The following is a 144,179-nucleotide window of genomic DNA, read 5'->3' on the forward strand; positions in this document are numbered from 1 at the left end:
TAAGTACAAGAAAGCTGACTCCTTCTAATGTCTATGCTTTGAACCATTCCTGTGACACTAGTTATAGAATCCGATGCTTCACTCCAGGTTTACTGTATCCCTTGGACCTTCTTATTGACGATGAAAAGCACATACTGCATCGGAATGAAATAGAAATGGCACAATGCCGACTTAAGTACAAGAGGACTGACTCTTCTTACTGATAACAGTTTGAACCATTCCGGTGACAATAGTTATAGATTCCGATGCTTCACTTCAGGTTTACTGTATCCCTTGGACCTTGTTATTGACGGTGACACACAGTAGTAGCATTGGAATTAAATACAAAAGGCAAAATGCCAACTTTAGTACAGGAAGACTGACTCTTCTTACTGTCTATGTTTTGAACCATTGCTGTGACACTAGTTATAGAATCCGATGCTTCACTTCAGGTTTACTGTATCCCTTGGACCTTCTTATTGACGATGAAACACAGAAATTGCATCGGAATTAAATACAAAAAGGCACAATGACGTCTTAAGGACAAGAAGACTGTATCTTCTTACTGTCTATGTTTTGAAACATTCCTGTGACACTAGTTGTAGATTCCGATGCTTCACTCCAAGTTTACTGTATCCCTTGGACCTTCTTATTGACGATGAAACACAGAAAATGCATCGGAATTAAATACAAAAGGCCCAAGGCCGACTTAAGTACAAGAGGACTGACTCTTCTTACTGACTATGTTTTGAACCATTCCTGTGACACTAGTTATAGATTCCGATTCTCACTTCAGGTTTACTGTATCCCTCTGACTTTCGTATTGACGATGAAACACAGAAATTGCACCGGAATTAAATACAAAAGGCACAATGCCGACTTAAGGACAAGAAGACTGACTCTTCTTACTGACTATGTTTTGATCCATTCCTGTGACACTAGTTATAGATTCCGATGCTTCACTTCAGATTTACTGTATCCCTCTGACCTTATTCACGATGAAACACAGAAATTGCATCGGAATTAAATACAAAAGGCACAATACGGACTGACCATTCTTACTGTCTATGTTTTGAAGAATTCCTGTGACACTAGTTATAGATTCCGATGCTTCACTTCAAGTTTACTGTATGCCTCTGACCTTCTTATTGACGATGAAACATTGAATTTGCAAAGGAATTAAATACAAAAGTCACAATGCCGACGTAAGTACAAGAAAACTGACTCTTTTTACTGTCTATGTTTTGAACCATTCCTGTGACACAAGTTATAGATTCCGATGCTTCACTTAAGGTTTGCTGTATCCATCTGACATTCTTATTGACGATGAAACATAGAAATTGCATCGGAATTAAAAACAAAAGGAACAATGCTGACTTATGTACAAGAAAACTGACTCTTCTTACTGTCTATGTTTGAACCATTCATGTGACACTAGTTATAGATTCCGATGCTTCACTTGAGGTTTACATTATCCCTCTGAACTTCTTATTGACGATGAAACACAGACATTGCATCGGAATTAAATAGAAAAGGCACAATGCCGAATTAAGTACAAGAAGACTGACTCTCCTTACTGTCTATGTTTTAAACCATTCCTGTGACACTATTTATAGATTCCGATGCTTGACTTCAGGTTTACTGTATCCTTGGACCTTCTTATTGACGATGAAATACAGAAATTGCATCGGAATTTAATACAAATGGCACAATGCCGACTCAAGTACAAGAAGACTGACTCTTCTTACTGTCTATGTTTTGAAACATTCCTGTGACACTAGTTATAGATTCCGATGCTTCACTTCAGGTTTACTGTATCCCTCTGACTTTCTTATTGACGATGAAACACAGAAGTTGCACCGGAATTAAGTACAAAAGGCACAATGCTGACTTAAGGACAGGAAGACTGACTCTTCTTACTTACTATGTTTTGAACCATTCCTGTGACACTAGTTATAGATTCCGATGCTTCACTTCAGGTTTACTGTATCCCTCTGACCATCTTATTGACGATGAAATACAGAAATTGCATCGCAATTAAATACAAAAGGCACAATGCCGAATTAAGTACATATAGTCTGACTCTTCCTACTGTCTATGTTTTGAACCATTTCTGTGACACTAGTTATATATTCCGATGCTTCACTTCAGGTTACCTGTATCCCTTGGACCTTCTTATTGACGATGAAACACAGAAATAGCATCGGAATTAAATACAAAAGGCACAATGCCGAATTAAGTACAAGAAGATTGACTCTTCTTACTGTCTATGTTTTGAACCATTCCTGTGACACTATTTATAGATTCCGATGCTTCACTTCAGGTTTACTGTATCCCTCTGACTTTCTTATTGACGATGAAACACAGAAAATAAACCGGAATTAAATACAAAAGGCACAATGCTGACTTAAGGACAAGAAGACTGACTCTTCCTACTGTCTATGATTTGAACCATTCCATTGACACTAGTTATAGATTCCGATGCTTGACTTCAGGTTTACTGAATCCCTTGGACCTTCTTATTGACGATAAAACACAGAAATTGCACCGGAATTTAATACAAAAGGCACAATGCCTACTCAAGTACAAGAAGACTGACTCTTCTTACTGTCTATGTTTTGAACCATTCCTGTGACACTAGTTATAGATTCCAATGCTTCACTCCATGTTTACTGTATCCCTTGGACCTTCTTATTGACGATGAGACACAGAAATTGCATCGGAATTAAATTAAAAAGGCACAATGCCGACTTAGGGACAAGAAGACTGACTCTTCTTACTGACTATGTTTTGAAGCATTCCTGTGACACTAGTAATAGATTCCGATGCTTCACTTCAGGTTTACTGTATCCCTCTGACCTTCTTATTGACGAAGACACACAGAAATTGCCTCGGAATTAAATAGAAAAGGCACAATGCCGAATTAAGTACAAGAAGACTGACTCTTCTTAATGTCTATGACTTGAACCATTCCTGTGACACTAGTTATAGATTCCGATGCTTCACTCTAGGTTTACTGTAACCCTTGGACCTTCTTATTGACGATGAAACACAGAAATTGCATCGGAATTAAATACAAAAGGCACAATGCCGACTTAGGGACAAGAAGACTGACTCTTCCTACTGACAATGTTTTGAACCATTCCTGTGACACTAGTTATAGATTCCGATGCTTCACTTCAAGGTTTACTGTATCCTTGGACCTTCTTATTGACGATGAAATACAGAAATTGCATCGGAATTTAATACAAATGGCACAATGCCGACTCAAGTACAAGAAGACTGACTCTTCCTACTGACAATGTTTTAAACCATTCCTGTGACACTATTTATAGATTCCGATGCTTGACTTCAGGTTTACTGTATCCTTGGACCTTCTTATTGACGATGAAATACAGAAATTGCATCGGAATTTAATACAAATGGCACAATGCCGACTCAAGTACAAGAAGACTGACTCTTCTTACTGTCTATGTTTTGAAACATTCCTGTGACACTAGTTATAGATTCCGATGCTTCACTTCAGGTTTACTGTATCCCTCTGACTTTCTTATTGACGATGAAACACAGAAGTTGCACCGGAATTAAGTACAAAAGGCACAATGCTGACTTAAGGACAGGAAGACTGACTCTTCTTACTTACTATGTTTTGAACCATTCCTGTGACACTAGTTATAGATTCCGATGCTTCACTTCAGGTTTACTGTATCCCTCTGACCATCTTATTGACGATGAAATACAGAAATTGCATCGCAATTAAATACAAAAGGCACAATGCCGAATTAAGTACATATAGTCTGACTCTTCCTACTGTCTATGTTTTGAACCATTTCTGTGACACTAGTTATATATTCCGATGCTTCACTTCAGGTTACCTGTATCCCTTGGACCTTCTTATTGACGATGAAACACAGAAATAGCATCGGAATTAAATACAAAAGGCACAATGCCGAATTAAGTACAAGAAGATTGACTCTTCTTACTGTCTATGTTTTGAACCATTCCTGTGACACTATTTATAGATTCCGATGCTTCACTTCAGGTTTACTGTATCCCTCTGACTTTCTTATTGACGATGAAACACAGAAAATAAACCGGAATTAAATACAAAAGGCACAATGCTGACTTAAGGACAAGAAGACTGACTCTTCCTACTGTCTATGATTTGAACCATTCCATTGACACTAGTTATAGATTCCGATGCTTGACTTCAGGTTTACTGAATCCCTTGGACCTTCTTATTGACGATAAAACACAGAAATTGCACCGGAATTTAATACAAAAGGCACAATGCCTACTCAAGTACAAGAAGACTGACTCTTCTTACTGTCTATGTTTTGAACCATTCCTGTGACACTAGTTATAGATTCCAATGCTTCACTCCATGTTTACTGTATCCCTTGGACCTTCTTATTGACGATGAGACACAGAAATTGCATCGGAATTAAATTAAAAAGGCACAATGCCGACTTAGGGACAAGAAGACTGACTCTTCTTACTGACTATGTTTTGAAGCATTCCTGTGACACTAGTAATAGATTCCGATGCTTCACTTCAGGTTTACTGTATCCCTCTGACCTTCTTATTGACGAAGACACACAGAAATTGCCTCGGAATTAAATAGAAAAGGCACAATGCCGAATTAAGTACAAGAAGACTGACTCTTCTTAATGTCTATGACTTGAACCATTCCTGTGACACTAGTTATAGATTCCGATGCTTCACTCTAGGTTTACTGTAACCCTTGGACCTTCTTATTGACGATGAAACACAGAAATTGCATCGGAATTAAATACAAAAGGCACAATGCCGACTTAGGGACAAGAAGACTGACTCTTCCTACTGACAATGTTTTGAACCATTCCTGTGACACTAGTTATAGATTCCGATGCTTCACTTCAAGGTTTACTGTATCCCTCTGACCTTATTCACGATGAAACACAGAAATTGCATCGGAATTAAATACAAAAGGCACAATACCGACTGACTCTTCTTACTGTCTATGTTTTGAACAATTCCTGTGACACTAGTTATAGATTCCGATGCTTCACTTCAGGTTTACTGTATCCCTCTGACCTTATTCACGATGAAACACAGAAATTCCATCGGAATTAAATATAAAAGGCACAATGCCGAATTAAGTACATGAAGACTGACTCTTCCTACGGTCTATGTAATGAACCGTTCCATTGACACTAGTTATAGATTCCGATGCTTGACTTCAGGTTTACTGAATCCCTTGGACCTTCTTATTGACGATAAAACACAGAAATTGCATCGGAATTTAATACAAAAGGCACAATGCCGACTCAAGTACAAGAAGACTGACTCTTCTTACTGTCTATGTTTTGAACCATTCCTGTGACACTACTTATACATTCCAATGCTTCACTTCAGGTTTACTGTATCCCTCTGACCTTCTTATTGACGATGAAACACAGAAATTGCATCAGAATTAAATAGAAAAGGCACAATGCCGAATTAAGTACAAGAAGACTGACTCTTCCTACTGTCTATGTTTAGAACCATTTCTGTGACACTAGTTATATATTCCGATGCCTCACTTCAGGTTTACTGTATCCCTCTGACTTTCTTATTGACGAAGACACACAGAAATTGCCTCGGAATTAAATAGAAAAGACACAATGCCGACTTAAGTACAAGAAGACTGACTCTTCTTACTGTATATGTTTTGAAACATTCCTGTGACACTAGTTATAGATTCCGATGCTTCACTTCAGGTTTACTGTATCCCTCTGACTTTCTTATTGACGATGAAACACAGAAGTTAAACCGGAATTAAATACAAAAGGCACAATGCTGACTTAAGGACAAGAAGACTGACCCTTCTTACTGACTATGTTTTGAACCATTCCTGTGACACTAGTTATAGATTCCGATGCTTCACTTCAGGTTTACTGTATCCCTCTGACCTTCTTATTGACGATGAAACTCCGAAATTGCATCGGAATTAAATACAAAAGGCACAATGCCGAATTAAGTACAAGAAGACTGACTCTTCCTACTGTCTATGTTTTGAACCATTTCTGTGACACTAGTTATATATTCCGATGCTTTACTTCAGGTTTACTGTATCCCTTGGACCTTATGATTGACGATGAAACACAGACATAGCATCGGAATTAAATACAAAAGGCACAAAGCCGAATTAAGTACAAGGTGACTAACTCTTCCTACTGTCTATGATTTGAACCATTCCATTGACACTAGTTATCGATTCCGATGCTTGACTTCAGGTTTACTGAATCCCTTGGAACTTCTTATTGACGATAAAACACCGAAATTGCATCGGAATTTAATACAAAAGGCACAATGCCGACTCAAGTACAAGAAGACTGACTCTTCCTACTGTCTATGTTTTGAACCATTCCTGTGACACTAGTTATAGATTCCAATGCTTCACTTCAGGTTTACTGTATCCCTCTGACCTTCTTATTGACGATGAAACACTGAAATTGCATCCGAATTAAATACAAAAGGCACAATGCCGACTCAAGTACAAGAAGACTGACTCTTCTTACTGTCTATGTTTTGAACCATTCCTGTGACACTAGTTATAGATTCCAATGCTTCACTTCAGGTTTACTGTATCCCTCTGACCTTCTTATTGACGATGAAACACAGAAATTGCCTCGGAAATAAATAGAAAAGGCACAATGCCGACTTAAGTACAAGTAGACGGACTCTTCTTAATGTCTATGTTTTGAACCATTCCTAAGACACTTGTTATAGATTCCGATGCTTCACTTCAGGTTTACTGTATCCCTTGGTCCTTCTTATTGTCGATGAAACACAGAAATTGCATCGGAATTCAATACAAAAGGCACAACGCCCACTTAACTACAAGAAGACTGACTCCTTTTACTGACTATGCTTTGAACCATTCCTGTGACCCTAGTTATAGATTCCGATGTTTCACTCCAGGTTGACTGTATCCCTTGGACCGTCTTATTGACGACGAAACACAAAATCTGCATCGGAATTAAGTACAAAATGCACAATGCCGACTTAAGTACAAGAAGCCTGACTCTTCTTACTGACTATGATTTGAACCATTGCTGTGACACTAGTTATAGATTCCGTTGCTTAACTTCAGGTTTACTGTATCCCTCTGACCTACTTATTGACGATGAAACACAGAAATTGCATCGGAATTAAATACAAAAGGCACCATACCGACTTAAGTACAAGAAGACAGACTCTTATTACTGACTATGCTTTGAACCATTCCTGTGACACTAGTCATAGATTCCGATGCTTAACTTCAGGATTACTGTATCCCTCTGACCTTCTTATTGACGATGAAACACAGAAAGTGCATCGGAATTAACTACAAAAGGCACAATGCCGCATTACTGTCTATGCTTTGAACCATTCCTGTGACACTAGTTATAGATTCCGATGCTTCACTCCAGGTTTACTGTAACCCTTGGACCTTCTTATTGACGATGGAACACAGACATTGCATTGGAATTAAATAGAAAAGGCACAATGCCGACTTAAGTACAAGAAGACCGACTCTTCTTACTGACTATGTTTAAACCATTCCTGTGACACTAGTTATAGATTCCGATGCTTCACTTCAGGTTTACTGTATACCTCTGACCTTATTCACGATGAAACACAGAAATTCCATCGGAATTAAATATAAAAGGCACAATGCCGAATTAAGTACATGAAGACTGACTCTTCCTACGGTCTATGTAATGAACCGTTCCATTGACACTAGTTATAGATTCCGATGCTTGACTTCAGGTTTACTGAATCCCTTGGACCTTCTTATTGACGATAAAACACAGAAATTGCATCGGAATTTAATACAAAAGGCACAATGCCGACTCAAGTACAAGAAGACTGACTCTTCTTACTGTCTATGTTTTGAACCATTCCTGTGACACTACTTATACATTCCAATGCTTCACTTCAGGTTTACTGTATCCCTCTGACCTTCTTATTGACGATGAAACACAGAAATTGCATCAGAATTAAATAGAAAAGGCACAATGCCGAATTAAGTACAAGAAGACTGACTCTTCCTACTGTCTATGTTTAGAACCATTTCTGTGACACTAGTTATATATTCCGATGCCTCACTTCAGGTTTACTGTATCCCTCTGACTTTCTTATTGACGAAGACACACAGAAATTGCCTCGGAATTAAATAGAAAAGACACAATGCCGACTTAAGTACAAGAAGACTGACTCTTCTTACTGTATATGTTTTGAAACATTCCTGTGACACTAGTTATAGATTCCGATGCTTCACTTCAGGTTTACTGTATCCCTCGGACTTTCTTATTGACGATGAAACACAGAAGTTAAACCGGAATTAAATACAAAAGGCACAATGCTGACTTAAGGACAAGAAGACTGACCCTTCTTACTGACTATGTTTTGAACCATTCCTGTGACACTAGTTATAGATTCCGATGCTTCACTTCAGGTTTACTGTATCCCTCTGACCTTCTTATTGACGATGAAACTCCGAAATTGCATCGGAATTAAATACAAAAGGCACAATGCCGAATTAAGTACAAGAAGACTGACTCTTCCTACTGTCTATGTTTTGAACCATTTCTGTGACACTAGTTATATATTCCGATGCTTTACTTCAGGTTTACTGTATCCCTTGGACCTTATGATTGACGATGAAACACAGACATAGCATCGGAATTAAATACAAAAGGCACAAAGCCGAATTAAGTACAAGGTGACTAACTCTTCCTACTGTCTATGATTTGAACCATTCCATTGACACTAGTTATCGATTCCGATGCTTGACTTCAGGTTTACTGAATCCCTTGGAACTTCTTATTGACGATAAAACACCGAAATTGCATCGGAATTTAATACAAAAGGCACAATGCCGACTCAAGTACAAGAAGACTGACTCTTCCTACTGTCTATGTTTTGAACCATTCCTGTGACACTAGTTATAGATTCCAATGCTTCACTTCAGGTTTACTGTATCCCTCTGACCTTCTTATTGACGATGAAACACTGAAATTGCATCCCAATTAAATACAAAAGGCACAATGCCGACTCAAGTACAAGAAGACTGACTCTTCTTACTGTCTATGTTTTGAACCATTCCTGTGACACTAGTTATAGATTCCAATGCTTCACTTCAGGTTTACTGTATCCCTCTGACCTTCTTATTGACGATGAAACACAGAAATTGCCTCGGAAATAAATAGAAAAGGCACAATGCCGACTTAAGTACAAGTAGACGGACTCTTCTTAATGTCTATGTTTTGAACCATTCCTAAGACACTTGTTATAGATTCCGATGCTTCACTTCAGGTTTACTGTATCCCTTGGTCCTTCTTATTGTCGATGAAACACAGAAATTGCATCGGAATTCAATACAAAAGGCACAACGCCCACTTAACTACAAGAAGACTGACTCCTTTTACTGACTATGCTTTGAACCATTCCTGTGACCCTAGTTATAGATTCCGATGTTTCACTCCAGGTTGACTGTATCCCTTGGACCGTCTTATTGACGACGAAACACAAAATCTGCATCGGAATTAAGTACAAAATGCACAATGCCGACTTAAGTACAAGAAGCCTGACTCTTCTTACTGACTATGATTTGAACCATTGCTGTGACACTAGTTATAGATTCCGTTGCTTAACTTCAGGTTTACTGTATCCCTCTGACCTACTTATTGACGATGAAACACAGAAATTGCATCGGAATTAAATACAAAAGGCACCATACCGACTTAAGTACAAGAAGACAGACTCTTATTACTGACTATGCTTTGAACCATTCCTGTGACACTAGTCATAGATTCCGATGCTTAACTTCAGGATTACTGTATCCCTCTGACCTTCTTATTGACGATGAAACACAGAAAGTGCATCGGAATTAACTACAAAAGGCACAATGCCGCATTACTGTCTATGCTTTGAACCATTCCTGTGACACTAGTTATAGATTCCGATGCTTCACTCCAGGTTTACTGTAACCCTTGGACCTTCTTATTGACGATGGAACACAGACATTGCATTGGAATTAAATAGAAAAGGCACAATGCCGACTTAAGTACAAGAAGACCGACTCTTCTTACTGACTATGTTTAAACCATTCCTGTGACACTAGTTATAGATTCCGATGCTTCACTTCAGGTTTACTGTATACCTTGTACCTTCTTATTGACAATGAAACACCGAAATTGCATCGGAATTAAATAGAAAACTCACAATGCCGACTCAAGTAGAAGAAGACTGACTCTTCTTACTGTCTATGATTTGAACCATTCCTGTGACACTAGTTATAGATTCCGATGCTTCACTCCAGGTTTACTGTATACCTTGGACCTTCTTATTGACGATGAAACACAGAAATTGCATCGGAATTAAATAGAAAAGGCACAATGGCGACTTAAGTACAAGAAGACTGATTCTTCTTAGTGATTATAGTTTGAACCATTGCTGTGACACTAGTTTTAGATTCCGATGCTTTACTACACGTTTACTGTATACCTTGGACATTCTTATTGACGATGAAACACAGAAATTGCATAGGAATTAAATAGAAAAGGCACAATGTCGACTTAAGTACAAGAAGACTGACTCTTCTGACTGTCTATGTTTGAACCATTCCTGTGACACTAGTTATAGATTCCGATGCTTCACTCCAGGTTTACTGTAACCCTTGGACCTTCTTATTGACGATGAAACACAGAAATTGCATCGGAATTAAATACAAAAGGCACAATGCCGACTTAAGTACAAGAAGACTGACTCTTCTTACTGACTATGTTTTGAACCATTCCTGTGACACTAGTTATAGTTTCCGATGCTTCACTTCAGGTTTACTGTATACCTTGTACCTTCTTATTGACGATGAAACACAGTAATTGTATCGGAATTAAATACAAAAGGCACAATGCCGACTTAAGTACAAGAAGACTGACTCTTCCTACTGTCTATGCTTTGAAACATTCCTGTGACACTAGTTTTGGATTCCGATGTTTCACCTCAGGTTTACTGTATCTCTCTGACCTTCTTATTGACAATGAAACACAGAAATTGCATCGGAATTAAATACAAAAGACACAATGCTGACTTAAGTACAAGAAGACTGACTCTTCCTACTGTCTATGTTTTGAACCATTCCTGTGACACTAGTTATAGATTCCGATGCCTCACTTCAGGTTCACTGTATCCCGTGGACCTTCTTATTGACGATGAATCACAGGAATTGCATCGGAATTAAACACAAAAGGCACAATGCTGACTTAAGTACAAGAAGACTGACTCTTCTTACTGTCTATATTTTGAACCATTCCAGTGACACTAGTTATAGATTCCGATGCTTCACTTCAGGTTTACTGTATTCCTTGGACCTTCTTATTGAAGATGAAACACAGAAATTGCATCAAAATTAAATACAAAAGGCACAATGCCGACTTAAGTACAAGAAGACTGACTCTTCTTACTGTCTAAGTTTTGAACCATTACTGTGACACTAGGTATAGATTCCGATGCTTCACTCCAGGTTTACTGTATCCCTTGAACCTTCTTGTTGACGATGAAACACAGAAATTGCATCGGAATTAAATACAAAAGGCACAATGCCGACTTAAGGACAAGAAGACTGACTCTTCTTACTGTCTATGTTTTGAACCATTCCTGTGACACTAGTTATAGTTTCCGATGCTTCACTTCAGGTTTACTGTATCCCTCTGACCTTCTTATTGACAATGAAACACAGAAATTGCATCGGAATTAAAAACAAAAGGCACAATGCCGACTTAAGTACAAGAAGGCTGACTCCTTCTACTGTCTATGCTTTGAACCATTCCTGTGACACTAGTTATAGAATCCGATGCTTCACTCCAGGTTTACTGTATCACTTGGACCTTCTTATTGACGATGAAAAACACATACTGCATCGGAATGAAATAGAAATGGCACAATGCCGACTTAAGTACAAGAGGACTGACTCTTCTTACTGATAATAGTTTGAACCATTCCGGTGACAATAGTTATAGATTCCGATGCTTCACTTCAGGTTTACTGTATCCCTTGGACCTTGTTATTGACGGTGACACACAGAAATAGCATTGGAATTAAATACAAAAGGCAAAATGCCGACTTTAGTACACGAAGACTGACTCTTCTTACTGTCTATGTTTTGAACCATTCCTGTGACACTAGTTATAGAATCCGATGCTTCACTTCAGGTTTACTGTACCCCTCTGACCTTCTTATTGACGATGAAACACAGAAATTGCATCGGAATTAAATAGAAAACTCACAATGCCGACTTAAAAACAAGAAGACTGACTCTTCTTACTGTCTATGTTTTGAACCATTCCTGTGACACTAGTTATAGAATTCGATGCTTCACTCCAGGTTTACTGTATCCCTTGGACCTTCTTATTGACGATGAAACACAGAAATTGCATCGGAATTAAATAGAATAGGCACAATGCCGACTTAAGTACATAAAGACTGACTCTTCTTACTGTCTATGCTTTGAACCATCCCTGTGACACTAGTTATAGATTCCGATTCTCACTTCAGGTTTACTGTATCCCTCTGACTTTCGTATTGACGATGAAACACAGAAATTGCACCGGAATTAAATACAAAAGGCACAATGCCGACTTAAGGACAAGAAGACTGACTCTTCTTACTGACTATGTTTTGAACCATTCCTGTGACACTAGTTATATATTCCGATGCTTCACTTCAGGTTTACTGTATCCCTTGGACCTTCTTATTGACGATGAAACACAGAAATTGCATCGGAATTTAATACAAAAAGGCACAATGACGACTTAAGAACAAGCAGACTGTATCTTCTTACTGTCTATGTTTTGAAACATTCCTGTGACACTAGTTATAGATTCCGATGCTTCACTCCAGGTTTACTGTATCCCTTGGACCTTCTTATTGACGATGAAACACAGAAAATGCATCGGAATTAAATACAAAAGTCCCAAGGCCGACTTAAGTACAAGAAGACTGACTCTTCTTACTGACTATGTTTTGAACCATTCCTGTGACACTAGTTATAGATTCCGATTCTCACTTCAGGTTTACTGTATCCCTCTGACTTTCGTATTGACGATGAAACACAGAAATTGCACCGGAATTAAATACAAAAGGCACAATGCCGACTTAAGGACAAGAAGACTGACTCTTCTTACTGACTATGTTTTGAACCATTCCTGTGACACTAGTTATAGATTCCGATGCTTCACTTCAGGTTTACTGTATCCCTCTGACCTTCTTATTGACGAAGACACACAGAAATTGCCTCGGAATTAAATAGAAAAGGCACAATGCCGACTTAAGTACAAGGAGACTGACTCTTCTTAATGTCTATGTTTTGAACCATTCCTGTGACACTAGTTATAGATTCCGTTGCCTCACTGTCGGTTTAGTGTATCGCTTGGACCTTCTTATTGACGATGAACACAGTAATTGCCTCGGAGTTAAAGAGAAAATGCACAATGCCGACTTAAGTAGAAGAAGACTGATCTTCTTACTGACTATGTTTTGGACCATTCCTGAGACACTAGTTATAGATTCCGATGCTTCACTCCAGGTTTACTGTATCCCTTTTACATTCTTATTGACGATGAAACACTGAAATTGCATCGGAATTAAATACAAAAGTCAAAATGTCGGCTTAAGTACAAGAACACTGTCTCTTCCTACTGTCTATGTTTTGAACCATTCCTGTGACACTAGTTATAGATTCCGATGCTTCACTTCAGGTTTACTGTATCCCTCTGACCTTATTCACGATGAAACACAGAAATTGCATCGGAATGAAATACAAAAGGCACAATACCGACTTAAGTACAAGAAGACTGACTCTTGTTACTGTCTATGCATTGAACCATTCCAGTAACACTAGTTATTGATTCCGATGCTTCACTTCAGGTTTACTGTATCCCTTGCACCTTCTTATTGACGATGAAACACAGAAATTGGTTCGGAATTCAATACAAAAGGCACAATGCCGACTTAACTACAAGAAGACTGACTCTTCTTACTGACTATGCTTTGAACCATTCCAGTGACACTAGTTATAGATTCGAATGCTTAACTTCAGGATTACTGTATCCCACCGACCTTGTTAGTGCCGATGAAACACAGAAATTGCATCGGCATTAAATACAGAAAGCACAATGCCGACTTAAGTACAAGAATACAGACTCATCTTACAGTCTATGATTTGCACCATTCCTGAGACACTAGTTATAGATTCCGATGCTTCACTTCAGGTTTACTGTTTCCCTTGGACCTTCTTATTGACGATGAAACACAGAAATTGCATCGGAATTAAATACAAAAGGCACAATGCCGTCTTATGTACAAGAAGACTGACTCTTCCTACTGTCGATGTTTTGAACCATTTCTGTGACACTAGTTATAGAGTCCGATGCTTCACTTCAGGTTTACTGTATCCCTTGGACCTTGTTATTTACGATGAATCACAGAAATTGCATCGGAATTAAATACAAAAGGCACAATGCCGACTTAAGTACAAGAAGACTGACTCCTCCAACTGTCTATGTTTTGAACCATTCCTGTGACACTAGTTATACATTCCGATGCTTCACTTCAGGTTTACTGTATCCCCCTGACCGTCTTCTTGACGATGAAACACAGAAATTGAATCCGAATTAAATAGAAAAGGCACAATGCCGACTTAAGTACAAGAAGACTGACTCTTCATACTGTCTATAATTTGAACCATTCCAATGACACTAGTTATAGATTCCGATGCTTCACTTCAGGTTTACTGTATCCCTCTGACCTTCTTATTGACGATGAAACACAGAAATTGCATCGGAATTAAATACAAAAGGCACAATGCCAACTTAAGTACAAGAAGACTGACTCTTCTTACTGTCTATGTTTGAACCATTCCTGTGACACTAGTTATAGATTCCGATGCTTCACTTCAGGTTTACTGTATCCCTCTGACCTTCTTATTGACGATGAAACACAGAAATTGCATCGGAATTAAATACAAAAGGCACAATGCCAACTTAAGTACGAGAAGACTGACTCTTCTTACTGTCTATGTTTGAACCATTCCTGTGACACTAGTTATAGATTGCGATGCTTCACTTCAGGTTTACTGTATCCCTCTGACCTTCTTATTGACGGTGAAACACAGAAATGTCATCGGAATTAAATACGAAAGGCACAATGCCAACTTAAGTACTAGAAGACTGACTCTTCTTCCTGATTATGTTTTGAACCATTCCTGTGACACTAGTTGTAGATTCTGATGCTTCACTTCAGGTTTACTGTATCCCTTGGACCTTCTTATTGACGATGAAACGCAGAAATTGCATCGGAATTAAATAGAAAAGACACAATGCCGACTTAAGTACAAGAATACTGACTCATCTTACAGTCTACGATTAGCACCATTCCTGTGACACTAGTTATAGATTCCGATGCTTCACTTCAGGTTTACTGTTTCCCTTGGACCTTCTTTTTGACAATGAAACACAGAAATTGCATCGGAATTAAATACAAAAGGCACAATGCCGACTTATGTACAAGTAGACTGACTCTTCCTACTGTCTATGTTTTGAACCATTTCTGTGACACTAGTTATAGAGTACGATGCTTCACTTCAGGTTAACTGTATCCCTTGGACCTTGTTATTTACGATGAATCACAGAAATTGCATCGGAATTAAATACAAAAGGCACAATGCCGACTTAAGTACAAGAAGACTGACTCTTCCAACTGTCTATGTTTTGAACCATTCCTGTGACACTAGATATACATGCCGATGCTTCACTTCAGGTTTACTGTATCCCTCTGACCGTCTTATTGACGATGAAACACAGAATTTGCATCCGAATTAAATAGAAAAGGCACAATGCCGACTTAAGTACTGGAAGACTGACTCTTCCTACTGTCTATGTTATGAACCATTCCTGTGACACAAGTTATAGATTCCGTTGCTTCACTTTAGGTTTACTGTATCCCTCTGACCTTCTTATTGACGATGAAACACAGAAATTGCATCGGAATTAAATACAAAAGGCACAATGCTGGATTAAGTACAAGAAGACTGACAATTCTTACTGTCTATGCTTTTAACCATTCCTGTGACACTAGTTATAGACTCCGATGCTTCACTCCAGGTTTACTGTATCCCTACGACCTTCTTATTGACGATGAAACTCAGAAATTGCATCGGAATTAAATACAAAAGGCACAATGCCGACTTAAGTACAAGAAGACTGATTCTTCTTACTGTCTATGCTTTGAACCATCCCTGTGACACTAGTTATAGATTCCGATGCTTCACTGCAGGCTTACTGTGTCCCTTAGACCTTCTTATTGACGATGAAACACAGAAATTGCATCGGAATTAAATACAAAAGGTACAATGCCGACTTGAGTACAAGAAGACTGACTCTTCTTCCTGACTACGTTTTGAATCATTCCTGTGACACTAGTTGTAGATTCCGATGCTTCACTTCAGGTTTACTGTATCCCTTGGACCTTCTTATTGCCGATGAAACAGAGAAATAGCATCGGAATTAAATACAAAAGACACAATGCCGACTTAAGTACAAGAAGACTGACTCTTCCAACTGTCTATGCTTTCAACCATTCCTGTGACACTAGTTATAGATTCTGATGCTTCAATTCAGGTTTACTGTATCCCCCTGACCGTCTTATTGACGGTGAAACACAGAAATTGCTTCCGAATGAAATAGAAAAGGCACAATGCCGACTTAAGTACTAGAAGACTGACTCTTCCTACTGTCTATGTTTTGAACCATTCCTAAGACACTTGTTATTGATTCCGATGCTTCACTTCAGGTTTACTGTATCCCTTGGACCTCCTTATATTCGATGAAACACAGAAATAGCATTGGAATTCAATACAAAAGGCACAAGGCCGACTGAACTACAAGAAGACTGACCCTTCTTACTGACTATGCTTTGAACCATTCCTGTGACTCTAGTTATAGATTCCGATGCTTAACTTCCGGATTACTGTATCCCTCTGACCTTCTTAGTGACGATGAAACACAGAAATTGCATCGGAATTAAATACAAAAAGCACAATGCCGATTTAAGTACAAGAATACTGACTCATCTTACTGTCTATGTTTTGAACCGTCCCTGTGACACTTGTTATAGATTCCGATGTTTCACTCCAGGTTGACTGTATCCCTTGGACCTTCTTATTGATGATGAAACACAGAAATTGCATCGGAATTAAATACAAAAGGCACAATGCCGACTTAAGTACAAGAAGACTGACTCTTCTTACTGTCTATGCTTTGAACCATCCCTGTGACACTAGTCATAGATTCCGATGCTTAACTTCAGGATCACTGTATCCTTCTGACCTTCTTATTGACGATGAAACACAGAAATTGCATCCAAATTAAATACAAAAGGCACAATGCCGACTTAAGTACAAGAAGACTGACTCTTCTTACAGACTATGTTTTTAACCATTCCTGTGACGCTATTTATAGATTCCGATGCTTCACTTCAGGTTTACTGTATCCCTCTGACCTTCTTATTGAAGATGAAACACAGAAATTGCATCGGAATTAAATACAAAAGGCACAATGCCAATATAAGTACAAGAAGACTGACTCTTCTTACTGTCTATGTTTGAACCATTCCTGTGACACTAGTTATAGATTCCGATGCTTCACTTCAGGTTTACTGTATCCCTCTGACCTTCTTATTGACGGTGAAACACAGAAATTTCATCGGAATTAAATACGAAAGGCACAATGCCAACTTAAGTACAAGAAGACTGACTCTTCTTACTGTCTATGTTTTGAAACATTCCAAAGACACTTCTTATAGATTCCGATGCTTCACTTCAGGTTTACTGTATCCCTTGGACCTTCTTATTGTCGATGAAACACAGAAATTGCATCGGAATTCAATACAAAAGGCACAACGCCAACTTAACTACAAGAATACTGACTCCTTTTACTGACTATGCTTTGAACCATTCCTGTGACCCTAGTTATAGATTCCGATGTTTCACTCCAGGTTGACTGTATCCCTTGGACCGTCTTATTGACGATGAAACACAAAAACTGCATCGGAATTAAGTATAAAATGCACAATGCCGACTTAAGTACAAGAAGACTGACTCTTCTTACTGACTATGATTTGAACCATTGCTGTGACACTACTTACAGATTCCGTTGCTTCACTTCAGGTTTTCTGTATCCCTCTGACCTACTTATTGACGATGAAACACAGAAATTGCATCGGAATTAAATACAAAAGGCACAATACCGACTTAAGTACAAGTAGACAGACTCTTATTACTGACTATGCTTTGAACCATTCCTGTGACACTAGTCATAGATTCCGATGCTTAACTTCAGGATTACTGTATCCCTCTGACCTTCTTATTGACGATGAAACACAGAAATTGCATCGGAATTCAATACAAAAGGCACAATGCCGACTTAAGTACAAGAAGACTGACTCTTCCAAATGTCTATGTTTTGAACCATTCCTGTGACACTAGTTATACATTCCGATGCTTCACTTCAGGTTTACTGTATCCCTCTGACCGTCTTATTGACGATGAAACACAGAAATTGCATCCGAATTAAATAGAAAAGGCACAAAGCCGACTTAAGTACTGGAAGACTGACTCTTCTTACTGACTATGTTTAAACCATTCCTGTGACACTAGTTATAGATTCCGATGCTTCACTTCAGGTTTACTGTATCCCTCTGACCTTCTTATTGACGATGAAACACCGAAATTGCATCGGAATTAAATAGAAAACTCACAATGCCGACTCAAGTAGAAGAAGACTGACTCTTCTTACTGACTATGTTTTGAACCATTCCTGTGACACTAGTTATAGATTCCGATGCTTCACTTCAGGTTTACTGTATCCCTCTGACCTTCTTATTGACGAAGACACACAGAAATAGCCTCGGAATTAAATAGAAAAGGCACAATGCCGACTTAAGTACAAGGAGACTGACTCTTCTTAATGTCTATGTTTTGAACCATTCCTGTGACACTAGTTATAGATTCCGTTGCTTCACTGTCGGTTTAGTGTATCGCTTCGACCTTCTTATTGACGATGAACACAGTAATTGCCTCGGAGTTAAAGAGAAAATGCACAATGCCGACTTAAGTAGAAGAAGACTGATCTTCTTACTGACTATGTTTTGGACCATTCCTGAGACACTAGTTATAGATTCCGATGCTTCACTCCAGGTTTACTGTATCCCTTTTACATTCTTATTGACGATGAAACACTGAAATTGCATCGGAATTAAATACAAAAGTCAAAATGTCGGCTTAAGTACAAGACCACTGACTCTTCCTACTGTCTATGTTTTGAACCATTCCTGTGACACTAGTTATAGATTCCGATGCTTCACTTCAGGTTTACTGTATCCCTCTGACCTTATTCACGATGAAACACAGAAATTGCATCGGAATGAAATACAAAAGGCACAATACCGACTTAAGTACAAGAAGACAGACTCTTCTTACTGTCTATGCTTTGAACCATTCCAGTAACACTAGTTATTGATTCCGATGCTTCACTTCAGGTTTACTGTATCCCTTGCACCTTCTTATTGACGATGAAACACAGAAATTGGTTCGGAATTCAATACAAAAGGCACAATGCCGTTTTAACTACAAGAAGACTGACTCTTCTTACTGACTATGCTTTGAACCATTCCAGTGACACTAGTTATAGATTCGAATGCTTAACTTCAGGATTACTGTATCCCACCGACCTTGTTAGTGCCGATGAAACACAGAAATTGCATCGGCATTAAATACAAAAAGCACAATGCCGACTTAAGTACAAGAATACTGACTCATCTTACAGTCTATGATTTGCACCATTCCTGTGACACTAGTTATAGATTCCGATGCTTCACTTCAGGTTTACTGTTTCCCTTGGACCTTCTTATTGACGATGAAACACAGAAATTGCATCGGAATTAAATACAAAAGGCACAATGCCGTCTTATGTACAAGAAGACTGACTCTTCCTACTGTCTATGTTTTGAACCATTTCTGTGACACTAGTTATAGAGTCCGATGCTTCACTTCAGGTTTACTGTATCCCTTGGACCTTGTTATTTACGATGAATCACAGAAATTGCATCGGAATTAAATACAAATGGCACAATGCCGACTTAAGTACAAGAAGACTGACTCCTCCAACTGTCTATGTTTTGAACCATTCCTGTGACACTAGTTATACATTCCGATGCTTCACTTCAGGTTTACTGTATCCCCCTGACCGTCTTCTTGACGATGAAACACAGAAATTGAATCCGAATTAAATAGAAAAGGCACAATGCCGACTTAAGTACAAGAAGACTGACTCTTCATACTGTCTATAATTTGAACCATTCCAATGACACTAGTTATAGATTCCGATGCTTCACTTCAGGTTTACTGTATCCCTCTGACCTTCTTATTGACGATGAAACACAGAAATTGCATCGGAATTAAATACAAAAGGCACAATGCCAACTTAAGTACAAGAAGACTGACTCTTCTTACTGTCTATGTTTGAACCATTCCTGTGACACTAGTTAAAGATTCCGATGCTTCACTTCAGGTTTACTGTATCCCTCTGACCTTCTTATTGACGATGAAACACAGAAATTGCATCGGAAATAAATACAAAAGGCACAATGCCAACTTAAGTACGAGAAGACTGACTCTTCTTACTGTCTATGTTTGAACCATTCCTGTGACACTAGTTATAGATTGCGATGCTTCACTTCAGGTTAACTGTATCCCTCTGACCTTCTTATTGACGGTGAAACACAGATATGTCATCGGAATTAAATACGAAAGGCACAATGCCAACTTAAGTACAAGAAGACTGACTCTTCTTCCTGATTATGTTTTGAACCATTCCTGTGACACTAGTTGTAGATTCTGATGCTTCACTTCAGGTTTACTGTATCCCTTGGACCTTCTTATTGACGATGAAACGCAGAAATTGCATCGGAATTAAATAGAAAAGACACAATGCCGACTTAAGTACAAGAATACTGACTCATCTTACAGTCTACGATTAGCACCATTCCTGTGACTCTAGTTATAGATTCCGATGCTTCACTTCAGGTTTACTGTTTCCCTTGGACCTTCTTTTTGACGATGAAACACAGAAATTGCATCGGAATTAAATACAAAAGGCACAATGCCGACTTATGTACAAGAAGACTGACTCTTCCTACTGTCTATGTTTTGAACCATTTCTGTGACACTAGTTATAGAGTACGATGCTTCACTTCAGGTTTACTGTATCCCTTGGACCTTGTTATTTACGATGAATCACAGAAATTGCATCGGAATTAAATACAAAAGGCACAATGCCGACTTAAGTACAAGAAGACTGACTCTTCCAACTGTCTATGTTTTGAACCATTCCTGTGACACTAGATATACATGCCGATGCTTCACTTCAGGTTTACTGTATCCCTCTGACCGTCTTATTGACGATGAAACACAGAATTTGCATCCGAATTAAATAGAAAAGGCACAATGCCGACTTAAGTACTAGAAGACTGACTCTTCCTACTGTCTATGTTATGAACCATTCCTGTGACACTAGTTATAGACTCCGATGCTTCACTCCAGGTTTACTGTATCCCTTCGACCTTCTTATTGACGATGAAACACAGAAGTTGCATCGGAATTAAATACAAAAGGCACAATGCCGACTTAAGTACAAGAAGACTGACTCTTCTTACTGTCTATGCTTTGAACCATCCCTGTGACACTAGTTATAGATTCCGATGCTTCACTGCAGGCTTACTGTGTCCCTTAGACCTTCTTATTGACGATGAAACACAGAAATTGCATCGGAATTAAATACAAAAGGCACAATGCCGACTTGAGTACAAGAAGACTGACTCTTCTTCCTGACTACGTTTTGAATCATTCCTGTGACACTAGTTGTAGATTCCGATGCTTCACTTCAGGTTTACTGTATCCCTTGGACCTTCTTATTGCCGATAAAACAGAGATATAGCATCGGAATTAAATACAAAAGACACAATGCCGACTTAAGTACAAGAAGACTGACTCTTCCAACTGTCTATGCTTTCAACCATTCCTGTGACACTAGTTATAGATTCCGATGCTTCAATTCAGGTTTACTGTATCCCCCTGACCGTCTTATTGACGGTGAAACACAGAATTTGCTTCCGAATGAAATAGAAAAGGCACAAAGCCGACTTAAGTACTAGAAGACTGACTCTTCCTACTGTCTATGTTTTGAACCATTCCTAAGACACTTGTTATTGATTCCGATGCTTCACTTCAGCTTTACTGTATCCCTTGGACCTCCTTATATTCGATGAAACACAGAAATAGCATCGGAATTCAATACAAAAGTCACAAGGCCGACTGAACTACAAGAAGACTGACCCTTCTTACTGACTATGCTTTGAACCATTCCTGTGACTCTAGTTATAGATTCCGATGCTTAACTTCCGGATTACTGTATCCCTCTGACCTTCTTAGTGACGATGAAACACAGAAATTGCATCGGAATTAAATACAAAAAGCACAATGCCGATTTAAGTACAAGAATACTGACTCATCTTACTGTCTATGTTTTGAACCGTCCCTGTGACACTTGTTATAGATTCCGATGTTTCACTCCAGGTTGACTGTATCCCTTGGACCTTCTTATTGACGATGAAACACAGAAATTGCATCGGAATTAAATACAAAAGGCACAATGCCGACTTAAGTACAAGAAGACTGACTCTTCTTACTGTCTATGCTTTGAACCATCCCTGTGACACTAGTTCCAGATTCCGATGCTTCACTGCAGGTTTACTGTGTCCCTTGGACCTTCTTATTGACGATGAAACACAGAAATTACATCGGAATTAAATACAATAGGCACAATGCCGACTTAAGTACAAGAAGACTGACTCTTCCTACTGTTTATGTTTTCAACCATTATTGTGACACTAGTTATAGATTCCGATGCTTCACTTCAGGTTTACTGTATCCCTCTGACCTTCTTATTGACGATGAAACACAGAAATTGCATCGGAATTAAATACAAAAGGCACAATGCCAACTTAAGTACACGAAGACTGACTCTTCTTACTGTCTACGTTTGAACCATTCCTGTGACACTAGTTATGGATTCCGATGCTTCACTTCAGGTTTACTGTATCCCTCTGACCTTCTTATTGACGGTGAAACACAGAAATTTCATCGGAATTAAATACGAAAGGCACAATGCCAACTTAAGTACAAGAAGACTGACTCTTCTTCCTGATTATGTTTTGAACCATTCCTGTGACACTAGTTGTAGATTACGATGCTTCACTTCAGGTTTACTGTATCCCTTGGACCTTCTTATTGACGATGAAACGCAGAAATTGCATCGGAATTATATACAAAAGACACAATGCCGACTTAAGTACAAGAAGACTGACTCTTCCAACTGTCCATGTTTTGAACCATTCCTGTGACGCTAGTTATAGAATCCGATGCTTCACTTCAGGTTTACTGTATCCCTCTGGCCGTCTTATTGACCATGAAACACAGAAATTGCATCCGAATCAAATAGAAAAGGCACAATGCCGACTTAAGTACTAGAAGCCTGACTCTTCCTACTGTCTATGTTTTGAACCATTCCAAAGACACTTCTTATAGATTCCGATGCTTCACTTCAGGTTTACTGTATCGCTTGGACCTTCTTATTGTCGATGAAACACAGAAATTGCATCGGAATTCAATACAAAAGGCACAACGCCAACTTAACTACAAGAAGACTGACTCCTTTTACTGACTATGCTTTGAACCATTCCTGTGACCCTGGTTATAGATTCCGATGTTTCACTCCAGGTTGACTGTATCCCTTGGACCGTCTTATTGACGATGAAACACAAAAACTGCATCGGAATTAAGTACAAAATGCACAATGCCGACTTAAGTACAAGAAGACTGACTCTTCTTACTGACTATGATTTGAACCATTGCTGTGACACTAGTTACAGATTCCGTTGCTTCACTTCAGGTTTTCTGTATCCCTCTGACCTACTTATTGACGATGAAACACAGAAATTGCATCGGAATTAAATACAAAAGGCACAATACCGACTTAAGTACAAGTAGACAGACTCTTATTACTGACTATGCTTTGAACCATTCCTGTGACACTAGTCATAGATTCCGTTGCTTCACTTCAGGTTTTCTGTATCCCTCTGACCTACTTATTGACGATGAAACACAGAAATTGCATCGGAATTCAATACAAAAGGCACAATGCCGACTTAAGTACAAGAAGACTGACTCTTCCAAAAGTCTATGTTTTGAACCATTCCTGTGACACTAGTTATACATTCCGATGCTTCACTTCAGGTTTACTGTATCCCTCTGACCGTCTTATTGACGATGAAACACAGAAATTGCATCCGAATTAAATAGAAAAGGCACAATGCCGACTTAAGTACTGGAAGACTGACTCTTCTTACTGACTATGTTTAAACCATTCCTGTGACACTAGTTATAGATTCCGATGCTTCACTTCAGGTTTACTGTATCCCTCTGACCTTCTTATTGACGATGAAACACCGAAATTGCATCGGAATTAAATAGAAAACTCACAATGCCGACTCAAGTAGTAGAAGACTGACTCTTCTTACTGTCTATGTTTTGAACCATTCCTGTGACACTAGTTATAGATTCCGATGCTTCACTCCAGGTTTACTGTATTCGTTGGACCTTCTTATTGACGATGAAACACAGAAATTGCATCGGAATTAAATAGAAAAGGCACAATGGCGACTTAAGTACAAGAAGACTGACTCTTCTTAGTGATTATAGTTTGAACCATTGCTGTAACACTAATTTTAGATTCCGATGCTTTACTACACGTTTACTGTATACCTTGGACATTCTTATTGACGATGAAACACAGAAATTGCATCGGAATTAATTAGAAAAGGCACAATGTCGACTTAAGTACAAGAAGACTGACTCTTCTGACTGTCTATGTTTGAACCATTCCTGCGACACTAGTTATAGATTCCGATGCTTCACTCCAGGTTTACTGTAACCCTTCGACCTTCTTATTGACGATGAAACACAGAAATTGCATCGGAATTAAATACAAAAGGCACAATGCCGACTTAAGTACAAGAAGACTGACTCTTCTTACTGACTATGTTTTGAATCATTCCTGTGACACTAGTTACAGATTCCGATGCTTCACTTCAGCTTTACTGTATCCCTCTGACCTTATTGCCGATGAAACACAGAAATTGCATCGGAATTAAATACAAAAGGCACAATGCCGACTTAAGGACAAGAAGACTGACTCTTCTTACTGACGATGTTTTGAAACATTCCTGTGACTCTAGTTATAGATACCGATGCTTCACTTCAGGTTCACTGTATCCCTTGGACCTTCTTATTGACGATGAATCACAGGAATTGCATCGGAATTAAACGCAAAAGGCACAATGCTGACTTAAGTACAAGAAGACTGACTCTTCTTACTGTCTATATTTTGAACCATTCCAGTGACACTAGTTATAGATTCCGATGCTTCACTTCAGGTTTACTGTATTCCTTGGACCTTCTTATTGACGATGAAACACAGAAATTGCATCGAAATTAAATACAAAAGGCACAATGCCGACTTAAGTACAAGAAGACTGACTCTTCTTACTGTCTATGTTTTGAACCATTACTGTGACACTAGTTATGGAATCCGATGCTTCACTCCAGGTTTACTGTATCCCTTGCACCTTCTTATTGACGATGAAAAACACATACTGCATCGGAATGAAATAGAAATGGCACAATGCCGACTTAAGTACAAGAGGACTGACTCTTCTTACTGATAACAGTTTGAACCATTCCGGTGACAATAGTTATAGATTCCGATGCTTCACTTCAGGTTTACTGTATCCCCTGGACCTTGTTATTGACGGTGACACACAGTAATAGCATTGGAATTAAATACAAAAGACAAAATGCCAACTTTAGTACACGAAGACTGACTCTTCTTACTGTCTATGTTTAGAACCATTCCTGTGACACTAGTTATAGAATCCGATGCTTCACTTCAGGTTTACTGTATCCCTTGGACCTTCTTATTGACGATGAAACACAGAAATTGCATCGGAATTAAATACAAAGAGGCACAATGACGACTTAAGTACAAGAAGACTGTATCTTCGTACTGTCTATGTTTTGAAACATTCCTGTGACTCTAGTTATAGATTCCGATGCTTCACTTCAGGTTCACTGTATCCCTTGGACCTTCTTATTGACGATGAAACACAGAAATTGCATCGGAATTAAATACAAAAAGGCACAATGACGACTTAAGTACAAGAAGACTGTATCTTCGTACTGTCTATGTTTTGAAACATTCCTGTGACACTAGTTATAGATTCCGATGCTTCACTTCAGGTTTACTGTATCCCTCTGACCTTCTTATTGACGATGAAACACAGAAATTGCATCGGAATTAAATAAAAAAGGCACAATGCCGACTTAAGTACAAGAAGACTGACTCATCTTACTGTCTATGTTTTGAACCATTCCATTGACACTAGTTATAGATTCCGATGCTTCACTCCAGGTTTACTGTATCCCTTTTACATTCTTATTGACGATGAAACACTAAAATTGCATCGGAATTAAATACAAAAGTCAAAATGCCAGCTTAAGTACAAGAACACTGACTCTTCCTACTGTCTATGTTTTGAACCATTCCTGTGACACTAGTTATAGATTCCGATGCTTCACTTCAGGTTTACTGTATCCCTCTGACCTTATTCACGATGAAACACAGAAATTGCATCGGAATTAAATACAAAAGGCACAATACGGACTGACCATTCTTACGGTCTATGTTTTGAACAATTCCTGTGTCACTAGTTATAGATTCCGATGCTTCACTTCAGGTTTACTGTATCCCTCTGACCATCTTATTGACGATGAAATACAGAAATTGCATCGCAATTAAATACAAAAGGCACAATGCCGAATAAAGTACAAATAGTCTGACTCTTCCTACTGTCTATGTTTTGAACCATTTCTGTGACACTAGTTATATATTCCGATGCTTCACTTCAGGTTACCTGTATCCCTTGGACCTTCTTATTGACGATGAAACACAGAAATATCATCGGAATTAAATACAAAAGGCACAATGCCGAATTAAGTACAAGAAGACTGACTCTTCCTACTGTCTATGTATTGAACCATTCCATTGACACTAGTTATAGATTCCGATGCTTGACTTCCGGTTTACTGAATCCCTTGGACCTTCTTATTGACGATAGAACACAGAAAATGCATCGGATTTAATACAAAAGGCACAATGCCGACTCAAGTACAAGAAGACTGACTCTTCTTACTGTCTATGTTTTGAAACATTCATGTGACACTAGTTATACATTCCAATGCTTCACTTCAGGTTTCCAGTATCCCTCTGACCTTCTTATTGACGATGAAACACAGAAATTGCATCGGAATTAAATAGAAAAGGCACAATGCCGAATTAAGTACAAGAAGACTGACTCTTCCTACTGTCTATGTTTTGAACCATTTCTGTGACACTAGTTATATATTCCGATGCTTCACTTCAGGTTTACTGTATCCCCTGGACCTTCTTATTGACGATGAAACACAGTAATTGCATCGGAATTAAATACAAAAGGCACAATGCCGACTTAAGTACAAGAAGACTGTATCTTCATACTGTCTATGTTTTGAAACATTCCTGGGACACTAGTTATAGATTCCGATGCTTCACTCCAGGTTTACTGTATCCCTTAGACCTTCTTATTGACCATGAAACACAGAAATTGCATCTGAATTAAATACAAATGGCACAATGCCGACTTAAGGACAAGAAGACTGACTCTTCTTACTGACTATGCTTTGAAACATTCCTGTGACACTAGTTATAGATTCCGATGCTTCACTTCAGGTTTACTGTATCATTCTGACTTTCTTATTGACGATGAAACACAGATAATAAACCGGAATTAAATACAAAAGGCACAATGCTGACTTAAGGACAAGAAGATTGAACCTTCTTACTGACTATGTTTTGAACCATTCCTGTGACACTAGTTATTGATTCCGATGCTTCACTTCAGGTTTACTGTATCCCTCTGACCTTCTTATTAACGATGAAACTCAGAAATTGCATCGGAATTAAATACAAAAGGCACAATACCGAATTAAGTACAAGAAGACTGACTCTTCCTACTGTCTATGCTTTGAACCATTTCTGTGACACTAGTTATACATTCCGATGCTTCACTTCAGGTTTACTGTATCCCTCTGACCTTATTCACGATGAAACACAGAAATTCCATCGGAATTAAATACAAAAGGCACAATGCCGAATTAAGTACAAGAAGACTGACTCTTCCTACTGTCTATGTAATGAACCGTTCCATTGACACTAGTTATAGATTCCGATGCTTGACTTCAGGTTTACTGTATCTCTTGGACCTTCTTATTGACGAAAAAACACAGAAATTGCATCGGAATTTAATACAAAAGGCACAATGCCGACTCAAGTACAAGAAGACAGACTCTTCTTACTGTCTATGTTTTGAACCATTCCTGTGACACTACTTATACATTCCAATGCTTCACTTCAGGTTTACTGTATCCCTCTGACCTTCTTATTGACGATGAAACACAGAAATTGCATCGGAATTAAATAGAAAAGGCACAATGCCGAATTAAGTACAAGAAGACTGACTCTTCCTACTGTCTATGTTTTGAACCATTTCTGTGACACTAGTTATATTTTCCGATGCCTCACTTCAGGTTTACTGTATCCCTCTGACTTTCTTATTGACGATGAAACACAGAAATTGCACCGGAATTAAATACAAAAGGCACAATGCCGGCTCAAGGACACGAAGACTGACTCATCTTACTGACTATGTTTTGAACCATTCCTGTGACACTAGTTATAGATTCCGATGCTTCACTTTAGGTTTACTGTATCCCTCTTACCTTCTTATTGACGAAGACACACAGAAATTGCCTCGGAATTAAATAGAAAAGGCACAATGCCGACTTAAGTACAAGAAGACTTCTTACTGTATATGTTTTGAAACATTCCTGTGACACTAGTTATAGATTCCGATGCTTCACTTCAGGTTTACTGTATCCCTCTGACTTTCTTATTGACGATGAAACACAGAATTTAAACCTGAATTAAATACAAAAGGCACAATGCTGACTTAAGTACAAGAAGACTGACTCTTCCAACTGTCTGTGTTTTGAACCATTTATGTGACACTAGTTATATATTCCGATGCTTCACTTCAGGTTTACTGTATCCCTTGGACCTTATGATTGACGATGAAACACAGACATAGCATCGGAATTAAATACAAAAGGCACAATGCCGAATTAAGTACAAGAAGACTGTCTCTTCCTACTGTCTATGTTTAGAACCATTCCATTGACACTAGTTACAGATTCCGATGCTTCACTCCAGGTTTACTGTATCCCTTTTACATTCTTATTGACGATGAAACACTGAAATTGCATCGGAATTAAATACAAAAGCCAAAATGCCGGCTTAAGTACAAGAAGACTGACTCTTGCTACTGTCTATGTTTTGAACCATTCCTGTGACACTAGTTATAGATTCCGATGCTTCACTTCAGGTTTACTGTATCCCTCTGACCTTATTCACGATGAAACACAGAAATTGCATCGTAATTAAATACAAAAGGCACAATACCGACTGACCCTTCTTACTGTCTATGTTTTGAACAATTCCTGTCACACTAGTTATAGATTCCGATGCTTCACTTCAGGTTTACTGTATGCCTCTGACCTTCTTATTGACGATGAAACATTGAATTTGCATCGGAATTAAATACAAAAGGCACAATGCCGACTTAAGTACAAGAAAACTGACTCTTCTTACTGTCTATGTTTTGAACCATTTCTGTGACACAAGTTATAGATTCCGATGCTTCACTTGAGGTTTACATTATCCCTCTGAACTTCTTATTGACGATGAAACACAGACATTGCATCGGAATTAAATAGAAAAGGCACAATGCCGAATTAAGTACAAGAAGACTTACTCTTCCAACTGTCCATGTTTTGAACCATTCCTGTGACGCTAGTTATAGAATCCGATGCTTCACTTCAGGTTTACTGTATCCCTCTGACCGTCTTATTGACCATGAAACACAGTAATTGCATCCGAATCAAATAGAAAAGGCACAATGCCGACTTAAGTACTAGAAGCCTGACTCTTCCTACTGTCTATGTTTTGAACCATTCCTAAGACACTTGTTATAGATTCCGATGCTTCACTTCAGGTTTACTGTATCCCTTGGACCTTCTTATTGTCGATGAAACACAGAAATTGCATCGGAATTCAATACAAAAGGCACAACGCCAACTCAACTGCAAGAAGACTGACTCCTTTTACTGACTATGCTTTGAACCATTCCTGTGACCCTAGTTATAGATTCCGATGTTTCACTCCAGGTTGACTGTATCCCTTGGACCGTCTTATTGACGATGAAACATAAAAACTGCATCGGAATTAAGTACAAAATGCACAATGCCGACTTAAGTACAAGAAGCCTGACTCTTCTTACTGACTATGTTTTGAACCATTGCTGTGACACTAGTTATACATTCCGATGCTTCACTTCAGGTTTACTGTATCCCTTGGACCTTCTTATTGACGATGAAACACAGAAATAGCATCGGAATTAAATACAAAAGGCACAATGCCGAATTAAGTACAAGAAGACTGACTCTTCCTACTGTCTATGTTTTGAACCATTCCATTGACACTAGTTATAGATTCCGATGCTTGACTTCAGGTTTACTGAATCCCTTGGACCTTCTTATTGACGATAAAACACTGAAATTGCATCGGAATTTAATACAAAAGGCACAATGCCGACTCAAGTACAAGAAGACTGACTCTTCTTACTGTCTATGTTTTGAACCATTCCTGTGACACTAGTTATAGATTCCAATGCTTCACTCCAGGTTTACTTTATCCCTTGGACCTTCTTATTGACGATGAAACACAGAAATTGCATCGGAATTAAATACAAAAGGCACAATGCCGACTTTAGGACAAGAAGACTGACTCTTCTTACTGACTATGCTTTGAAGCATTCCTGTGACACTAGTTATAGATTCCGATGCTTCACTTCAGGTTTACTGTATCCCTCTGACCTTCTTATTGACGAAGACACACAGAAATCGCCTCGGAATTAAATAGAAAAGGCACAATGCCGACTTAAGTACAAGAAGACTGACTCTTCTTAATGTCTATGTTTTGAACCATTCCTTTGTCACTAGTTATAGATTCCGATGCTTCACTCTAGGTTTACTGTAACCCTTGGACCTTCTTATTGACGATTAAACACAGAAATTGCATCGGAATTAAATACAAAAGGCACATTGCCGACTTAGGGACAAGAAGACTGACTCTTCCTACTGACAGTGTTTTGAACCATTCCTGTGACACTAGTTATAGATTCCGATGCTTCACTTCAAGGTTTACTGTATCCCTCTGACCTTATTCACGATGAAACACAGAAATTGCATCGGAATTAAATACAAAAGGCACAATACCGACTGACTCTTCTTACTGTCTATGTTTTGAACAATTCCTGTGACACTAGTTATAGATTCCGATGCTTCACTTCAGGTTTACTGTATCCCTCTGACCTTATTCACGATGAAACACAGAAATTCCATCGGAATTAAATACAAAAGGCACAATGCCGAATTAAGTACAAGAAGACTGACTCTTCCTACTGTCTATGTAATGAACCGTTCCATTGACACTAGTTATAGATTCCGATGCTTGACTTCAGGTTTACTGTATCTCTTGGACCTTCTTATTGACGAAAAAACACAGAAATTGCATCGGAATTTAATACAAAAGGCACAATGCCGACTCAAGTACAAGAAGACAGACTCTTCTTACTGTCTATGTTTTGAACCATTCCTGTGACACTACTTATACATTCCAATGCTTCACTTCAGGTTTACTGTATCCCTCTGACCTTCTTATTGACGATGAAACACAGAAATTGCATCGGAATTAAATAGAAAAGGCACAATGCCGAATTAAGTACAAGAAGACTGACTCTTCCTACTGTCTATGTTTTGAACCATTTCTGTGACACTAGTTATATTTTCCGATGCCTCACTTCAGGTTTACTGTATCCCTCTGACTTTCTTATTGACGATGAAACACAGAAATTGCACCGGAATTAAATACAAAAGGCACAATGCCGGCTGAAGGACACGAAGACTGACTCATCTTACTGACTATGTTTTGAACCATTCCTGTGACACTAGTTATAGATTCCGATGCTTCACTTTAGGTTTACTGTATCCCTCTTACCTTCTTATTGACGAAGACACACAGAAATTGCCTCGGAATTAAATAGAAAAGGCACAGTGCCGACTTAAGTACAAGAAGACTTCTTACTGTATATGTTTTGAAACATTCCTGTGACACTAGTTATAGATTCCGATGCTTCACTTCAGGCTTACTGTATCCCTCTGACTTTCTTATTGACGATGAAACACAGAAGTTAAACCTGAATTAAATACAAAAGGCACAATGCTGACTTAAGTACAAGAAGACTGACTCTTCCTACTGTCTGTGTTTTGAACCATTTATGTGACACTAGTTATATATTCCGATGCTTCACTTCAGGTTTACTGTATCCCTTGGACCTTATGATTGACGATGAAACACAGACATAGCATCGGAATTAAATACAAAAGGCACAATGCCGAATTAAGTACAAGAAGACTGTCTCTTCCTACTGTCTATGTTTAGAACCATTCCATTGACACTAGTTACAGATTCCGATGCTTCACTCCAGGTTTACTGTATCCCTTTTACATTCTTATTGACGATGAAACACTGAAATTGCATCGGAATTAAATACAAAAGCCAAAATGCCGGCTTAAGTACAAGAAGACTGACTCTTGCTACTGTCTATGTTTTGAACCATTCCTGTGACACTAGTTATAGATTCCGATGCTTCACTTCAGGTTTACTGTATCCCTCTGACCTTATTCACGATGAAACACAGAAATTGCATCGTAATTAAATACAAAAGGCACAATACCGACTGACCCTTCTTACTGTCTATGTTTTGAACAATTCCTGTCACACTAGTTATAGATTCCGATGCTTCACTTCAGGTTTACTGTATGCCCCTGACCTTCTTATTGACGATGAAACATTGAATTTGCATCGGAATTAAATACAAAAGGCACAATGCCGACTTAAGTACAAGAAAACTGACTCTTCTTACTGTCTATGTTTTGAACCATTTCTGTGACACAAGTTATAGATTCCGATGCTTCACTTGAGGTTTACATTATCCCTCTGAACTTCTTATTGACGATGAAACACAGACATTGCATCGGAATTAAATAGAAAAGGCACAATGCCGAATTAAGTACAAGAAGACTTACTCTTCCAACTGTCCATGTTTTGAACCATTCCTGTGACGCTAGTTATAGAATCCGATGCTTCACTTCAGGTTTACTGTATCCCTCTGACCGTCTTATTGACCATGAAACACAGTAATTGCATCCGAATCAAATAGAAAAGGCACAATGCCGACTTAAGTACTAGAAGCCTGACTCTTCCTACTGTCTATGTTTTGAACCATTCCTAAGACACTTGTTATAGATTCCGATGCTTCACTTCAGGTTTACTGTATCCCTTGGACCTTCTTATTGTCGATGAAACACAGAAATTGCATCGGAATTCAATACAAAAGGCACAACGCCAACTCAACTGCAAGAAGACTGACTCCTTTTACTGACTATGCTTTGAACCATTCCTGTGACCCTAGTTATAGATTCCGATGTTTCACTCCAGGTTGACTGTATCCCTTGGACCGTCTTATTGACGATGAAACATAAAAACTGCATCGGAATTAAGTACAAAATGCACAATGCCGACTTAAGTACAAGAAGCCTGACTCTTCTTACTGACTATGTTTTGAACCATTGCTGTGACACTAGTTATAGAATCCGTCGCTTCACTTCAGGTTTACTGTATCCCTCTGACCTACTTATTGACGATGAAACACAGAAATTGCATCGGAATTAAATACAAAAGGCACAGTACCGACTTAAGTACAAGAAGACAGACTCTTATTACTGACTATGCTTTGAACCATTCCTGTGACACTAGTCATAGATTCCGATGCTTAACTTCAGGGTTACTGTATCCCTCTGACCTCCTTATTGACGATGAAACACGGAAATTGCATCGGAATTCAATACAAAAGGCACAATGCCGACTTAAGTACAAGAAGACTGACTCTTCCAACTGTCTATGTTTTAAACCATTCCTGTGACACTAGTTATACATTCCGATGCTTCACTTCAGGTTTACTGTATCCCTCTGACCGTCTTATTGACGATGAAACACAGAAATTGCATCCGAATTAAATAGAAATGGCACAATGCCGACTTAAGTACTGGATGACTGACTCTTGCTACTGTCTATGTTTTGAACCATTCCTGTGACACTAGTTATAGATTCCGTTGCTTCACTTCAGGTTTACTGTATCCATCTGACCTTCTTATTGACGATGAAACACAGAAATTGCATCGGAATTAAATACAAAAGGCACAATGCCGCATTACTGTCTATGCTTTGAACCATTCCTGTGACATTAGTTATGGATTCCGATGCTTCACTCCAGGTTTACTGTAACCCTTGGACCTTCTTATTGACGATGAAACACAGAAATTGCATTGGAATTAAATAGAAAAGGCACAATGCCGACTTAAGTACAAGAAGACTGACTCTTCTTACTGACTATGTTTAAACCATTCCTGTGACACTAGCTATAGATTCCGATGCTTCACTTCAGGTTTACTGTATCCCTCTGACCTTCTTATTGACGATGAAACACCGAAATTGCATCGGAATTAAATAGAAAACTCACAATGCCGACTCAAGTAGAAGAAGACTGACTCTTCTTACTGTCTATGTTTTGAACCATTCCTGTGACACTAGTTATAGATTGCGATGCTTCACTCCAGGTTTACTGTATACCTTGGACCTTCTTATTGACGATGAAACACAGAAATTGCATCGGAACTAAATAGAAAAGGCACAATGGCGACTTAAGTACAAGAAGACTGACTCTTCTTAGTGATTATAGTTTGAACCATTGCTGTGACACCAGTTTTAGATTCCGATGCTTTACTACACGTTTACTGTATACCTTGGACATTCTTATTGACGATGAAACACAGAAATTGCATCGGAATTAAATAGAAAAGGCACAATGTCGCCTTAAGTACAAGAAGACTGACTCTTCTGACTGTCTATGTTTGAACAATTCCTGTGACACTAGTTATAGATTCCAATGCTTCACTCCAGGTTTACTGTAACCCTTGGACCTTCTTATTGACGATGAAACACAGAAATTGCATCGGAATTAAATACAAAAGGCACAATGCCGACTTAAGTACAAGAAGACTGACTCTTCTTACTGACTATGTTTTGAACCATTCCTGTGACACTAGTTATAGATTCCGATGCTTCACCTCAGGTTTACTGTATCTCTCTGACCTTCTTATTGACAATGAAACACAGAAATTGCATCGGAATTAAATACAAAAGGCACAATGCCGACTTAAGTACAAGAAGACTGACTCTTCCTACTGTCTATGATTTGAACCATTCCTGTGACACTAGTTATAGATTCCAATTCTTCACTTCAGCTTTACTGTATCCCTCTGACCTTATTGCCGATGAAACACAGAAATTGCATCGGAATTAAATACAAAAGGCACAATGCCGACTTAAGGACAAGTAGACTGACTCTTCTTACTGACTATGTTTTGAAACATTCCTGTGACTCTAGTTATAGATTCCGATGCTTCACTTAAGGTTCACTGTATATCTTGGACCTTCTTATTGACGATGAATCACAGGAATTGCATCGGAATTAAACACAAAAGGCACAATGCTGACTTAAGTACAAGAAGACTGACTCTTCTTACTGTCTATATTTTGAACCATTCCAGTGACACTAGTTATAGATTCCGATGCTTCACTTCAGGTTTACTGTATTCCTTGGACCTTCTTGTTGACGATGAAACACAGAAATTGCATCGGAATTAAATACAAATGGCACAATGCCGACTTAAGGACAAGAAGACTGACTCTTCTTACTGTCTATGTTTTGAACCATTCCTGTGACACTAGTTATAGTTTCCGATGCTTCACTTCAGGTTTACTGTATCACTTGGACCTTCTTATTGACGATGAAAAACACATAATGCATCGGAATGAAATAGAAATGGCACAATGCCGACTTAAGTACAAGAGGACTGTCTCTTCTTACTGATAATAGTTTGAACCATTCCGGTGACAATAGTTATAGATTCCGATGCTTCACTTCAGGTTTACTGTATCCCTTGGACCTTGTTATTGACGGTGAAACACAGAAATAGCATTGGAATTATATACAAAAGGCAAAATGCCACCTTTAGTACACGAAGACTGACTCTTCTTACTGTCTATGTTTTGAACCATTCCTGTGACACTAGTTATAGAATCCGATGCTTCACTTCAGGTTTACTGTACCCCTCTGACCTTCTTATTGACGATGAAACACAGAAATTGCATCGGAATGAAATAGAAAACTCACAATGCCGACTTAAAAACAAGAAGACTGACTCTTCTTACTGTCTATGTTTTGAACCATTCCTGTGACACTAGTTATAGATTTCGATGCTTCACTCCAGGTTTACTGTATCCCTAGGACCTTCTTATTGACGATGAAACACAGAAATTGCATCGGAATTAAATAGAAAAGGCACAATGCCGACTTAAGTTCAGGAAGACTGACTCTTCTAAGTGATTATAGTTTGAACCATTGCTGTGACACTAGTTATGGATTCCGATGCTTTACTTCAGGTTTACTGAATCCCTTGGACCTTCTTATTGCCGATGAACCACAGAAATTGCATCGGAATTTAATACAAAAGGCACAATGCCGACTCAAGTACAAGAAGACTGACTCTTCTTCCTGTCTATGCTTTGAACCATTCCTTTGACACTAGTTATAGATTCCAATGCTTCACTTCGGGCTTACTGTATCCCTCTGACCTTCTTATTGACGATGAAACACAGAAATTGCATCGGAATTAAATAGAAAAGGCACAATGCCGAATTAAGTACAAGAAGACTGACTCTTCCTACTGTCTATGTTTTGAACCATTCCTGTGACACTAGTTATATATTCCGATGCTTCACTTCAGGTTTACTGTATCCCTTGGACCTTCTTATTGACGATGAAACACAGAAATTGCATCGGAATTTAATACAAAAAGGCACAATGACGACTTAAGTACAAGATGACTATATCTTCTTACTGTCTATGTTTTGAAACATTCCTGTGACACTAGTTATAGATTCCGATGCTTCACTCCAGGTTTACTGTATCCCTTGGACCTTCTTATTGACGATGAAACACAGAAAATGCATCGGAATTAAATACAAAAGGCCCAAGGCCGACTTAAGTACAAGAAGACTGACTCTTCTTTCTGACTATGTTTTGAACCATTCCTGTGACACTAGTTATAGATTCCGATTCTCACTTCAGGTTTACTGTATCCCTCTGACTTTCGTATTGACGATGAAACACAGAAATTGCACCGGAATTAAATACAAAAGGCACAATGCCGACTTAAGGACAAGAAGACTGACTCTTCTTACTGACTATGTTTTGAACCATTCCTGTGACACTAGTTATACATTCCGATGCTTCACTTCAGGTTTACTGTATCCCTCTCACCTTCTTATTGACGAAGATACACAGAAATTGCCTCGGAATTAAATAGAAAAGGCACAATGCCGACTTAAGTACAAGGAGACTGACTCTTCTTAATGTCTATGTTTTGAACCATTCCTGTGACACCAGTTATAGATTCCGATGCTTCACTGTCGGTTTAGTGTATCGCTTGGACCTTCTTATTGACGATGAACACAGTAATTGCATCGGAATTAAAGAGAAAATGCACAATGCCGACTTAAGTAAAAGAAGACTGACCTTCTTACTGACTATGTTTTGAACCATTCCTGAGACACTAGTTATAGATTCCGATGCTACACTTCAGGTTTACTGTATCCCTCTGACCTTCTTATTGACGATGAAACACAGAAATTGCATCGGAATTAAATAAAAAAGGCACAATGCCGACTTAAGTACAAGAAGACTGACTCTTCTTACTGTCTATGTTTTGAACCATTCCATTGACACTAGTTATAGATTCCGATGCTTCACTCCTGGTTTACGGTATCCCTTTTACATTCTTATTGACGATGAAACACTGAAATTGCATCGGAATTAAATACAAAAGTCAAAATGACGGCTTAAGTACAAGAACACTGACTCTTCCTACTGTCTATGTTTTGAACCATTCCTGTGACACTAGTTATGGATTCCGATGCTTCACTTCAGGTTTACTGTATCCCTCTGACCTTATTCACGATGAAACACAGAAATTGCATCGGAATGAAATACAAAAGGCACAATGCCGACTTAAGTACAAGAAGACTGACTCTTCTTACTGTCTATGTTTTGAACCATTCCTGTGACACTAGTTATAGATTCCGTTGCTTCACTTCAGGTTTACTGTATCCATCTGACCTTCTTATTGACGATGAAACACAGAAATTGCATCGGAATTAAATACAAAAGGCACAATGCCGCATTACTGTCTATGCTTTGAACCTTTCCTGTGACATTAGTTATAGATTCCGATGCTTCACTCCAGGTTTACTGTAACCCTTGGACCTTCTTATTGACGATGAAACACAGAAATTGCATTGTAATTAAATAGAAAAGGCACAATGCCGACTTAAGTACAAGAAGACTGACTCTTCTTACTGACTATGTTTAAACCATTCCTGTGACACTAGTTATAGATTCCGATGCTTCACTTCAGGTTTACTGTATCCCTCTGACCTTCTTATTGACGATGAAACACCGAAATTGCATCGGAATTAAATAGAAAACTCACAATGCCGACTCATGTAGAAGAAGACTGACTCTTCTTACTGTCTATGTTTTGAACCATTCCTGTGACACTAGTTATAGATTGCGATGCTTCACTCCAGGTTTACTGTATACCTTGGACCTTCTTATTGACGATGAAACACAGAAATTGCATCGGAACTATATAGAAAAGGCACAATGGCGACTTAAGTACAAGAAGACTGACTCTTCTTAGTGATTATAGTTTGAACCATTGCTGTGACACCAGTTTTAGATTCCGATGCTTTACTACACGTTTACTGTATACCTTGGACATTCTTATTGACGATGAAACACAGAAATTGCATCGGAATTAAATAGAAAAGGCACAATGTCGACTTAAGTACAAGAAGACTGACTCTTCTGACTGTCTATGTTTGAACCATTCCTGTGACACTAGTTACAGATTCCGATGCTTTACTCCAGGTTTACTGTAACCCTTGGACCTTCTTATTGACGATGAAACACAGAAATTGCATCGGAATTAAATACAAAAGGCACAATGCCGACTTAAGTACAAGAAGACTGACTCTTCTTACTGACTATGTTTTGAACCATTCCTGTGACACTAGTTATAGATTCCGATGCTTCACCTCAGGTTTACTGTATCTCTCTGACCTTCTTATTGACAATGAAACACAGAAATTGCATCGGAATTAAATACAAAAGGCACAATGCCGACTTAAGTACAAGAAGACTGACTCTTCCTACTGTCTATGATTTGAACCATTCCTGTGACACTAGTTATAGATTCCGATTCTTCACTTCAGCTTTACTGTATCCCTCTGACCTTATTGCCGATGAAACACAGAAATTGCATCGGAATTAAATACAAAAGGCACAATGCCGACTTAAGGACAAGTAGACTGACTCTTCTTACTGACTATGTTTTGAAACATTCCTGTGACTCTAGTTATAGATTCCGATGCTTCACTTAAGGTTCACTGTATATCTTGGACCTTCTTATTGACGATGAATCACAGGAATTGCATCGGAATTAAACACAAAAGGCACAATGCTGACTTAAGTACAGGAAGACTGACTCTTCTTACTGTCTATATTTTGACCCATTCCAGTGACACTAGTTATAGATTCCGATGCTTCACTTCAGGTTTACTGTATTCCTTGGACCTTCTTGTTGACGATGAAACACAGAAATAGCATCGGAATTAAATACAAATGGCACAATGCCGACTTAAGTACAAGAGGACTGACTCTTCTTACTGATAATAGTTTGAACCATTCCGATGACAATAGTTATAGATTCCGATGCTTCACTTAAGGTTTACTGTATCCCTTGGACCTTGTTATTGACGGTGAAACACAGAAATAGCATTGGAATTATATACAAAAGGCAAAATGCCACCTTTAGTACACGAAGACTGACTCTTCTTACTGTCTATGTTTTGAACCATTCCTGTGACACTAGTTATAGAATCCGATGCTTCACTTCAGGTTTACTGTATCCCTCTGACCTTCTTATTGACAATGAAACACAGAAAGTGCATCGGAATTAAAAACAATAGGCACAATGCCGACTTAAGTACAAGAAGGCTGACTCCTTCTACTGTCTATGCTTTGAACCATTCCTGTGACACTAGTTATAGAATTCGATGCTTCACTCCAGGTTTACTGTATCACTTGGACCTTCCTATTGACGATGAAAAACACATAATGCATCGGAATGAAATAGAAATGGCACAATGCCGACTTAAGTACAAGAGGACTGACTCTTCTTACTGATAATAGTTTGAACCATTCCGATGACAATAGTTATAGATTCCGATGCTTCACTTAAGGTTTACTGTATCCCTTGGACCTTGTTATTGACGGTGAAACACAGAAATAGCATTGGAATTATATACAAAAGGCAAAATGCCACCTTTAGTACACGAAGACTGACTCTTCTTACTGTCTATGTTTTGAACCATTCCTGTGACACTAGTTATAGAATCCGATGCTTCACTTCAGGTTTACTGTACCCCTCTGACCTACTTATTGACGATGAAACACAGAAATTGCATCGGAATGAAATAGAAAACTCACAATGCCGACTTAAAAACAAGAAGACTGACTCTTCTTACTGTCTATGTTTTGAACCATTCCTGTGACACTAGTTATAGATTTCGATGCTTCACTCCAGGTTTACTGTATCCCTTCGACCCTCTTATTGACGATGAAACACAGAAATTGCATCGGAATTAAATTGAAAAGGTACAATGCCGACTTAAGTTCAGGAAGACTGACTCTTCTAAGTGATTATAGTTTGAACCATTGCTGTGACACTAGTTATGGATTCCGATGCTTTACTTCAGGTTTACTGAATCCCTTGGACCTTCTTATTGACGATGAACCACAGAAATTGCATCGGAATTTAATACAAAAGGCACAATGCCGACTCAAGTACAAGAAGACTGACTCTTCTTCCTGTCTATGCTTTGAACCATTCCTTTGACACTAGTTATAGATTCCAATGCTTCACTTCAGGCTTACTGTATCCCTCTGACCTTCTTATTGACGATGAAACACAGAAATTGCATCGGAATTAAATAGAAAAGGCACAATGCCGAATTAAGTACAAGAAGACTGACTCTTCCTACTGTCTATGTTTTGAACCATTCCTGTGACACTAGTTATAAATTCCGATGCTTCACTTCAGGTTTACTGTATCCCTTGGACCTTCTTATTGACGATGAAACACAGAGATTGCATCGGAATTTAATACAAAAAGGCACAATGACGACTTAAGTACAAGATGACTATATCTTCTTACTGTCTATGTTTTGAAACATTCCTGTGACACTAGTTATAGATTCCGATGCTTCACTCCAGGTTTACTGTATCCCTTGGACCTTCTTATTGACGATGAAACACAGAAAATGCATCGGAATTAAATACAAAAGGCCCAAGGCCGACTTAAGTACAAGAAGACTGACTCTTCTTACTGACTATGTTTTGAACCATTCCTGTGACACTAGTTATAGATTCCGATTCTCACTTCAGGTTTACTGTATCCCTCTGACTTTCGTATTGACGATGAAACACAGAAATTGCACCGGAATTAAATACAAAAGGCACAATGCCGACTTAAGGACAAGAAGACTGACTCTTCTTACTGACTATGTTTTGAACCATTCCTGTGACACTAGTTATAGATTCCGATGCTTCACTTCAGGTTTACTGTATCCCTCTCACCTTCTTATTGACGAAGATACACAGAAATTGCCTCGGAATTAAATAGAAAAGGCACAATGCCGACTTAAGTACAAGGAGACTGACTCTTCTTAATGTCTATGTTTTGAACCATTCCTGTGACACTAGTTATAGATTCCGATGCTTCACTGTCGGTTTAGTGTATCGCTTGGACCTTCTTATTGACGATGAACACAGTAATTGCATCGGAATTAAAGAGAAAATGCACAATGCCGACTTAAGTAAAAGAAGACTGACCTTCTTACTGACTATGTTTTGAACCATTCCTGAGACACTAGTTATAGATTCCGATGCTTCACTTCAGGTTTACTGTATCCCTCTGACCTTCTTATTGACGATGAAACACAGAAATTGCATCGGAATTAAATAAAAAAGGCACAATGCCGACTTAAGTACAAGAAGACTGACTCTTCTTACTGTCTATGTTTTGAACCATTCCATTGACACTAGTTATAGATTCCGATGCTTCACTCCTGGTTTACGGTATCCCTTTTACATTCTTATTGACGATGAAACACTGAAATTGAATCGGAATTAAATACAAAAGTCAAAATGACGGCTTAAGTACAAGAACACTGACTCTTCCCACTGTCTATGTTTTGAACCATTCCTGTGACACTAGTTATAGATTCCGATGCTTCACTTCAGGTTTACTGTATCCCTCTGACCTTATTCACGATGAAACACAGAAATTGCATCGGAATGAAATACAAAAGGCACAATTCCGACTTAAGTACAAGAAGACTGACTCTTCTTACTGTCTATGCTTTGAACCATTCCTGTGACACTAGTTATTGATTCCGATGCTTCACTTCAGGTTTACTGTATCATTTTGAACTTCTTATTGACGATGAAACTCAGAAATTACATCGGAATCAAGTCAAAAAGCATAATGCCGACTTAAGTACAAAAAGACTGACTCTTCTTACTGACTATGTTTTGAACCATTCCTGTGCCACTAGTTATAGATTCCGATGCTTCACTTCAGGTTTACTGTATCCCTCTCACCTTCTTATTGACGAAGATACACAGAAATTGCCTCGGAATTAAATAGAAAAGGCACAATGCCGACTTAAGTACAAGGAGACTGACTCTTCTTAATGTCTATGTTTTGAACCATTCCTGTGACACTAGTTATAGATTCCGATGCTTCACTGTCGGTTTAGTGTATCGCTTGGACCTTCTTATTGACGATGAACACAGTAATTGCATCGGAATTAAAGAGAAAATGCACAATGCCGACTTAAGTAAAAGAAGACTGACCTTCTTACTGACTATGTTTTGAACCATTCCTGAGACACTAGTTATAGATTCCGATGCTTCACTTCAGGTTTACTGTATGCCTCTGACCTTCTTATTGACGATGAAACATTGAATTTGCAAAGGAATTAAATACAAAAGGCACAATGCCGACGTAAGTACAAGAAAACTGACTCTTCTTACTGTCTATGTTTTGAACCATTCCTGTGACACAAGTTATAGATTCCGATGCTTCACGTAAGGTTTGCTGTATCCCTCTGACATTCTTAATGACGATGAAACAGAAATTGCATCGGAATTAAATACAAAAGGAACAATGCTGACTTATGTACAAGAAAACTGACTCTTCTTACTGTCCATGTTTGAACCATTCATGTGACACTAGTTATAGATTCCGATGCTTCACTTGAGGTTTACATTATCCCTCTGAACTTCTTATTGACGATGAAAGACAGACATCGCATCGGAATTAAATAGAAAAGGCACAATGCCGAATTAAGTACAAGAAGACTGACTCTTCTTACTGTCTATGTTTTGAACCATTCCTGTGACACTATTTATAGATTCCGATGCTTGACTTCAGGTTTACTGTATCCTTGGACCTTCTTATTGACGATGAAATACAGAAATTGCATCGGAATTTAATACAAAAGGCACAATGCCGACTGAAGTACAAGAAGACTGACTCTTCTTACTGTCTATGTTTTGAAACATTCCTGTGACACTGGTTATAGATTCCGATGCTTCACTTCAGGTTTACTGTATCCCTCTGACTTTCTTATTGACGATGAAACACAGAAGTTGCACCGGAATTAAGTACAAAAGGCACAATGCTGACTTAAGGACAGGAAGACTGACTCTTCTTACTGACTATGTTTTGAACAATTCCTGTGACACTAGTTATAGATTCCGATGCTTCACTTCAGGTTTACTGTATCCCTCTGACCATCTTATTGACGATGAAAAACAGAAATTGCATCGCAATTAAATACAAAAGGCACAATGCCGAATTAAGTACTAGTAGACTGACTCTTCCTACTGTCTATGTTTTGAACCATTTCTGTGACACTAGTTATATATTCCGATGCTTCACTTCAGGTTACCTGAATCCCTTGGACCTTCTTGTTGACGATGAAACACAGATATAACTTCGGAATTAAATACAAAAGGCACAATGCCGAATTAAGTACAAGAAGACTGACTCTTCCTACTGTCTATGTATTGAACCATTCCATTGACACTAGTTATAGATTCCGAAGCTTTACTTCAGGTTTACTGAATCCCTTGGACCTTCTTATTGACGATAAAACATAGAAATTGCATCGGAATTTAATACAAAATGCACAATGCCGACTCAAGTACAAGAAGACTGACTCTTCTTACTGTCTATGTTTTGAAACATTCCTGTGACACTAGTTATACATTCCAATGCTTCACTTCAGGTGTACAGTATCCCTCTGACCTTCTTATTGACGATGAAACACAGAAATTGCATCGGAATTAAATAGAAAAGGCACAATGCCGAATTTAGTACAAGAAGACTGACTCTTCCTACTGTCTATGTTTTGAACCATTTCTGTGACACTAGTTATATATTCCGATGCTTCACTTCAGGTTTACTGTATCCCCTGGACCTTCTTATTGACGATGAAACACAGTAATTGCATCGGAATTAAATACAAAAGGCACAATGCCGACTTAAGTACAAGAAGACTGTATCTTCATACTGTCTATGTTTTGAAACATTCCTGTGACACTAGTTATAGATTCCGATGCTTCACTCCAGGTTTACTGTATCCCTTAGACCTTCTTATTGACCATGAAACACAGAAATTGCATCCGAATTAAATACAAAAGGCACGCTGCCGACTTAAGGACAAGAAGACTGACTCTTCTTACTGACTATGTTTTGAAACATTCCTGTGACACTAGTTATAGATTCCGATGCTTCACTTCAGGTTTACTGTATCCCTCTGACTTTCTTATTGACTATGAAACACAGAAAATAAACCGGAATTAAATACAAAAGGCACAATACCGAATTAAGTACAAGAAGACTGACTCTTCCTACTGTCTATGTTTTGAACCATTCCATTGACACTAGTTATAGATTCCGATGCTTTACTTCAGGTTTACTGAATCCCTTGGACCTTCTTATTGACGATAAAACACAGAAATTGCATCGGAATTTAATACAAAAGGCACAATGCCGACTCAAGTACAAGAAGACTGACTCTTCTTAATGTCTATGTTTTGAAGCATTCCTGTGACACTAGTTATTGATTCCGATGCTTCACTTCAGGTTTACTGTATCCCTCTGACCTTCTTATTGACGAAGACACACAGAAATTGCCTCGGAATTAAATAGAAAAGGCACAATGCCGACTTAAGTACAAGAAGACTGACTCTTCTTACTGTCTATGTTTTGAACCATTCCTGTGACACTAGTTATAGAATCCGATGCTTCACTTCAGGTTTACTGTACCCCTCTGACCTTCTTATTGACGATGAAACACAGAAATTGCATCGGAATGAAATAGAAAACTCACAATGCCGACTTAAAAACAAGAAGACTGACTCTTCTTACTGTCTATGTTTTGAACCATTCCTGTGACACTAGTTATAGATTTCGATGCTTCACTCCAGGTTTACTGTATCCCTTGGACCTTCTTATTGACGATGAAACACAGAAATTGCATCGGAATTAAATAGAAAAGGCACAATGCCGACTTAAGTTCAGGAAGACTGACTCTTCTAAGTGATTATAGTTTGAACCATTGCTGTGACACTAGTTATGGATTCCGATGCTTTACTTCAGGTTTACTGAATCCCTTGGACCTTCTTATTGACGATGAACCACAGAAATTGCATCGGAATTTAATACAAAAGCACAATGCCGACTCAAGTACAAGAAGACTGACTCTTCTTCCTGTCTATGCTTTGAACCATTCCTTTGACACTAGTTATAGATTCCAATGCTTCACTTCAGGCTTACTGTATCCCTCTGACCTTCTTATTGACGATGAAACACAGAAATTGCATCGGAATTAAATAGAAAAGGCACAATGCCGAATTAAGTACAAGAAGACTGACTCTTCCTACTGTCTATGTTTTGAACCATTCCTGTGACACTAGTTATATATTCCGATGCTTCACTTCAGGTTTACTGTATCCCTTGGACCTTCTTATTGACGATGAAACACAGAAATTGCATCGGAATTTATTACAAAAAGGCACAATGACGACTTAAGTACAAGATGACTATATCTTCTTACTGTCTATGCTTTGAAACATTCCTGTGACACTAGTTATAGATTCCGATGCTTCACTCCAGGTTTACTGTATCCCTTGGACCTTCTTATTGACGAAGAAACACAGAAAATGCATCGGAATTAAATACAAAAGGCCCAAGGCCGACTTAAGTACAAGAAGACTGACTCTTCTTACTGACTATATTTTGAACCATTCCTGTGACACTAGTTATAGATTCCGATTCTCACTTCAGGTTTACTGTATCCCTCTGACTTTCGTATTGACGATGAAACACAGAAATTGCACCGGAATTAAATACAAAAGGCACAATGCCGACTTAAGGACAAGAAGACTGACTCTTCTTACTGACTATGTTTTGAACCATTCCTGTGACACTAGTTATAGATTCCGATGCTTCACTTCAGGTTTACTGTATCCCTCTCACCTTCTTATTGACGAAGATACACAGAAATTGCCTCGGAATTAAATAGAAAAGGCACAATGCCGACTTAAGTACAAGGAGACTGACTCTTCTTAATGTCTATGTTTTGAACCATTCCTGTGACACTAGTTATAGATTCCGATGCTTCACTGTCGGTTTAGTGTATCGCTTGGACCTTCTTATTGACGATGAACACAGTAATTGCATCGGAATTAAAGAGAAAATGCACAATGCCGACTTAAGTAAAAGAAGACTGACCTTCTTACTGACTATGTTTTGAACCATTCCTGAGACACTAGTTATAGATTCCGATGCTTCACTTCAGGTTTACTGTATCCCTCTGACCTTCTTATTGACGATGAATCACAGAAATTGCATCGGAATTAAATAAAAAAGGCACAATGCCGACTTAAGTACAAGACGACTGACTCTTCTTACTGTCTATGTTTTGAACCATTCCATTGACACTAGTTATAGATTCCGATGCTTCACTCCTGGTTTACGGTATCCCTTTTACATTCTTATTGACGATGAAACACTGAAATTGCATCGGAATTAAATACAAAAGTCAAAATGACGGCTTAAGTACAAGAACACTGACTCTTCCTACTGTCTATGTTTTGAACCATTCCTGTGACACTAGTTATAGATTCCGATGCTTCACTTCAGGTTTACTGTATCCCTCTGACCTTATTCACGATGAAACACAGAAATTGCATCGGAATGAAATACAAAAGGCACAATACCGACTTAAGTACAAGAAGACTGACTCTTCTTACTGTCTATGCTTTGAACCATTCCTGTGACACTAGTTATTGATTCCGATGCTTCACTTCAGGTTTACTGTATCATTTTGAACTTCTTATTGACGATGAAACTCAGAAATTACATCGGAATCAAGTCAAAAAGCATAATGCCGACTTAAGTACAAAAAGACTGACTCTTCTTACTGACTATGTTTTGAACCATTCCTGTGCCACTAGTTATAGATTCCGATGCTTCACTTCAGGTTTACTGTATCCCTCTGACCTTATTCACGATGAAACACAGAAATTGCATCGGAATTAAATACAAAAGGCACAATACGGACTGACCATTCTTACTGTCTATGTTTTGAACAATTCCTGTGACACTAGTTACAGATTCCGATGCTTCACTTCAAGTTTACTGTATGCCTCTGACCTTCTTATTGACGATGAAACATTGAATTTGCAAAGGAATTAAATACAAAAGGCACAATGCCGACGTAAGTACAAGAAAACTGACTCTTCTTACTGTCTATGTTTTGAACCATTCCTGTGACACAAGTTATAGATTCCGATGCTTCACGTAAGGTTTGCTGTATCCCTCTGACATTCTTAATGACGATGAAACAGAAATTGCATCGGAATTAAATACAAAAGGAACAATGCTGACTTATGTACAAGAAAACTGACTCTTCTTACTGTCCATGTTTGAACCATTCATGTGACACTAGTTATAGATTCCGATGCTTCACTTGAGGTTTACATTATCCCTCTGAACTTCTTATTGACGTTGAAAGACAGACATTGCATCGGAATTAAATAGAAAAGGCACAATGCCGAATTAAGTACAAGAAGACTGACTCTTCTTACTGTCTATGTTTTGAACCATTCCTGTGACACTATTTATAGATTCCGATGCTTGACTTCAGGTTTACTGTATCCTTGGACCTTCTTATTGACGATGAAATACAGAAATTGCATCGGAATTTAATACAAAAGGCACAATGCCGACTGAAGTACAAGAAGACTGACTCTTCTTACTGTCTATGTTTTGAAACATTCCTGTGACACTGGTTATAGATTCCGATGCTTCACTTCAGGTTTACTGTATCCCTCTGACTTTCTTATTGACGATGAAACACAGAAGTTGCACCGGAATTAAGTACAAAAGGCACAATGCTGACTTAAGGACAGGAAGACTGACTCTTCTTACTGACTATGTTTTGAACAATTCCTGTGACACTAGTTATAGATTCCGATGCTTCACTTCAGGTTTACTGTATCCCTCTGACCATCTTATTGACGATGAAAAACAGAAATTGCATCGCAATTAAATACAAAAGGCACAATGCCGAATTAAGTACAAATAGACTGACTCTTCCTACTGTCTATGTTTTGAACCATTTCTGTGACACTAGTTATATATTCCGATGCTTCACTTCAGGTTACCTGAATCCGTTGGACCTTCTTGTTGACGATGAAACACAGAAATAACATCGGAATTAAATACAAAAGGCACAATGCCGAATTAAGTACAAGAAGACTGACTCTTCCTACTGTCTATGTATTGAACCATTCCATTGACACTAGTTATAGATTCCGATGCTTTACTTCAGGTTTACTGAATCCCTTGGACCTTCTTATTGACGATAAAACATAGAAATTGCATCGGAATTTAATACAAAATGCACAATGCCGACTCAAGTACAAGAAGACTGACTCTTCTTACTGTCTATGTTTTGAAACATTCCTGTGACACTAGTTATACATTCCAATGCTTCACTTCAGGTGTACAGTATCCCTCTGACCTTCTTATTGACGATGAAACACAGAAATTGCATCGGAATTAAATAGAAAAGGCACAATGCCGAATTTAGTACAAGAAGACTGACTCTTCCTACTGTCTATGTTTTGAACCATTTCTGTGACACTAGTTATATATTCCGATGCTTCACTTCAGGTTTACTGTATCCCCTGGACCTTCTTATTGACGATGAAACACAGTAATTGCATCGGAATTAAATACAAAAGGCACAATGCCGACTTAAGTACAAGAAGACTGTATCTTCATACTGTCTATGTTTTGAAACATTCCTGTGACACTAGTTATAGATTCCGATGCTTCACTCCAGGTTTACTGTATCCCTTAGACCTTCTTATTGACCATGAAACACAGAAATTGCATCCGAATTAAATACAAAAGGCACGCTGCCGACTTAAGGACAAGAAGACTGACTCTTCTTACTGACTATGTTTTGAAACATTCCTGTGACACTAGTTATAGATTCCGATGTTTCACTTCAGGTTTACTGTATCCCTCTGACTTTCTTATTGACTATGAAACACAGAAAATAAACCGGAATTAAATACAAAAGGCACAATACCGAATTAAGTACAAGAAGACTGACTCTTCCTACTGTCTATGTTTTGAACCATTCCATTGACACTAGTTATAGATTCCGATGCTTGACTTCAGGTTTACTGAATCCCTTGGACCTTCTTATTGACGATAAAACACAGAAATTGCATCGGAATTTAATACAAAAGGCACAATGCCGACTCAAGTACAAGAAGACTGACTCTTCTTAATGTCTATGTTTTGAAGCATTCCTGTGACACTAGTTATAGATTCCGATGCTTCACTTCAGGTTTACTGTATCCCTCTGACCTTCTTATTGACGAAGACACACAGAAATTGCCTCGGAATTAAATAGAAAAGGCACAATGCCGACTTAAGTACAAGAAGACTGACTCTTCTTAATGTCTATGTTTTGAACCATTCCTGTGACACTAGTTATAGATTCCGATGCTTCACTCTAGGTTTACTGTAGCCCTTGGACCTTCTTATTGACGATGAAACACAGAAATTGCATCGGAATTAAATACAAAAGGCACAATGCCGACTTAGGGACAAGAAGACTGACTCTTCCTACTGACAATGTTTTGAATCATTCCTGTGACACTAGTTATAGATTCCGATGCTTCACTTCAAGGTTTACTGTATCCCTCTGACCTTATTCACGATGAAACACAGAAATTGCATCGGAATTAAATACAAAAGGCACAATACCGACTGACTCTTCTTACTGTCTATGTTTTGAACAATTCCTGTGACACTAGTTATAGATTCCGATGCTTCACTTCAGGTTTACTGTATCCCTCTGACCTTATTCACGATGAAACACAGAAATTCCATCGGAATTAAATACAAAAGTCACAATGCCGAATTAAGTACAAGAAGACTGACTCTTCCTACTGTCTATGTAATGAACCGTTCCATTGACACTAGTTATAGATTCCGATGCTTGACTTCAGGTTTACTGAATCCCTTGGACCTTCTTATTGAGGATAAAACACAGAAATTGCATCGGAATTTTATACAAAAGGCACAATGCCGACTCAAGTACAAGAAGACTGACTCTTCTTACTGTCTATGTTTTGAACCATTCCTGTGACACTAGTTATACATTCCAATGCTTCACTTCAGGTTTACTGTATCCCTCTGCCCTTCTTATTGACGATGAAACACAGAAATTGCATCGGAATTAAATAGAAAAGGCACTTTGCCGAATTAAGTACAAGAAGACTGACTCTTCCTATTGTCTATGTTTTGAACCATTTCTGTGACACTAGTTATATATTCCGATGCTTCACTTCAGGCTTACTGTATCCCTTGGACCTTCTTATTGACGATGAAACACAGAAATGGCATCGGAATTAAATACAAAATGCACAATGCCGACTTAAGTACAAGAAGACTGTATCTTTATACTGTCTATGTTTTGAAACATTCCTGTGACACCAGTTATAGATTCCGATGCTCACTTCAGGTTTACTGTATCCCTCTGACTTTCTTATTGACGATGAAACACAGAAATTGCACCGGAATTAAATACAAAATGCACAATGCCGGCTGAAGGACACGAAGACTGACTCTTCTTACTGACTATGTTTTGAACCATTCCTGTGACACTAGTTATAGATTCCGATGCTTCACTTTAGGTTTACTGTATCCCTCTGACCTTCTTATTGACGAAGACATACAGAAATTGCCTCGGAATTAAATAGAAAAGGCACAATGCCGACTTAAGTACAAGAAGACTGACTCTTCTTACTGTATACGTTTTGAAACATTCCTGTGACACTAGTTATAGATTCCGATGCTTCACGTCAGGTTTACTGTATCCCTCTGACTTTCTTATTGACGATGAAACACAGAAGTTAAACCGGAATTAAATACAAAAGGCACAATGCTGACTTAAGGACAAGAAGACTGACCCTTCTTACTGACTATGTTTTGAACCTTTCCTGTGACACTAGTTATAGATTCCGATGCTTCACTTCAGGTTTACTGTATCCCTCTGACCTTCTTATTGACGATGAAACTCAGAAATTGCATCGGAATTAAATACAAAAGGCACAATGCCGAATTGGGTACAAGAAGACTGACTCTTCCTACTGTCTATGTTTTGAACCATTTCTGTGACAGTAGTTATATATTCCGATGCTTCACTTCAGGTTTACTGTATCCCTTGGACCTTATGATTGACGATGAAACACAGACATAGCATCGGAATTAAATACAAAAGGCACAATGCCGAATTAAGTACAAGGAGACTGACTCTTCCTTCTGTCTATGATTTGAACCATTCCATTGACACTAGTTATAGATTCCGATGCTTGACTTCAGGTTTACTGAATCCCTTGGACCTTCTTATTGACGATAAAACACCGAAATTGCATCGGAATTTGATACAAAAGGCACAATGCCGACTCAAGTACAAGAAGACTGACACTTCTTACTGTCTATGTTTTGAACCATTCCTGTGACACTAGTTATAGATTCCAATGCTTCACTTCAGGTTTACTGTATCCCTCTGACCTTCTTATTGACGATGAAACACTGAAATTGCATCGAAATTAAATACAAAAGGCACAATGCCGACTCAAGTAGAAGAAGACTGACTCTTCTTACTGTCTATGTTTTGAACCATTCCTGTGACACTAGTTATAGATTCCAATGCTTCACTTCAGGTTTACTGTATCCCTCTGACCTTCTTATTGACGATGAAACACAGAAATTGCCTTGGAAATAAATAGAAAAGGCACAATGCCGACATAAGTACAAGAAGACGGACTCTTCTTAATGTTTTGTTTTGAACCATTCCTGTGACACTAGTTATGGATTCCGATGCTTCACTTTAGGTTTAGAGTATCCCTTGGACCTTCTTATTGACGATGAACACAGTAATTGCATCGGAATTAAATAGAAAAGGCACAATGCCAACTGAAGTAGAAGAAGACTGACTCTTCTTACTGTCTATGTTTTGAACCATTCCTGTGACACTAGTTATAGATTCCGATGCTTCACTTCAGGTTTACTGTATCCCTCTGACTATCTTATTGACGATGAAACACAGAAAATAAACCGGAATTAAATACAAAAGGCACAATGCTGACTTAAGGACAAGAAGACTGAACCTTCTTACTGACTATGTTTTGAATCATTCCTTTGACACTAGTTATTGATTCCGATGCTTCACTTCAGGTTTACTGTATCCCTCTGACCTTCTTATTAACGATGAAACTCAGACATTGCATCGGAAGTAAATACAAAAGGCACAATACCGAATTAAGTACAAGAAGACTGACTCTTCCTACTGTCTATGATTTGAACCATTCCATTGACACTAGTTATAGATTCCGATGCTTGACTTCAGGTTTACTGAATCCCTTGGACCTTCTTATTGACGATAAAACACAGAAATTGCATCGGAATTTAATACAAAAGGCACAATGCCGACTCAAGTACAAGAAGACTGACTCTTCTTAATGTCTATGTTTTGAAGCATTCCTGTGACACTAGTTATAGATTCCGATGCTACACTTCAGGTTTACTGTATCCCTCTGACCTTCTTATTGACGAAGACACACAGAAATTGCCTCGGAATTAAATAGAAAAGGCACAATGCCGACTTAAGTACAAGAAGACTGACTCTTCTTAATGTCTATGTTTTGAACCATTCCTGTGACACTAGTTATAGATTCCGATGCTTCACTCTAGGTTTACTGTAACCCTTGGACCTTCTTATTGACGATGAAACACAGAAATTGCATCGGAATTAAATACAAAAGGCACAATGCCGACTTAGGGACAAGAAGACTGACTCTTCCTACTGACAATGTTTTGAACCATTCCTGTGACACTAGTTATAGATTCCGATGCTTCACTTCAGGTTTACTGTATCCCTCTGACCTTCTTATTGACGAAGACACACAGATATTGCCTCGGAATTAAATAGAAAAGGCACAATGCCGACTTAAGTACAAGAAGACTGACTCTTCTTAATGTCTATGTTTTGAACCATTCCTGTGACACTAGTTATAGATTCCGATGCTTCACTCTAGGTTTACTGTAACCCTTGGACCTTCTTATTCACGATGAAACACAGAAATTGCATCGGAATTAAATACAAAAGGCACAATACCGACTGACTCTTCTTACTGTCTAAGTTTTGAACAATTCCTGTGACACTAGTTATAGATTCCGATGCTTCACTTCAGGTTTACTGTATCCCTCTTACCTTATTCACGATGAAACACAGAAATTCCATCGGAATTAAATACAAAAGTCACAATGCCGAATTAAGTACAAGAAGACTGACTCTTCCTACTGTCTATGTAATGAACCGTTTCATTGACACTAGTTATAGATTCCGATGCTTGACTTCAGGTTTACTGAATCCCTTGGACCTTCTTATTGACGATAAAACACAGAAATTGCATCGGAATTTTATACGAAAGGCACAATGCCGACTCAAGTACAAGAAGACTGACTCTTCTTACTGTCTATGTTTTGAACAATTCCTGTGACACTAGTTATACATTCCAATGCTTCACTTCAGGTTTACTGTATCCCTCTGACCTTCTTATTGACGATGAAACACAGAAATTGCATCGGAATTAAATAGAAAAGGCACAATGCCGAATTAAGTACAAGAAGACTGACTCTTCCTATTGTCTATGTTTTGAACCATTTCTGTGACACTAGTTATATATTCCGATGCTTCACTTCAGGTTTACTGTATCCCTTGGACCATCTTATTGACGATGAAACACAGAAATTGCATCGGAATTAAATAGAAAAGGCACAATGCCGAATTAAGTACAAGAAGACTGACTCTTCCTATTGTCTATGTTTTGAACTATTTCTGTGACACTAGTTATATATTCCGATGCTTCACTTCAGGTTTACTGTATCCCTTGGACCTTCTTATTGACGATGAAACACAGAAATTGCATCGGAATTAAATACAAAAGGCACAATGCTGACTTAAGGACAAGAAGACTGACCCTTCTTACTGACTATGTTTTGAACCATTCCTGTGACACTAGTTATAGATTCCGATGCTTCACTTCAGGTTTACTGTATCCCTCTGACCTTCTTATTGACGATGAAGCTCAGAAATTGCATTGGAATTAACTACAAAAGGCACAATGCCGAATTAAGTACAAGAAGACTGACACTTCCTACTGTCTATGTTTTGAACCATTTCTGTGACACTAGTTATATATTCCGATGCTTCACTTTAGGTTTACTGTATCCCTTGGACCTTATGATTGACGAAGAAACACAGACATAGCATCGGAATTAAATACAAAAGGCACAATGCCGAATTAAGTACAAGGAGACTGACTCTTCCTACTGTCTATGTTTTGAACCATTCCATTGACACTAGTTATAGATTCCGATGCTTGACTTCAGGTTTACTGAATCCCTTGGACCTTCTTATTGACGATAAAACACCGTAATTGCATCGGAATTTGATACAAAAGGCACAATGCCGACTCAAGTACAAGAAGACTGACACTTCTTACTGTCTATGTTTTGAACCATTCCTGTGACACTAGTTATAGATTCCAATGCTTCACTTCAGGTTTACTGTATCCCTCTGACCTTCTAATTGACGATGAAACACTGAAATTGCATCGGAATTAAATACAAAAGGCACAATGCCGACTCAAGTAGAAGAAGACTGACTCTTCTTACTGTCTATGTTTTGAACCATTCCTGTGACACTAGTTATAGATTCCAATGCTTCACTTCAGGTTTACTGTATCCCTCTGACCTTCTTATTGACGATGAAACACAGAAATTGCCTTGGAAATAAATAGAAAAGGCACAATGCCGACTTAAGTACAAGAAGACGGACTCTTCTTAATGTTTTGTTTTGAACTATTCCTGTGACACTAGTTATGGATTCCGATGCTTCACTTTAGGTTTAGAGTATCCCTTGGACCTTCTTATTGACGATGAACACAGTAATTGCATCGGAATTAAATAGAAAAGGCACAATGCCAACTTAAGTAGAAGAAGACTGACTCTTCTTACTGTCTATGTTTTGAACCATTCCTGTGACACTAGTTATAGATTCCGATGCTTCACTTCAGGTTTACTGTATCCCTCTGACCTTATTCACGATGAAACACAGAAATTGCATCGGAATTACATACAAAAGGCACAATACGGACTGACCTTTCTTACTGTCTATGTTTTGAACAATTCCTGTTACACTAGTTATAGATTCCGATGCTTCACTTCAAGTTTACTGTATGCCTCTGACCTTCTTATTGACGATGAAACATTGAATTTGCAAAGGAATTAAATAAAAAAGGCACAATGCCGACGTAAGTACAAGAAAACTGACTCTTCTTACTGTCTATGCTTTGAACCATTCCTGTGACACAAGTTATAGATTCCGATGCTTCACTTAAGGTTTGCTGTATCCCTCTGACATTCTTATTGACGATGAAACATAGAAATTGCATCGGAATTAAATACAAAAGGAACAATGCTGACTTATGTACAAGAAAACTGACTCTTCTTACTGTCTATGTTTGAACCATTCATGTGACACTAGTTATAGATTCTGATGCTTCACTTGAGGTTTACATTATCCCTCTGAACTTCTTATTGACGATGAAACACAGACATTGCATCGGAATTAAATAGAAAAGGCACAATGCCGAATTAAGTACAAGAAGACTGACTCTTCTTACTGTCTATGTTTTGAACCATTCCTGTGACACTATTTATAGATTCCGATGCTTGACTTCAGGTTTACTGTATCCTTGGACCTGCTTATTGACGATGAAATACAGAAATTGCATCGGAATTTAATACAAAAGGCACAATGCCGACTCAAGTACAAGAAGACTGACTCTTCTTACTGTCTATGTTTTGAAACATTCCTGTGACACTAGTTATAGATTCCGATGCTTCACTTCAGGTTTACTGTATCCCTCTGACTTACTTATTGACGATGAAACACAGAAGTTGCACCGGAATTAAGTACAAAAGGCACAATGCTGACTTAAGGACTGGAAGACTGACTCATCTTACTGACTATGTTTTGAACCATTCCTGTGACACTAGTTATAGATTCCGATGCTTCACTTCAGGTTTACTGTATCCCTCTGACCATCTTATTGACGATAAAATACAGAAATTGCATCGCAATTAAATACAAAAGTCACAATGCCGAATTAAGTACAAATAGACTGACTCTTCCTACTGTCTATGTATTGAACCATTCCATTGACACTAGTTATAGATTCCGATGCTTTACTTCAGGTTTTCTGAATCCCTTGAACCTTCTTATTGACGATAAAACACAGAAATTGCATCGGAATTTAATACAAAATGCACAATGCCGACTCAAGTACAAGAAGACTGACTCTTCTTACTGTCTATGTTTTGAAACATTCCTGTGACACTAGTTATAGATTCCGATGCTTCACTTCAGGTTTACTGTATCCCTCTGACCTTCTTATTGACGATGAAACACAGAAATTGCATCGGAATTAAATAGAAAAGGCACAATGCCGAATTTAGTACAAGAAGACTGAATCTTCCTACTGTCTATGTTTTGAACCATTTCTGTGACACTAGTTATATATTCTGATGCTTCACTTCAGGTTTACTGTATCCCCTGGACCTTCTTATTGACGATGAAACACAGTAATTGCATCGGAATTAAATACAAAAGGCACAATGCCGACTTAAGTACAAGAAGACTGTATCTTCATACTGTCTATGTTTTGAAACATTCCTGTGACACTAGTTATAGATTCCGATGCTTCACTCCAGGTTTACTGTATCCCTTAGACCTTCTTATTGACCATGAAACACAGAAATTGCATCCGAATTAAATACAAAAGTCACAATGCCGACTTAAGGACAAGAAGACTGACTCTTCTTACTGACTATGTTTTGAAACATTCCTGTGACACTAGTTATAGATTCCGATGCTTCACTTCAGGTTTACTGTATCCCTCTGACTTTCTTATTGACGATGAAACACAGAAAATAAACCGGAATTAAATACAAAAGGCACAATGCTGACTTAAGGACAAGAAGACTGAACCTTCTTACTGACTATGTTTTGAACCATTCCTGTGACACTAGTTATTGATTCCGATGCTTCACTTCAGGTTTACTGTATCCCTCTGACCTTCTTATTAACGATAAAACTCAGAAATTGCATCGGAATTAAATACAAAATGCCAATACCGAATTAAGTTCAAGAAGACTGACTCTTCCTACTGTCTATGTTTTGAACCATTTCTGTGACACTAGTTATATATTCCGATGCTTCACTTCATGTTTACTGTATCCCTTGGACCTTATTATTGTCGATGAAACACAGAAATAGCATCGGAATTAAATACAAAAGGCACAATGCCGAATTAAGTACAAGAAGACTGACTCTTCCTACTGTCTATGTATTGAACCATTCCATTGACACTAGTTATAGATTCCGATGCTTGACTTCAGGTTTACTGAATCCCTTGGACCTTCTTATTCACGATAAAACACAGAAATTGCATCGGAATTTAATACAAAAGGCACAATGCCGACTCAAGTACAAGTAGACTGACTCTTCTTACTGTCTATGTTTTGAACCATTCCTGTGACACTAGTTATAGATTCCAATGCTTCACTCCAGGTTTACTGTATCCCTTGGACCTTCTTATAGACGATGAAACACAGAAATTGCATCGGAATTAAATACAAAAGGCACAATGCCGACTTAAGGACAAGAAGACTGACTCTTCTTACTGACTATGTTTTGAAGCATTCCTGTGACACTAGTTATAGATTCCGATGCTTCACTTCAGGTTTACTGTATCCCTCTGACCTTCTTATTGACGAAGACACACAGAAATTGCCTCGGAATTAAATAGAAAAGGCTCAATGCCGACTTAAGTACAAGAAGACTGACTCTTCTTAATGTCTATGTTTTGAACCATTCCTGTGACACTAGTTATAGATTCCGATGCTTCACTCTAGGTTTACTGTAACCCTTGGAACTTCTTATTGACGATTAAACACAGAAATTGCATCGGAATTAAATACAAAAGGCACAATGACGACTTAGGGACAAGATGACTGACTCTTCCTACTGACAATGTTTTGAACCATTCCTGTGGCACTAGTTATAGATTCCGATGCTTCACTTCAAGGTTTACTGTATCCCTCTGACCTTATTCACGATGAAACACAGAAATTGCATCAGAATTAAATACAAAAGGCACAATACCGACTGACTCTTCTTACTGTCTATGTTTTGAACAATTCATGTGACACTAGTTATAGATTCCGATGCTTCACTTCAGGTTTACTGTATCCCTCTGACCTTATTCACGATGAAACACAGAAATTCCATCGGAATTAAATACAAAAGGCACAATGCCGAATTAAGTACAAGAAGACTGGCTCTTCCTACTGTCTATGTAATGAACCGTTCCATTGACACTAGTTATATATTCCGATGCTTGACTTCAGGTTTACTGAATCCCTTGGACCTTCTTATTGACGATAAAACACAGAAATTGCATCGGAATTTAATACAAAAGGCACAATGCCGACTCAAGTACAAGAAGACTGACTCTTCTTACTGTCTATGTTTTGAACCATTCCTGTGACACTAGTTATACATTCCAATGCTTCACTTCAGGTTTACTGTATCCCTCTGACCTTCTTATTGACGATGAAACACAGAAATTGCATCGGAATTTAATAGAAAAGGCTCAATGCCGAATTAAGTACAAGAAGACTGACTCTTCCTACTGTCTATGTTTTGAACCATTTCTGTGACACTAGTTATATATTCCGATGCTTCACTTCAGGTTTACTGTATCCCTTGGACCTTCTTATTGACGATGAAACACAGAAATTGCATCGGAATTAAAAACAAAAGGCACAATGCCGACTTAAGTACAAGAAGACTGTATCTTTATACTGTCTATTTTTTGAAACATTCCTGTGACACTAGTTATAGATTCCGATGCTCACTTCAGGTTTACTGTATCCCTCTGACTTTCTTATTGACGATGAAACACAGAAATTGCACCGGAATTAAATACAAAAGGCACAATGCCGTCTGAAGGACACGAAGACTGACTCTTCTTACTGACTATGTTTTGAACCATTCCTGTGACACTAGTTATAGATTCCGATGCTTCACTTTAGGTTTACTGTATCCCTCTGACCTTCTTATTGACGAAGACACACAGAAATTGCCTCGGAATTAAATAGAAAATGCACAATGCCGACTTAAGTACAAGAAGACTGACTCTTCTTACTGTATATGTTTTGAAACATTCCTGTGACACTAGTTATAGATTCCGATGCTTCACTTCAGGTTTACTGTATCCCTCTGACTTTCTTATTGAGGATGAAACACAGAAGTTAAACCGTAATTAAATACAAAAGGCACAATGCTGACTTAAGGACAAGAAGACTGACCCTTCTTACTGACTATGTTTTGAACCATTCCTGTGACACTAGTTATAGGTTCCGATGCTTCACTTCAGGTTTACTGTATCCCTCTGACCTTCTTATTGACGATGAAACACAGAAATTGCATCGGAATTAAATACAAAAGGCACAATGCCGAATTAAGTACAAGAAGACTGACTCTTCCTACTGTCTATGTTTTGAACCATTTCTGTGACACTAGTTATATATTCCGATGCTTCACTTCAGGTTTACTGTATCCCTTGCACCTTATGATTGACGATGAAACACAGACAAGGCATCGGAATTAAATACAAAAGGCACAATGCCGAATTAAGTACAAGGAGACTGACTCTTCCTACTGTCTATGTTTTGAACCATTCCATTGACACTAGTTATAGATTCCGATGCTTGACTTCAGGTTTACTGAATCCCTCGGACCTTCTTATTGACGATAAAACACCGAAATTGCATCGGAATTTAATACAAAAGTCACAATGCCGACTCAAGTACAAGAAGACTGACTCTTCTTATGGTCTATCTTTTGAACCATTCCTGCGACACTAGTTATACATTCCAGTGCTTCACTTCAGGTTTACTGTATCCCTCTGACCTTCGTATTGACGATGAAACACAGAAATTGCATCGGAATTAAATAGAATTGGCACAATGCTGAATTAAGAACAAGAAGACTTACTCTTCCTACTGTCTATGTTTTGAACCATTTCTGTGACACTAGTTATATATTCCGATGCTTCACTTCAGGTTTACTGTATCTCTTGGACCTTCTTATTGACGATGAACCACAGAAATTGCACCGGAATTAAATTCAAAAGGCACAATACCGACTTAAGGACAAGAAGACTGACTCTTCCTACTGTCTATGGTTTGAACCATTTCTGTGACACTAGTTATATATTCCGTACTTCACTTCAGGTTTACTGTATCCCTTGGACCTTCTTATTGACGATGAAACACAGAAATTGCATCGGAATTAAATACAAAAGGCACAATGCCGACTTAAGTACAAGAAGACTGTATCTCCATACAGTCTATGTTTTGAAACATTCCTGTGACACTAGTTATAGATTCCGATGCTTCACTCCAGGTTTACTGTATCCCTTGGACCTTCCTATTGACGATGAAACACAGAAATTGCACCGGAATTAAATTCAAAAGGCACAATACCGACTTAAGGACAAGAAGACTGACTCTTCCTACTGTCTATGGTTTGAACCATTTCTGTGACACTAGTTATATATTCCGTGCTTCACTTCAGGTTTACTGTATCCCTTGGACCTTCTTATTGACGATGAAACACAGAAATTGCATCGGAATTAAATACAAAAGGCACAATGCCGAATTAAGTACAAGAAGACTGACTCTTCCTACTGTCTATGTTTTGAACCATTCCATTGGCACTAGTTATAGATTCCGATGCATCACTCCAGGTTTACAGTATTCCTTTTACATTCTTATTGACGATGAAACACTGAAATTGCATCGGAATTAAAAAGAAAAGGCACAATGCCGTCTCAAGTACAAGAAGACTGACTCTTCTTACTGACAATGTTTTGAACCATTCCTGTGACACTAGTTATAGATTCCAATGCTTCACATCAGGTTTACTGTATCCCTCTGAACTTCTTATTGACGATGAAACACAGAAATTGCATCGGAATTAAATAGAAAAGGCACAATGCCGAATTAAGTACAAGAAGACTGACTCTTCTTACTGTCTATGTTTGAACCATTCCTGTGACACTAGTTATATATTCCGATGCTTCACTCCAGGTTTACTGTATCCCTTGGACCTTCTTATTGACGATGAAACACAGAAATTGCATCGGAATTAAATACAAAAGGCACAATGCCGACTTAAGGACAAGAAGACTGACTCTTCTTACTGACTATGTTTTGAAGCATTCCTGTGACACTAGTTATAGATTCCGATGCTTCACTTCAGGTTTACTGTATCCCTCTGACCTTCTTATTGACGATAAAACACAGAAATTTTATCGGAATTAAATAGAAAATGCACAATGCCGATTTAAGTAAAAAAAAGACTGACTCTTCCTACTGTCTATGGTTTGAACCATTCCTGTGACACTAGTTATAGATTCCGATGCTTCACTTCAGCTTTACTGTATCCCTCTGACCTTATTCACGATGAAGCACAGAAATTGCATCGGAATTAAATACAAAAAGCACAATACCGACTGACTCTTCTTACTGTCTACGTTTTGAACACTTCCTGTGACACTAGTTATAGATTCCGATGCTTCACTTCAGGTTTACTGAATGCCTCTGACATTCTTATTGACGATGAAACACAGAATTTGCATCGGAATTAAATACTAAAGGCACAATGCCGAATTAAGTAAAAGAAGACTGACTCTTCCTACTGTCTATGTATTGAACCGTTCCATTGACACTAGTTGTAGATTCCGATGCTTGACTTCAGGTTTACTGAATCCCTTGGACCTTCTTATTGACGATAAAACACAGAAATTGCATCGGAATTTAATACAAAAGTCACAATGCCGACTCAAGTACAAGAAGACTGACTCTTCTTATGGTCTATGTTTTGAACCATTCCTGCGACACTAGTTATACATTCCAATGCTTCACTTCAGGTTTACTGTATCCCTCTGACCTTCGTATTGACGATGAAACACAGAAATTGCATCGGAATTAAATAGAAATGGCACAATGCTGAATTAAGAACAAGAAGACTTACTCTTCCTACTGTCTATGTTTTGAACCATTTCTGTGACACTAGTTATAGATTCCGATGCTTCACTTCAGGTTTACTGTATCCCTCTGACCATCTTATTGACGATACAATACAGAAATTGCATCGCAATCAAATACAAAAGGCACAATGCCGAATTAAGTAAAAATAGACTGACTCTTCCTACTGTCTATGTTTTGAACCATTTCTGTGACACTAGTTATATATTCCGATGCTTCACTTCAGGTTACCTGTATCCCTTGGACCTTCTTATTGACGATGAAACACAGAAATAGCATCGGAATTAAATACAAAATGCACAATGCCGAATTAAGTACAAGAAGACTGACTCTTCCTACTGTCTATGTATTGAACCATTCCATTGACACTAGTTATAGATTCCGATGCTTGACTTGAGGTTTACTGAATCCCTTGGACCTTCTTATTGACGATAAAACACAGAAATTGCATCGGAATTTAATACAAAAGGCACAATGCCGACTCAAGTACAAGAAGACTGACTCTTCTTACTGTCTATGTTTTGAAGCATTCCTTTGACACTAGTTATACATTCCAATGCTTCACTTCAGATTTACAGTATCCCTCTGACCTTCTTATTGACGATGAAACACAGAAATTGCATCGGAATTATATAGAAAAGGCACAATGCCGAATTAAGTACAAGAAGACTGACTCTTCCTACTGTCTATGTTTTGAACCTTTTCTGTGACACTAGTTATATATTCCGGTGCTTCACTTCAGGTTTATGTATCCCCTGGACCTTCTTATTGACGATGAAACACAGTAATTGCATCGGAATTAAATACAAAAGGCACAATGCCGACTTAAGTACAAGAAGACTGTATCTTCATACTGTCTATGTTTTGAAACATTCCTGTGACACTAGTTATGGATTCCGATGCTTCACTCCAGGTTTACTGTATCCGTTAGACCTTCTTATTGACCATGAAACACAGAAATTGCATCCGAATGAAATACAAAAGGCACAATGCCGACTTAAGGACAAGAAGACTGACTCTTCTTACTGACTATGTTTGAAACATTCCTGTGACACTAGTTATAGATTCCGATGCTTCACTTCAGGTTTACTGTATCCCTCTGACTTTCTTATTGACGATGAAACACAGAAAATAAACCTGAATTAAATACAAAAGGCACAATGCTGACTTAAGGACAAGAAGACTGAACCTTCTTACTGACTATGTTCTGAATCATTCCTGTGACACTAGTTATTGATTCCGATGCTTCACTTCAGGTTTACTGTATCCCTCTGACCTTCTTATTAACGATGAAACTCAGAGATTGCATCGGAATGGAATACAAAAGGCACAATGCCGAATTAAGTACAAGAAGACTGTTCCTACTGTCTATGTTTTGAACCATTTCTGTGACACTAGTTATATATTCCGATGCTTTACTTCAGGTTTACTGTATCCCTTAGACCTTATTATTGACGATGAAACACAGAAATAGCATCGGAATTAAATACAAAAGTCACAATGCCGAATTAAGTACAAGAAGACTGCCTCTTCCTACTGTCTATGTTTTGAACCATTCCATTGACACTAGTTATAGATTCCGATGCTTGACTTCAGGTTTACTGAACCCCATGGTCCTTCTTATTGACGATAAAACACAGAAATTGCATCGGAATTTAATACAAAAGGCACAATGCCGACTCAAGTACAAGAAGACTGACTCTTCTTACTGTCTATGTTTTGAACCATTCCTGTGACACTAATTATAGATTCCAATGCTTCACTCCATGTTTACTGTATCCCTTGGACCTTCTTATTGACGATGAAACACAGAAATTGCATCGGAATTAAATACAAAAGGCACAATGCCAACTTAAGGACAAGAAGACTGACTCTTCTTACTGACTATGTTTTGAAGCATTCCTGTGACACTAGTTATTGATTCCGATGCTTCACTTCAAGGTTTACTGTATCCCTCTGACCTTATTCACGATGAAACACAGAAATTGCATCGGAATTAAATACAAAAGGCACAATACCGACTGACTCTTCTTACTGTCTATGTTTTGAACAATTCCTGTGACACTTGTTTTAGATTCCGATGCTTCACTTATGGTTTACTGTATCCCTCTGACCTTATTCACGATGAAACACAGAAATTCCATCGGAATTAAATACAAAAGGCACAATGCCGAATTAAGTACAAGAAGACTGACTCTTCCTACTGTCTATGTAATGAACCGTTCCATTGACACTAGTTATAGATTCCGATGCTTGACTTCAGGTTTACTGAATCCCATGGACCTTCTTATTGACGATAAATCACAGAAATTGCATCGGAATTTAATACAAAAGGCACAATGCCGACTCAAGTACAAGAAGACTGACTCTTCTTACTGTCTATGTTTTGAACCATTTCTGTGACACTAGTTATATATTCCGATGCTTCACTTCAGGTTTACTGTATCCCTCTGACTTTCTTATTGACGATGAAACACAGAAATTGCACCGGAATTAAATACAAAAGGCACATTGCCGGCTGAAGGACACGAAGACTGACTCTTCTTACTGACTATGTTTTGAACCATTCCCGTGACACTAGTTATGGATTCCGATGCTTCACTTTAGGTTTACTGTATCCCTCTGACCTTCTTATTGACGAAGACACACAGAAATTGCCTCGGAATTAAATAGAAAAGGTACAATGACGACTTAAGTACAAGAAGACTGACTCTTCTTACTGTATATGTTTTGAAACATTTCTGTGACACTAGTTATACATTCCGATGCTTCACTTCACTTTTACTGTATCCCTCAGACTTTCTTATTGACGATGAAACACAGAAGTTAAACCGGAATTAAATACAAAAGGCACAATGCTGACTTAAGGACAAGAAGACTGACCCTTCTTACTGACTATGTTTTGAACCATACCTGTGACACTAGTTATAGATTCCGATGCTTCACTTCAGGTTTACTGTATCCCTCTGACCTTCTTATTGACGATGAAACTCAGAAATTGCATCGGAATTAAATACAAAAGGCACACTACCGACTGACTCTTCTTACTGTCAATGTTTTGAACAATTCCTGTGACACTAGTTATAGATTCCGATGCTTCACTTATGGTTTACTGTATCCCTCTGACCTTATTCACGATGAAACACAGAAATTCCATCGGAATTAAATACAAAAGGCACAATGCCGAATTAAGTACAAGAAGACTGACTCTTCCTACTGTCTATGTAATGAACCGTTCCATTGACACTAGTTATAGATTCCGATGCTTGACTTCAGGTTTACTGAATCCCATGGACCTTCTTATTGACGATATAACACAGAAATTGCATCGGAATTTAATACTAAAGGCACAATGCCGACTCAAGTACAAGAAGACTGACTCTTCTTACTGTCTATGTTTTGAACCATTCCCGTGACACTAGTTATAGATTCCGATGCTTCACTTTAGGTTTACTGTATCCCTCTGACCTTCTTATTGATGAAGACACACAGAAATTGCCTCGGAATTAAATAGAAAAGGCACAATGACGACTTAAGTACAAGAAGACTGACTCTTCTTACTGTATATGTTTTGAAACATTCCTGTGACACTAGTTATACATTCCGATGCTTCACTTCACTTTTACTGTATCCCTCAGACTTTCTTATTGACGATGAAACACAGAAGTTAAACCGGAATTAAATACAAAAGGCACAATGCTGACTTAAGGACAAGAAGACTGACCCTTCTTACTGACTATGTTTTGAACCATACCTGTGACACTAGTTATAGATTCCGATGCTTCACTTCAGGTTTACTGTATCCCTCTGACCTTCTTATTGACGATGAAACTCAGAAATTGCATCGGAATTAAATACATAAGGCACAATGCCGAATTAGGTACAAGAAGACTGACTCTTCCTACTGTCTATGTTTTGAACCAGTTCTGTGACACTAGTTATGTATTCCGATGCTTCACTTCAGGTTTACTGTATCCCTTGGACCTTATGATTGACGATGAAACACAGACATAGCATCGGAATTAAATACAAAAGGCACAATGCCGAATTAAGTACAAGGAGACTGACTCTTCCTACTTTCTGTGTTTTGAACCATTCCATTGACACTAGTTATAGATTCCGAAGCTTGACTTCAGGTTTACTGAATCCCTTGGACCTTCTTATTGACGATAAAACACCGAAATTACATAGGAATTTAATACAAAAGGCACAATGCCGACTCAAGTACAAGAAGACTGACTCTTCTTACTGTCTATGTTTGGAACCATTCCTGTGACACTACTTATAGATTCCAATGCTTCACTTCAGGTTTACTGTATCCCTCTGACCTTCTTATTGACGATGAAACACTGAAATTGCATCGGAATTAAATACAAAAGGCACAATGCCGACTCAAGTACAAGAAGACTGACTCTTCTTACTGTCTATGTTTTGAACCATTCCTGTGACACTAGTTATAGATTCCAATGCTTCACTTCAGGTTTACTGTATCCCTCTGACCTTCTTATTGACGATGAAACACAGAAATTACCTCGGAAATAAATAGAAAAGGCACAATGCCGACTTAAGTACAAGAAGACGGACTCTTCTTAATGTCTATGATTTGAAACATTCCTGTGACACTAGTTATAGATTCTGATGCTTCACTTTAGGTTTAGAGTATCCCTTGGACCTTCTTATTGACGATGAACACAGTAATTGCATCGGAATTAAATAGAAAAGGCACAATGCCAACTTAAGTAGAAGAAGACTGACTCTTCTTACTGTCTATGTTTTGAACCATTCCATTGACACTAGTTATAGATTCCGATGCTTCACTCCAGGTTTACTGTATCACTTTTACATTCTTATTGACGATGAAACACTGAAATTGCATCGGAATTAAATACAAAAGCCAAAATGCCGGCTTAAGTACAAGAAGACTGACTCTTCCTACTGTCTATGATTTGAACCATTCCTGTGACACTAGTTATAGATTCCAATGCTTCACTTCAGGTTTACTGTATCCCTCTGACCTCATTCACGATGAAACACAGAAATTGCATCGGAATTAAATACAAAAGGCACAATACCGACTGACCCTTCTTACTGTCTATGTTTTGAACAATTCCTGTGACACTAGTTATAGATTCCGATGCTTCAATTCAGGTTTACTGTATGCTTCTGACCTTCTTATTGACGATGAAACATTGAATTTGCATCGGAATGAAATACAAAAGGCAAAATGCCGACTTAACTACAAGAAAACTGACTCTTCTTACTGTCTATGTTTTGAACCATTTCTGTGACACAAGTTATAGATTCCAATGCTTCACTTCAGGTTTGCTGTATCCCTCTGACATTCTTATTGACGATGAAACATAGAAATTGCATCGGAATTAAATAGAAAAGGCACAATGCCGAATTAAGTACAAGAAGACTGACTCTTCTTACTGTCTATGTTTTGAACGATTCCTGCGACACTAGTTATAGATTCCGATGCTTGACTTCAGGTTTACTGTATCCCTTGGACCTTCTTATTGACGATGAAACACAGAAATAGCATCGGAATTAAATACAAAAGGCACAATGCCGAATTAAGTACAAGAAGACTGACTCTTTTTACTGTCTATGTTTTGAGCCATTCCATTGACACTAGTTATAGATTCCGATGCTTGACTTCAGGTTTACTGAATCCCTTGGACCTTCTTATTGACGATGAAACACAGAAATAGCATCGGAATTAAATACAAAAGGCACAATGCCGAATTAAGTACAAGAAGACTGACTCTTCCTACTGTCTATGTTTTGAACCATTCCATTGGCACTAGTTATAGATTCCGATGCATCTCTCCAGGTTTACAGTATCCCTTTTACATTCTTATTGACGATGAAACATAGAAATTGCATCGGAATTAAATAGAAAAGGCACAATGCCGAATTAAGTACAAGAAGACTGACTCTTCCTACTGTCTATGTAATGAACCGTTCCATTGACACTAGTTATAGATTCCGATGCTTGACTTCAGGTTTACTGAATCCCATGGACCTTCTTATTGACGATAAATCACAGAAATTGCATCGGAATTTAATACAAAAGGCACAATGCCGACTCAAGTACAAGAAGACTGACTCTTCTTACTGTCTATGTTTTGAACCATTTCTGTGACACTAGTTATATATTCCGATGCTTCACTTCAGGTTTACTGTATCCCTCTGACTTTCTTATTGACGATGAAACACAGAAATTGCACCGGAATTAAATACAAAAGGCACATTGCCGGCTGAAGGACACGAAGACTGACTCTTCTTACTGACTATGTTTTGAACCATTCCCGTGACACTAGTTATGGATTCCGATGCTTCACTTTAGGTTTACTGTATCCCTCTGACCTTCTTATTGACGAAGACACACAGAAATTGCCTCGGAATTAAATAGAAAAGGTACAATGACGACTTAAGTACAAGAAGACTGACTCTTCTTACTGTATATGTTTTGAAACATTTCTGTGACACTAGTTATACATTCCGATGCTTCACTTCACTTTTACTGTATCCCTCAGACTTTCTTATTGACGATGAAACACAGAAGTTAAACCGGAATTAAATACAAAAGGCACAATGCTGACTTAAGGACAAGAAGACTGACCCTTCTTACTGACTATGTTTTGAACCATACCTGTGACACTAGTTATAGATTCCGATGCTTCACTTCAGGTTTACTGTATCCCTCTGACCTTCTTATTGACGATGAAACTCAGAAATTGCATCGGAATTAAATACAAAAGGCACACTACCGACTGACTCTTCTTACTGTCAATGTTTTGAACAATTCCTGTGACACTAGTTATAGATTCCGATGCTTCACTTATGGTTTACTGTATCCCTCTGACCTTATTCACGATGAAACACAGAAATTCCATCGGAATTAAATACAAAAGGCACAATGCCGAATTAAGTACAAGAAGACTGACTCTTCCTACTGTCTATGTAATGAACCGTTCCATTGACACTAGTTATAGATTCCGATGCTTGACTTCAGGTTTACTGAATCCCATGGACCTTCTTATTGACGATATAACACAGAAATTGCATCGGAATTTAATACTAAAGGCACAATGCCGACTCAAGTACAAGAAGACTGACTCTTCTTACTGTCTATGTTTTGAACCATTCCCGTGACACTAGTTATAGATTCCGATGCTTCACTTTAGGTTTACTGTATCCCTCTGACCTTCTTATTGATGAAGACACACAGAAATTGCCTCGGAATTAAATAGAAAAGGCACAATGACGACTAAAGTACAAGAAGACTGACTCTTCTTACAGTATATGTTTTGAAACATTCCTGTGACACTAGTTATACATTCCGATGCTTCACTTCACTTTTACTGTATCCCTCAGACTTTCTTATTGACGATGAAACACAGAAGTTAAACCGGAATTAAATACAAAAGGCACAATGCTGACTTAAGGACAAGAAGACTGACCCTTCTTACTGACTATGTTTTGAACCATACCTGTGACACTAGTTATAGATTCCGATGCTTCACTTCAGGTTTACTGTATCCCTCTGACCTTCTTATTGACGATGAAACTCAGAAATTGCATCGGAATTAAATACATAAGGCACAATGCCGAATTAGGTACAAGAAGACTGACTCTTCCTACTGTCTATGTTTTGAACCAGTTCTGTGACACTAGTTATGTATTCCGATGCTTCACTTCAGGTTTACTGTATCCCTTGGACCTTATGATTGACGATGAAACACAGACATAGCATCGGAATTAAATACAAAAGGCACAATGCCGAATTAAGTACAAGGAGACTGACTCTTCCTACTTTCTGTGTTTTGAACCATTCCATTGACACTAGTTATAGATTCCGAAGCTTGACTTCAGGTTTACTGAATCCCTTGGACCTTCTTATTGACGATAAAACACCGAAATTACATAGGAATTTAATACAAAAGGCACAATGCCGACTCAAGTACAAGAAGACTGACTCTTCTTACTGTCTATGTTTGGAACCATTCCTGTGACACTAGTTATAGATTCCAATGCTTCACTTCAGGTTTACTGTATCCCTCTGACCTTCTTATTGACGATGAAACACTGAAATTGCATCGGAATTAAATACAAAAGGCACAATGCCGACTCAAGTACAAGAAGACTGACTCTTCTTACTGTCTATGTTTTGAACCATTCCTGTGACACTAGTTATAGATTCCAATGCTTCACTTCAGGTTTACTGTATCCCTCTGACCTTCTTATTGACGATGAAACACAGAAATTACCTCGGAAATAAATAGAAAAGGCACAATGCCGACTTAAGTACAAGAAGACGGACTCTTCTTAATGTCTATGATTTGAAACATTCCTGTGACACTAGTTATAGATTCTGATGCTTCACTTTAGGTTTAGAGTATCCCTTGGACCTTCTTATTGACGATGAACACAGTAATTGCATCGGAATTAAATAGAAAAGGCACAATGCCAACTTAAGTAGAAGAAGACTGACTCTTCTTACTGTCTATGTTTTGAACCATTCCATTGACACTAGTTATAGATTCCGATGCTTCACTCCAGGTTTACTGTATCACTTTTACATTCTTATTGACGATGAAACACTGAAATTGCATCGGAATTAAATACAAAAGCCAAAATGCCGGCTTAAGTACAAGAAGACTGACTCTTCCTACTGTCTATGATTTGAACCATTCCTGTGACACTAGTTATAGATTCCAATGCTTCACTTCAGGTTTACTGTATCCCTCTGACCTCATTCACGATGAAACACAGAAATTGCATCGGAATTAAATACAAAAGGCACAATACCGACTGACCCTTCTTACTGTCTATGTTTTGAACAATTCCTGTGACACTAGTTATAGATTCCGATGCTTCAATTCAGGTTTACTGTATGCTTCTGACCTTCTTATTGACGATGAAACATTGAATTTGCATCGGAATGAAATACAAAAGGCAAAATGCCGACTTAACTACAAGAAAACTGACTCTTCTTACTGTCTATGTTTTGAACCATTTCTGTGACACAAGTTATAGATTCCAATGCTTCACTTCAGGTTTGCTGTATCCCTCTGACATTCTTATTGACGATGAAACACAGAAATTGCATCGGAATTAAATAGAAAAGGCACAATGCCGAATTAAGTACAAGAAGACTGACTCTTCTTACTGTCTATGTTTTGAACGATTCCTGCGACACTAGTTATAGATTCCGATGCTTGACTTCAGGTTTACTGTATCCCTTGGACCTTCTTATTGACGATGAAACACAGAAATAGCATCGGAATTAAATACAAAAGGCACAATGCCGAATTAAGTACAAGAAGACTGACTCTTTTTACTGTCTATGTTTTGAGCCATTCCATTGACACTAGTTATAGATTCCGATGCTTGACTTCAGGTTTACTGAATCCCTTGGACCTTCTTATTGACGATGAAACACAGAAATAGCATCGGAATTAAATACAAAAGGCACAATGCCGAATTAAGTACAAGAAGACTGACTCTTCCTACTGTCTATGTTTTGAACCATTCCATTGGCACTAGTTATAGATTCCGATGCATCTCTCCAGGTTTACAGTATCCCTTTTACATTCTTATTGACGATGAAACACTGAAATTGCATCGGAATTAAAAACAAAAGGCACAATGCTGACTCAAGTACAAGATGACTGACTCTTCTTACTGTCTATGTTTTGAACCATTCCTGTGACACTAGTTATAGATTCCAATGCTTCACTTCAGGTTTACTGTATCCCTCTGAACTTCTTATTGACGATGAAACACAGATATTGCATCAGAATTAAATAGAAAAGGCACAATGCCGAATTAAGTACAAGAAGACTGACTCTTCCTACTGTCTATGTTTTGAACCATTCCTGTGACACTAGTTATATATTCCGATGCTTCACTCCAGGTTTACTGTATCCCTTGGACCTTCTTATTGACGATGAAACACAGAAATTGCATTGGAATTAAATACAAAAGGCACAATGCCGACTTAAGTACAAGAACACTGACTCTTCTTACTGACTATGTTTTGAAGCATTCCTGTGACACTAGTTATAGATTCCGATGCTTCACTTCAGGTTTACTGTATCCCTCTGACCTTCTTATTGACGAAGACACACAGAAATTGCCTGGGAATTAAATAGAAAAGGCTCAATGCCGACTTAAGTACAAGAAGACTGACTCTTCTTAATGTCTATGAATTGAACCATTCCTGTGACACTAGTTATAGATTCCGATGCTTCACTCTAGGTTTACTGTATCCCATGGACCTGCTTATTGACGATGAAACACAGAAATTATATCGGAATTAAGGGGATACGGAATCACCTATCCCCGCAATGTTAATATATGCCTACTATAGGGAACATTTTCTCACAAACTACTGGAGACAGAGAGGTAAAAATTTTACTGTATGTGCATTCATATGTTACAACAATACTGAAACAACAGTTTATTGTCAAAGTATTTTCTTACAGAGATATTGTACATTTATTTTTAAGTAAATTTTTTCCATCGCTTTTTACTAGACTATCACCCCTAAGTCTTTTGTAAATCAAGTAATTAAAAAATCGTTGTTTCAGTATGTAATAGGGACCTATGTCACTACGTCATAAAAATTTCAGACTTCTAGGTTGACCAGTACCTGAGATAATGTTCCTAGATGAAGTAAAAAGTAAACTTACGGGAAACGGAGAAAGAAGATTAAATCATTCCTGATCCGTAGCTAATACCCCCTTCACAGTCTTCATAATCGTCTTCAAGTCTTCTTTTGGCACCCCTCTGCACCTGTCTTGCTTTTTTCACTAATGTCTTGATTATATTATCAGCATGCCTTAGTCTGTGCTGATCTAAAAAGAACATAGCACGTACCGTACGGGAACCAACACACATACCCAACTTTTGAAGGACCTGGCATTTAGTTATATTTCCAAGATTGAAGGTTGCCACAGCATCATACACACCAAAATGTAGTGTATTAATTCCGACAAACACTGTTTTTGGGAGACGATGCCATATCACACTATTCAAGCACTCGTTGGGGTTCTGCGTTTTTCCGTGAAGACGTTTCATCAGAAGACTTCTGTCAGCCAGATCTCTGAAAATGGGCTTTATTTCTGCCATGATGGCTGATGGTAGACTGTGGTGGTGAATGTATTTCTCTCCTGTTGTTAGTCCCCTATTGTATTTACACCAGCTGTTTTCACCTTTGGGGCACAAACCATGTTGTGGATGCTCATCCGTGGATGCGGTGTGGAAATATAAAGCCCATATAGCTCTCCTCATTTCTTCAACATTGCCTGTATTTTGCCTGATTGCAAGGCCATAGCAGTTCTGAATGTGGTCTATTATGGAATCAGTCAATCTTCCTCTGCCATCCAAGGTTTTCCCATCATCTAGTTTTTTCCCTTTCATAACTGATTTTAACCTTCTCAGCCTGGCACCCATTCTCTTCTGCACATGTCCTATACATTCAAGTTTGCTTATATTTACACTGTTCCCATATGGTTTGCTTTCCAAAACTTCTTTGAATGCTTTAGAGTCACCATCTCCCAGATATTTGACATAGCGAACATTATACCACTGTGAAGAGCGATGAAAAATTTTCTTCACCCCAGCAACCTCCATGCCACCACTACTACCATAATAATTAGCAATACAGTCATCACTGTGTTCATTTTTCAGCCTGCCTGTGCACCTACAGTATTTAGACATTATTGCAACATCAATAACCTTGCCAGTATCAACACTAGTTGCTGTTACAACACCATTGTTGGAGGTGTGGCTCCTTTTCTGCCACGTGCCATCAAACGCCACTGTGAGGTCACGACTGCCGTCATTTTCTTCCACTGCTTCTTCCACAGCAACCTTTATTGACTTCTGTGCTACATCTTCAACTGCAGATCCTAGTACATAATTGTAAGCTTCAAACTTTGAAGGTGCACTTGGAAGATTTAGAACACCACATAGCATATCACCAGCTGCTTTGCCCTTACCAATTGCTCGCAATCCATAAACTAACCTAATATTTACACTATAAAGTTCAGTTTTCTTGTATCCATTATTTACAGTTACTGAAACCGAACTTGGAAACTTACAGCTGTATTTACAAACACTGCATATTAAATTAAACTGGGCAGCCAGGCCAACATGGGATTCTACTTTCAGAGAAACGTTTCCATGACATTTTTTGCAGCACAAACTGTTTTCAAGAGCTTCACACAATATATTCGTATCAATGAGTTCAAAAGCTTCATTCCCTCTATCAAGTAAATTATATTTCTCTTCCAAATCTCTTAGTTTTTTATAAGAAGCACTGTTTTCATTTGGTGTAAGTTCGTTCGGCAAATCAGTAATAAGTGGATTCACATTTTCCAACAGTGATGATGATGAACTGCTTTGCTTTGCTAATGAATCATTATTTCTTTTCTTTTGCCAGTTCACACGCTTTTGAAATACTTTTGCTTTAGCTCTAGGCATTTTCACTGCGAAAAATGAAGCACTAAATACGAAATAACTCAACAACAACTACTTTCTTATATCACACTGTTTACAAAACAGTCCCGCCACAAAGTCAAAGAGTAACTTGAGGAAACCAGAGAGAAACATTTTCGGGCAACTAGTGTATAAATAGTCGCTGGAAACCGGGATATTTGAATTCATGTCACTTTAAAGGTACTGCCAAAAAGTTCATGGTCAGCCACGAGAGACATGTATAACTAAAGCGCAATACCCGATCTCACAAATATATAAAAATAAAATAGTTATAATTGTAGTAGAGCTATGTATGATACGTCATTTTAAAGAGGAAACATGGCAGAATATAATACGCCAATAAAAAAAAAATTCGATTTTTTAACCCAAAATCCGATTCCGTATCCCCTTAAATAGAAAAGGCACAATGCCGACTTATGGACAAGAAGACTGACTCCTCTTACTGACTATGTTTTGAACCATTCCTGTGACACTAGTTATAGATTCCGATGCTTCACTTCAGCTTTACTGTATCCCACTGACCTTATTCACGATGAAACACAGAAATTGCATCGGAATTAAATACAAAAAGCACAATACCGACTGACTCTTCTTACTGTCTACGTTTTGAACAATTCCTGTGACACTAGTTATAGATTCCGATGCTTCACTTCAGGTTTACTGAATGCCTCTGACCTTCTTATTGACGATGAAACACAGAATTTGCATCGGAATTAAATACAAAAGGCACAATGCCGAATTAAGTACAAGAAGACTGACTCTTCCTATTGTCTATGTATTGAACCGTTCCATTGACACTAGTTATAGATTCCGATGCTTGACTTCAGGTTTACTGAATCCCTTAGACCTTCTTATTGACGATTAAACACAGAAATGGCATCGGAATTTAATACAAAAGGCACAATGCCGACTCAAGTACAAGAAGGCTGACTCTTCTTACTGTCTATGTTTTGAACCATTCCTGCGACACTAGTTATACATTCCAATGCTTCACTTCAGGTTTACTATATCACTCTGAACTTCTTATTGACGATGAAACACATAAATTGCATCGGAATTATATAGAAAAGGCACAATGCCGAATTAAGTACAAGAAGACTGACTCTTCCTACTGTCTATGTTTTGAACCATTTCTGTAACACTAGTTATATATTCCGATGCTTCACTTCAGGTTTACTGTATCCCTTGGACCTTCTTATTGACGATGAAACACAGAAATTGCATCGGAATTAAATACAAAAGGCACAATGCCGACTTAAGTACAAGAAGACTGTATCTTCATACAGACTATGTTTTGAAACAATCCTGTGACACTAGTTATAGATTCCGATGCTTCACTCCAGGTTTACTGTATCCCTTGGACCTTCTTATTGACGATGAAACACAGAAATTTCACCGGAATTAAATACAAAAGGCACAATACCGACTTAAGGACAAGAAGACTGACTCTTCTTACTGACTATGTTTAGAACCATTCCTGTGACACTAGTTATAGATTCCGATGCTCCCTTCAGGTTTACTGTATCCCTCTGACTTTCTTATTGACAATGAAACACAGAAATTGCACCGGAATTAAATACAAAAGGCACAATGCCGGCTTAAGGACATGAAGACTGACTCTTCTTACTGAGTATGGTTTGAACCATTCCTGTGACACTTGTTATAGATTCCGATGCTCCACTTTAGGTTTACTGTATCCCTCTGACCTTCTTATTGACGAAGACACACAGAAATAGCCCCGGAATTAAATAGAAAAGGCACAATGCCGACTTAAGTACAAGAAGACTGACTCTTCTTACTGTCTATGTTTTGAAACATTCCTGTGACACTAGTTATAGATTTCGATGCTTCACTTCAGGTTTACTGTATCCCTCTGACTTTCTTATTGACGATGAAACACAGAAGTTAAACCGGAATAAAATACAAAAGGCACAATGCTGACTTAAGGACAAGAGGACTGACCCTTCTTACTGACTATGTTTTGAACCATTCCTGTGACACTAGTTATAGATTCCGATGCTTCACTTCAGGTTTACTGTATCCCTCTGACCTTCTTATTGACGATGAAACTCAGAAATTGCATCGGAATTAAATACAAAAGGCACAATGCCGAATTAAGTACAAGAACACTGACTCTTCCTACTGTCTTGTTTTGAATCATTTCTGTGACACTAGTTATATATTCCGATGCTTCACTTCAGGTTTACTGTATCCCTTGGACCTTATTATTGACGATGAAACACAGAAATTGCATCGGAATTAAATACAAAGGGCACAATGCCGAATTACGTACAAGAAGACTGACTCTTCCTACTGTCTATGTTTTGAACCATTCCATTGACACTAGTTATAGACTCCGATGCTTGACTTCAGGCTTACTGAATCCCTTGGACCTTCTTATTGACGATAAAACACAGAAATTGCATCGGAATTTAATACAAAAGGCACAATGCCGACTCAAGTACAAGAAGACTGACTCTTCTTACTGTCTATGTTTTGAACCATTCCTGTGACACTAGTTATAGATTCCAATGCTTCACTTCAGGTTTACTGTATCCCTCTGACCTTCTTATTGACGATGAAACACTGAAATTGCATCGGAATTAAATACAAAAGGCACAATTCCGACTCAAGTACAAGAACTCTGACTCTTATTACTGTCTATATTTTGAATCATTCCTGTGACACTAGTTATAGATGCCAATGCTTCACTTCAGGTTTACTGTATCCCTTGGACCTTCTTATTGACGATGAAACACAGAAATTGCATCGGAATTAAATTGAAAAGGCACAATGCGCACTTAAGTACAAGAAGACTGACTCTTCTTACTGTCTATGTTTTGAAGCATTCCTGTGACACTAGTTATAGATTCCAAAGCTTCACTTCAGGTTTACTGTATCCCTCTGAACTTCTTATTGACGATGAAACACAGAATTTGCATCGGAATTAAATACAAAAGGCACAATGCCGAATTAAGTACAAGAAGACTGACTCTTCCTACTGTCTATGTATTGAACCGTTCCATTGACACTAGTTATAGATTCCGATGGTTGACTTCAGGTTTACTGAATCCCTTGGACCTTCTTATTGACGATAAAACACAGAAATTGCATCGGAATTTAATACAAAAGGCACAATGCCGACTTTAGTACAAGAAGACTGTATCTTCATACAGTCTATGTTGTGAAACATTCCTGTGACACTAGTTATAGATTCCGATGCTTCACTCCAGGTTTACTGTATCCCTTGGACCTTCTTATTGACGATGAAACACAGAAATTGCACCGGAATTAAATACAAAAGGCACAATACCGACTTAAGGACAAGAAGACTGACTCTTCTTACTGACTATGTTTTGAACCATTCCTGTGACACTAGTTATAGATTCCGATGCTCACTTCAGGTTTACTGTATCCCTCTGACTTTCTTATTGACGATGAAACACAGAAATTGCACCGGAATTAAATACAAATAGCACAATGCCGGCTTAAGGACAAGAAGACTGACTCTTCTTACTGAGTATGACTTGAACCATTCCTGTGACACTAGTTATAGATTCCGATGCTTCACTTTAGGTTTACTGTATCCCTCTGACCTTCTTATTGACGAAGACACACAGAAATTGCACAGTGCCGACTTAAGTACAAGAAGACTGTATCTTCTTACTGTCTATGTTTTGAAACATTCCTGTGACACTAGTTATAGATTCAAATGCTTCACTCCAGGTTTACTGTATCCCTTGGACCTTCTTATTGACGATGAAACACAGAAATTGCATCGGAATTAAATACAAAAGGCACAATGCCGACTTAAGGACAAGAAGACTGACTCTTCTTACTGACTATGTTTTGATGCATTCCTGTGACACAAGTTATAGATTCCGATGCTTCACTTCAGGTTTTCTGTATCCCTCTGACCTTATTCTTGATGAAACACAGAAATTGAATCGGAATGAAATACAAAAGGCACAATACCGACTTAAGTACAAGAAGACTGACTCTTCTTACTGTCTATGTTTTGAACCATTCCTGTGACATTAGCTATTGATTCCGATGCTTCACTTCAGGTTTACTGTATCATTTTGAACTTCTTATTGACGATGAAACACAGAAATTACATCGGAATCAAATACCAAAAGCATAATGCCGACTTAAGTACAAAAACACTGACTCTTCTTACTGACTATGTTTTGAACCATTCCTGTGACACTAGTTATAGATTCCGAAGCTTCACTTCAGGTTTACTGTATCCCTCTGACCTTATTCACGATGAAACACAGAAAGTGCATCGGAATTAAATACAAAAGGCACAATACCGACTGACTCTTCTTACTGTCTATGTTTTGAACAATTCCTGTGACACTAGTTATAGATTCCGATGCTTCACTTCAGGTTTACTGAATGCCTCTGACCTTCTTAATGACGATGAAACACGGAATTTGCATCGGAATTAAATACAAAAGGCACAATGCCGACTTAGGTACAAGAAAACTGACTCTTCTTACTGTCTATGTTTTGAACCATTCCTGTGACACATGTTATAGATTCCGATGCTTGACTTCAGGTTTACTGTATCCCTTGGACCTTCTTATTGACGATGAAACACAGAAATTGCATCGGTATTTAATACAAAAGGCTCAGTGCCAACTCAAGTACAAGAAGACTGACTCTTCTTACTGTCTATGTTTTGAAACATTCCTGTGACACTAGTTATAGATTACGATGCTTCACTCCAGGTTTACTGTATCCCTTGGACCTTCTTATTGACGATGAAACACAGAAATTGCATTGGAATTAAATACAAAAGGCACAATGCCGACTTAAGTACAAGAACACTGACTCTTCTTACTGACTATGTTTTGAAGCATTCCTGTGACACTACTTATAGATTCCGATGCTTCACTTCAGGTTTACTGTATCCCTCTGACCTTATTCACGATGAAACACAGAAAGTGCATCGGAATTAAATACAAAAGGCACAATACCGACTTAAGTACAAGAAGACTGACTCTTCTTACTGTCTATGTTTTGAACCATTCCTGTGACATTAGCTATTGATTCCGATGCTTCACTTCAGGTTTACTGTATCATTTTGAACTTCTTATTGACGATGAAACACAGAAATTACATCGGAATCAAATACCAAAAGCATAATGCCGACTTAAGTACAAAAACACTGACTCTTCTTACTGACTATGTTTTGAACCATTCCTGTGACACTAGTTATAGATTCCGAAGCTTCACTTCAGGTTTACTGTATCCCTCTGACCTTATTCACGATGAAACACAGAAAGTGCATCGGAATTAAATACAAAAGGCACAATACCGACTGACTCTTCTTACTGTCTATGTTTTGAACAATTCCTGTGACACTAGTTATAGATTCCGATGCTTCACTTCAGGTTTACTGAATGCCTCTGACCTTCTTAATGACGATGAAACACGGAATTTGCATCGGAATTAAATACAAAAGGCACAATGCCGACTTAGGTACAAGAAAACTGACTCTTCTTACTGTCTATGTTTTGAACCATTCCTGTGACACATGTTATAGATTCCGATGCTTGACTTCAGGTTTACTGTATCCCTTGGACCTTCTTATTGACGATGAAACACAGAAATTGCATCGGTATTTAATACAAAAGGCTCAGTGCCAACTCAAGTACAAGAAGACTGACTCTTCTTACTGTCTATGTTTTGAAACATTCCTGTGACACTAGTTATAGATTACGATGCTTCACTCCAGGTTTACTGTATCCCTTGGACCTTCTTATTGACGATGAAACACAGAAATTGCATTGGGATTAAATACAAAAGGCACAATGCCGACTTAAGTACAAGAACACTGACTCTTCTTACTGACTATGTTTTGAAGCATTCCTGTGACACTAGTTATAGATTCCGATGCTTCACTTCAGGTTTACTGTATCCCTCTGACCTTCTTATTGACGAAGACACACAGAAATTGCCTGGGAATTAAATAGAAAAGGCTCAATGCCGACTTAAGTACAAGAAGACTGACTCTTCTTAATGTCTATGAATTGAACCATTCCTGTGACACTAGTTATAGATTCCGATGCTTCACTCTAGGTTTACTGTATCCCATGGACCTGCTTATTGACGATGAAACACAGAAATTATATCGGAATTAAGGGGATACGGAATCACCTATCCCCGCAATGTTAATATATGCCTACTATAGGGAACATTTTCTCACAAACTACTGGAGACAGAGAGGTAAAAATTTTACTGTATGTGCATTCATATGTTACAACAATACTGAAACAACAGTTTATTGTCAAAGTATTTTCTTACAGAGATATTGTACATTTATTTTTAAGTAAATTTTTTCCATCGCTTTTTACTAGACTATCACCCCTAAGTCTTTTGTAAATCAAGTAATTAAAAAATCGTTGTTTCAGTATGTAATAGGGACCTATGTCACTACGTCATAAAAATTTCAGACTTCTAGGTTGACCAGTACCTGAGATAATGTTCCTAGATGAAGTAAAAAGTAAACTTACGGGAAACGGAGAAAGAAGATTAAATCATTCCTGATCCGTAGCTAATACCCCCTTCACAGTCTTCATAATCGTCTTCAAGTCTTCTTTTGGCACCCCTCTGCACCTGTCTTGCTTTTTTCACTAATGTCTTGATTATATTATCAGCATGCCTTAGTCTGTGCTGATCTAAAAAGAACATAGCACGTACCGTACGGGAACCAACACACATACCCAACTTTTGAAGGACCTGGCATTTAGTTATATTTCCAAGATTGAAGGTTGCCACAGCATCATACACACCAAAATGTAGTGTATTAATTCCGACAAACACTGTTTTTGGGAGACGATGCCATATCACACTATTCAAGCACTCGTTGGGGTTCTGCGTTTTTCCGTGAAGACGTTTCATCAGAAGACTTCTGTCAGCCAGATCTCTGAAAATGGGCTTTATTTCTGCCATGATGGCTGATGGTAGACTGTGGTGGTGAATGTATTTCTCTCCTGTTGTTAGTCCCCTATTGTATTTACACCAGCTGTTTTCACCTTTGGGGCACAAACCATGTTGTGGATGCTCATCCGTGGATGCGGTGTGGAAATATAAAGCCCATATAGCTCTCCTCATTTCTTCAACATTGCCTGTATTTTGCCTGATTGCAAGGCCATAGCAGTTCTGAATGTGGTCTATTATGGAATCAGTCAATCTTCCTCTGCCATCCAAGGTTTTCCCATCATCTAGTTTTTTCCCTTTCATAACTGATTTTAACCTTCTCAGCCTGGCACCCATTCTCTTCTGCACATGTCCTATACATTCAAGTTTGCTTATATTTACACTGTTCCCATATGGTTTGCTTTCCAAAACTTCTTTGAATGCTTTAGAGTCACCATCTCCCAGATATTTGACATAGCGAACATTATACCACTGTGAAGAGCGATGAAAAATTTTCTTCACCCCAGCAACCTCCATGCCACCACTACTACCATAATAATTAGCAATACAGTCATCACTGTGTTCATTTTTCAGCCTGCCTGTGCACCTACAGTATTTAGACATTATTGCAACATCAATAACCTTGCCAGTATCAACACTAGTTGCTGTTACAACACCATTGTTGGAGGTGTGGCTCCTTTTCTGCCACGTGCCATCAAACGCCACTGTGAGGTCACGACTGCCGTCATTTTCTTCCACTGCTTCTTCCACAGCAACCTTTATTGACTTCTGTGCTACATCTTCAACTGCAGATCCTAGTACATAATTGTAAGCTTCAAACTTTGAAGGTGCACTTGGAAGATTTAGAACACCACATAGCATATCACCAGCTGCTTTGCCCTTACCAATTGCTCGCAATCCATAAACTAACCTAATATTTACACTATAAAGTTCAGTTTTCTTGTATCCATTATTTACAGTTACTGAAACCGAACTTGGAAACTTACAGCTGTATTTACAAACACTGCATATTAAATTAAACTGGGCAGCCAGGCCAACATGGGATTCTACTTTCAGAGAAACGTTTCCATGACATTTTTTGCAGCACAAACTGTTTTCAAGAGCTTCACACAATATATTCGTATCAATGAGTTCAAAAGCTTCATTCCCTCTATCAAGTAAATTATATTTCTCTTCCAAATCTCTTAGTTTTTTATAAGAAGCACTGTTTTCATTTGGTGTAAGTTCGTTCGGCAAATCAGTAATAAGTGGATTCACATTTTCCAACAGTGATGATGATGAACTGCTTTGCTTTGCTAATGAATCATTATTTCTTTTCTTTTGCCAGTTCACACGCTTTTGAAATACTTTTGCTTTAGCTCTAGGCATTTTCACTGCGAAAAATGAAGCACTAAATACGAAATAACTCAACAACAACTACTTTCTTATATCACACTGTTTACAAAACAGTCCCGCCACAAAGTCAAAGAGTAACTTGAGGAAACCAGAGAGAAACATTTTCGGGCAACTAGTGTATAAATAGTCGCTGGAAACCGGGATATTTGAATTCATGTCACTTTAAAGGTACTGCCAAAAAGTTCATGGTCAGCCACGAGAGACATGTATAACTAAAGCGCAATACCCGATCTCACAAATATATAAAAATAAAATAGTTATAATTGTAGTAGAGCTATGTATGATACGTCATTTTAAAGAGGAAACATGGCAGAATATAATACGCCAATAAAAAAAAAATTCGATTTTTTAACCCAAAATCCGATTCCGTATCCCCTTAAATAGAAAAGGCACAATGCCGACTTATGGACAAGAAGACTGACTCCTCTTACTGACTATGTTTTGAACCATTCCTGTGACACTAGTTATAGATTCCGATGCTTCACTTCAGCTTTACTGTATCCCACTGACCTTATTCACGATGAAACACAGAAATTGCATCGGAATTAAATACAAAAAGCACAATACCGACTGACTCTTCTTACTGTCTACGTTTTGAACAATTCCTGTGACACTAGTTATAGATTCCGATGCTTCACTTCAGGTTTACTGAATGCCTCTGACCTTCTTATTGACGATGAAACACAGAATTTGCATCGGAATTAAATACAAAAGGCACAATGCCGAATTAAGTACAAGAAGACTGACTCTTCCTATTGTCTATGTATTGAACCGTTCCATTGACACTAGTTATAGATTCCGATGCTTGACTTCAGGTTTACTGAATCCCTTAGACCTTCTTATTGACGATTAAACACAGAAATGGCATCGGAATTTAATACAAAAGGCACAATGCCGACTCAAGTACAAGAAGGCTGACTCTTCTTACTGTCTATGTTTTGAACCATTCCTGCGACACTAGTTATACATTCCAATGCTTCACTTCAGGTTTACTATATCCCTCTGACCTTCTTATTGACGATGAAACACATAAATTGCATCGGAATTATATAGAAAAGGCACAATGCCGAATTAAGTACAAGAAGACTGACTCTTCCTACTGTCTATGTTTTGAACCATTTCTGTAACACTAGTTATATATTCCGATGCTTCACTTCAGGTTTACTGTATCCCTTGGACCTTCTTATTGACGATGAAACACAGAAATTGCATCGGAATTAAATACAAAAGGCACAATGCCGACTTAAGTACAAGAAGACTGTATCTTCATACAGACTATGTTTTGAAACAATCCTGTGACACTAGTTATAGATTCCGATGCTTCACTCCAGGTTTACTGTATCCCTTGGACCTTCTTATTGACGATGAAACACAGAAATTTCACCGGAATTAAATACAAAAGGCACAATACCGACTTAAGGACAAGAAGACTGACTCTTCTTACTGACTATGTTTAGAACCATTCCTGTGACACTAGTTATAGATTCCGATGCTCCCTTCAGGTTTACTGTATCCCTCTGACTTTCTTATTGACAATGAAACACAGAAATTGCACCGGAATTAAATACAAAAGGCACAATGCCGGCTTAAGGACATGAAGACTGACTCTTCTTACTGAGTATGATTTGAACCATTCCTGTGACACTTGTTATAGATTCCGATGCTCCACTTTAGGTTTACTGTATCCCTCTGACCTTCTTATTGACGAAGACACACAGAAATAGCCCCGGAATTAAATAGAAAAGGCACAATGCCGACTTAAGTACAAGAAGACTGACTCTTCTTACTGTCTATGTTTTGAAACATTCCTGTGACACTAGTTATAGATTTCGATGCTTCACTTCAGGTTTACTGTATCCCTCTGACTTTCTTATTGACGATGAAACACAGAAGTTAAACCGGAATAAAATACAAAAGGCACAATGCTGACTTAAGGACAAGAGGACTGACCCTTCTTACTGACTATGTTTTGAACCATTCCTGTGACACTAGTTATAGATTCCGATGCTTCACTTCAGGTTTACTGTATCCCTCTGACCTTCTTATTGACGATGAAACTCAGAAATTGCATCGGAATTAAATACAAAAGGCACAATGCCGAATTAAGTACAAGAACACTGACTCTTCCTACTGTCTTGTTTTGAATCATTTCTGTGACACTAGTTATATATTCCGATGCTTCACTTCAGGTTTACTGTATCCCTTGGACCTTATTATTGACGATGAAACACAGAAATTGCATCGGAATTAAATACAAAGGGCACAATGCCGAATTACGTACAAGAAGACTGACTCTTCCTACTGTCTATGTTTTGAACCATTCCATTGACACTAGTTATAGACTCCGATGCTTGACTTCAGGCTTACTGAATCCCTTGGACCTTCTTATTGACGATAAAACACAGAAATTGCATCGGAATTTAATACAAAAGGCACAATGCCGACTCAAGTACAAGAAGACTGACTCTTCTTACTGTCTATGTTTTGAACCATTCCTGTGACACTAGTTATAGATTCCAATGCTTCACTTCAGGTTTACTGTATCCCTCTGACCTTCTTATTGACGATGAAACACTGAAATTGCATCGGAATTAAATACAAAAGGCACAATTCCGACTCAAGTACAAGAACACTGACTCTTATTACTGTCTATATTTTGAATCATTCCTGTGACACTAGTTATAGATGCCAATGCTTCACTTCAGGTTTACTGTATCCCTTGGACCTTCTTATTGACGATGAAACACAGAAATTGCATCGGAATTAAATTGAAAAGGCACAATGCGCACTTAAGTACAAGAAGACTGACTCTTCTTACTGTCTATGTTTTGAAGCATTCCTGTGACACTAGTTATAGATTCCAAAGCTTCACTTCAGGTTTACTGTATCCCTCTGAACTTCTTATTGACGATGAAACACAGAATTTGCATCGGAATTAAATACAAAAGGCACAATGCCGAATTAAGTACAAGAAGACTGACTCTTCCTACTGTCTATGTATTGAACCGTTCCATTGACACTAGTTATAGATTCCGATGGTTGACTTCAGGTTTACTGAATCCCTTGGACCTTCTTATTGACGATAAAACACAGAAATTGCATCGGAATTTAATACAAAAGGCACAATGCCGACTCAAGAACAAGAAGACTGACTCTTCTTACTGTCTATGTTTTGAACCATTCCTGCGACACTAGTAATACATTCCAATGCTTCACTTCAGGTTTACTGTATCCCTCTGACCTTCTTATTGACGATGAAACACAGAAATTGCATCGGAATTAAATAGAAAAGGCACAATGCCGAATTAAGTACAAGAAGACTGACTCTTCCTACTGTCTATGTTTTGAACCATTTCTGTGACACTAGTTATATATTCCGATGCTTCACTTCAGGTTTACTTAATCCCTTGGACCTTCTTATTGACGATGAAACACAGAAATTGCATCGGAATTTAATACAAAAGGCACAATGCCGACTTTAGTACAAGAAGACTGTATCTTCATACAGTCTATGTTTTGAAACATTCCTGTGACACTAGTTATAGATTCCGATGCTTCACTCCAGGTTTACTGTATCCCTTGGACCTTCTTATTGACGATGAAACACAGAAATTGCACCGGAATTAAATACAAAAGGCACAATACCGACTTAAGGACAAGAAGACTGACTCTTCTTACTGACTATGTTTTGAACCATTCCTGTGACACTAGTTATAGATTCCGATGCTCACTTCAGGTTTACTGTATCCCTCTGACTTTCTTATTGACGATGAAACACAGAAATTGCACCGGAATTAAATACAAATAGCACAATGCCGGCTTAAGGACAAGAAGACTGACTCTTCTTACTGAGTATGACTTGAACCATTCCTGTGACACTAGTTATAGATTCCGATGCTTCACTTTAGGTTTACTGTATCCCTCTGACCTTCTTATTGACGAAGACACACAGAAATTGCCTCGGAATTAAATAGAAAAGGCACAATGCCGACTTAAGTACAAGAAGACTGACTCTTCTTACTGTCTATGTTTTGAAACATTCCTGTGACACTAGTTATGGATTCCGATGCTTCACTTCAGGTTTACTGTATCCCTCTGACTTTCTTATTGACGATGAAACACAGAAGATAAAACGGAATTAAATACAAAAGGCACAATGCTGACTTAAGGACAACAGGACTGACCCTTCTTACTGACTATGTTTTGAACCATTCCCGTGACACTAGTTATAGATTCCGATGCTTCACTTCAGGTTTACTGTATCCCTCTTACCTTCTTATTGACGATGAAACTCAGAAATTGCATCGGAATTAAATACAAAAGGCACAATGCCGAATTAAGTACAAGAAGACTGACTCTTCCTACTGTCTATGCTTTGAACCATTTCTGTGACACTAGTTATATATTCCGATGCTTCACTTCAGGTTTACTGTATCCCTTGGACCTTATTATTGACGATGAAACACAGAAATTGCATCGGAATTAAATACAAAGGGCACAATGCCGAATTAAGTACAAGAAGACTGACTCTTCCTACTGTCTATGTTTTGAACCATTCCATTGACACTAGTTATAGATTCCGATGCTTGACTTCAGGCTTACTGAATCCCTTGGACCTTCTTATTGACGATAAAACACAGAAATTGCATCGGAATTTAATACAAAAGGCACAATGCCGACTCAAGTACAAGAAGACTGACTCTTCTTACTGCCTATGTTTTGAACCATTCCTGTGACACTAGTTATAGATTCCAATGCTTCACTTCAGGTTTACTGTATCCCTCTGACCTTCTTATTGACGATGCAACACTGAAATTGCATCGGAATTAAATACAAAAGGCACAATTCCGACTCAAGTACAAGAAGACTGACTCTTATTACTGTCTATATTTTGAACCATTCCTGTGACACTAGTTATAGATGCCAATGCTTCACTTCAGGTTTACTGTATCCCTCTGACCTTCTTATTGACGATGAAACACAGAAATTGCATCGGAATTAAATAGAAAAGGCACAATGCCGTATTAAGTACAAGAAGACTGACTCTTCCTACTGTCTATGTTTTGAACTATTCCTGTGACAATAGTTATATATTCCGATGCTTCACTTCAGGTTTACTGTATCCCTTGGTCCTTCTTATTGACGATGAAACACAGAAATTGCATCGGAATTAAATACAAAAGGCACAGTGCCGACTTAAGTACAAGAAGACTGTATCTTCTTACTGTCTATGTTTTGAAACATTCCTGTGACACTAGTTATAGATTCAAATGCTTCACTCCAGGTTTACTGTATCCCTTGGACCTTCTTATTGACGATGAAACACAGAAATTGCATCGGAATTAAATACAAAAGGCACAATGCCGACTTAAGGACAAGAAGACTGACTCTTCTTACTGACTATGTTTTGATGCATTCCTGTGACACAAGTTATAGATTCCGATGCTTCACTTCAGGTTTTCTGTATCCCTCTGACCTTATTCTTGATGAAACACAGAAATTGAATCGGAATGAAATACAAAAGGCACAATACCGACTTAAGTACAAGAAGACTGACTCTTCTTACTGTCTATGTTTTGAACCATTCCTGTGACATTAGCTATTGATTCCGATGCTTCACTTCACGTTTACTGTATCATTTTGAACTTCTTATTGACGATGAAACACAGAAATTACATCGGAATCAAATACCAAAAGCATAATGCCGACTTAAGTACAAAAACACTGACTCTTCTTACTGACTATGTTTTGAACCATTCCTGTGACACTAGTTATAGATTCCGAAGCTTCACTTCAGGTTTACTGTATCCCTCTGACCTTATTCACGATGAAACACAGAAAGTGCATCGGAATTAAATACAAAAGGCACAATACCGACTGACTCTTCTTACTGTCTATGTTTTGAACAATTCCTGTGACACTAGTTATAGATTCCGATGCTTCACTTCAGGTTTACTGAATGCCTCTGACCTTCTTAATGACGATGAAACACGGAATTTGCATCGGAATTAAATACAAAAGGCACAATGCCGACTTAGGTACAAGAAAACTGACTCTTCTTACTGTCTATGTTTTGAACCATTCCTGTGACACATGTTATAGATTCCGATGCTTGACTTCAGGTTTACTGTATCCCTTGGACCTTCTTATTGACGATGAAACACAGAAATTGCATCGGTATTTAATACAAAAGGCTCAGTGCCAACTCAAGTACAAGAAGACTGACTCTTCTTACTGTCTATGTTTTGAAACATTCCTGTGACACTAGTTATAGATTACGATGCTTCACTTCGGGTTTACAGTATCTCTCTGACTTTCTTATTGACGATGAAACACAGAAGTTGCACCGGAATTAAATACAAAAGGCACAATGCTGACTTAAGGACAGGAAGACTGACTCTCCTTACTGACTATGTTTTGAACCATTCCTGTGACACTAGTTATAGACTCCGATGCTTCACTTCAGGTTTACTGTATCCCTCTGACCTTCGTATTGACGATGAAACACAGAAATAGCATCGGAATTAAATACAAAAGGCACAATGCCGAATTAAGTACAAGAAGACTGACTCTTCCTACTGTCTATGTTTTGAACCATTCCATTGACTTTAGTTATAGATCCCAATGCTTGACCTCAGGTTTACTGAATCACTTGGACCTCCTTATTGACGACAAAACACAGAAATTGCATCGAAATTTAATACAAAACGCACAATGCCGACTCAAGTACAAGAAGACTGACTCTTCTTACTGTCTATGTTTTGAACCATTCCTGTGACACTAGTTATACATTCCAATGCTTCACATCAGGTTTACTGTATATCTCAGACCTTCTTATTGACGATGAAACACAGAAATTGCATCGGAATTAAATACAAAAGGCACAATGCCGACTTAAGTACAAGAAGACTGACTCTTCTTACTGACTATGTATTGAACCATTCCTGTGACACTAGTTATAGATTCCGATGCTCACGTCATGTTTACTGTATCCCTCTGACTTTCGTATTGACGATGAAACACAGAAATTGCACCGGAATTAAATACAAAAGGCACAATGCCGACATAAGGACAAGAAGACTGACTCTTCTTACTGTCTATGTTTTGAACCATTCCTGTGACACTAGTTATAGATTCCGATGCTTCAGTTTAGGTTTACTGTATCCCTCTGACCTTCTTACTGACGAAGACACACAGAAATTGCCTCGGAATTAAATAGAAAAGGCACAATGCCGAATTAAGTACAAGAAGACTGACTCTTCCTAGTGTCTATGTTTTGAACCATTCCTGTGACACTAGTTATATATTCCGATGCTTCACTTCCGGTTTACTGTATCCCTTGGACCTTCTTATTGACGATGAAACACAGAAATTGCATCGGAATTAAATACAAAAGGCACAATGCCGACTTAAGTACAAGAAGACTGTATCTTCTTACTGTCTATGTTTTGAAACATTCCTGTGACACTAGTTACAGATTCCGATGCTTCACTCCAGGTTTACTGTATCCCTTGGACTTTCTTATTGACGATGAAACACAGAAATTGCATCGGAATTTAATACAAAAGGTACAATGCCGACTTAAGGACAAGAAGACTGACTCTTCTTACTGACTATGTTTTGAAGCATTCCTGTGACACTAGTTATAGATTACGATGCTTCACTTCAGGTTTACTGTATCCCTCTGACCTTCTTATTGACGAAGACACACAGAAATTGCCTCGGAATTAAATAGAAAAGGCACAATGCCGACTTAAGTACAAGAAGACTGACTCCTCTTAATGTCTATGTTTTGAACCATTCCTGTGACACTAGTTATAGATTCCGATGCTTCACTCTAGGTTTAGTGTATCCCTTGGACCTTCTTATTGACGATGAACACAGTAATTGCATCGGAATTTAATAGAAAAGGCACAATGCCGACTTAAGTAGAAGAAGACTGACTCTTCTTACTAACTATGTTTTGAACCATTCCTGAGACACTAGTTATAGATTCGGATGCTTCACTTCAGGTTTACTGTATCCCTTGGACTTTCTTATTGACGATGAAACACAGAAATTGCATCGGAATTATATACAAAAGGTACAATGCTGACTTAAGGACAAGAAGACTGACTCTTCTTACTGACTATGTTTTGAATCATTCCTGTGACACTAGTTATAGATTCCGATGCTTGACTTCAGGTTTACTGTATCCCTTGGACCTTCTTATTGACGATGAAACACAGAAATTGCATCGGAATTTTATACAAAAGGCACAATGCCGACACAAGTACAAGAAGATTGACTCTTCTTACTGTCTATGTTTTGAAACATTCCTGTGACACTAGTTATAGATTCCGATGCTTCACTTCGGTTAACTGTATCCCTCTGACTTTCTTATTGACGATGAAACACAGAAGTTGCACCGGAATTAAATACAAAAGGCACAATGCTGACTTAAGGACAAGAAGACTGACTCTTCTTACTGACTATGTTTGAACCATTCCTGTGACACTAGTTATAGTTTCGGAGTCTTCACTTCAGGTTTACTGTATCCCTCTGACCTTCTTATTGACGATGAAACACAGAAATTGCATCGGAATTAAATACAAAAGGCACAATGCCGACTGAAGTACAAGAAGACTGACTCTTCTTACTGACTATGTTTTGAACCATTTCTGTGACACTAGTTATAGATTCCGATGCTTCACTTCAGGTTTACTGTATCCGTCTGACCTTCTTATTGACGATGAAACACAGAAAATGCATCGGAATTAAATACAAAAGGCAGAATGCCGACTTAAGTACAAGAAAACTGACTCTTCTTACTCTTTATGTTTTCAACCATTCCTGTGACACTAGTTATAGATTCCAATGCTTGACTTCTGGTTTATTGAATCCCTTGGACCTTCTTATTGACGATAAAACACAGAAATTGCATCGGAATTTAATACAAAAGGCACAATGCCGACTCAAGTACAAGAAGACTTACTCTTCTTAGTGTCTATGTTTTGAACCATTCCTGTGACACTAGTTATAGATTCCAATGCTTCACTTCAGGTTCACTGTATCCCTCTGACCTTCTTATTGACGATGAAACACAGAAATTGCATCGGAATTAAATAGAAAATGCACAATGCCGAATTAAGTACAGGAAGACTGACTCTTCCTACTGTCTATGTTTTGAACCATTTATGTGACACTAGTTATATATTCCGATGCTTCACTTCAGGTTTACTGTATCCCTCTGACCTTCTTATTGACGAAGAAACACATAAATTGCACCGGAATTAAATACAAGAGGCACAATGCCGACTTAAGGACAAGAAGACTGACTCTTAATACTGTCTATGTTTTGAACCATTTATGTGACACTAGTTATAGATTCCGATGCGTCACTCTAGGTTTAGTGTATCCCTTGGACCTTCTTATTGACGATGAACACAGTAATTGCATCGGAATTAAATAGATAAGGCACAATGCCGACTTAAGTAGAAGAAGACTGACTCTTCTTACTGACTATGTTTTGAACCATTCCTGAGACACTAGTTATAGATTCCAATGCTTCACTTCAGGTTAACTGTATCCCTCTAACCTTCTTATTGACGATGAAACACAGAAATTGCATCGGAATTAAATACAAAAGGCACAATGCCGACTTAAGTACAAGAAGACTGACTGTGCCCACTGTCTTTGTTTTGAATCATTCCTGAGACACTAGTTATATATTCCGATGCATCACTTCAGGTTTACTGTATCCCTTGGACCATCTTATTGACGATGAAACATAGAAATTGCATCGGAATTAAATACAAAAGGCACAAGGCCGACTTAAGGACAAGAAGACTGACTCTTCTTACTGACTATGTTTTGATGCATTCCTGTGACACAAGTTATAGATTCCGATGCTTCACTTCAGGTTTTCTGTATCCCTCTGACCTTATTCTTGATGAAACACAGAAATTGCATCGGAATGAAATACAAAAGGCACAATACCGACTTAAGTACAAGAAGACTGACTCTTCTTACTGTCTATGTTTTGAACCATTCGGGTGACACTAGCTATTGATTCCGATGCTTCACTTCAGGTTTACTGTATCATTTTGAACTTCTTATTGACGATGAAACACAGAAATTACATCGGAATCAAATACCAAAAGCATAATGCCGACTTAAGTACAAAAAGACTGACTCTTCTTACTGACTATGTTTTGAACCATTCCTGTGACACTAGTTATAGATTCCGAAGCTTCACTTCAGGTTTACTGTATCCCTCTGACCTTATTCACGATGAAACACAGAAAGTGCATCGGAATTAAATACAAAAGGCACAATACCGACTGACTCTTCTTACTGTCTATGTTTTGAACAATTCCTGCGACACTAGTTATAGATTCCGATGCTTCACTTCAGGTTTACTGAATGCCTCTGACCTTCTTATTGACGATGAAACACGGAATTTGCATCGGAATTAAATACAAAAGGCACAATGCCGACTTAGGTACAAGAAAACTGACTCTTCTTACTGTCTATGTTTTGAACCATTCCTGTGACACATGTTATAGATTCCGATGCTTGACTTCAGGTTTACAGTATCCCTTGGACCTTCTTATTGACGATGAAACACAGAAATTGCATCGGTATTTAGTACAAAAGGCTCAGTGCCAACTCAAGTACAAGAAGACTGACTCTTCTTACTGTCTATGTTTTGAAACATTCCTGTGACACTAGTTATAGATTACGATGCTTCACTTCGGGTTTACTGTATCTCTCTGACTTTCTAATTGACGATGAAACACAGAAGTTGCACCGGAATTGAATACAAAAGGCACAATGCTGAGTTAAGGACAGGAAGACTGACTCTTCTTACTGACTATGTTTTGAACCATTCCTGTGACACTAGTTATAGATTCCGATGCTTCACTTCAGGTTTACTGTATCCCTCTGACCTTCGTATTGACGATGAAACTCAGAAATAGCATCGGAATTAAATACAAAAGGCACAATGCCGAATTAAGTACAAGAAGACTGACTCTTCCTACTGTCTATGTTTTGAACCATTCCATTGACACTAGTTATAGATTCCAATGCTTGACCTCAGGTTTACTGAATCACTTGGACCTTCTTATTGACGACAAAACACAGAAATTGCATCGGAATTTAATACAAAAGGCACAATGCCGACTCAAGTACAAGAAGACTGACTCTTCTTACTGTCTATGTTTTGAACCATTCCTGTGACACTAGTTATACATTCCAATGCTTCACTTCAGGTTTACTGTATCCCTTGGACCTTCTTATTGACGATGAAACACGGAAATTGCATCGGAATTAAATACAAAAGGCACAATGCCGACTTAAGTACAAGAAGACTGACTCTTCTTACTGACTATGTTTTGAACCATTCCTGTGACACTAGTTATAGATTCCGATGCTCACGTCATGTTTACTGTATCCCTCTGACTTTCGTATTGACGATGAAACACAGAAATTGCACCGGAATTAAATAGAAAAGGCACAATGCCGAATTAAGTACAAGAAGACTGCCTCTTCCTACTGTCTATGTTTTGAACCATTTCTGTGACACTAGTTATATATTCCGACGCTTCACTTCAGGTTTACTGTATCCCTTGGACCTTCTTATTGACGATGAAACACGGAAATTGCATCGGAATTAAATACAAAAGGCACAATGCCGACTTAAGTACAAGAAGACTGACTCTTCTTACTGACTATGTTTTGAACCATTCCTGTGACACTAGTTATAGATTCCGATGCTCACGTCATGTTTACTGTATCCCTCTGACTTTCGTATTGACGATGAAACACAGAAATTGCACCGGAATTAAATACAAAAGGCACAATGCCGACATAAGGACAAGAAGACTGACTCTTCTTACTGACTATGTTTTGAACCATTCCTGTGACACTAGTTATAGATTCCGATGCTTCACTTTAGGTTTACTGTATCCCTCTGACCTTCTTACTGACAAAGACACACAGAAATTGCCTCGGAATTAAATAGAAAAGGCGCAATGCCGAATTAAGTACAAGAAGACTGACTCTTCCTAGTGTCTATGTTTTGAACCATTCCTGTGACACTAGTTATATATTCCGATGCTTCACTTCCGGTTTACTGTATCCCTTGGACCTTCTTATTGACGATGAAAGACAGAAATTGCATCGGAATTAAATACAAAAGTCACAATGCCGACTTAAGTACAAGAAGACTGTATCTTCTTACTGTCTATGTTTTGAAACATTCCTGTGACACTAGTTACAGATTCCGATGCTTCACTCCAGGTTTACTGTATCCCTTGGACTTTCTTATTGACGATGAAACACAGAAATTGCATCGGAATTTAATACAAAAGGTACAATGCCGACTTAAGGACAAGAAGACTGACTCTTCTTACTGACTATGTTTTGAAGCATTCCTGTGACACTAGTTATAGATTACGATGCTTCACTTCAGTTTTACTGTATCCCTCTGACCTTCTTATTGACGAAGACACACAGAAATTGCCTCGGAATTAAATAGAAAAGGCACAATGCCGACTTAAGTACATGAAGACTGACTCCTCTTAATGTCTATGTTTTGAACCATTGCTGTGACAATAGTTATAGATTCCGATGCTTCACTCTAGGTTTAGTGTATCCCTTGGACCTTCTTATTGACGATGAACACAGTAATTGCATCGGAATTAAATAGAAAAGGCACAATGCCGACTTAAGTAGAAGAAGACTGACTCTTCTTACTAACTATGTTTTGAACCATTCCTGAGACACTAGTTATAGATTCGGATGCTTCACTTCAGGTTTACTGTATCCCTTGGACTTTCTTATTGACGATGAAACACAGAAATTGCCTCGGAATTAAATAGAAAAGGCACAATGCCGACTTAAGGACAAGAAGACTGAATCTTCTTACTGTCTATGTTTTGAAACATTCCTGTGACACTAGTTATAGATTCCGATGCTTCACTTCGGTTAACTGTATCCCTCTGACTTTCTTATTGACGATGAAACACAGAAGTTGCACCGGAATTAAATACAAAAGACACAATGCTGACTTAAGGACAAGAAGACTGACTCTTCTTACTGACTATGTTTTGAACCATTCCTGTGACACTAGTTATAGATTCGGAGTCTTCACTTCAGGTTTACTGTATCCCTCTGACCTTCTTATTGACGATGAAACACAGAAATTGCATCGGAATTAAATACAAAAGGCACAATGCCGACTGAAGTACAAGAAGACTGACTCTTCTTACTAACTATGTTTTGAACCATTTCTGTGACACTAGTTATAGATTCCGATGCTTCACTTCAGGTTTACTGTATCCGTCTGACCCTCTTATTGACGATGAAACACAGAAATTGCATCGGAATTAAATACAAAAGGCAGAATGCCGACTTAAGTACAAGAAAACTGACTCTTCTTACTCTCTATGTTTTCAACCATTCCTGTGACACTAGTTATAGATTCCAATGCTTGACTTCAGGTTTACTGAATCCCTTGGACCTTCTTATTGACGATAAAACACAGAAATTGTATCGGAATTTAATACAAAACGCACAATGCCGACTCAAGTACAAGAAGACTTACTCTTCTTACTGTCTATGTTTTGAACCATTCCTGTGACACTAGTTATGGATTCCTATGCTTCACTTCAGGTTTACTGTATCCCTCTGACCTTCTTATTGACGATGAAACACAGAAATTGCATCGGAATTAAATAGAAAATGCACAATGCCGAATTAAGTACAGGAAGACTGACTCTTCCTACTGTCTATGTTTTGAACCATTTATGTGACACTAGTTATATATTCCGATGCTTCACTTCAGGTTTACTGTATCCCTCTGACCTTCTTATTGACGATGAAACACAGAAATTGCACCGGAATTAAATACAAGAGGCACAATGCCGACTTAAGGACAAGAAGACGGACTCTTTATACTGACTATGTTTTGAACCATTCCTGTGACACTAGTTTTAGATTCCGATGCTTCACTTCAGGTTTACTGTATCCCTCTGACCTTCTTATTGACGAAGACACACAGAAATTGCGTCAGAATTAAATAGAATAGGCACATAGCCGTTTAAGTACAAGAAGACTGACTCTTCTTAATGTCTATGTTTTGAACCATTCCTGTGACACTAGTTATAGATTCCGATGCGTCACTCTAGGTTTAGTGTATCCCTTGGACCTTCTTATTGACGATGAACACAGTAATTGCATCGGAATTAAATAGAAAAGGCACAATGCCGACTTAAGTAGAAGAAGACTGACTCTTCTTACTGACTATGTTTTGAACCATTCCTGAGACACTAGTTATAGATTCCGATGCTTCACTTCAGGTTTACTGTATCCCTCTAACCTTCTTATTGACGATGAAACACAGAAATTGCATCGGAATTAAATACAAAAGGCACAATGACGACTTAAGTACAAGAAGACTGACTGTGCCCACTGTCTATGTTTTGAATCATTCCTGAGACACTAGTTAAAGATTCCGATGCTTCACTTCAAGTTTACTGTATCCCTCTGACCTACATATTGACGATGAAACATAGAAATTGCACCGGAATTCAATACAAAAGGCACAATGCCGACTTAAGTACAAGAATACTGACTCTTCTTACTGTCTATGTTTTGAACCATACCACTGACACTAGTTATAGTTTCCGATGCTTCACTCCCGGTTAACTGTATCCCTTGGACCTTCTTATTGACGATGAAACACAGAAATTGCATCGGAATTAAATAGAAAAGGCACAATGCCGACTAAAGTACAAGAAGACTGACTCTTCTTACAGTCTATGTTATGAAACATTCCTGTGACACTAGTTATAGATTCCGATACTTCACTCCAGGTTTACTGTATCCCTTGGACCATCTTATTGACGATGAAACACAGAAATTGCATCGGAATTAAATACAAAAGGCACAAGGGCGACTTAAGGACAAGAAGACTGACTCTTCTTACTGACTATGTTTTGAACCATTCCTGTGACACTAGTTATAGATTCCGATGTTAACTTCAGGTTTACTGTATCCCTCTGACTTTCTTATTGACGATGAAACACAGAAATTGCACCGGAATTAAATACAAAAGGCACAATGCCGACATAAGGACAAGAAGACTGACTCTTCTTACTGACTATGTTTTGAACCATTCCTGTGACACTAGTTATAGATTCCGATGCTTCACTTTAGGTTTACTGTATCCCTCTGACCTTCTTATTGACGAAGACACACAGAAATTGCATCGGAATTAAATAGAAAAGGCACAATGCCGACTTAAGTACACGAAGACTGACTCTTCCTACTGTCTATGTTTTGAACCATTTCTGTGACACTAGTTATATATTCTGATGCATCACTTCAGGTTTACTGTATCCCTTGGACCTTATTATTGACGATGAAACACAGAAATAGCAACGGAATTAAATACAAAAGGCAAAATGAAGAATTAAGTACAAGAAGACTGTCTCTTCCTACTTGTTTATGTTTTGAACCATTCCATTGACACTAGTTATAGATTCCGATGCTTGACTTCAGGTTTACTCAATCCCTTGGACCTTCTTATTGACGATAAAACACAGAAATTGCATCGCAATTTAATACAAAAGGCACAATGCCGACTCAAGTACAAGAAGACTGACTCTTCTTACTAACTATGTTTTGAACCATTCCTGAGACACTAGTTATAGATTCCATTGCTTCACTTCAGGTTTACAGTATCCCTCTGACCTTCTTATTGACGATGAAACACAGAAATTGCATCGGATTTAAATAAAAAAGGCACAATGCGACTTAAGTACAAGAAGACTGTCTCTTCTTACTGTCTATGTTTTGAACCATTCCATTGACACTAGTTATAGATTCCGATGCTTCACTCCAGGTTTAATGTATCCCTTTTACATTCTTATTGACGATGAAACACAGAAATTGCATCGGAATTAAATACAAAGGGCAAAATGCTGGCTTAAGTACAAGAAGACTGACTGTTCCTACTGTCTATGTTTTGAACCATTCCTGTGACATTAGTTATAGATTCCGATGCTTCACTTCAGGTTTACTGTATACCTCTGACCTTATTCACGATGAAACACAGAAATTGCATCGTAATGAATTACAAAAGGCACAATACCGACTTAAGTACAAGAAGACTGACTCTTCTTACTGTCTATGTTTTGAACCAATCCTGTGACACTAGCTATTGATTCCGATGCTTCACTTCAGGTTTACTGTATCATTTTGAACTTCTTATTGACGATGAAACACAGAAATTACATCGGAATCAAATACAAAAAGTATAATGCCGACTTAAGTACAAGAAGACTGACTCTTCTTACTGACTATGTTTTGTACCATTCCTGTGACACTAGTTATAGATTCCGATGCTTCACTTCAGGTTTACTGTATCCCTCTGACCTAATCACGATGAAACACAAAAATTGCATCGGAATTAAATACAAAAGGCACAATACCGACTGACTCTTCTTACTGTCTATGTTTTGTACAATTCCAGTGACACTAGTTATAGCTTCCGATGCTTCACTTCAGGTTTACTGAATGCCTCTGACCTTCTTATTGACGATGAAACACAGAATTTGCATGGAAATTAAATACAAAAGGCACAATGCCGACTTAAGTACAAGAAAACTGACTCTTCTTACTGTCTATGTTTTGAACCATTCCTGTGACACTAGTTATAGATTCCGATGCTTGACTTCAGGTTTACTGTATCACTTGGACCTTCTTATGGAAGATGAAACACAGAAATTGCATCGGAAATTAATACAAAAGGCACAATGCCGACTCAAGTACAAGAAGACTGACTCTTCTTACTGTCTATGTTTTGAAACATTCCTGTGACACCAGTTATAGATTCCGATGCTTCACTTCGGTTTACTGTATCCCTCTGACTTTCTTATTGACGATGAAACACAGAAGTTGCACCGGAATTAAATACAAAAGGCACAATGCCGACTGAAGTACAAGAAGACTGACTCTTCTTACTGACTATGTTTTGAACCATTTCTGTGAAACTAGTTATAGATTCCGATGCTTCACTTCAGGTTTACTGTATCCCTCTGACCTACTTATTGACGATGAAACACAGAAATTGCATCGGAATTAAATACAAAAGGCAGAATGCCGACGTAAGTACAAGAAAACTGATTATTCTTACTCTCTATGTTTTGAACCATTCCTGTGACACTAGTTATAGATTCCGATGCTTGACTTCAGGTTTACTGAATCCCTTGGACCTTCTTATTGACGATAAAACACAGAAATTGCATTGGAATTTAATACAAAAGGCACAATGCCGACTCAAGTACAAGAAGACTTACTCTTCTTACTGTCTATGTTCTGAACCATTCCTGTGACACTAGTTATAGATTCCAATGCTTCACTTCAGGTTTACTGTATCCCTCTGACCTTCTTATTGACGATGAAACACAGAAATTGCATCGGAATTAAATAGAAAAGGCACAGTGCCGAATTAAGTACAAGAAGACTGACTCTTCCTACTGTCTGTGATTTGAAAAGTTTATGTGACACTAGTTATATATTCCGATGCTTCACTTCAGGTTTACTGTATCCCTCTGACCTTCTTATTGACGATGAAACACAGAAATTGCACCGGAATTAAATACAAGAGACACAATGCCGACTTAAGGACAAGAAGACTGATTCTTCTTACTGACTATGTTTTGAACCATTCGTGTGACACTAGTTATAGATTCCGATGCTTCACTTCACGTTTACTGTATCCCTCTGACCTTCTTATTGACGAAGACACACAGAAACTGCCTCGGAATTAAATAGAAAAGGCACAATGCCGTTTAAGTACAAGAAGACTGACTCTTCTTAATGTCTATGTCTTAAACCATTCCTGTGACACTAGTTATAGATTCCGATGCTTCACTCTAGGTTTAGTGTATCCCTTGGACCTTCTTATTGACGATGAACACAGTAATTGCAGCGGAATTAAATAGAAAAGGCACAATGCCGACTTAAGTAGAAGAAGACTGACTCTTCTTACTGACTATGATTTGAACCATTCCTGAGACACTAGTTATAGATTCCGATGTTTCACTTCAGGTTTACTGTATCCCTCTGACCTTCTTATTGACGATGAAACACAGAAATTGCATCGGAATTAAATACAAACGGCACAATGCCGACTTAAGTACAAGTAGACTGACTGTGCCCACTGTCTATGTTTTGAATCATTCCTGAGACACTAGTTAAAGATTCCGATGCTTCACTTCAGGTTTACTGTATCCCTCTGACCTACATATTGACGATGAAACACAGAAATTGCACCGGAATTCAATACAAAAGGCACAATGCCGACTTAAGTACAAGAAGACTGACTCTTCTTACTGTCTATGTTTTGGACCATACCACTGACACTAGTTATAGTTTCCGATGCTTCACTCCAGGTTTACTGTATCCCATGGACCTTCTTACTGACGATGACACACAGAAATTGCATCGGAATTAAATAGAAAAGGCACAATGCCGACTAAAGTACAAGAAGACTGACTCTTCTTACTGTCTATGTTTTGAACCATTCCTGCGACACTAGTCACAGCTTCCGATGCTTCACTCCAGGCTTAGTGTATCCCTTGGAACTTTTCATTAACGATGAAACACAGAAATTGCATCGGAATTAAATAGAAAAGGCACTATGCCGACTTAAGTACAAGATGACTGACTCTTCTTACTGACTATGTTTTGATCCATTCCTGTGACACTAGTTATAGATTCCGATGCTTCACTTCAGGTTTACTGTATCCCGTTGACCTTCTTATTGACGATGAAACACAGAAATTGGATAGGAATTAAATAGAAAAGGCACTATGAGGACTTAAGTACAAGAAGGCTGACTCTTCTTACTGTCTACGTTTGAACCATTCCATTGACACTAGCTATAGCTTCCGAAGCATCACTTCAGGTTTATTGTTTCCCTTGGACCTTCTGATTAACGATGAAACAATGAAATTGCATCGGAATTAAATACAAAAGGCACAATGCCGACTTAAGCACATGAAGACTGATTCTTCTTACTGACTATGTTTTGAACCATTCCTGTGACACTAGTTATAGATTCCGATGCTTCACTTCAGGGTTACTGTATCCCGCTGACCTTCTTATTGACGATGAAACACAGAAATTGCATCAGATTTAAATACAAAAGTCACAATGCCTACTTAAGTATAAGAAGACTGACTCTTTCTTCTGTCTATGTTTTGATCCATTCCTGTGACACTAGTTATGGATTCCGATGCTTCACTTCAGGTTTACTGTATCCCCTGGACCTTCTTATTGACGATGAAACACAGAAATTGCATCGGAATTAAATAGAAAACGCACAATGCCGATTTAAGTACAAGAAGACTGACTCATCCTAATGTGTATGTTTGAACCATACCATTGACACTAGTTATTGCTTCCGATACTTCACTTCAGGTTTACTGTTTCCCTCGGACCTTCTTATTAACGATGAAACAATGAAATTGCATCGGAATTAAATAAAAAAGGCACAATGCCGACTTAAGTACATGAAGACTGACTCTTCTTACTGACTATGATTTGAACCATTCCTGTGACACTACTTATAGAATCCGATGGTTCACTTCAGGTTTACTGAATCCGTTGGACCTTCTTATTGACGATGAAACACAGAAATTGCATCGGAATTAAATACAAAAGGCACAATGCCGACTTTAGTACAAGAAGACTGACTCATCCTACTGTCTATGTTTGAGCCATTCCATTGACACTAGTTAAGGCTTCCGAAGCTTCACTTCAGGTTTACTGTTTCCGTTGCACCTTCTTATTAACGATGAGACAATGAAATTGCATCGGAATTACATAGAAAAGTCACAATGCCGACTTAAGTATATGAAGACTGACTCTTCTTACTGTCTATGTTTTGCACCATTTCTGTGACACTAGTTATAGATTCCGATGCTTCACTTCAGCGTTACTGTATCCCTCTGACCTTCTTATTGACGATGAAACACAGAAATTGCATCAGAATTAAATACAATAGTCACAACGCCTACTTAAGTACAAGAAGACTGACTCTTCCATCTGTCTATGTTTTGATCCATTCCTGTGACACTAGTTATGGAATCCGATGCTTCACTTCAGGTTTACTGTATCCCTTGGACCTTCTTATTGACGATGAAACACAGAAATTGCATCGGAATTGAATACAAAAGGCACAATGCTGACTTAAGTACATGAAGACTGATTCTTCTTACTGACTACGTTTTATACCATTCCTGTGACACTAGTTATAGATTCCGATGGTTCACTTCAGGTTTACTGTATCCGTTGGACCTTCTTATTGACGATGAAACACAGAAATTGTATCGGAATTAAATACAAAAGGCACAATGCCGACTTAAGGACAAGAAGACTGTATCTTCTTACTGCCTATGTTTTGAACTATTCCTCTGACACTAGTTATAGATTCCGATGCGTCACTTCAGGTTTACTGTATCCCTCTGACCTTCTTATTGACGATGAAACACAGAAATTGCATCGGAATTAAATTCGAAAGGCACAATGCCGACTTAAGTGCAAGGAGACTGACTCTTCTCACTGTCTATGTTTTGAACAATTCCTGTGACACTAGTTATAGGTTCTGATGCCTCACTTCAGGTTTACTGTATCCCTTGGATCTTCTTATTGACGATAAAACACAGAAATTGCATCAGAATTAAATACAAAAGGCACAATGCCGACTTAAGGACAAGAAGACTGACTCTTCTTACTGACTATGTTTGGACCATTCCTGTGACACTAGTTATGGATTCCGATGCTTCACTCCAGGTTTACTGTATCCCTTGGACCTTCTTATTGACGATGAAACACAGAAATTGCATCGTTATTAAATACAAAAGGCACAATGACGACTTAAGTATAAGAAGAATGACTCTTCTTACTGTCTATGTTTTGAAACATTCCTGTGACACTAGCTATAGATTCCGATGCTTCACTTCGTTATTACTGTATCCCTCTGACCTTATTGACGATGAAACACAGAAATTGCATCGGAATTAAATACGAAAGGCACAACACCAACTTAGGTACAAGAAGACTGAATCTTCTTACTGTCTATGTTTTGAACCACTCCTGTGACACTAGATATAGATTCCGATGCTTCACTTCAGGTTTACTGTATCATTTGGACCTTCTTGTTGACGATGATACACAGAAATTACATCGAAATTAAATACAAAAGGCACAATGCCGACTTAAATACAAAAAGACTGACTCTTCTTACTGACTATGATCTGAACCATTCCTGTGACACTAGTTATAGGTTCCGATGCTTCACTTCAGGTGTACTGTATCCCTCTGACCTTCTTATTGACGATGAAACACAGACATTGGATAGGAATTAAATAGAAAAGGCACAATGAGGACTTAAGTACAAGAAGACTGACTCTTCATACTGTCTATGTTTTGAACCATACCTGTGACACTAGTTATAGATTCCGATGCTTGACTTCAGGTTTACTGTATCCCTTGGAACTTCTTATTGACGATGAAACACAGAAATTGCATCGGAATTTAATGCAAAAGGCATAATGCCGACTCAAGTACAAGAAGACTGACTCTTCTGATTGTCTATGTTTTGAACCACTCCTGTGACACTAGTTGTAAATTCCGATGCATCAGTTCAGGTTTACTGTATCGGTCTGACCTTCTTATATACGATGAAACACAGAAATTGCATCGGAATTAAGTACAAAAAGCACAATGCCGACTTAAGTACATGAAGACTGAGTCTTCTTACTGTCTATGTTTTGAACCATTTCTGTGACACTAGTTATAGATTCCGATGCTTCACTTCAGGGTTACTGTAGATCTCTGACCTTCTTATTGACGATGAAACACAGAAATTGCATCGGAATTAAATACAAACGGCACAATGCCGACTTAAGTACAAGAAGACTGACTCATCCTACTGTCTATGTTTGAACCATTCCATTGACACTAGTTATAGCTTCCGATGCTTCACTTCAGGATTACGGTTTCCCTTGGACCTCCTTATTAACGATGAAACAATGAAATTGCATCGGAATTAAATACAATAGGCACAATGCCGACTTAAGTACATGTAGACTGATTCTTCTTACTGACTATGTTTTGAAGCATTCCTGTGACACTAGTTATAGATTCCGATGCTTCACTTCAGGTTTACTGTATCCGTTGGACCTTCTTATTGACGATGAAACACAGAAATTGCATCGGAATTAAATACAAAAGGCACAATGCCGACTTATTTACAAGAAGGCTGACTCTTCTTACTGTCTATGTTTTGAACCATTCCTGTGACACTAGTGATAGATTCCGATGCTTCACTCCAGGTTTACTGTATCCCTTGGACCTTGTTATTGACGATGAAACACAGAAATAGCATCGGAATTAAATACAAAAGGCACAATGCCGACTTAAGGACAAGAAGACTGATTCTTCTTACTGACTATGTTTTGAACCATTCGTGTGACACTAGTTATAGATTCCGATGCTTCACTTCACGTTTACTGTATCCCTCTGACCTTCTTATTGACGAAGACACACAGAAACTGCCTCGGAATTAAATAGAAAAGGCACAATGCCGTTTAAGTACAAGAAGACTGACTCTTCTTAATGTCTATGTCTTAAACCATTCCTGTGACACTAGTTATAGATTCCGATGCTTCACTCTAGGTTTAGTGTATCCCTTGGACCTTCTTATTGACGATGAACACAGTAATTGCAGCGGAATTAAATAGAAAAGGCACAATGCCGACTTAAGAAGAAGAAGACTGACTCTTCTTACTGACTAAGATTTGAACCATTCCTGAGACACTAGTTATAGATTCCGATGTTTCACTTCAGGTTTACTGTATCCCTCTGACCTTCTTATTGACGATGAAACACAGAAATTGCATCGGAATTAAATACAAACGGCACAATGCCGACTTAAGTACAAGTAGACTGACTGTGCCCACTGTCTATGTTTTGAATCATTCCTGAGACACTAGTTAAAGATTCCGATGCTTCACTTCAGGTTTACTGTATCCCTCTGACCTACATATTGACGATGAAACACAGAAATTGCACCGGAATTCAATACAAAAGGCACAATGCCGACTTAAGTACAAGAAGACTGACTCTTCTTACTGTCTATGTTTTGGACCATACCACTGACACTAGTTATAGTTTCCGATGCTTCACTCCAGGTTTACTGTATCCCATGGACCTTCTTACTGACGATGACACACAGAAATTGCATCGGAATTAAATAGAAAAGGCACAATGCCGACTAAAGTACAAGAAGACTGACTCTTCTTACTGTCTATGTTTTGAACCATTCCTGCGACACTAGTCACAGCTTCCGATGCTTCACTCCAGGCTTAGTGTATCCCTTGGAACTTTTTATTAACGATGAAACACAGAAATTGCATCGGAATTAAATAGAAAAGGCACTATGCCGACTTAAGTACAAGATGACTGACTCTTCTTACTGACTATGTTTTGATCCATTCCTGTGACACTAGTTATAGATTCCGATGCTTCACTTCAGGTTTACTGTATCCCGTTGACCTTCTTATTGACGATGAAACACAGAAATTGGATAGGAATTAAATAGAAAAGGCACTATGAGGACTTAAGTACAAGAAGGCTGACTCTTCTTACTGTCTACGTTTGAACCATTCCATTGACACTAGCTATAGCTTCCGAAGCATCACTTCAGGTTTATTGTTTCCCTTGGACCTTCTGATTAACGATGAAACAATGAAATTGCATCGGAATTAAATACAAAAGGCACAATGCCGACTTAAGCACATGAAGACTGATTCTTCTTACTGACTATGTTTTGAACCATTCCTGTGACACTAGTTATAGATTCCGATGCTTCACTTCAGGGTTACTGTATCCCGCTGACCTTCTTATTGACGATGAAACACAGAAATTGCATCAGATTTAAATACAAAAGTCACAATGCCTACTTAAGTATAAGAAGACTGACTCTTTCTTCTGTCTATGTTTTGATCCATTCCTGTGACACTAGTTATGGATTCCGATGCTTCACTTCAGGTTTACTGTATCCCTTGGACCTTCTTATTGACGATGAAACACAGAAATTGCATCGGAATTAAATAGAAAACGCACAATGCCGATTTAAGTACAAGATGACTGACTCATCCTAATGTGTATGTTTGAACCATACCATTGACACTAGTTATTGCTTCCGATACTTCACTTCAGGTTTACTGTTTCCCTCGGACCTTCTTATTAACGATGAAACAATGAAATTGCATCGGAATTAAATAAAAAAGGCACAATGCCGACTTAAGTACATGAAGACTGACTCTTCTTACTGACTATGATTTGAACCATTCCTGTGACACTACTTATAGAATCCGATGGTTCACTTCAGGTTTACTGAATCCGTTGGACCTTCTTATTGACGATGAAACACAGAAATTGCATCGGAATTAAATACAAAAGGCACAATGCCGACTTTAGTACAAGAAGACTGACTCATCCTACTGTCTATGTTTGAGCCATTCCATTGACACTAGTTAAGGCTTCCGAAGCTTCACTTCAGGTTTACTGTTTCCGTTGCACCTTCTTATTAACGATGAGACAATGAAATTGCATCGGAATTACATACAAAAGTCACAATGCCGACTTAAGTATATGAAGACTGACTCTTCTTACTGTCTATGTTTTGCACCATTTCTGTGACACTAGTTATAGATTCCGATGCTTCACTTCAGCGTTACTGTATCCCTCTGACCTTCTTATTGACGATGAAACACAGAAATTGCATCAGAATTAAATACAATAGTCACAACGCCTACTTAAGTACAAGAAGACTGACTCTTCCATCTGTCTATGTTTTGATCCATTCCTGTGACACTAGTTATGGAATCCGATGCTTCACTTCAGGTTTACTGTATCCCTTGGACCTTCTTATTGACGATGAAACACAGAAATTGCATCGGAATTGAATACAAAAGGCACAATGCTGACTTAAGTACATGAAGACTGATTCTTCTTACTGACTACGTTTTATACCATTCCTGTGACACTAGTTATAGATTCCGATGGTTCACTTCAGGTTTACTGTATCATTTGGACCTTCTTGTTGACGATGATACACAGAAATTACATCGAAATTAAATACAAAAGGCACAATGCCGACTTAAATACAAAAAGACTGACTCTTCTTACTGACTATGATCTGAACCATTCCTGTGACACTAGTTATAGGTTCCGATGCTTCACTTCAGGTGTACTGTATCCCTCTGACCTTCTTATTGACGATGAAACACAGACATTGGATAGGAATTAAATAGAAAAGGCACAATGAGGACTTAAGTACAAGAAGACTGACTCTTCATACTGTCTATGTTTTGAACCATACCTGTGACACTAGTTATAGATTCCGATGCTTGACTTCAGGTTTACTGTATCCCTTGGAACTTCTTATTGACGATGAAACACAGAAATTGCATCGGAATTTAATGCAAAAGGCATAATGCCGACTCAAGTACAAGAAGACTGACTCTTCTGATTGTCTATGTTTTGAACCACTCCTGTGACACTAGTTGTAAATTCCGATGCATCAGTTCAGGTTTACTGTATCGGTCTGACCTTCTTATATACGATGAAACACAGAAATTGCATCGGAATTAAGTACAAAATGCACAATGCCGACTTAAGTACATGAAGACTGAGTCTTCTTACTGTCTATGTTTTGAACCATTTCTGTGACACTAGTTATAGATTCCGATGCTTCACTTCAGGGTTACTGTAGATCTCTGACCTTCTTATTGACGATGAAACACAGAAATTGCATCGGAATTAAATACAAACGGCACAATGCCGACTTAAGTACAAGAAGACTGACTCATCCTACTGTCTATGTTTGAACCATTCCATTGACACTAGTTATAGCTTCCGATGCTTCACTTCAGGATTACGGTTTCCCTTGGACCTCCTTATTAACGATGAAACAATGAAATTGCATCGGAATTAAATACAATAGGCACAATGCCGACTTAAGTACATGTAGACTGATTCTTCTTACTGACTATGTTTTGAAGCATTCCTGTGACACTAGTTATAGATTCCGATGCTTCACTTCAGGTTTACTGTATCCGTTGGACCTTCTTATTGACGATGAAACACAGAAATTGCATCGGAATTAAATACAAAAGGCACAATGCCGACTTATTTACAAGAAGGCTGACTCTTCTTACTGTCTATGTTTTGAACCATTCCTGTGACACTAGTGATAGATTCCGATGCTTCACTCCAGGTTTACTGTATCCCTTGGACCTTGTTATTGACGATGAAACACAGAAATAGCATCGGAATTAAATACAAAAGGCACAATGCCGAATTAATGACAAGAAGACTGTATCTTCTTACTGCCTATGATTTGAACCATTCCTGTGACACTAGTTATAGATTCCGATGCTTCACTTCAGGTTTACTGTATCCCTCTGACCTTCTTACTGACGATGAAACACACAAATTGCATCGGAATTAAATTCAAAAGGCACAATGCCGACTTAAGTGCAAGGAGACTGACTCTTCTTACAGACTATGTTTTGAACCATTCCTGTGACACTATTTATAGATTCCGATGCTTCACTTCAGGTTTACTGTATCCGTTTGACCTTCTTATTGACGATGAAACACAGAAATTGCATCGGAATTAAATACAAAAGGCACAATGCCGACTTAAGTACAAGAAGACTGACTCATCCTACTGTCGATGTTTGAAACATTCCGTTGACACTAGTTATAGCTTCCGAAGCTTCACTTCAGTTTTACTGTTTTCCTTGGACGTTCTTATTAACGATGAAACAATGAAATTGCATCGGAATTAAATACAAAAGGCACAATGCCGACTTAAGGACAAGAAGACTGTATCTTCTTACTGCCTATTTTTGAACTATTCCTGTGACACTAGTTATAGATTCCGATGCCTCACTTCAGGTTAACTGTATCCCTCTGACCTTCTTATTGACGATGAAACACAGAAATTGCATCGGAATTAAATTCGAAAGGCACAATGCCGACTTAAGTGCAAGGAGACTGACTCTTCTCACTGTCTATGTTTTGAACCCTTCCTGTGACACTAGTTATAGGTTCTGATGCCTCACTTCAGGTTTACTGTATCCCTTGGATCTTCTTATTGACGATGAAACACAGAAATTGTATCAGAATTAAATACAAAAGGCACAATGCCGACTTAAGGACAAGAAGACTGACTCTTCTTACTGTCTATGTTTTGAAACATTTGTGTGACACTAGCTATAGAATCCTATGCTTCACTTCGTTATTACTGTATCCCTCTGACCTTATTGACGATGAAACACAGAAAAGGCATCGGAATTAAATACGAAAGGCACAATACCGACTTAGGTACAAGAAGACTGACTCTTCTTACTGTCTATGTTTTGAACCACTCCTGTGACACTAGATATAGATTCCGATGTTTCACTTCAGGTTTACTGTATCATTTGGACCTTCTTGTTGACGATGAAACACAGAAATTACATCGAAATTAAATACAAAATGCACAATGCCGACTTAAGTACAAAAAGACTGACTCCTCTTACTGACTATGATCTGAACCATTCCTGTGACACTAGTTATAGATTCCGATGCTTCACTTCAGGTGTACTGTATCCCTCTGACCTTCTTATTGACGATGAAACACAGACATTGGATAGGAATTAAATAGAAAAGGCACAATGAGGACTTAAGTGCAAGAAGACTGACTCTTCTTACTGTCAATGTTTTTAACCATTCCTGTGACTCTAGTTATAGATTCCGATGCTTGACTTCAGGTTTACTGTATCCCTTGGAACTTCTTATTGACGATGAAACACAGAAATTGCATCGGAATTTAATGCAAAAGGCACAATGCCGACTCAAGTATAAGAAGACTGACTCTTCTGATTGTCTATGTTTTGAACCACTCCTGTGACACTAGTTGTAAATTCCGATGCATCACTTCAGGTTTACTGTATCGATCTGACCTTCTTATATACGATGAAACACAGACATTGCATCGGAATTAAATGCAAAATGCACAATGCCGACTTAAGTACATGAAGACTGAGTCTTCCTACTGTCTATGTTTTGAACCATTTCTGTGACACTAGTTATAGATTCCGATGCTTCACTTCAGGGTTACTGTATATCTCTGACCTTCTTATTGACGATGAAACACAGAAATTGCATCGGAATTAAATACAAAAGGCACAATGCCGACTTAAGTACAAGAAGGCTGACTCATCCTACTGTCTATGTTTGAACCATTCCATTGACACTAGTTATAGCTTCCGATGCTTCACTTCAGGATTACGGTTTCCCTTGGACCTTCTTATTAACGATGAAACAATGAAATTGCATCGGAATTAAATGCAAAATGCACAATGCCGACTTAAGTACATGAAGACTGAGTCTTCCTACTGTCTATGTTTTGAACCATTTCTGTGACACTAGTTATAGATTCCGATGCTTCACTTCAGGGTTACTGTATCCCGCTGACCTTCTTATTGACGATGAAACACAGAAATTGCATCAGATTTAAATACAAAAGTCACAATGCCTACTTAAGTATAAGAAGACTGACTCTTTCTTCTGTCTATGTTTTGATCCATTCCTGTGACACTAGTTATGGATTCCGATGCTTCACTTCAGGTTTACTGTATCCCTTGGACCTTCTTATTGACGATGAAACACAGAAATTGCATCGGAATTAAATAGAAAACGCACAATGCCGATTTAAGTACAAGAAGACTGACTCATCCTAATGTGTATGTTTGAACCATACCATTGACACTAGTTATTGCTTCCGATACTTCACTTCAGGTTTACTGTTTCCCTCGGACCTTCTTATTAACGATGAAACAATGAAATTGCATCGGAATTAAATAAAAAAGGCACAATGCCGACTTAAGTACATGAAGACTGACTCTTCTTACTGACTATGATTTGAACCATTCCTGTGACACTACTTATAGAATCCGATGGTTCACTTCAGGTTTACTGAATCCGTTGGACCTTCTTATTGACGATGAAACACAGAAATTGCATCGGAATTAAATACAAAAGGCACAAAGCCGACTTTAGTACAAGAAGACTGACTCATCCTACTGTCTATGTTTGAGCCATTCCATTGACACTAGTTAAGGCTTCCGAAGCTTCACTTCAGGTTTACTGTTTCCGTTGCACCTTCTTATTAACGATGAGACAATGAAATTGCATCGGAATTACATACAAAAGTCACAATGCCGACTTAAGTTTATGAAGACTGACTCTTCTTACTGTCTATGTTTTGCACCATTTCTGTGACACTAGTTATAGATTCCGATGCTTCACTTCAGCGTTACTGTATCCCTCTGACCTTCTTATTGACGATGAAACACAGAAATTGCATCAGAATTAAATACAATAGTCACAACGCCTACTTAAGTACAAGAAGACTGACTCTTCCATCTGTCTATGTTTTGATCCATTCCTGTGACACTAGTTATGGAATCCGATGCTTCACTTCAGGTTTACTGTATCCCTTGGACCTTCTTATTGACGATGAAACACAGAAATTGCATCGGAATTGAATACAAAAGGCACAATGCTGACTTAAGTACATGAAGACTGATTCTTCTTACTGACTACGTTTTATACCATTCCTGTGACACTAGTTATAGATTCCGATGGTTCACTTCAGGTTTACTGTATCCGTTGGACCTTCTTATTGACGATGAAACACAGAAATTGTATCGGAATTAAATACAAAAGGCACAATGCCGACTTAAGGACAAGAAGACTGTATCTTCTTACTGCCTATGTTTTGAACTATTCCTCTGACACTAGTTATAGATTCCGATGCGTCACTTCAGGTTTACTGTATCCCTCTGACCTTCTTATTGACGATGAAACACAGAAATTGCATCGGAATTAAATTCGAAAGGCACAATGCCGACTTAAGTGCAAGGAGACTGACTCTTCTCACTGTCTATGTTTTGAACAATTCCTGTGACACTAGTTATAGGTTCTGATGCCTCACTTCAGGTTTACTGTATCCCTTGGATCTTCTTATTGACGATAAAACACAGAAATTGCATCAGAATTAAATACAAAAGGCACAATGCCGACTTAAGGACAAGAAGACTGACTCTTCTTACTGACTATGTTTGGACCATTCCTGTGACACTAGTTATGGATTCCGATGCTTCACTCCAGGTTTACTGTATCCCTTGGACCTTCTTATTGACGATGAAACACAGAAATTGCATCGTTATTAAATACAAAAGGCACAATGACGACTTAAGTATAAGAAGACTGACTCTTCTTACTGTCTATGTTTTGAAACATTCCTGTGACACTAGCTATAGATTCCGATGCTTCACTTCGTTATTACTGTATCCCTCTGACCTTATTGACGATGAAACACAGAAATTGCATCGGAATTAAATACGAAAGGCACAACACCAACTTAGGTACAAGAAGACTGAATCTTCTTACTGTCTATGTTTTGAACCACTCCTGTGACACTAGATATAGATTCCGATGCTTCACTTCAGGTTTACTGTATCATTTGGACCTTCTTGTTGACGATGATACACAGAAATTACATCGAAATTAAATACAAAAGGCACAATGCCGACTTAAATACAAAAAGACTGACTCTTCTTACTGACTATGATCTGAACCATTCCTGTGACACTAGTTATAGGTTCCGATGCTTCACTTCAGGTGTACTGTATCCCTCTGACCTTCTTATTGACGATGAAACACAGACATTGGATAGGAATTAAATAGAAAAGGCACAATGAGGACTTAAGTACAAGAAGACTGACTCTTCATACTGTCTATGTTTTGAACCATACCTGTGACACTAGTTATAGATTCCGATGCTTGACTTCAGGTTTACTGTATCCCTTGGAACTTCTTATTGACGATGAAACACAGAAATTGCATCGGAATTTAATGCAAAAGGCATAATGCCGACTCAAGTACAAGAAGACTGACTCTTCTGATTGTCTATGTTTTGAACCACTCCTGTGACACTAGTTGTAAATTCCGATGCATCAGTTCAGGTTTACTGTATCGGTCTGACCTTCTTATATACGATGAAACACAGAAATTGCATCGGAATTAAGTACAAAATGCACAATGCCGACTTAAGTACATGAAGACTGAGTCTTCTTACTGTCTATGTTTTGAACCATTTCTGTGACACTAGTTATAGATTCCGATGCTTCACTTCAGGGTTACTGTAGATCTCTGACCTTCTTATTGACGATGAAACACAGAAATTGCATCGGAATTAAATACAAACGGCACAATGCCGACTTAAGTACAAGAAGACTGACTCATCCTACTGTCTATGTTTGAACCATTCCATTGACACTAGTTATAGCTTCCGATGCTTCACTTCAGGATTACGGTTTCCCTTGGACCTTCTTATTAACGATGAAACAATGAAATTGCATCGGAATTAAATACAATAGGCACAATGCCGACTTAAGTACATGTAGACTGATTCTTCTTACTGACTATGTTTTGAAGCATTCCTGTGACACTAGTTATAGATTCCGATGCTTCACTTCAGGTTTACTGTATCCGTTGGACCTTCTTATTGACGATGAAACACAGAAATTGCATCGGAATTAAATACAAAAGGCACAATGCCGACTTATTTACAAGAAGGCTGACTCTTCTTACTGTCTATGTTTTGAACCATTCCTGTGACACTAGTGATAGATTCCGATGCTTCACTCCAGGTTTACTGTATCCCTTGGACCTTGTTATTGACGATGAAACACAGAAATAGCATCGGAATTAAATACAAAAGGCACAATGCCGAATTAATGACAAGAAGACTGTATCTTCTTACTGCCTATGATTTGAACCATTCCTGTGACACTAGTTATAGATTCCGATGCTTCACTTCAGGTTTACTGTATCCCTCTGACCTTCTTACTGACGATGAAACACAGAAATTGCATCGGAATTAAATTCAAAAGGCACAATGCCGACTTAAGTGCAAGGAGACTGACTCTTCTTACAGACTATGTTTTGAACCATTCCTGTGACACTATTTATAGATTCCGATGCTTCACTTCAGGTTTACTGTATCCGTTTGACCTTCTTATTGACGATGAAACACAGAAATTGCATCGGAATTAAATACAAAAGGCACAATGCCGACTTAAGTACAAGAAGACTGACTCATCCTACTGTCGATGTTTGAAACATTCCGTTGACACTAGTTATAGCTTCCGAAGCTTCACTTCAGTTTTACTGTTTCCCTTGGACGTTGTTATTAACGATGAAACAATGAAATTGCATCGGAATTAAATACAAAAGGCACAATGCCGACTTAAGGACAAGAAGACTGTATCTTCTTACTGCCTATTTTTGAACTATTCCTGTGACACTAGTTATAGATTCCGATGCCTCACTTCAGGTTAACTGTATCCCTCTGACCTTCTTATTGACGATGAAACACAGAAATTGCATCGGAATTAAATTCGAAAGGCACAATGCCGACTTAAGTGCAAGGAGACTGACTCTTCTCACTGTCTATGTTTTGAACCCTTCCTGTGACACTAGTTATAGGTTCTGATGCCTCACTTCAGGTTTACTGTATCCCTTGGATCTTCTTATTGACGATGAAACACAGAAAATGTATCAGAATTAAATACAAAAGGCACAATGCCGACTTAAGGACAAGAAGACTGACTCTTCTTACTGTCTATGTTTTGAAACATTTGTGTGACACTAGCTATAGAATCCTATGCTTCACTTCGTTATTACTGTATCCCTCTGACCTTATTGACGATGAAACACAGAAAAGGCATCGGAATTAAATACGAAAGGCACAATACCGACTTAGGTACAAGAAGACTGACTCTTCTTACTGTCTATGTTTTGAACCACTCCTGTGACACTAGATATAGATTCCGATGTTTCACTTCAGGTTTACTGTATCATTTGGACCTTCTTGTTGACGATGAAACACAGAAATTACATCGAAATTAAATACAAAATGCACAATGCCGACTTAAGTACAAAAAGACTGACTCCTCTTACTGACTATGATCTGAACCATTCCTGTGACACTAGTTATAGATTCCGATGCTTCACTTCAGGTGTACTGTATCCCTCTGACCTTCTTATTGACGATGAAACACAGACATTGGATAGGAATTAAATAGAAAAGGCACAATGAGGACTTAAGTGCAAGAAGACTGACTCTTCTTACTGTCAATGTTTTTAACCATTCCTGTGACTCTAGTTATAGATTCCGATGCTTGACTTCAGGTTTACTGTATCCCTTGGAACTTCTTATTGACGATGAAACACAGAAATTGCATCGGAATTTAATGCAAAAGGCACAATGCCGACTCAAGTATAAGAAGACTGACTCTTCTGCTTGTCTATGTTTTGAACCACTCCTGTGACACTAGTTGTAAATTCCGATGCATCACTTCAGGTTTACTGTATCGATCTGACCTTCTTATATACGATGAAACACAGACATTGCATCGGAATTAAATGCAAAATGCACAATGCCGACTTAAGTACATGAAGACTGAGTCTTCCTACTGTCTATGTTTTGAACCATTTCTGTGACACTAGTTATAGATTCCGATGCTTCACTTCAGGGTTACTGTATATCTCTGACCTTCTTATTGACGATGAAACACAGAAATTGCATCGGAATTAAATACAAAAGGCACAATGCCGACTTAAGTACAAGAAGGCTGACTCATCCTACTGTCTATGTTTGAACCATTCCATTGACACTAGTTATAGCTTCCGATGCTTCACTTCAGGATTACGGTTTCCCTTGGACCTTCTTATTAACGATGAAACAATGAAATTGCATCGGAATTAAATACAAAAGGCACAATGCCGACTTAAGTACATGTAGACTGATTCTTCTTACTGACTATGTTTTGAACCATTCCTGTGACACTAGTTATAGATTCCGATGCTTCACTTCAGGTTTACTGTATCCGTTGGACCTTCTTATTGACGATGAAACACAGAAATTGCATCGGAATTAAATACAAAAGGCACAATGCCGACTTATTTACAAGAAGGCTGACTCTTCTTACTGTCTATGTTTTGAACCATTCCTGTGACACTAGTGATAGATTCCGATGCTTCACTCCAGGTATACTGTATCCCTTGGAACTTCTTATTGACGATGAAACACAGAAATAGCATCGGAATTAAATACAAAAGGCACAATGCCGAATTAAGCACAAGAAGACTGTATCTTCTTACTGCCTATGATTTGAACCATTCCTGTGACACTAGTTATAGATTCCGATGCTTCACTTCAGGTTTACTGTATCCCTCTGACCTTCTTACTGACGATGAAACACAGAAATTGCAACGGAATTAAATTCAAAAGGCACAATGCCGAATTAAGTGCAAGGAGACTGACTCTTCTCACTGTCTATGTTTTGAACCCTTCCTGTGACACTAGTTATAGGTTCTGATGCTTCACTTCAGGTTTACTGTATCCCTTGGACCTTCTTATTGACGATGAAACACAGAAATTGCATCGGAATTAAATACAAAAGGCACAATGCCGACTAAAGTACAAGAAGACTGACTCATCCCACTGTCTATGTTTGAACCATTCCATTGACACTAGTTATAGCTTCCAAAGCTTCACTTCAGTTTTACTGTTTCCCTTGGACGTTCTTATTAACGATGAAACAATGAAATTGCATCGGAATTAAATAGAAAAGGCACAATGCCGACTTAAGTACATGAAGACTGATTCTTCTTACTGTCTATGATTTGAACCATTCCTGTGACACTAGTGATAGATTCCGATCCTTCACTCCAGGTTTACTGTATCCTTTGCACATTCTTATTGACGATGAAACACAGAAATTGCATCGGAATGAAATACAAAAGGCAAATTGCCGACTTAAGGACAAGAAGACCGTATCTTCTTACTGCCTATGTTTTGAACTATTCCTGTGACACTAGTTATAGATTCCGATGCGTCACTTCAGGTTTACTGTATCCCTCTGACCTTCTTATTGACGATGAAACACAGAAATTGCATCGGAATTAAATTCGAAAGGCACAATGCCGACTTAAGTGCAAGGAGACTGACTCTTCTCACTGTCTATGTTTTGAACAATTCCTGTGACACTAGTTATAGGTTCTGATGCCTCACTTCAGGTTTACTGTATCCCTTGGATCTTCTTATTGACGATGAAACACAGAAATTGCATCAGAATTAAATACAAAAGGCACAATGCCGACTTAAGTACAAGAAGACTGACTCTTCATACTGTCTATGTTTTGAACCATACCTGTGACACTAGTTATAGATTCCGATGCTTGACTTCAGGTTTACTGTATCCCTTGGAACTTCTTATTGACGATGAAACACAGAAATTGCATCGGAATTTAATGCAAAAGGCATAATTCCGACTCAAGTACAAGAAGACTGACTCTTCTGATTGTCTATGTTTTGAACCACTCCTGTGACACTAGTTGTAAATTCCGATGCATCAGTTCAGGTTTACTGTATCGGTCTGACCTTCTTATATACGATGAAACACAGAAATTGCATCGGAATTAAGTACAAAATGCACAATGCCGACTTAAGTACATGAAGACTGAGTCTTCTTACTGTCTATGTTTTGAACCATTTCTGTGACACTAGTTATAGATTCCGATGCTTCACTTCAGGGTTACTGTAGATCTCTGGCCTTCTTATTGACGATGAAACACAGAAATTGCATCGGAATTAAATACAAACGGCACAATGCCGACTTAAGTACAAGAAGACTGACTCATCCTACTGTCTATGTTTGAACCATTCCATTGACACTAGTTATAGCTTCCGATGCTTCACTTCAGGATTACGGTTTCCCTTGGACCTTCTTATTAACGATGAAACAATGAAATTGCATCGGAATTAAATACAATAGGCACAATGCCGACTTAAGTACATGTAGACTGATTCTTCTTACTGACTATGTTTTGAACCATTCCTGTGACACTAGTTATAGATTCCGATGCTTCACTTCAGGTTTACTGTATCCGTTGGACCTTCTTATTGACGATGAAACACAGAAATTGCATCGGAATTAAATACAAAAGGCACAATGCCGACTTATTTACAAGAAGGCTGACTCTTCTTACTGTCTATGTTTTGAACCATTCCTGTGACACTAGTGATAGATTCCGATGCTTCACTCCAGGTTTACTGTATCCCTTGGACCTTCTTATTGACGATGAAACACAGAAATAGCATCGGAATTAAATACAAAAGGGACAATGCCGAATTAATGACAAGAAGACTGTATCTTCTTACTGCCTATGATTTGAACCATTCCTGTGACACTAGTTATAGATTCCGATGCTTCACTTCAGGTTTACTGTATCCCTCTGACCTTCTTACTGACGATGAAACCCAGAAATTGCATCGGAATTAAATTCAAAAGGCACAATGCCGACTTAAGTGCAAGGAAACTGACTCTTCTTACAGACTATGTTTTGAACCATTCCTGTGACACTATTTATAGATTCCGATGCTTCACTTCAGGTTTACTGTATCCGTTGGACCTTCTTATTGGCGATGAAACACAGAAATTGCATCGGAATTAAATCCAAAAGGCACAATGCCGACTTAAGTACAAGAAGACTGACTCATCCTACTGTCGATGTTTGAAACATTCCGTTGACACTAGTTATAGCTTCCGAAGCTTCACTTCAGTTTTACTGTTTCCCTTGGACGTTCTTATTAACGATGAAACAATGAAATTGCATCGGAATTAAATACAAAAGGCACAATGCCGACTTAAGTACATGAAGACTGATTCTTCTTACTGTCTATGATTTGAAACATTCCTGTGACACTAGTGATAGATTCCGATCCTTCACTCAGGTTTACTGTATCCCTTGCACATTCTTATTGACGATGAAACACAGAAATTGCATCGGAATGAAATACAAAAGGCACAATGCCGACTTAAGGACCAGAAGACTGTATCTTCTTACTGCCTATTTTTGAACTATTCCTGTGACACTAGTTATAGATTCCGATGCCTCACTTCAGGTTTACTGTATCCCTCTGACCTTCTTATTGACGATGAAACACAGAAATTGCATCGGAATTAAATTCGAAAGGCACAATGCCGACTTAAGTGCAAGGAGACTGACTCATCTCACTGTCTATGTTTTGAACCCTTCCTGTGACACTAGTTATAGGTTCTGATGCCTCACTTCAGGTTTACTGTATCCCTTGGATCTTCTTATTGACGATGAAACACAGAAATTGCATCAGAATTAAATACAAAAGGCACAATGCCGACTTAAGGACAAGAAGACTGACTCTTCTTACTGACTATGTTTGGACCATTCCTGTGACACTAGTTATGGATTCCGATGCTTCACTCCAGGTTTACTGTATCCCTTGGACCTTCTTATTGACGATGAAACACAGAAATTGCATCGGAATTAAATACAAAAGGCACAATGACGACTTAAGTATAAAAAGACTGACTCTTCTTACTGTCTATGTTTTGAAACATTTGTGTGACACTAGCTATAGATTCCGATGCTTCACTTCGTTATTACTGTATCCCTCTGACCTTATTGACGATGAAACACAGAAAAGGCATCGGAATTAAATACGAAAGGCACAATACCGACTTAGGTACAAGAAGACTGACTCTTCTTACTGTCTATGTTTTGAACCACTCCTGTGACACTAGATATAGATTCCGATGCTTCACTTCAGCTTTACTGTATCATTTGGACCTTCTTGTTGACGATGAAACACAGAAATTACATCGAAATTAAATACAAAATGCACAATGCCGACTTAAGTAGAAATAGACTGACTCTTCTTACTGACTATGATCTGAACCATTCCTGTGACACTAGTTATAGATTCCGATGCTTCACTTCAGGTGTACTGTATCCCTCTGACCTTCTTATTGACGATGAAACACAGACATTGGATAGGAATTAAATAGAAAAGGCACAATGAGGACTTAAGTACAAGAAGACTGACTCTTCTTACTGTCAATGTTTTTAACTATTCCTGTGACTCTAGTTATAGATTCCGATGCTTGACTTCAGGTTTACTGTATCCCTTGGAACTTCTTATTGACGATGAAACACAGAAATTGCAGCGGAATTTAATGCAAAAGGCACAATGCCGACTCAAGTATAAGAAGACTGACTCTTCTGATTGTCTATGTTTTGATCCACTCCTGTGACACTAGTTGTAAATTCAGATGCATCACTTCAGGTTTACTGTATCGATCTGACCTTCTTATATACGATGAAACACAGACATTGCATCGGAATTAAATACAAAATGCACAATGCCGACTTAAGTACATGAAGACTGAGTCTTCCTACTGTCTATGTTTTGAACCATTTCTGTGACACTAGTTATAGATTCCGATGCTTCACTTCAGGGTTACTGTGTATCTCTGACCTTCTTATTGACGATGAAACACAGAAATTGCATCGGAATTAAATACAAAAGGCACAATGCCGACTTAAGTACAAGAAGACTGACTCATCCTACTGTCTATGTTTGAACCATTCCATTGACACTAGTTATAGCTTCCGATGCTTCACTTCAGGATTACGGTTTCCCTTGGACCTTCTTATTAACGATGAAACAATGAAATTGCATCGGAATTAAATACAAAAGGCACAATGCCGACTCAAGTACAAGAAGACTGACTCTTCTTACTGTCTATGTTTTGAAACATTCCTGTGACACCAGTTATAGATTCCGATGCTTCACTTCGGTTTACTGTATCCCTCTGACTTTCTTATTGACGATGAAACACAGAAGTTGCACCGGAATTAAATACAAAAGGCACAATGCCGACTGAAGTACAAGAAGACTGACTCTTCTTACTGACTATGTTTTGAACCATTTCTGTGAAACTAGTTATAGATTCCGATGCTTCACTTCAGGTTTACTGTATCCCTCTGACCTACTTATTGACGATGAAACACAGAAATTGCATCGGAATTAAATACAAAAGGCAGAATGCCGACGTAAGTACAAGAAAACTGATTATTCTTACTCTCTATGTTTTGAACCATTCCTGTGACACTAGTTATAGATTCCGATGCTTGACTTCAGGTTTACTGAATCCCTTGGACCTTCTTATTGACGATAAAACACAGAAATTGCATTGGAATTTAATACAAAAGGCACAATGCCGACTCAAGTACAAGAAGACTTACTCTTCTTACTGTCTATGTTCTGAACCATTCCTGTGACACTAGTTATAGATTCCAATGCTTCACTTCAGGTTTACTGTATCCCTCTGACCTTCTTATTGACGATGAAACACAGAAATTGCATCGGAATTAAATAGAAAAGGCACAGTGCCGAATTAAGTACAAGAAGACTGACTCTTCCTACTGTCTGTGATTTGAAAAGTTTATGTGACACTAGTTATATATTCCGATGCTTCACTTCAGGTTTACTGTATACCTCTGACCTTCTTATTGACGATGAAACACAGAAATTGCACCGGAATTAAATACAAGAGACACAATGCCGACTTAAGGACAAGAAGACTGATTCTTCTTACTGACTATGTTTTGAACCATTCGTGTGACACTAGTTATAGATTCCGATGCTTCACTTCACGTTTACTGTATCCCTCTGACCTTCTTATTGACGAAGACACACAGAAACTGCCTCGGAATTAAATAGAAAAGGCACAATGCCGTTTAAGTACAAGAAGACTGACTCTTCTTAATGTCTATGTCTTAAACCATTCCTGTGACACTAGTTATAGATTCCGATGCTTCACTCTAGGTTTAGTGTATCCCTTGGACCTTCTTATTGACGATGAACACAGTAATTGCAGCGGAATTAAATAGAAAAGGCACAATGCCGACTTAAGTAGAAGAAGACTGACTCTTCTTACTGACTATGATTTGAACCATTCCTGAGACACTAGTTATAGATTCCGATGTTTCACTTCAGGTTTACTGTATCCCTCTGACCTTCTTATTGACGATGAAACACAGAAATTGCATCGGAATTAAATACAAACGGCACAATGCCGACTTAAGTACAAGTAGACTGACTGTGCCCACTGTCTATGTTTTGAATCATTCCTGAGACACTAGTTAAAGATTCCGATGCTTCACTTCAGGTTTACTGTATCCCTCTGACCTACATATTGACGATGAAACAAAGAAATTGCACCGGAATTCAATACAAAAGGCACAATGCCGACTTAAGTACAAGAAGACTGACTCTTCTTACTGTCTATGTTTTGGACCATACCACTGACACTAGTTATAGTTTCCGATGCTTCACTCCAGGTTTACTGTATCCCATGGACCTTCTTACTGACGATGACACACAGAAATTGCATCGGAATTAAATAGAAAAGGCACAATGCCGACTAAAGTACAAGAAGACTGACTCTTCTTACTGTCTATGTTTTGAACCATTCCTGCGACACTAGTCACAGCTTCCGATGCTTCACTCCAGGCTTAGTGTATCCCTTGGAACTTTTTATTAACGATGAAACACAGAAATTGCATCGGAATTAAATAGAAAAGGCACTATGCCGACTTAAGTACAAGATGACTGACTCTTCTTACTGACTATGTTTTGATCCATTCCTGTGACACTAGTTATAGATTCCGATGCTTCACTTCAGGTTTACTGTATCCCGTTGACCTTCTTATTGACGATGAAACACAGAAATTGGATAGGAATTAAATAGAAAAGGCACTATGAGGACTTAAGTACAAGAAGGCTGACTCTTCTTACTGTCTACGTTTGAACCATTCCATTGACACTAGCTATAGCTTCCGAAGCATCACTTCAGGTTTATTGTTTCCCTTGGACCTTCTGATTAACGATGAAACAATGAAATTGCATCGGAATTAAATACAAAAGGCACAATGCCGACTTAAGCACATGAAGACTGATTCTTCTTACTGACTATGTTTTGAACCATTCCTGTGACACTAGTTATAGATTCCGATGCTTCACTTCAGGGTTACTGTATCCCGCTGACCTTCTTATTGACGATGAAACACAGAAATTGCATCAGATTTAAATACAAAAGTCACAATGCCTACTTAAGTATAAGAAGACTGACTCTTTCTTCTGTCTATGTTTTGATCCATTCCTGTGACACTAGTTATGGATTCCGATGCTTCACTTCAGGTTTACTGTATCCCTTGGACCTTCTTATTGACGATGAAACACAGAAATTGCATCGGAATTAAATAGAAAACGCACAATGCCGATTTAAGTACAAGAAGACTGACTCATCCTAATGTGTATGTTTGAACCATACCATTGACACTAGTTATTGCTTCCGATACTTCACTTCAGGTTTACTGTTTCCCTCGGACCTTCTTATTAACGATGAAACAATGAAATTGCATCGGAATTAAATAAAAAAGGCACAATGCCGACTTAAGTACATGAAGACTGACTCTTCTTACTGACTATGATTTGAACCATTCCTGTGACACTACTTATAGAATCCGATGGTTCACTTCAGGTTTACTGAATCCGTTGGACCTTCTTATTGACGATGAAACACAGAAATTGCATCGGAATTAAATACAAAAGGCACAATGCCGACTTTAGTACAAGAAGACTGACTCATCCTACTGTCTATGTTTGAGCCATTCCATTGACACTAGTTAAGGCTTCCGAAGCTTCACTTCAGGTTTACTGTTTCCGTTGCACCTTCTTATTAACGATGAGACAATGAAATTGCATCGGAATTACATACAAAAGTCACAATGCCGACTTAAGTATATGAAGACTGACTCTTCTTACTGTCTATGTTTTGCACCATTTCTGTGACACTAGTTATAGATTCCGATGCTTCACTTCAGCGTTACTGTATCCCTCTGACCTTCTTATTGACGATGAAACACAGAAATTGCATCAGAATTAAATACAATAGTCACAACGCCTACTTAAGTACAAGAAGACTGACTCTTCCATCTGTCTATGTTTTGATCCATTCCTGTGACACTAGTTATGGAATCCGATGCTTCACTTCAGGTTTACTGTATCCCTTGGACCTTCTTATTGACGATGAAACACAGAAATTGCATCGGAATTGAATACAAAAGGCACAATGCTGACTTAAGTACATGAAGACTGATTCTTCTTACTGACTACGTTTTATACCATTCCTGTGACACTAGTTATAGATTCCGATGGTTCACTTCAGGTTTACTGTATCCGTTGGACCTTCTTATTGACGATGAAACACAGAAATTGTATCGGAATTAAATACAAAAGGCACAATGCCGACTTAAGGACAAGAAGACTGTATCTTCTTACTGCCTATGTTTTGAACTATTCCTCTGACACTAGTTATAGATTCCGATGCGTCACTTCAGGTTTACTGTATCCCTCTGACCTTCTTATTGACGATGAAACACAGAAATTGCATCGGAATTAAATTCGAAAGGCACAATGCCGACTTAAGTGCAAGGAGACTGACTCTTCTCACTGTCTATGTTTTGAACAATTCCTGTGACACTAGTTATAGGTTCTGATGCCTCACTTCAGGTTTACTGTATCCCTTGGATCTTCTTATTGACGATAAAACACAGAAATTGCATCAGAATTAAATACAAAAGGCACAATGCCGACTTAAGGACAAGAAGACTGACTCTTCTTACTGACTATGTTTGGACCATTCCTGTGACACTAGTTATGGATTCCGATGCTTCACTCCAGGTTTACTGTATCCCTTGGACCTTCTTATTGACGATGAAACACAGAAATTGCATCGTTATTAAATACAAAAGGCACAATGACGACTTAAGTATAAGAAGACTGACTCTTCTTACTGTCTATGTTTTGAAACATTCCTGTGACACTAGCTATAGATTCCGATGCTTCACTTCGTTATTACTGTATCCCTCTGACCTTATTGACGATGAAACACAGAAATTGCATCGGAATTAAATACGAAAGGCACAACACCAACTTAGGTACAAGAAGACTGAATCTTCTTACTGTCTATGTTTTGAACCACTCCTGTGACACTAGATATAGATTCCGATGCTTCACTTCAGGTTTACTGTATCATTTGGACCTTCTTGTTGACGATGATACACAGAAATTACATCGAAATTAAATACAAAAGGCACAATGCCGACTTAAATACAAAAAGACTGACTCTTCTTACTGACTATGATCTGAACCATTCCTGTGACACTAGTTATAGGTTCCGATGCTTCACTTCAGGTGTACTGTATCCCTCTGACCTTCTTATTGACGATGAAACACAGACATTGGATAGGAATTAAATAGAAAAGGCACAATGAGGACTTAAGTACAAGAAGACTGACTCTTCATACTGTCTATGTTTTGAACCATACCTGTGACACTAGTTATAGATTCCGATGCTTGACTTCAGGTTTACTGTATCCCTTGGAACTTCTTATTGACGATGAAACACAGAAATTGCATCGGAATTTAATGCAAAAGGCATAATGCCGACTCAAGTACAAGAAGACTGACTCTTCTGATTGTCTATGTTTTGAACCACTCCTGTGACACTAGTTGTAAATTCCGATGCATCAGTTCAGGTTTACTGTATCGGTCTGACCTTCTTATATACGATGAAACACAGAAATTGCATCGGAATTAAGTACAAAAAGCACAATGCCGACTTAAGTACATGAAGACTGAGTCTTCTTACTGTCTATGTTTTGAACCATTTCTGTGACACTAGTTATAGATTCCGATGCTTCACTTCAGGGTTACTGTAGATCTCTGACCTTCTTATTGACGATGAAACACAGAAATTGCATCGGAATTAAATACAAACGGCACAATGCCGACTTAAGTACAAGAAGACTGACTCATCCTACTGTCTATGTTTGAACCATTCCATTGACACTAGTTATAGCTTCCGATGCTTCACTTCAGGATTACGGTTTCCCTTGGACCTCCTTATTAACGATGAAACAATGAAATTGCATCGGAATTAAATACAATAGGCACAATGCCGACTTAAGTACATGTAGACTGATTCTTCTTACTGACTATGTTTTGAAGCATTCCTGTGACACTAGTTATAGATTCCGATGCTTCACTTCAGGTTTACTGTATCCGTTGGACCTTCTTATTGACGATGAAACACAGAAATTGCATCGGAATTAAATACAAAAGGCACAATGCCGACTTATTTACAAGAAGGCTGACTCTTCTTACTGTCTATGTTTTGAACCATTCCTGTGACACTAGTGATAGATTCCGATGCTTCACTCCAGGTTTACTGTATCCCTTGGACCTTGTTATTGACGATGAAACACAGAAATAGCTTCGGAATTAAATACAAAAGGCACAATGCCGACTTAAGGACAAGAAGACTGATTCTTCTTACTGACTATGTTTTGAACCATTCGTGTGACACTAGTTATAGATTCCGATGCTTCACTTCACGTTTACTGTATCCCTCTGACCTTCTTATTGACGAAGACACACAGAAACTGCCTCGGAATTAAATAGAAAAGGCACAATGCCGTTTAAGTACAAGAAGACTGACTCTTCTTAATGTCTATGTCTTAAACCATTCCTGTGACACTAGTTATAGATTCCGATGCTTCACTCTAGGTTTAGTGTATCCCTTGGACCTTCTTATTGACGATGAACACAGTAATTGCAGCGGAATTAAATAGAAAAGGCACAATGCCGACTTAAGTAGAAGAAGATTGACTCTTCTTACTGACTATGATTTGAACCATTCCTGAGACACTAGTTATAGATTCCGATGTTTCACTTCAGGTTTACTGTATCCCTCTGACCTTCTTATTGACGATGAAACACAGAAATTGCATCGGAATTAAATACAAACGGCACAATGCCGACTTAAGTACAAGTAGACTGACTGTGCCCACTGTCTATGTTTTGAATCATTCCTGAGACACTAGTTAAAGATTCCGATGCTTCACTTCAGGTTTACTGTATCCCTCTGACCTACATATTGACGATGAAACACAGAAATTGCACCGGAATTCAATACAAAAGGCACAATGCCGACTTAAGTACAAGAAGACTGACTCTTCTTACTGTCTATGTTTTGGACCATACCACTGACACTAGTTATAGTTTCCGATGCTTCACTCCAGGTTTACTGTATCCCATGGACCTTCTTACTGACGATGACACACAGAAATTGCATCGGAATTAAATAGAAAAGGCACAATGCCGACTAAAGTACAAGAAGACTGACTCTTCTTACTGTCTATGTTTTGAACCATTCCTGCGACACTAGTCACAGCTTCCGATGCTTCACTCCAGGCTTAGTGTATCCCTTGGAACTTTTTATTAACGATGAAACACAGAAATTGCATCGGAATTAAATAGAAAAGGCACTATGCCGACTTAAGTACAAGATGACTGACTCTTCTTACTGACTATGTTTTGATCCATTCCTGTGACACTAGTTATAGATTCCGATGCTTCACTTCAGGTTTACTGTATCACGTTGACCTTCTTATTGACGATGAAACACAGAAATTGGATAGGAATTAAATAGAAAAGGCACTATGAGGACTTAAGTACAAGAAGGCTGACTCTTCTTACTGTCTACGTTTGAACCATTCCATTGACACTAGCTATAGCTTCCGAAGCATCACTTCAGGTTTATTGTTTCCCTTGGACCTTCTGATTAACGATGAAACAATGAAATTGCATCGGAATTAAATACAAAAGGCACAATGCCGACTTAAGCACATGAAGACTGATTCTTCTTACTGACTATGTTTTGAACCATTCCTGTGACACTAGTTATAGATTCCGATGCTTCACTTCAGGGTTACTGTATCCCGCTGACCTTCTTATTGACGATGAAACACAGAAATTGCATCAGATTTAAATACAAAAGTCACAATGCCTACTTAAGTATAAGAAGACTGACTCTTTCTTCTGTCTATGTTTTGATCCATTCCTGTGACACTAGTTATGGATTCCGATGCTTCACTTCAGGTTTACTGTATCCCTTGGACCTTCTTATTGACGATGAAACACAGAAATTGCATCGGAATTAAATAGAAAACGCACAATGCCGATTTAAGTACAAGAAGACTGACTCATCCTAATGTGTATGTTTGAACCATACCATTGACACTAGTTATTGCTTCCGATACTTCACTTCAGGTTTACTGTTTCCCTCGGACCTTCTTATTAACGATGAAACAATGAAATTGCATCGGAATTAAATAAAAAAGGCACAATGCCGACTTAAGTACATGAAGACTGACTCTTCTTACTGACTATGATTTGAACCATTCCTGTGACACTACTTATAGAATCCGATGGTTCACTTCAGGTTTACTGAATCCGTTGGACCTTCTTATTGACGATGAAACACAGAAATTGCATCGGAATTAAATACAAAAGGCACAATGCCGACTTTAGTACAAGAAGACTGACTCATCCTACTGTCTATGTTTGAGCCATTCCATTGACACTAGTTAAGGCTTCCGAAGCTTCACTTCAGGTTTACTGTTTCCGTTGCACCTTCTTATTAACGATGAGACAATGAAATTGCATCGGAATTACATACAAAAGTCACAATGCCGACTTAAGTATATGAAGACTGACTCTTCTTACTGTCTATGTTTTGCACCATTTCTGTGACACTAGTTATAGATTCCGATGCTTCACTTCAGCGTTACTGTATCCCTCTGACCTTCTTATTGACGATGAAACACAGAAATTGCATCAGAATTAAATACAATAGTCACAACGCCTACTTAAGTACAAGAAGACTGACTCTTCCATCTGTCTATGTTTTGATCCATTCCTGTGACACTAGTTATGGAATCCGATGCTTCACTTCAGGTTTACTGTATCCCTTGGACCTTCTTATTGACGATCAAACACAGAAATTGCATCGGAATTGAATACAAAAGGCACAATGCTGACTTAAGTACATGAAGACTGATTCTTCTTACTGACTACGTTTTATACCATTCCTGTGACACTAGTTATAGATTCCGATGGTTCACTTCAGGTTTACTGTATCCGTTGGACCTTCTTATTGACGATGAAACACAGAAATTGTATCGGAATTAAATACAAAAGGCACAATGCCGACTTAAGGACAAGAAGACTGTATCTTCTTACTGCCTATGTTTTGAACTATTCCTCTGACACTAGTTATAGATTCCGATGCGTCACTTCAGGTTTACTGTATCCCTCTGACCTTCTTATTGACGATGAAACACAGAAATTGCATCGGAATTAAATTCGAAAGGCACAATGCCGACTTAAGTGCAAGGAGACTGACTCTTCTCACTGTCTATGTTTTGAACAATTCCTGTGACACTAGTTATAGGTTCTGATGCCTCACTTCAGGTTTACTGTATCCCTTGGATCTTCTTATTGACGATAAAACACAGAAATTGCATCAGAATTAAATACAAAAGGCACAATGCCGACTTAAGGACAAGAAGACTGACTCTTCTTACTGACTATGTTTGGACCATTCCTGTGACACTAGTTATGGATTCCGATGCTTCACTCCAGGTTTACTGTATCCCTTGGACCTTCTTATTGACGATGAAACACAGAAATTGCATCGTTATTAAATACAAAAGGCACAATGACGACTTAAGTATAAGAAGACTGACTCTTCTTACTGTCTATGTTTTGAAACATTCCTGTGACACTAGCTATAGATTCCGATGCTTCACTTCGTTATTACTGTATCCCTCTGACCTTATTGACGATGAAACACAGAAATTGCATCGGAATTAAATACGAAAGGCACAACACCAACTTAGGTACAAGAAGACTGAATCTTCTTACTGTCTATGTTTTGAACCACTCCTGTGACACTAGATATAGATTCCGATGCTTCACTTCAGGTTTACTGTATCATTTGGACCTTCTTGTTGACGATGATACACAGAAATTACATCGAAATTAAATACAAAAGGCACAATGCCGACTTAAATACAAAAAGACTGACTCTTCTTACTGACTATGATCTGAACCATTCCTGTGACACTAGTTATAGGTTCCGATGCTTCACTTCAGGTGTACTGTATCCCTCTGACCTTCTTATTGACGATGAAACACAGACATTGGATAGGAATTAAATAGAAAAGGCACAATGAGGACTTAAGTACAAGAAGACTGACTCTTCATACTGTCTATGTTTTGAACCATACCTGTGACACTAGTTATAGATTCCGATGCTTGACTTCAGGTTTACTGTATCCCTTGGAACTTCTTATTGACGATGAAACACAGAAATTGCATCGGAATTTAATGCAAAAGGCATAATGCCGACTCAAGTACAAGAAGACTGACTCTTCTGATTGTCTATGTTTTGAACCACTCCTGTGACACTAGTTGTAAATTCCGATGCATCAGTTCAGGTTTACTGTATCGGTCTGACCTTCTTATATACGATGAAACACAGAAATTGCATCGGAATTAAGTACAAAATGCACAATGCCGACTTAAGTACATGAAGACTGAGTCTTCTTACTGTCTATGTTTTGAACCATTTCTGTGACACTAGTTATAGATTCCGATGCTTCACTTCAGGGTTACTGTAGATCTCTGACCTTCTTATTGACGATGAAACACAGAAATTGCATCGGAATTAAATACAAACGGCACAATGCCGACTTAAGTACAAGAAGACTGACTCATCCTACTGTCTATGTTTGAACCATTCCATTGACACTAGTTATAGCTTCCGATGCTTCACTTCAGGATTACGGTTTCCCTTGGACCTCCTTATTAACGATGAAACAATGAAATTGCATCGGAATTAAATACAATAGGCACAATGCCGACTTAAGTACATGTAGACTGATTCTTCTTACTGACTATGTTTTGAAGCATTCCTGTGACACTAGTTATAGATTCCGATGCTTCACTTCAGGTTTACTGTATCCGTTGGACCTTCTTATTGACGATGAAACACAGAAATTGCATCGGAATTAAATACAAAAGGCACAATGCCGACTTATTTACAAGAAGGCTGACTCTTCTTACTGTCTATGTTTTGAACCATTCCTGTGACACTAGTGATAGATTCCGATGCTTCACTCCAGGTTTACTGTATCCCTTGGACCTTGTTATTGACGATGAAACACAGAAATAGCATCGGAATTAAATACAAAAGGCACAATGCCGAATTAATGACAAGAAGACTGTATCTTCTTACTGCCTATGATTTGAACCATTCCTGTGACACTAGTTATAGATTCCGATGCTTCACTTCAGGTTTACTGTATCCCTCTGACCTTCTTACTGACGATGAAACACAGAAATTGCATCGGAATTAAATTCAAAAGGCACAATGCCGACTTAAGTGCAAGGAGACTGACTCTTCTTACAGACTATGTTTTGAACCATTCCTGTGACACTATTTATAGATTCCGATGCTTCACTTCAGGTTTACTGTATCCGTTTGACCTTCTTATTGACGATGAAACACAGAAATTGCATCGGAATTAAATACAAAAGGCACAATGCCGACTTAAGTACAAGAAGACTGACTCATCCTACTGTCGATGTTTGAAACATTCCGTTGACACTAGTTATAGCTTCCGAAGCTTCACTTCAGTTTTACTGTTTTCCTTGGACGTTCTTATTAACGATGAAACAATGAAATTGCATCGGAATTAAATACAAAAGGCACAATGCCGACTTAAGGACAAGAAGACTGTATCTTCTTACTGCCTATTTTTGAACTATTCCTGTGACACTAGTTATAGATTCCGATGCCTCACTTCAGGTTAACTGTATCCCTCTGACCTTCTTATTGACGATGAAACACAGAAATTGCATCGGAATTAAATTCGAAAGGCACAATGCCGACTTAAGTGCAAGGAGACTGACTCTTCTCACTGTCTATGTTTTGAACCCTTCCTGTGACACTAGTTATAGGTTCTGATGCCTCACTTCAGGTTTACTGTATCCCTTGGATCTTCTTATTGACGATGAAACACAGACATTGGATAGGAATTAAATAGAAAAGGCACAATGAGGACTTAAGTACAAGAAGACTGACTCTTCATACTGACTATGTTTGGACCATTCCTGTGACACTAGTTATGGATTCCGATGCTTCACTCCAGGTTTACTGTATCCCTTGGACCTTCTTATTGACGATGAAACACAGAAATTGCATCGTTATTAAATACAAAAGGCACAATGACGACTTAAGTATAAGAAGAATGACTCTTCTTACTGTCTATGTTTTGAAACATTCCTGTGACACTAGCTATAGATTCCGATGCTTCACTTCGTTATTACTGTATCCCTCTGACCTTATTGACGATGAAACACAGAAATTGCATCGGAATTAAATACGAAAGGCACAACACCAACTTAGGTACAAGAAGACTGAATCTTCTTACTGTCTATGTTTTGAACCACTCCTGTGACACTAGATATAGATTCCGATGCTTCACTTCAGGTTTACTGTATCATTTGGACCTTCTTGTTGACGATGATACACAGAAATTACATCGAAATTAAATACAAAAGGCACAATGCCGACTTAAATACAAAAAGACTGACTCTTCTTACTGACTATGATCTGAACCATTCCTGTGACACTAGTTATAGGTTCCGATGCTTCACTTCAGGTGTACTGTATCCCTCTGACCTTCTTATTGACGATGAAACACAGACATTGGATAGGAATTAAATAGAAAAGGCACAATGAGGACTTAAGTACAAGAAGACTGACTCTTCATACTGTCTATGTTTTGAACCATACCTGTGACACTAGTTATAGATTCCGATGCTTGACTTCAGGTTTACTGTATCCCTTGGAACTTCTTATTGACGATGAAACACAGAAATTGCATCGGAATTTAATGCAAAAGGCATAATGCCGACTCAAGTACAAGAAGACTGACTCTTCTGATTGTCTATGTTTTGAACCACTCCTGTGACACTAGTTGTAAATTCCGATGCATCAGTTCAGGTTTACTGTATCGGTCTGACCTTCTTATATACGATGAAACACAGAAATTGCATCGGAATTAAGTACAAAATGCACAATGCCGACTTAAGTACATGAAGACTGAGTCTTCTTACTGTCTATGTTTTGAACCATTTCTGTGACACTAGTTATAGATTCCGATGCTTCACTTCAGGGTTACTGTAGATCTCTGACCTTCTTATTGACGATGAAACACAGAAATTGCATCGGAATTAAATACAAACGGCACAATGCCGACTTAAGTACAAGAAGACTGACTCATCCTACTGTCTATGTTTGAACCATTCCATTGACACTAGTTATAGCTTCCGATGCTTCACTTCAGGATTACGGTTTCCCTTGGACCTCCTTATTAACGATGAAACAATGAAATTGCATCGGAATTAAATACAATAGGCACAATGCCGACTTAAGTACATGTAGACTGATTCTTCTTACTGACTATGTTTTGAAGCATTCCTGTGACACTAGTTATAGATTCCGATGCTTCACTTCAGGTTTACTGTATCCGTTGGACCTTCTTATTGACGATGAAACACAGAAATTGCATCGGAATTAAATACAAAAGGCACAATGCCGACTTATTTACAAGAAGGCTGACTCTTCTTACTGTCTATGTTTTGAACCATTCCTGTGACACTAGTGATAGATTCCGATGCTTCACTCCAGGTTTACTGTATCCCTTGGACCTTGTTATTGACGATGAAACACAGAAATAGCATCGGAATTAAATACAAAAGGCACAATGCCGAATTAATGACAAGAAGACTGTATCTTCTTACTGCCTATGATTTGAACCATTCCTGTGACACTAGTTATAGATTCCGATGCTTCACTTCAGGTTTACTGTATCCCTCTGACCTTCTTACTGACGATGAAACACAGAAATTGCATCGGAATTAAATTCAAAAGGCACAATGCCGACTTAAGTGCAAGGAGACTGACTCTTCTTACAGACTATGTTTTGAACCATTCCTGTGACACTATTTATAGATTCCGATGCTTCACTTCAGGTTTACTGTATCCGTTTGACCTTCTTATTGACGATGAAACACAGAAATTGCATCGGAATTAAATACAAAAGGCACAATGCCGACTTAAGTACAAGAAGACTGACTCATCCTACTGTCGATGTTTGAAACATTCCGTTGACACTAGTTATAGCTTCCGAAGCTTCACTTCAGTTTTACTGTTTTCCTTGGACGTTCTTATTAACGATGAAACAATGAAATTGCATCGGAATTAAATACAAAAGGCACAATGCCGACTTAAGGACAAGAAGACTGTATCTTCTTACTGCCTATTTTTGAACTATTCCTGTGACACTAGTTATAGATTCCGATGCCTCACTTCAGGTTAACTGTATCCCTCTGACCTTCTTATTGACGATGAAACACAGAAATTGCATCGGAATTAAATTCGAAAGGCACAATGCCGACTTAAGTGCAAGGAGACTGACTCTTCTCACTGTCTATGTTTTGAACCCTTCCTGTGACACTAGTTATAGGTTCTGATGCCTCACTTCAGGTTTACTGTATCCCTTGGATCTTCTTATTGACGATGAAACACAGACATTGGATAGGAATTAAATAGAAAAGGCACAATGAGGACTTAAGTACAAGAAGACTGACTCTTCATACTGACTATGTTTGGACCATTCCTGTGACACTAGTTATGGATTCCGATGCTTCACTCCAGGTTTACTGTATCCCTTGGACCTTCTTATTGACGATGAAACACAGAAATTGCATCGTTATTAAATACAAAAGGCACAATGACGACTTAAGTATAAGAAGAATGACTCTTCTTACTGTCTATGTTTTGAACCACTCCTGTGACACTAGATATAGATTCCGATGTTTCACTTCAGGTTTACTGTATCCTTTGGACCTTCTTGTTGACGATGAAACACAGAAATTACATCGAAATTAAATACAAAATGCACAATGCCGACTTAAGTACAAAAAGACTGACTCCTCTTACTGACTATGATCTGAACCATTCCTGTGACACTAGTTATAGATTCCGATGCTTCACTTCAGGTGTACTGTATCCCTCTGACCTTCTTATTGACGATGAAACACAGACATTGGATAGGAATTAAATAGAAAAGGCACAATGAGGACTTAAGTGCAAGAAGACTGACTCTTCTTACTGTCAATGTTTTTAACCATTCCTGTGACTCTAGTTATAGATTCCGATGCTTGACTTCAGGTTTACTGTATCCCTTGGAACTTCTTATTGACGATGAAACACAGAAATTGCATCGGAATTTAATGCAAAAGGCACAATGCCGACTCAAGTATAAGAAGACTGACTCTTCTGATTGTCTATGTTTTGAACCACTCCTGTGACACTAGTTGTAAATTCCGATGCATCACTTCAGGTTTACTGTATCGATCTGACCTTCTTATATACGATGAAACACAGACATTGCATCGGAATTAAATGCAAAATGCACAATGCCGACTTAAGTACATGAAGACTGAGTCTTCCTACTGTCTATGTTTTGAACCATTTCTGTGACACTAGTTATAGATTCCGACGCTTCACTTCAGGGTTACTGTATATCTCTGACCTTCTTATTGACGATGAAACACAGAAATTGCATCGGAATTAAATACAAAAGGCACAATGCCGACTTAAGTACAAGAAGGCTGACTCATCCTACTGTCTATGTTTGAACCATTCCATTGACACTAGTTATAGCTTCCGATGCTTCACTTCAGGATTACGGTTTCCCTTGGACCTTCTTATTAACGATGAAACAATGAAATTGCATCGGAATTAAATGCAAAATGCACAATGCCGACTTAAGTACATGAAGACTGAGTCTTCCTACTGTCTATGTTTTGAACCATTTCTGTGACACTAGTTATAGATTCCGATGCTTCACTTCAGGGTTACTGTATCCCGCTGACCTTCTTATTGACGATGAAACACAGAAATTGCATCAGATTTAAATACAAAAGTCACAATGCCTACTTAAGTATAAGAAGACTGACTCTTTCTTCTGTCTATGTTTTGATCCATTCCTGTGACACTAGTTATGGATTCCGATGCTTCACTTCAGGTTTACTGTATCCCTTGGACCTTCTTATTGACGATGAAACACAGAAATTGCATCGGAATTAAATAGAAAACGCACAATGCCGATTTAAGTACAAGAAGACTGACTCATCCTAATGTGTATGTTTGAACCATACCATTGACACTAGTTATTGCTTCCGATACTTCACTTCAGGTTTACTGTTTCCCTCGGACCTTCTTATTAACGATGAAACAATGAAATTGCATCGGAATTAAATAAAAAAGGCACAATGCCGACTTAAGTACATGAAGACTGACTCTTCTTACTGACTATGATTTGAACCATTCCTGTGACACTACTTATAGAATCCGATGGTTCACTTCAGGTTTACTGAATCCGTTGGACCTTCTTATTGACGATGAAACACAGAAATTGCATCGGAATTAAATACAAAAGGCACAAAGCCGACTTTAGTACAAGAAGACTGACTCATCCTACTGTCTATGTTTGAGCCATTCCATTGACACTAGTTAAGGCTTCCGAAGCTTCACTTCAGGTTTACTGTTTCCGTTGCACCTTCTTATTAACGATGAGACAATGAAATTGCATCGGAATTACATACAAAAGTCACAATGCCGACTTAAGTTTATGAAGACTGACTCTTCTTACTGTCTATGTTTTGCACCATTTCTGTGACACTAGTTATAGATTCCGATGCTTCACTTCAGCGTTACTGTATCCCTCTGACCTTCTTATTGACGATGAAACACAGAAATTGCATCAGAATTAAATACAATAGTCACAACGCCTACTTAAGTACAAGAAGACTGACTCTTCCATCTGTCTATGTTTTGATCCATTCCTGTGACACTAGTTATGGAATCCGATGCTTCACTTCAGGTTTACTGTATCCCTTGGACCTTCTTATTGACGATGAAACACAGAAATTGCATCGGAATTGAATACAAAAGGCACAATGCTGACTTAAGTACATGAAGACTGATTCTTCTTACTGACTACGTTTTATACCATTCCTGTGACACTAGTTATAGATTCCGATGGTTCACTTCAGGTTTACTGTATCCGTTGGACCTTCTTATTGACGATGAAACACAGAAATTGTATCGGAATTAAATACAAAAGGCACAATGCCGACTTAAGGACAAGAAGACTGTATCTTCTTACTGCCTATGTTTTGAACTATTCCTCTGACACTAGTTATAGATTCCGATGCGTCACTTCAGGTTTACTGTATCCCTCTGACCTTCTTATTGACGATGAAACACAGAAATTGCATCGGAATTAAATTCGAAAGGCACAATGCCGACTTAAGTGCAAGGAGACTGACTCTTCTCACTGTCTATGTTTTGAACAATTCCTGTGACACTAGTTATAGGTTCTGATGCCTCACTTCAGGTTTACTGTATCCCTTGGATCTTCTTATTGACGATAAAACACAGAAATTGCATCAGAATTAAATACAAAAGGCACAATGCCGACTTAAGGACAAGAAGACTGACTCTTCTTACTGACTATGTTTGGACCATTCCTGTGACACTAGTTATGGATTCCGATGCTTCACTCCAGGTTTACTGTATCCCTTGGACCTTCTTATTGACGATGAAACACAGAAATTGCATCGTTATTAAATACAAAAGGCACAATGACGACTTAAGTATAAGAAGACTGACTCTTCTTACTGTCTATGTTTTGAAACATTCCTGTGACACTAGCTATAGATTCCGATGCTTCACTTCGTTATTACTGTATCCCTCTGACCTTATTGACGATGAAACACAGAAATTGCATCGGAATTAAATACGAAAGGCACAACACCAACTTAGGTACAAGAAGACTGAATCTTCTTACTGTCTATGTTTTGAACCACTCCTGTGACACTAGATATAGATTCCGATGCTTCACTTCAGGTTTACTGTATCATTTGGACCTTCTTGTTGACGATGATACACAGAAATTACATCGAAATTAAATACAAAAGGCACAATGCCGACTTAAATACAAAAAGACTGACTCTTCTTACTGACTATGATCTGAACCATTCCTGTGACACTAGTTATAGGTTCCGATGCTTCACTTCAGGTGTACTGTATCCCTCTGACCTTCTTATTGACGATGAAACACAGACATTGGATAGGAATTAAATAGAAAAGGCACAATGAGGACTTAAGTACAAGAAGACTGACTCTTCATACTGTCTATGTTTTGAACCATACCTGTGACACTAGTTATAGATTCCGATGCTTGACTTCAGGTTTACTGTATCCCTTGGAACTTCTTATTGACGATGAAACACAGAAATTGCATCGGAATTTAATGCAAAAGGCATAATGCCGACTCAAGTACAAGAAGACTGACTCTTCTGATTGTCTATGTTTTGAACCACTCCTGTGACACTAGTTGTAAATTCCGATGCATCAGTTCAGGTTTACTGTATCGGTCTGACCTTCTTATATACGATGAAACACAGAAATTGCATCGGAATTAAGTACAAAATGCACAATGCCGACTTAAGTACATGAAGACTGAGTCTTCTTACTGTCTATGTTTTGAACCATTTCTGTGACACTAGTTATAGATTCCGATGCTTCACTTCAGGGTTACTGTAGATCTCTGACCTTCTTATTGACGATGAAACACAGAAATTGCATCGGAATTAAATACAAACGGCACAATGCCGACTTAAGTACAAGAAGACTGACTCATCCTACTGTCTATGTTTGAACCATTCCATTGACACTAGTTATAGCTTCCGATGCTTCACTTCAGGATTACGGTTTCCCTTGGACCTTCTTATTAACGATGAAACAATGAAATTGCATCGGAATTAAATACAATAGGCACAATGCCGACTTAAGTACATGTAGACTGATTCTTCTTACTGACTATGTTTTGAAGCATTCCTGTGACACTAGTTATAGATTCCGATGCTTCACTTCAGGTTTACTGTATCCGTTGGACCTTCTTATTGACGATGAAACACAGAAATTGCATCGGAATTAAATACAAAAGGCACAATGCCGACTTATTTACAAGAAGGCTGACTCTTCTTACTGTCTATGTTTTGAACCATTCCTGTGACACTAGTGATAGATTCCGATGCTTCACTCCAGGTTTACTGTATCCCTTGGACCTTGTTATTGACGATGAAACACAGAAATAGCATCGGAATTAAATACAAAAGGCACAATGCCGAATTAATGACAAGAAGACTGTATCTTCTTACTGCCTATGATTTGAACCATTCCTGTGACACTAGTTATAGATTCCGATGCTTCACTTCAGGTTTACTGTATCCCTCTGACCTTCTTACTGACGATGAAACACAGAAATTGCATCGGAATTAAATTCAAAAGGCACAATGCCGACTTAAGTGCAAGGAGACTGACTCTTCTTACAGACTATGTTTTGAACCATTCCTGTGACACTATTTATAGATTCCGATGCTTCACTTCAGGTTTACTGTATCCGTTTGACCTTCTTATTGACGATGAAACACAGAAATTGCATCGGAATTAAATACAAAAGGCACAATGCCGACTTAAGTACAAGAAGACTGACTCATCCTACTGTCGATGTTTGAAACATTCCGTTGACACTAGTTATAGCTTCCGAAGCTTCACTTCAGTTTTACTGTTTCCCTTGGACGTTCTTATTAACGATGAAACAATGAAATTGCATCGGAATTAAATACAAGAGGCACAATGCCGACTTAAGGACAAGAAGACTGTATCTTCTTACTGCCTATTTTTGAACTATTCCTGTGACACTAGTTATAGATTCCGATGCCTCACTTCAGGTTAACTGTATCCCTCTGACCTTCTTATTGACGATGAAACACAGAAATTGCATCGGAATTAAATTCGAAAGGCACAATGCCGACTTAAGTGCAAGGAGACTGACTCTTCTCACTGTCTATGTTTTGAACCCTTCCTGTGACACTAGTTATAGGTTCTGATGCCTCACTTCAGGTTTACTGTATCCCTTGGATCTTCTTATTGACGATGAAACACAGAAATTGTATCAGAATTAAATACAAAAGGCACAATGCCGACTTAAGGACAAGAAGACTGACTCTTCTTACTGTCTATGTTTTGAAACATTTGTGTGACACTAGCTATAGAATCCTATGCTTCACTTCGTTATTACTGTATCCCTCTGACCTTATTGACGATGAAACACAGAAAAGGCATCGGAATTAAATACGAAAGGCACAATACCGACTTAGGTACAAGAAGACTGACTCTTCTTACTGTCTATGTTTTGAACCACTCCTGTGACACTAGATATAGATTCCGATGTTTCACTTCAGGTTTACTGTATCATTTGGACCTTCTTGTTGACGATGAAACACAGAAATTACATCGAAATTAAATACAAAATGCACAATGCCGACTTAAGTACAAAAAGACTGACTCCTCTTACTGACTATGATCTGAACGATTCCTGTGACACTAGTTATAGATTCCGATGCTTCACTTCAGGTGTACTGTATCCCTCTGACCTTCTTATTGACGATGAAACACAGACATTGGATAGGAATTAAATAGAAAAGGCACAATGAGGACTTAAGTGCAAGAAGACTGACTCTTCTTACTGTCAATGTTTTTAACCATTCCTGTGACTCTAGTTATAGATTCCGATGCTTGACTTCAGGTTTACTGTATCCCTTGGAACTTCTTATTGACGGTGAAACACAGAAATTGCATCGGAATTTAATGCAAAAGGCACAATGCCGACTCAAGTATAAGAAGACTGACTCTTCTGATTGTCTATGTTTTGAACCACTCCTGTGACACTAGTTGTAAATTCCGATGCATCACTTCAGGTTTACTGTATCGATCTGACCTTCTTATATACGATGAAACACAGACATTGCATCGGAATTAAATGCAAAATGCACAATGCCGACTTAAGTACATGAAGACTGAGTCTTCCTACTGTCTATGTTTTGAACCATTTCTGTGACACTAGTTATAGATTCCGATGCTTCACTTCAGGGTTACTGTATATCTCTGACCTTCTTATTGACGATGAAACACAGAAATTGCATCGGAATTAAATACAAAAGGCACAATGCCGACTTAAGTACAAGAAGGCTGACTCATCCTACTGTCTATGTTTGAACCATTCCATTGACACTAGTTATAGCTTCCGATGCTTCACTTCAGGATTACGGTTTCCCTTGGACCTTCTTATTAACGATGAAACAATGAAATTGCATCGGAATTAAATACAAAAGGCACAATGCCGACTTAAGTACATGTAGACTGATTCTTCTTACTGACTATGTTTTGAACCATTCCTGTGACACTAGTTATAGATTCCGATGCTTCACTTCAGGTTTACTGTATCCGTTGGACCTTCTTATTGACGATGAAACACAGAAATTGCATCGGAATTAAATACAAAAGGCACAATGCCGACTTATTTACAAGAAGGCTGACTCTTCTTACTGTCTATGTTTTGAACCATTCCTGTGACACTAGTGATAGATTCCGATGCTTCACTCCAGGTATACTGTATCCCTTGGAACTTCTTATTGACGATGAAACACAGAAATAGCATCGGAATTAAATACAAAAGGCACAATGCCGAATTAAGCACAAGA

The sequence above is a fragment of the Schistocerca serialis genome, chromosome 3 (genome assembly GCF_023864345.2).
Source record: "Schistocerca serialis cubense isolate TAMUIC-IGC-003099 chromosome 3, iqSchSeri2.2, whole genome shotgun sequence".
Taxonomy (NCBI): Eukaryota; Metazoa; Arthropoda; class Insecta; order Orthoptera; family Acrididae; genus Schistocerca; species Schistocerca serialis.